This window comes from Rhinatrema bivittatum, chromosome 14 (assembly GCF_901001135.1).
Source record: "Rhinatrema bivittatum chromosome 14, aRhiBiv1.1, whole genome shotgun sequence".
NCBI lineage: Eukaryota > Metazoa > Chordata > Amphibia > Gymnophiona > Rhinatrematidae > Rhinatrema > Rhinatrema bivittatum.
The window spans coordinates 6,248,235-6,370,130 of NC_042628.1; the positions used below are offsets into that span (position 1 = coordinate 6,248,235).

Below are 121,896 nucleotides of genomic sequence, written 5' to 3' on the forward strand. Positions count from 1 at the left end.
AAAAACCCCAACTTTCCCTCATTCTCTACCTTGGAAATAATCATTATCAGCTAAGGTCTTTAATCCAACCTTCTTTGTCCAGAAAGTCATTGATTATTGTTTAACATGGGACCTTGCAATTCAGCGCTGAAAGGGACAGCTTGAGGGAGCACAGAGAAGCGTTCCTGCTCTGATCAGCTTCTTAAACCTCCTCATCATATGGAATATTCCCCATTATTACACTCATCTTTTATCAATCTAAAATTCTCATCCCTTATGTAGACATGAAAAATGTATCTATTTATTGAGGTCTCTTTGCCAAAATGTACAACAAAAATGAGAAAGATCTCAGGAAGCCAAAAGCATGGGAAACAAGCTTCAAATTATTCCCCAAGAGAGAAAAAAAGCAGAGGAATTATAATCACGTTCTTACCCATATTCCCACTGCCACATTCAACACGAAATATGCCACAATGACAATAATATCGGAGATGTTGAACGTCTGCGCGGGGTTGACATAAGCAGTTGTGGAATTGGCCTCCATAGTCCTCACAGCTCATCTCCCATACTAAGGCAGAGATTCCCACAGCAGCTCCTCACTGACTAGAGAAAACCAGTTAGCTGCGGAAATTGATCATTAAACCAGGTGGGCATGGCATTTTACTTCGAGGCATTCAGGTGGAGAGAAGTGCTTCAAAGTACAAAATGCAGCCTGCTAGGAAAGCTCCTATAGATGGCACTGCACATTTTTACTCTACAAACTCTGCTTTCAGGTCAGGCCATTGCTTCTGCAGGCTGCAAGGTGTATGGTTGGGTGAGCAACTAACACCATATTATACAAAGCAGGAATCACCCTCTGTATCGGCTTTCCACAGCCAAGAATTGCGCTTCGACAAACCAGGATCAACTGGTATGTTCATTAGGGTCTGGAGGCTGAGAATGGCCTCTCTCTTCCCAGTCCTGCTACAGATCACATAGGAGAAAGGGCTGCCATTTGCAAAGACACAGTTCCCTTCTATATTATAACTAGATTGATAAAATCTCAGCTAAATAACAAGGAATATTGTTAGCAAACTCCGAACACGGATTTCCTTGTTCTTGACAAGCGACATCCTAGAGGACATGTTGATCTCCAGCTCACTTTTCCATTACCTTTCAGTGCTTCATAAAATAAATTACAGAATGCAATTATTACATAACAGAAGAGCAGCTTTCAGCTACAATATTATCCTGCACCTATTACTGAAATACAAATCCATTACTGGTCACCACAGCCTCCCTTTGATGCAGTGTTTGTTCCCCTAAAAAGATGCAAAAGGCATTCATAGGTTTTGTTTCTCCCCATCATTCTGGAGAGAGTACTGTGAACAGCTGGCTGTGGCTAACATTTTATTTCCTTTTCAGAAAACAACAGAATGAATCTGCTAGTATATGTAAATAGTCTGAATAGCAACCAAATACCATGAAAGGTAAAATACTAAACACATTGTTATTTATTTATTTATTTATTATTTTTATTATACCGAGTTTCATGATAAGAATCACATCAACCCGGTTTACAATTAACATGTGTGTGGAGGCAGGGAGTAACATAGTGATAAACATTTCCCAATTCAACATTAAATATAGTGTGAAACTTAAAAAATATTAAAACAATAATTAGGACGTGAGAAAGTTACAAAAAACAGGGAATAATAACTAGGACCAGAAAGGGGGAGGGAATTAAAAAAGAGAATATTTACATTTCAGCCAACTGTTTCCAAATTAATAAATATGTATAATGTTATAAGCAAAAGATGTGTTGATGGGTTGAAGTGTGGAGAATTTAATCCAGTTCTGGGAAAGCTTTTTTAAAAAGCCAAGTTTTTAGTCTTTTCCTGAAAGTATGAACGCATGGTTCTTGTCTTAAGTCCGGTGGGATAGAGTTCCAAAGGGTTGGACCTGCTGATGAGAGAGCTCTAGAACTGTAGGATTTATGTTGGAAGGTTTTAGCATGTGGAACCTGAAGTGATTCTTTGTAGTGTTCCCTGATGGGTCTGGCGGATGTGTGTTTTTTAAAAGGGATTTATAGGTCGAGTTGAGTGTATTGGTGGATGTTCTTGTAGATCATCATGATGGTTTTATAAATAATTCTGAAGTGGATCGGTAACCAATGAAGGTCTTTGAGGATGGGAGAGATGTGTTCGATTTTCCTGGAGTTTGTAAGGATTCTGGCTGCTGTGTTCTGGACCATCTGCAGAGGCTTGGTGTAGGAAGCTGGGAGGCCTAGTAGTAGAGAATTGCAATAACCTAATTTGGAGAAGATTATTGCTTGCAGGATTGATCTAAAGTCATGTGCGTGGAATAGAGGTTTTATTCTTTTCAGAATATGTAATTTGTGGAAGCAGTCTTTGGTAGTTCGGTTAATGAATGGTTTGAGGTTGAGACGGTTATCTAAGATGGCTCCTAGATCTCTTACATGGGTGGTTTGAAGGAGGGTTGGTGGCTTTGAAAGAGTGTTGTTTTCAGGAGCTATTAGGAGATATTCCGTTTTCGACGCATTAAGGACTAAGTTTAGGCTGTTTAGGAGGTGTTTGATTTCTAATAAGCAGCTGTCCCAATATTCCATTGATTTCGAGATTGATTCTTTTATAGGGATCACAATTTGTACGTCGTCAGCGAAGAGGAAGTGTTTCAGGCTTAATTTTGTGAGTAGTTGACAAAGTGGTAGAAGGTATATATTAAATAGAGTAGGTGAAAGCAATGAACCTTGTGGCACCCCTCTGGTGGAGGGGTGATATTGGGATTCTGAATTGTGAATTTTGACCCTATATCTTCTGTTTTCCAGGAAGGTTTTGAACCATGTTAGTGCGGTACCTGTCACCCCAATATTTGCCAGCTGTTTTAGAAGAAGGTAATGGTTGACGGTGTCGAAGGCCGCCGAGAAGTCTAGGAGGATTAGTAAAAATGCTTTGCCTTTATCGATTCCGGAGAGGAGGAAGTCTGAGAGAGAAAGAAGTAGAGTTTCTGTGCTAGCCGCTTTTCTAAAACCATATTGGTTTGGAGACAGAATGTTGTGGTCTTCCAAGTAGTTGGAAAGTTGAGTGTTCACCAATTTTTCCATTATTTTAGCTATGAATGGAAGGTTAGAAATGGGGCGGAAGTTGTTGGGATCATTTGGATTTAGATTCGGTTTTTTTAGTAGGGGTTTAATTGAAGCTGATTTTAGTTCATCTGGGTAGATACCCTGGGTCAAGGAACAGTTTATAATTTCAGCAAGGGATTTTGATATAGTATCAGGAATGAGAAGTAGCATTTTGGAAGGAATTTGATCAAAAGGGTGTGATGAAGGTTTCATTTTCTTGAGCACTGATTGTAACTCTGAGATCGTGATGTGTTCAAATGCATTGAGTTGGATATTTTTGTTTGGGAGATGGTATGTATTATCTTGTGAACTAGTGGTTAGTGACAACTGATTGAAGAGGTCAGAGATTTTTTTGCTGAAATGAAGAGCCAGTTCGTCTGCTTTGGTCTGAGCGAGTTCGGGAGGTATATCTGGAGTGATAGGTTTAGTGAGATTGGAAACGAAGGCGAATAGAGCTTTAGAGTCAAAGATAAGGTGATGAACCTGACGGGCGTAGTAGTCTCTTTTTGTTTTTTGTGTACTGCTTTTGTATTGGTGGAGCGTGCGTTTGTAGTCTGAGAGTGAGGCCTGTGAAGGGGCTTTGCGCCATTTTCTTTCTTTCTGCCTGAGTAGTTGCTTGAGCTTTCGCAGTTCATCATTAAACCAGGGTTGTCTTTTGGATGCCTTTGAAGAGTGTTTTTTGGAGGTCAGTGGGCAAAGAGTGTTTGCTACTGATTTTGTTATTTTGGACCATGTTTGAAGAGCTGAGTTAGGTGTGGAAACATCGATGGATGGTAGTTCTAGGGCTAGATGTTTGCTGAGGATTTGACAGAAAAACTATCTGATTGCAATCAATAGAAAGAAAACAAAAGAAATTGATAATTAGTAGCTGGCTAGCTTGGGCTAGGTCTTACTAATTAATGGGCTTTGTGCTGCCTTTCCACAGTCGAGACTTCGTTGCTCCATTCACTCTGCACTGGCCTAAGGTGCTCTTTCACTGAATAAAGTGTTTTGTTTATATTCTGCTTCTGGCACTTCAACGTGGGTTACAATCAGGTACTGTGGGTACCGCCTTGTCCCTAGAGGGCTTCACAATCTAAATTTGTATCTGAGGCAATGGAGGGTAAAGTGTCTTGCTCAAGGTCCCAAAACGTGGCAGTGGGACCTGTACCCTGGTTCGAGGCCTGCTATTCTAACCATTAGGCTACTCCTTTTAGAGAATAGTCATGGAACAATTATTATCCTTGTCGGCCATCAAAGCTTGCCATGCTCGGCTTGTAAATCACTGAGAATATCATAAATGTTTTAATCCCAGTTGAGGTTCGTGCATATTCATGGCAGATCTGCCTGCCTATAGTGTGCAATCTGGGCCAGCACTAGTTTTTGCTGCCCTGTGTGAAAAACTGTTCTGCTCTCTCGTTGCTCAGTTTTTTTTTTTAACACTTAATTTTTGTTTTCCCAATAACCAACACACAATAGAAACAGTCACTGTCTGTCTCGTTTGCTTTCCTTCTCAACCACTCTTTTTCGCAGTCAGTCTCATTCTGTCTCAGGCCCCACCTTCGCTGCTGAGAAAAAGCCCAGTTCACTCCAGAAAATGACACTACAAGTAGAATGAGCACTAAGAATGGACAAAGTAAAGTGTAATGCTAGGAAAATTACAATTTGTAAACAATGCTGTATTAACCTAGAAAATGTGTGAATACGTCCTTGATTTCTTTCCTGATGTTATGTTATTCTAATTGGGTCAACAATCATGTTTTAGGTTAAGTATTGTAAACCATTGTGATCTTCTTTTGGAATGACAGTCTATAAAACACCAAAATAATTAAACAAGCCAGACTCTGTATGCAGTGCAACAATGGAAAACAGAAATAGCACCATTTCTCATAAAACAGAAAATAAATATAAAACATCAATCACAATAGTAAAACTGTCCGCATTATTAGCTTTAGCAGAAAAGTTCACTACTGCCTGAAGTAAAGCTTTGGTTTACTGTATTTTTCTCTTTAGAACACAACCGTAAATATTTTACTCCCACTCTGTCCCTGCAGTTATTAGTCCCCATCCTCATCAGACATTTTGAGTTTAACCTATCAGATTATGGCATGAGCTTTAAGTAAAGTGTTAATATATCAGCTCAGAATGTCTAGTAAACTAAAACTGCAATCAACTACTTCTATTAAACACTAACCTGTCACCCAACAGCAACAGTTTCATTCTGAAATTGAAATGGTCTATATTCTGGGACATACAATGTACAATCATCTGCTGTGACTAGACGATGATGCCTTGTTTACATATAAACACTAAGGCATGGTAAGCAAAACTATGGCCAATGCATCATGCATATCTGGGAGGGTTACATTGTACTCTTGGTCTATAAGTAGACTCATAAAATCAACTATTCATCAAGACCCATAAATTACAAATTTAACTGTAATTAAAATATAGAAATTTAACTGTAATCCTTTCTATATTTTCTTGAGAAAATCATTTTTTTTTTATAATTGACAATTTTTATTTGTATAAAAACCAGAATTCCAATAAATGCATTCCATTACATTGTCAACTGATAGGACTAAACATTGAAAATAAGGGTTATCAAAACCCTGAGATCCAATCCTATGTTGATGCCAAGGTATCAAATGGGGCCCTGTGTCCAGAAAAAAGGAAACAATTGCTTCCCAGCCTGTTCAATACCACTATCAAGATTGACTGCTAACAATTCTGACTTCCCACTATTCACACAGAATCCAGAGAGGCGGCCATAAGTGTCCAAATGACTATGATTAGTTTTAACAAGGAGATAGGATCTGTCAAAGAGAAAATATCATCAACATACAGGGAGACTTAGTACTGATGTAAGCCTACCTTGATGTCATGCACCGCCAGATCTTGTCTGATGGTGGCAGCAAAAGGTTCCAGACAAAGGGCAAAAAGTAGTGGAGATAACGGACACCCCTGCCTAGTCCTTCTTTTGATCGAAAAATGCGGGGTATAACTATGATTAATTTTGAGACATGCTAAGGGATCCCTATGAAGTTCCTTGACCCACACCTAAAAGGATCCCCCCAGGCCAACCTTGTCCAAGACTGCAAATAAAAAAGGCCAAAAAACCCTATCAAATGCCTTTTCAGCATCAATAGTTAGAAAAACTGTCAGCGTGCCTGCCCGCTAGGAACTATAAATCAAATCAATTAATTAATTTCCTGAGATTATCCGCTGTCATCCGACCTGGCATGAAACCCACTTCATCCGGGTGAATTATCCCCTCGATCCGCCCACGAAGGGGAAAAGCCAGTATTTTGGCCAATAATTTCAAGTCAATATTTATTAAAGAAATAGGCCTGAACGAAGCGCAGTTGGTGGGATCCTTCCCAGGCTTGGGGATCAGTGTAATGCCTGCAACATTACCATAGGGTAATAGTTTCCTCCCCATCTCGTATATAGTTAAACATTCGTGCCAGCGGGCCCTTTAGGATGTATCTGTATTTTTTTTATAAAATAGTGGGGTGAACCCATCTAAACCCAGGGCCTTTCCTGGTTTAAGATCTTTAATAGCCCAATCCACCTCAGAGATGGGCTTCCCCAGGGTGTGTTTTATTTTATTTATTTATTTAATAGTTTTTATATACCGGCGTTCATCCAAGGATATCGCGTCTGTTTACAGTGAACACAAAACAATACGTCAAGCGTTGTACATAGAACATGGTAGTAAAAATATGAACTAATAAAAATAGCTATGAAAATAGTAACGTAATACATATAACAAGATAATAATGATTATGAACTAGTATATAATATTTAACAGGGAAAGATTAAGAAGATTAAATGGAAGGGTAAAGATTAGATGGAAAGGGGAGGAGAGGGAGGGAAAGGAAGGGGGGGATGAGGAGGGAGAATCGGGCATGGGGAGGGAGTTAGAAGAGTTGCATCATGGGTAATGCAGAGCAGCTTGGATAAAGTTTAAAGTGCTTGTAAGGTAGGTAGAAGGTGTTGCCATGAAACAAGAGGGATCATGTGTAGGCTTTAGTGAATAGCCATGTTTTAAGTTTTTTTTTTTAAGGTCTTCGGGAACTGTTCAAGCCTTAGTTCAGTGGGCATAGAGTTCCATAAGGTAGGGCCAGCTAGGGATAAGGCACGGGCCTTAGAAGATGAATATTTATAGTGTTGGGGTGAAGGGGTTTGTAAGGTAGCCAGGTATGAATTTCTGATCGGTCTATTAGAAGTATGAAATTGCAGAGAATTATTGAACCAATTCATTTCTGGTTTGTGAAGGGATTTGTGTATGAGGGTTAAAACCTTATATTGAATACGATAGTGAATGGGTAGCCAATGTAATTGTTTAAGAATAGGTGTAATATGTTCCTTAGCAGTCGTGTTAGTAAGAATGCGAGCGGCTGTGTTCTGTAGAATTTGTAACGGATTGATGGAGTTTTTGGGAAGTCCTAATAGCAGGGCATTACAGTAGTCAATTTTAGAGAATAACATGGCTTGGAGTACGGTGCAGAAGTCTGCGAAATGTAGTAGGGGTTTTAGCTTTTTTATTGTGTGGATCTTGAAAAAACATTCTTTCAGTATTGTGTTGATATATTTTTTGAATGTCATATGGTCATCTATTATTACTCCCAAATCACGTAATTGGTGGGAAAATTGGGGGTGGGGTAGTGTGGGAGGCATTGTCGGCATAAGTTGAGAGGGAGAGGTTATAATCATGAGTTCAGTTTTTGTGGTATTAAGAGCAAGTTGAATGGAGTTGAGTAGATTGTTGATTGCATTGAGTGTAGTCTGCCAGATATCAAGGGCTTTTGGTATGGAGTCGGTGATTGGAATTAAAATTTGTACATCATCAGCATACAAATAATGTGGCATTTTAAGGTTGGACAGGAGCTGGCAGAGGGGTAACAGGTAGATATTAAATAGTGTGGAAGACAGGGAGGAGCCTTGTGGGACTCCATGTGTAAGGGGAATTTCATTCGAATTATGGTTGCCTAGTTTGACTTTATAATTCCTGTTGCTGAGGTATGAGGAGAACCAGCTGTGTGCTGTGCCAGTAATTCCAATCTCATCAAGGCGTTTGAGGAGCATTTGATGGCTGACTGTATCAAATGCAGCCAAAATGTCTAAGATTATTAGTAGATGGGATAGTCCTTTGTCTAAACATTTGATAAGGTAGTCAGATAGTGAAGTAAGCAGTGTTTCTGTGCTGTGTAGTTTCCTAAAACCATATCGAGATGGGGATAGTATCGAATGTTCATCTAGATATTCACTAAGTTGGCGGTTGATAGTTTTTTCTAGTATTTTTGCAATGAACGGGAGATTGGAGATGGGGCGGTAGTTGCTCAGATCAGTTGGGTCCATTTTAGGTTTCTTGAGGGAGGGTTTAAGAATCGCTTGTTTTAATGGGTTAGGAACCATGCCTGCATCAATGGATGCATTAATAATCATTGAAATTGGACGAGCTATGATGTCTGGTATAGTGAGGAGGAGTTTCGTGGGCATGGTGTCGGAAGGGTGAGACGATGGTCTAGTTTTTTTGAGTATGGATTCAATTTCCATGTCAGTAGTGTGTTCAAATTGGGTAAGGGTTGCTGTTTAACTTTCTCGTGGAAAAACCTTGCCAATTGTTCACATTTCGTTTTGGCTTGTTCTTCCGGAATGGTATTTGGGGAGAGACTGGTCAGGGAATTGACGTATTCGAATAAAGCTTTAGGGTTGAATTGGTATTGATGAATTTTGGTGGCATAGAAATTCTTTTTGGCACACTTTCCTTGCTCTTTCCCACACTTTCCTTGCTCTTGCAAGGAAAGTGTGGGAAGCTCAATTCCCGCCAGATAGGTGGTAATATCTTCCGTTGTAGCCTGACTCTCTGGGGTGTATAGGGCCTCATAGAAGGTTTTTAAACCTGGTCAGTATGGCCTCTGGCTCCATGAGCTTCTCACCCTCACCTGTTTTTATATATCAGTTCTTTAAGACTCCGAGTCTGCAACCGGTGGGCCAGAAGTCTACTATTTTTGTCCCCAAATTCATAATATTTTTGATGGAGCAATCATGCAGGCGCACACCTACCCTGATAAAGTAAAAATTATAAGCGTGACGTGAGTAAAAGGAGAAATACTTTACCAGAATGTTCTTTCAGGACTTCTCGGCCTTAGTGCAGAAGAAGAGGTCCGGATAGGCCGTGATTTAAAAAAAAGCAAAGCAAAGCAAAACAAAAAACCACTGCTGCAGGGAGGTTTTCAACACGCTCTGCTTTACCTGGCTTAGCTCAAAGTCATGATCAAAAGCACAATAAGAATCTTTGAATCTCTGAGGCAGAGAGCTTTTTGGTGCGAGCTGGGAAGGCTTTGCCGAAGCGCAGACACACGGAGTCAGTGAGACCACTGGGGCCTAATCCAGGCCGCCATGAGTGCGCAATGCGGCTGGAGTGGGGAGCAGCAGAACTCTGCAGTGGTGATGTGCGGAATAGCACACAATCCCTCAACACTGACTTTTTCTTTTTTGCATTTTACCTATTGTATTTTCTCTGCTTTACCTTTTTACGGTATTACAATTGCCTTGAGCGCCCGGCTGGACGTCCAAGCCCCGACCTCTGATGTCCGGCTTGGACGTTCAGATGGGCGCTCAAGGCAGTGGGAAGATCCATGAACGGACGCCTCGACCTCGGACTTCCGTTCATGGACACTGAGGTCGCGGCATCCGTTCATGGACCTGCCCGCTGCCTTGAGCACCCGTCTGGACATCCAAGCCGTGACCTTGGATGTCCGGCTTGGACGTCCAGCTGGGCGCTTAAGGCAGCGCGAAGGTCCATGAACATCCAGCCGGACGTCAGAGGTCACGGCTTGGACATCCAGCCGAGCGCTCAAGGCAGTGGGAAGCTGACTGAACACCACACTAACGCCAGGGTCAGGGTAGGCGGTAAATATGCAGGTTAAAGAAACGGCAAATAAGCTGGTTAAAAAGGCGATAATCCGGGCGCACGTTACTGTATCAGAGGGAATAGCTAAATCGATCATTAACATATCATATACATGTGGTGGGCGGAGACAAGATTCACATCCATTTTGGCAAGCGGTAAGGACGCGTAAAACCGGATACTGCATCGCGGGTTCGCCTTATGTGTCCAAAGCGGATTAGAAACAGGGTAACTGCGGCCGCGCTTCACTGTATCGGCCTGAGATTTAGTCCAAGCTTCAAAATGTATTCAGTGACCAGTGGAGGATCACTTCCTCAATGCCTCCCACTCAGGCACGCACCGACTAGGATGTGTGATGAAAGACGTGTCCTCTGCTCTCTTAAAGGGGGCCTTTTCTTGTTCACCTGAAACACCGTGGCACAACCGGCAGAAGGTGTATTTACTGAGCATGCATCAAGAGGGCAGTAACAAAGGCAGCCAGCTGAACTTTGAACATTGTACTTGATATCAGCAAAGCCCAAACAGATTACATTCTAGAACGGCACAGCTAGTTAGCACTAGTGGGGTGGAGGAGCAGCCAGCTAGGAACCAGGGAAATCAGGTTCAAATCGCACTGCTGCTCCTTGTGACCTTGCACAAGTCACTTTTCCCTCTGATGCTTCAGGTACAAAATTTACCGGTAGCGCGGAGATACAATACAAATTAGGGGAAGGGGAGGAGTGTGGGTGGGATTTGGGCAATGTTTTCTACATTATCACCGGCAGCACCACGGGAAATAACTAACTACACCTTTTCCTGTGGCGCTATGGGTGAGAAACTATGCAGCTGGCTGCACCATTTCACCCCTTTTTTTTTTTTATTTTTTGCACAGCTCATCGTTCTGATGAATCTAGGCCTTAGATTGTAAGCCCTCCGGGGAAAGGGAAATATCTACAGTACTTGAATCTAAATAAATACTAGTGCCTGTCATTTACTTACACTACTCCATTCATGATTAGTGGTCTCCAAACGCCCACTCTCAAATCCATGCCACTTACTTTTCAAAAGACTGAGTAGCACTACATAAAACCAAAGCAGAGATCAAAGTCTCCCATATACTAAGCTTTCCCAGACGTAGAATGGGGAAAATAAAGCCTTAATAAATGAGACCCTTTAAGTAACATTTTATATACAAAAAGCACAGTCCCTCTTTGAAATTTATAGCTCAGGACCTTGATTTTGTGAGTGGAGCTTGAGCATCTTTTGCTCCAATATAACCTTGCTCTCTGTCTGCTGACCACAGAGAAAAATCAAGAAAGCGATATTGCCTCTTCTGTTTTTGAAGTCATGATTCATTCCTAATGAAGCATGCCACCATTTATCCAATGCTGATCATTCACACCACTCAGAGAAGCCACTCGGAAGGCGAGTGATGAGCACAACAAATTCATCTAATGAGGCAGAAGTGAAAAACAGGAGCTACAAGTTAGCTGTCAGCAGGGAATCTTTCTCCAATCATGTTGCAAACGGTCTACTCAGCAGGGCCGGTAGAAGAAAATATTTGTAAGATGGCTCAGACAAATGACATTGCAACCTGGGTCACTATCAGTACCAGCAGACAAAGAGGGGACATGGAAAGAACCAGTTTCTACTATTGTGTTATAAGATACAATAAGGAGCACGTTAACCATCCATTTCAATATAGTACTGGGGGAGCATATGAGGAACAAGGTCAAAGATCAGCCAAGTTATACAGAGTGGCTACCACCTTTCTAGCCATACAGGGATTTTTCTTTTTTTAAACCAATTTCAATTTGAACGTCAGATGCCGCATTGGCAGCTTTAGATGACTGCTATAGCACAGCTGTAACCTGGGCAATGTAGCCTCAGCAAAGAGCCACAGGGCAACTGTTATTGAGCAGCCTCCAAGACCCCATTATAGTCAGGGGGCTACAATGAAGGAAGAAAGATTCCAAAAGGCACTGGCATAGAAATAGGGGTGTACAGAGGCCGTATGCACTGGGCATGTGATCAACTAGCAATACTAGATCTAACTGATAAAAAAAACAAAAATGTGTTGCTAAGAAGAGATTAAGAATCTCACAGCCTCCAATATGCAGAGGAAACCCCAGTTAAATATTTCCTTCAACAAAATGTACTATTACACATTCTGAGATGGCTGTTTTTATTAAGAAAATCAACTTCATCCCCCCAAAATGACAGTGTACTAATTTTACCCCACTCTGAAACCCCACGTTCAGTATCAGCTATTAGAAAAAATGCATTTTCAAAATCACAAAGCCAGAAACAAAGAATAAAAAGACCTCACACAAAACAAACTCTTTATTATTCTTTGCAGAAAATAAATACAAGTGTATATTGCATATGCTTTCCTACAAAAAAGCATTTCTACAAAAATTCACAGATTGTATACAACAATACCACCTTTTTTTGGTGATGAAATTGAAAATATTATACAGCAGATTACTTCATTTCATTAATCATTTTAAAGCACTGGCAGCAAGCAGCTTTGGAAGAGGAATGTTTTACTAAGCAGCTCATCCCTTGCTCTCAGTGCTCTAGCTATAGTGCATTTAAGCTAAAAGCAGAACGGGTTGATTTTTCGTGTATGTTTTTTGTTCAAAAAATTGCAAAAATCACCCCATTGCCCCAAAAGCCAATTTCTATTTAGGGTTATCATGATATCTTGCTTATCAGAGAAAATAAATGGTGCCACTGAGATTTGAAATACAGTACTGTACAGGCGATCCGCACACTTCCAGTATGGCCCTTCGTTTAGTTGCTACAAACTAATGATAGCAGCAAATCAATCATCCAGTCCTATATTTCTGAACAGGTAGGACATGGACTCCCCGTTGTGGATTCTGCGGATGGCTTCAGAAAGGATCATACTGATGTCCACGGTTTTGATTTTGGGGCACTGTAGTTTCTGGATCTCGTGTGGGATGGTGTTGGTGACCACCACCTGGTGAGAGTGCATGGACACAGGTATGAGAGCTGACCAGTCATGGATCAGAGTTATAAATCTTTCAAAACATTTTCTTTCCAACACCAAACTGATATAAAACATATATATTCACATTTCTGGGTGTGCACATTTACTAGAACTCTGCAAGGCGTGGACAGCTTGAGGCCAGTACCTGACTCTGGTTCACTTCATCTTTACAATACGAGTTGGAGATGAACCAAATCACCTGCCCTTTCATATCGCTGCTGTTACTGCTTGCAAGGTGTGTGGGGGGAGGGGAGGAACGAGAGAGGTACACACACTGGTCACCCTGACAGGATAGAGCACTGCTCTCTTCCAGCATCTGAGTCAAGCTGCTCCAGGGCACAAGTAATTTGAGAGAAACAAACAAAAAAAAAATTTTGTCTATTTTAAAAATACTCCTATCTCGCCACTCGTGGCAATATCACTGCTGTTTCCAATATAAAATCACATACATAAAATATGAAACAATACACTGTATTTCTGACCTGGAAACGAAGGGTAAAAAGATAGTGAACCTGAGGGAAGGCAAGAAAGTAGGACCTTGTAAGGATGCTGTGATGGGAAAGACAAGGCGATGCCAATATAAGATGGTTGGAGAGTGAGATCAGGACAGTGAAAGTAATCAGGGGATGGACAATGAAGGTGCAGGAGACAGGATAAAAAGGCTTGGAAGAGATGCATGAATACAGAAATCTGAGGTACAGAGGGTGTAGATATAGAAATAAGATGCACAAGGATGGAGAAAAGAGAAAGGTTACAAAAGACTGAGGAGATAAGAAAATGCCTTGAAAAGCAAGTTTTGCTTACTGTAACTGGTGTTTTCTGTAGATAGCAGCATGAATTAGCCATGCTCAATGGATAACGTCAGGCAGCACAACTTGGAACGGTCTCTCAAAGTCTGTTAAAGTTTTTGGATATTGAGGAGGGCACGATGCTTTTGGCCTCTCTGATGGTTCTTGGGGCACCTCTTCTTAGACTGAGTTTTCCCTCAGTGGGTGAAGTATGGGAGGACTTCATTTTTCTCTCCCTCTATACTTCGGCTGCTGCTCTCTTGGAAGCTTGGTCTCCATCCAGAGTCGGGCTATTCTGTCCGCCCTCTTCCGTTGAAACCTTGGGGACACGCGGCCACAGTCCCTACAATTTGTCTGGTCATGTTCTGGGCCTAGGCACAAGCAGCAATAATTGTGGCCATGCGCGATGGCCATATGTCCACACGAGCAGTATTTGAAGCTGGACGGTTGGGAGGCCTTCGTACCACTGAAAAGTGCTTTTGGTTTGTCACCACGTACGATTAAGGATAGAGAGTTGTAACAAATAATGAGAGTGTGAATCTCCTACATCTGTGCGCAGCATGGATGAAAAAAGACTGAGTTCTGAAACCTATGATCATGCGGGAATGCCTGCGCATGCTCAGTGTTCAAACACTTTGACTTTGAGAGACAGCTTTGCGTCGTGCTGCATGATGTAGTCACCCATTGAGCATGGCTAACTTAGCCTGTTTATTGACAGAAAAAATATTTGGAGATGTGAAATATAAGCCTGGATAAATAAAGAGAAACGAAGAGAGCAGAGATATGCAAGAAAGCAAGAAATGAAAGAACAAACAGAAAAAAAAAGGGAAATTTTAATTTTTGATTAGAATTTTATTTCTGTGATAAACTAGTTTAGATCATATTTGATTTGAAAAGTCAAGCCAGAGCCCTCTATCATATTTTCTGGCTTGCCCACTTCTAGTATATATTAATTTTATATATAACTATGACTGCAGGTTTTTCCACAGAGCTTTGCTACCTGCTGTGCATAATAAAAATTCAGTATTCACATTGCTTTTTAAGTTGGGAAAGATTTCTATTTGTTCTATAATCACCATTCATCTCCTTCATCTATTGTCACCAAAGGCCTTCAGACATATTGGAGAGAACATAGCAACAAGCTGGCCATGCCAACAAGAGACAGAAGGGAAGCATCCAGTGTAGCAGAGGTAGGCAACCAAGATTTAAATATGGGGTAGATAACTGATTGAGTGTCACAAGCCGGTCAGCCCCATGATCTGCCACATTCCTTTCACATAAGGATATACAAATCATACAAATCCTCTAAGGGGATATTAATTAGCAAATATTTGTAAAAAATGGTACAACAATGGACTGTATAACTCCTAGGGACCTAGGATTATAAATCTAGGAAATACAACGCACATGTTCACCATCCCTATAAATAAGTGACCAAATTCTGAATATATTTTGATGTGGTTTTTTTTTAAGCATTTACATAGAATTTGAAAAGTAACAATACTCACCATGTACCAATTCTATCTTTTCCTTTAAAATCATGTTTTTATTTTTTGGCATTTCTTTAAGCTGGTGTTATTTGTTATGTTCGACAAGGTACATCACTCAGTGTAAACCTGACTGGCTAAAGCAGTGTTGCGATTTCATTATGAGGAGGACATAATTAGATCCAGTGACACTTGTCAGCATACATGCTAACAAAGATGGAGACAACTTGCAAGGAAGCAACTTAGTACATTAAAAGTGCGGATTCTTTTTTTTGAAATGTACTTAGCTTGATTGGCATTTTTTCCAATATTTCCATTTTTTCAGCCTGGCCCTTTCCTCCTGCTCCTTTCGGCTTCCAGTTCAAATAGGAAGCAGCTTCTGTTGGGCCATGGCACCCTGAACTTTCATCTGCCACTATTCAGGGCCTCTGTTTTATAACCTCCCACTTAGCTCAGCCATTACATTGATGGACCTTCCTTGACCACAAACCAGAGAGACCACAGATACTGTTGGACCTCTGGCCTGGTCAGTAGGTATCTTTATTGAATGACGGCTAAGACTCTCTCCTTCCCAGGGATTGTGAATGCTACCTCCACAGCTGGCCTGAGAACCGAATCCAGGTCTTCTGCAGGGTGGCATATAGCACTGCTATGGAACCACTGGGCTGGTTCATGAATGGCTTCTAATTTATCTGTTTTAAGTTTTAAAAAGGTTGCTCAGAAGCAAGCTCCTCTTTACCTCATCAATCGAAGACTCCTCTATCAGCCGAGGAGCATCTGAAGACAGCAGACCATGTGTGGCCATCATAAAGATCTTGTATGCGCCTCTTTCTCTGAGCGTCTCAGCTGCTGCCAGAAAACTGTCCACATCATCAATGATGTCATCCTAGGAGAACAAGCAAGCACAGGGAGATATGGAGGTGGGCTTAACTACAAACACTGAAAAAGACCGAACGCGAAAGCCATGCAGAGGCAATTTAAACAAAAACAGCTTGCTAAACAGCGAGATAACGTACGATAGGCGCTACATCTCAACACACTGCCACAATATTGTCTCAGTGCTAAATCCCACAAAGGGTTAAACTAAACCCATGGAGGACTGCAGCCTGCTGCTTGCCAGGATGATAGAAATCTTAAAAGGATTAGGCACCAAAGGCCTTTTGCCTCAGGATATCCAAGTTCAAATTTAACCTGGGTCCCAAGTGAAATGACTTAAGCAGGCTCAATCTACTCTTTGGATTCCTGAGTACCAAGTAGATAACCAAGCCTGGAACTGCACCAGGTATGGGCTGCAGACTTGAATAAAGCTGCAAGGACATCAGTGTGAAGCATACACAGCACCTGCCTGATTTATGCTTGTGGGGGAAAAAAAAAAAAAAAAAAAAAAAAGTAAATGGAAACTTCAGAAGAACTTTAAAATAGAAAAATAAAACCCATTTCATTTTTGTAAATCTATTCTACTGGCAGGAAAATGTAAGCATTACTAACCCCGTAGCATTACAGAAGAACTACCATTGATTATTGTGATCACTATGCCACGTGTCCAAACTTTTCTGGTGATATCCAAACCTGCTGGAAGGTGCACAGGAGATAGACTATTTCAATCTTTGAACCCAAGAGGGGAATTCTCCTGTAATGAAAGCCAAGCCTTGCATCCTCTTCTGCCAATATTCTGATGTTTGAGTAAAATTATGGCAAACACCAGTTTTCAAAACCCACATCTGAAGGTAACTCATGTCACCTGCGCCCTAATACTAGAAGGATCTCTTCTACATAGAGAAGAATTTTACAAGACGAATAGGTGGAGGAGATCTTTTCTAGTTTAATTAAAACAATAGAACAAGAACTGGGCTTAAACGCAAGTCTTGATGACTGGGGAAAAATGCGGAGGTTAGTTGATAAGATATCGATCTGTTCTAGAAGCAAAGTGATGATTAAATTACTGTAGAAGTTTTTGGCAAGATTTAAACAATTTAACTTCCGTCCTTTGTTGGCGAAGATGTGAATGTGTTGCCACTCTCACATGTGATAGATCTGTAGGTTTCTCTCTCATTTCTCACGGGTGGAAGAGGAAGAAGTTTCAAGCAAGATTTTGGTTCCTTTCTTAAATTTATTTAATGTTTATTTCAGTTGGGTTCATATACCAAACAGAAACAAACATTTATAAAAATAAAACAGAAAAAATGCAAATAAAAACAAAACAAAACCCAAAAAATGAATCCTAGCCTTGCTGAGGCCTCTGACCCTTCTTCCAGCCCCCACCCCAAAGAAACCTGCAAGGCCTGGGCCTACCTGACTGGGCTGAGCCCATCTGGGGCATCCTTAGGCCCCTCCCCATCTTACTCAAAAGATGCCAGGGCCTCCCTGGCCCACTCGTATCCCCTTCTGTGGAGGGTCCTGGAGAAAGAAAAAGGTAAGGGGGATAAATGCCCACTTGCTCTTGCTCCACTACAATCCTTTTAAAAATGGTGCCGATTGGTGTCAGTTGCAGGCCAACGTTATGTGGTATCCTTTCTAAAGGGATGCTGAGTGACCAGGATCAAGTGGGCAACACTCCTGCCCCTTCCTTGCTCCAAAACCCCCACCAAAGGGGTAAGTGGAAGCGGCAGGAGGGGGGATGGCAGTGGTTTGGTTTTTGTTTTTTTTCACAAGGATTGGTTTCTGACCCCTGCAAATTACCTTCTCCTTCTTACTCTCCTAATTGTATTTATTGCAGACACTTGCTTGTTTTCATACTAACCTGCTGTTCTCTGTTGGAGAAGTTGGAATAGTTTCACAATGCTATATATTTCTGAGGGCAATTTTCGGTGACCGGATGCTGCTTGCAGGCAGAGTACAAGTTGATTTTCAAAAGAGGAACTCCAAGGAGTTTCCATTTCAAAATCCCGTGAGCTGCATGCTGCTGGGTGGTTTTTTTTTTACCTGCATACTGCGCGAGTTAGTGAAAACTGGGACACTGGCTTTTCCAGCCCTGCCTCTTCCCACCCCCCCCAAGAGAAAAACAAGCACTTGGTTGTCAATACACATACTTTTCTCTACAGAGGGTCTTGGGCAATTTTTAAAGGGCTTTGTTTTGGTTTTTTTGGCAGGTAAGCCCCTGTTACCCCATGGAAATCCATTTAAAATTTGTCCTCTGTATTTTTAGATTGTCTGCATTAAAATAAAGTTTATAAAAAAAAAAAGAAATCAGATAATCGTACTGCTTTAAAACAGGTCCATACCTAGCTTGAGTTTCATAGTCAAGAGACCTTTAGTGCTCACATAAAAAGGGGAACAGTCATGGTTGGTGAAACGGGAGTGGATTTTTTTGTTTGTTTGTTTTTTTTAATACAACCACACTGTAGCAGCAGACATATGCAAACTGAAACAGGAATAGGGTCACCTTTCCCAGCTACTTTAGCACTCCAACTGTGAACAAACTGCAATACAATGGGGATTATCAAAAGGTCAAACTTCTTCAGATCTCTCTCTATATACATACATATATATATACACACACACACACACACACACACACACACACACACACACACACACGAAAAAAACCAGCAAAAACCTTAAAATAAGGCAAGACATCATTGAAAAGAAAAAATATTAGGATGCCAATAACTATCTTCTCAAAATGTTCTCTCTCCCTTTTACCAACCCTGGCTGTGTCCTTTTAATGTCAAAGGAAAAATATTATTTTTATTTTAATCAGAAAATGTATTGTGTACATACCACAATGATGGCTATTCTTCCGCCCACATCCCCAACAACTGTAATAGGAGGCTTTTCCTTTGGAATTAGCACTGATTGAAACGATAAAAACAAGAACAAAAACAGTTTTGCTTCCTAGACTGCAAAGCAGATTCACATGTAGGTGCAGGCATGTGTGTGTGCAGGCACACGTGTGTGCGCGCGTGTCTAACACTCGGACCTCCCCAACATCAGCTGAAAGAAGAGAGGGGTTAAAAGGTAGAATAAATTCTTATCACTTCACTGGTAAAATATTTCATGAAACTCTTTGCAACATCAAAGACAAGACATGAAGAGTCATGCAACTATCCAACTAACATCTGAGCCACAGGATTAGGATGCTTAAACTTTTGAATTAGATAAATTTAGGTAAAAAAAAAATAAAAATACGGAACAGAGCAGCCATGTAATTGGATAAAATAAAAGTGTTCTCTTGATTCCATGCCTTCTCCCCATTCTGTCAGTTTGGCAGCTTGCATGTGCTTGCTAACAGCCACCTGGCCTTCTAACCTAGAAGGGGCTTCCAAAGTCCATCTAAAGTACTATGCACATAAACTTATACAAAAGTTATATTTGTAACCAGACATCCTCACATGCTAAAGCAGTGTTACTCAGCACGTGCCACCTTCAGGACTCAGACTACTTTATCTAAAGCAGTCTAAAATGTAGCTGGAATTCAGTTCCAAAGTTAAAGAAAACACAATGTGAATGATTCTTGGTTCACCAAGTGGCAAAGGCTGAGTAACAATGCACTAAAGGCAAAGCAAGTGGTTATCTTCAGTCTCCTGTTTCACAAGAAGCTTCTCTACAATGCAACTTCTATCTTCCATCCATGGCCCCTCACTGTGTAACTCCAGGGCTTTGATGACCTGCTGCTCAAAAATATGAAGCCTCTACCCAGTACAATGGAAAAAGCCACAAAATTTAAATGCAACTCTTCAGCAGTGATCAAAAGCTGGGATTTCCCTGTCACAAACTGGTGCCTTAATATTCAATATGTAACAATTATGTTAGGCAACTGAAATTAATATTTCAAAGACAGACAGTACTCATGCACACTTAGATGTAGTATAATAGTTACAAGACCAGGGGAAATGTATATGCATCATTTCCTTTTTATCCTCTTGTTGCGCAAAGGGGACATCAAATTGTGCTTTGTTTTCAAATTACTTCCCTAATTTCATGTACAGTAAAAATTTAAATAAAACATACCTCCAAGTGCATATTTAGAAGCTTTACAGATCTCAATTATTTGAAGCTTGTTAAAACAGTACAGAAAAGACATCTGAAAAGCGAACATGAAGCTTTTTGCTTGCTATACTGACACCTGCATATATTCAAAACTACATATAAATGGGCAACTGTTTAAAACTCAGATTGGAGACACAGATTGTACAGTTCTCATGTTTGTTGAAGACCAGGTGGCATTTCCTTCACAAATGACACCTGCTGGTGAAAATATAGTATTCCATAGTCTGCATTCCCTGAACTGAAGCAGGAAATCAGCCTATTAATTTGAGCAATAGCTGGTACAAGAGGATCAGAAATCAAGCCGGATCTGTGGCACAATGGTTAGCATTTGTACTGACAACTGGGAATTCACTGCTGTGATTTCTGGCTGAGAAGTACTTGCAGCAGGTAGAAGAAGGGTATGCAATCTCTGCAGTCACAAATTACAAACATCCAAATCTATTTCAGGTCCTGCAGAAACTGTGGCCCAGTTGCTAGTCTCTATTTAGGAAAGAGACTCTGGCTAGGAATCAGAATGGTTACTAGGCCAGGAATAAAGTGCATTGACAGAGCTGTGATGGTAGCAACTAGAAGTGATGATATAGCTCAGGATCAAGTTGCACTTTCAAAAGTTATGTAGGCCTTTGAAACTAGAATAGCAGATTATGTTGAGGACCAAGACTAATATGGAGCTTTATGGGGACTTCTTATGGCTCCTTTAATCCATGTGTCCACATGGGTGCTCATCCTGAGCCCTGGTACTGCACGAGTGGGTCATGGACTTTAACATGAAGGTACAGTTCATAAAAGTCATCCAGATGGCTTACTAGCTAACATGGTAACGTGTTACAGATTGAACACAGCAAGAGCTGGCTCATGGTTTCACATTTATTCAAGATGGAGAAACTAATGGAAGAAATCTTAACTTCCCTAATTCCTTGGAAACAGACTTACTGGGTATCTCCAATGTGGGATGTATGGTTGCAATGTTTCTCACGGAAGGTGGAGAATGGCGACCATCCACCAGGTCAGACTCAGCATCTTGAGCTTCCCCATGGATCACTGCGATACCCAATCTCAACCGCTCAGCAAATGATTGTGCCCTGAAGGGAAGCAATTAAATAAAATGGAAAAACATATTTTAATCAAATTGCCTGCTAAATTTCATTTTCATTCTTATTCTCGACAATAAGAAAAGCATGATGCAATTTATCCAACTTTCCAAGACACTATCTTGCAGGGACACCTCTTTTTATGCATTATATCCCTATTAAAAATGTTTGTCACCTTCCATCACACAACCGTGGGGTTCTGCTCCTGTAAGTTTTCAGATACTGAGAAGGGTCTGCCCTGGTCAATACTTGTCTGGGAGACCCAGAAAAGTGGATGCTGCAGAATGTGGTGTTGGGTCACTCTTCATTCTGGGTCAGCAAAGAACCAATGCTTCAGCTGAAGATGCCATCTTTTGGAAGAGATATTATTAAACCAAGGTCCTGTGTACTCTGAAGACATTAAAAATCTTGGGGACATCCAAGATGGCAAAGAGTCAGTGACCATGTTCTGCTGGACTCTACACTTTGTAGAAATATAGGAAAATTAGTTCTTACCTGTTAATTTTGTTCCTGTAGTACCACGGATCAGTCCAGACTATGGGTTGAGCCTCCTGTCCAGCAGATGGACACAGACCAAAACTGAAAGGGTATCCTATATCAGGACAGAGCCTACCCTGCAGCCCTTCAGTATAACCATTGTCAAAGCAACAAAAAGGTATAAGGTCAAGCAAGTAATAAAATAGCCATTAGAAGTGTAAAACGATCAAATTGAACAATTGAATGAATTGTGTAACTATTGCGAGGCCTAACCAATAAAACCACAATGACCCTGACTAACTATCTATCAGTCCTCAGGCCACTCAGAGGCTGTGACTAGATCTGCACCACCTACTGGAGACAGAGTAAGACTGAGGGGCTGTGACTGGCACAGGGGCATATATGGCTCCGCCCACAAGTTTTGCTCTGTCTCCACCTGCTGGTGCGGAGTCACAACCCAGGTGTCCTGGACTGATCCTGGTACGTACAGGGAACTAAGCGCTCTTGCATGACTACCCCCTGCTCATCTTAAAAGATGCTTCCGGTGCCTTCAATGAGAATCTAAGAGAGCCCATGCAGAGCCACTCCTATAATACAGAGAAAGGAAAGAAATTCGAGCAGACAGATCGAGGAAAACACGGGAGGGCGCCTGGACTGATCCGTGGTACTACAGGAACGAAAATTATCAGATAAGAAACTAATTTTCCTTTAATTTTGAGGCTATCTGGAAAGATTTTGTGACTTTCAGGCCAGATTCGCAGTTTGTCTCAGAAATTTGAATCTTCTTGGAAAAAAATCTAAGACCCATGACACCAGGAGGGCTATTTTCAAAAGCCACATATCTGTGGAAATAGCTATTTATCTGGATAAAAGGCTTTCTGAAAACTACCCAAGCTGTAAATGTGTAAAAGTATGTATTTTATCTGTATTTTCATGGTGACTTCAGGCCAAGAGGCAATCATATAGTTTTTCATTTTCATATGCATTTTGGATGAAAAAAAAAAAGCAGGTGCAAATCTCTGCAGGTCCAAAATCCACAGGTAAAAGTACCATGGGGCCTTGCACTGCTCACACAATTTTGAAAATTGCCCCTAATACAACATATAGGCTGCTTAGAGGATGTGGAAAAATATATCAAGAACCTGAAACATTAAGGATAATCTTTCATTCTAACACACAAAAAAAAAAAAAAGTCCACTGAGAAGACATCTCATCAATTCTCCCAGGGTTTTCTTGGTGTCAGCAGCAGATACAGGTATGTTTAGGAAATATATGCTTGAAAAGTAAAAAAAAAAAAAAAAACCAAAACAAAAAAAACTGAATCTCTTCCTTCTATTTCCTGTAACTGGTTAAAAGCCCTCACACAATCACTGTTCTGTCAAAACAGAATGCAAAGGTCAGGATATGCTTTTTCCTGAGTCAGTGTAATCACATCTTGTATGAAACCGCTATAAAGAGTTATGCAATTGTCCATGCCAGTACTGGTCAGCAAGTGACTGTACCGAATACTAACTACAGAGCACCAAGTTTGAACAGGGAAATCTTTTTTAAAATTCAGCAAATGTAGAACATTGTTAACTTATTATACTTCACTATTTCCTGAATCACTGATAGCCTTCAGTCTTTAAATTTTTATATATTTAAATGGTATTTTGTAAATTTTGTAAAATTTTATTGCTGTATATTTTTAATTATATATTGTACTGAAATGTTGCCAGCAGCTTTGAGCTCCCTAGGGAAAAGGGCAGGGTAGAAACCCAAGAAGAGAATCAACCCATGTCATAAGGACATTGTACTAAGCCCATTCTAATGACTAAATAAGAATAAAAACTCAAGACCTGCTAGCACTGCAGCCACAGGGTTTTCTTTCAGTTCAAGTGCTAGAAATTTCTGTTCATGGATCTGGAAAATATGGACTCCAGTCTCTGCAGGAAAGCAAGTGTTGCTTACCTGTAACAGGTGTTCTCACAGGCCAGCAGGAGGTTATGGATACCACCCATATGTGAGGACTACCATCCTGCCTGTCCTGTGAGAATACCTCTTTTTAAAATCATTTTAATAATGTACTAGCTTAAGGAAGGATGTCATCTGCCTCCCCCAGCCATCATAGTCAAAATAAGCCAAATGAAGAGGACAGGTTACAGCTATCAAGTTATAGGAAAATTTGTTCTTACCTGCTAATTGTCATTCCTGTAGTACCACAGATCAGTCCAGACAAGTGGGTTTATGCATCCCTGCCAGCAGATGGAGGCAGAGAACAAAACTTTGAGGCCCTGCTATATATCTGCGAGTGCCTGCAGTCCCTCAGTATTTGTCTCTCCAGATGGTAGAGGTGCAAACCTGCAATCTGGAGTTTTGATAGATAAAAAAAAAGAAAAAGAAAAAACGTCAGAGAAGGAAGACGGAAGGTTCCTTTGTGGGCCATCCCTTGAGTTGAGCAGGGTGAGAGAGGGAGGTTGGTGATCCCTGAGAAAGCTCTGCCCTCACCCCCGAGTTTGCTCCCTCTGGACATCCAGAAGCAGGGAAGTGGTCCTTTGTGTTTTCCTTGCTTGCTGGTTGTTTTTTTGTTCGGTGCATGTGCCTTTAAAGAAAAAAAAAAAAAAAAATAGATGCTGTGCAGGGAGCTGCTCAGGAGCTGATTGGCTGAGCTGCCGGGAGACAGGGCAAAAACTTCCCAATTGCTGGGTTGGTTGCTTGCTTAGCATCTGGGACTCGCCGCCAGTGGTGTTTGTTCAGCGGCAGGGGCTATTTTTAGGCCTGACCGCAATTCAAGCTGATGCCCGCTCAGCGCAGGAAGAGTTGCCGCAGCTGCGGTTTGAGAGGTGTTTGCCTCAGTACAACTGCGTTTTGTGTGGCTCGAGAGGGGCTGGGAGGACCCTGTGGCCATTTTGAGAGCACATGGCGGGAGCAAGGAGGCTGTTTCAGAGCCTCAGGACTCTCCTTCCCCACTTTTACCCGTCTGTTTAAGACCTGTTGGGGGCAGGGAAGGGACAGGAGACGATGGGTAGGATCCGGTCCTCGTCAGATTCGGAGCAATTTTCAGCAGATTTTTTCCTTCTTCACAAGGCCTAGTTGGCTAAGAAGGAAGCAGGATCCCAGCGGCCACTTCCCAGGAAGCCACTTGTGACTAAGAAGCAATAAATATAGACAAACAAAACTTGATTTGCCTCTTGTTCAGGGCTCCACAGGAAGCCCAGTGCTCCCCTTTTTCGGGGTATGCAAGCCAAGGCAGATGCTACAGGATCATCTCTTCTGGCCAACTCTCTTCTGTCTGTGTAGGCCAGCCCACTCCTTTCTGGCTTCCAGCTGATTCAGACACTATTCCTTCTGGCCTGCGCAAGCCTCCACTGCCACTGTTGCTGCTTCCTGGTCTCTGCACCTAATTCTGTAGGGCACATGCAGAGTTCTGTACACATTTTGCACAACTGTTCAATGCAGAATACCCCAAGTAGTAACTGTATAGTTTTGATGAGATAACAATCAAAGAAATTACATGCACACTTTCCCTTTGAAATCTGGTGTAACTTAAGCATGAATTTGCCAGCTAATTTATGCGAGATGTTATAAAATTATCCTCTTGAAGATTAAGGTTGTTTGGAAAACGATTCCATTTTATATCGCTTAGTTACTGTTGAAGGTTTGTAGGGTTTACCTCTGAAATTGCACACAAGTAATGCTAAAGTATCAAATTACCAACAATCTTAAAGCTGATGATACCAGCTTGTGCAAACCAGTGATCCGATTGGCTGGAGATAAAACCAAACAAACCTGTAAAAGGTATAATTCAGGCACAAGAAGTAAACCTTTTTCAAATGGAAAGGCTGCTCACAGAGGGGCGGATTTTCAGAGCCCTGCTCGCGTAAATCCGCCCAAAACCGGGCGGATTTACGCGAGCAGGGCCCTGCGCGCCGGGAAGCCTATTTTACATAGGCCTCCCGGCGCGCGCAGAGCCCCGGGACTCGCGTAAGTCCCGGGGTTCTCGGAGGGGGGCGTGTCGGGGGGCGGGCCCGGTCGTCGCGGCGTTCCGGGGGCGTGTCGGCAGCGTTTTGGGGGCGGGTACGGGGGCGTGGCTACGGCCCGGGGGCGTGGCCGCGCCCTCCGTACCCGCCCCCAGGTCGCGGCCCGGCGCGCAGCAGGCCCGCTGGCGCGCGGGGATTTACGTCTCCCTCCGGGAGGCGTAAATCCCCCGACAAAGGTAAGGGGGGGGGTGTAGACAGGGCCGGGTGGGTGGGTTAGGTAGGGGAAGGGAGGGTAAGGTGAGGGGAGGGCAAAGGAAAGTTCCCTCCGAGGCCGCTCCGATTTCGGAGCGGCCTTGGAGGGAACGGGGGGAGGCAGCGCGGCTCGGCGCGCGCAGGCTATACAAAATCGATAGCCTTGCGCGCGCCGATCCAGGATTTTAGTGGATACGCGCGGCTCCGCGCGTATCTACTAAAATCCAGCGTACTTTTGCTTGAGTCTGATGCGCAAGCAAAAGTAGGCTGATCGCGCTTCTTTTAAAATCTACCCCAGTATGAAGCTTGAAGGGAGCGGTGGTGCGCAGGAGCAGTATCAGAAAATAAATTCTTCATATGAAGTTTGGTGGATGCACGGATCGACCTTCCAGTGGAGGTAGTGGCGACAAAAACCAGTAACAGAATTCAAGAAAGCCTATGATAAACACGGAGGAGCCTCACTTGCGAAGTGAGGGGAAAGCCAGAGGTCAGTTGGGGTCTACAGCATTTCCCCAGGAATGAAACTGAGCGGAGCAGATAGGCCTAATATTCCTTAACTGCTGTCATTCTCTGTTTCTATGAGGCCGGTTAAGTTGCACTTTTTTGTAAACTGGGTACAAGGGTTTTATTATGATGTTAAAAATTAAAATGGCTTAAATGTACCATGGGAAAGAAAGATTAAATATTTCTGGCTCCTTACATGCTATTTTGAGAATGAACGTGTGATCACTGAAAGAAAACCGATCTGTACTCACCTCTTTGCAGATGAAGGAGATTTGGCTACAATCACTGCATTCCTGTAATCTGGAATCTGTTGGGGGTGAGAGGAAAAAAGGGAGCTGAAACCTAAGAGAGCATTGTAATCACCTTATACCTGAAACAATCCCCAAAACTAGAGATCTGTTTTTATTTTCTTTCCACTTCTTTTATAACTCCAGAATCAGCTTTCTAATTTGCCCTGCAAGTTTCCAGAGAAAGGAATATGTAAAACCAAAACCAATTTGCAATCCGCTCCATCACAGGTCCTAAGGAATTTCAGAAGGCTCTAAAAACCTATTTGTTTTCACAAGATTTCAACCCTTAGAGCCCCCGCCAATTGGCAGTGTAACTTGAAATGGAGTTCAAGCTCCCTCATAGTAACTGTTTTATATTTATTTTAAATTATGTATATTTCTATGTAACCAGCCCCAAACTTTGGAGAACATGGGATATACATTCTTATTAAATAAATATTTTTTAATAAAAATCACAAATAAAAAAAAAAGCACATGTATTCAACCTATATAGAAGAGCTCTGGCCATCAAAACCTGACAGACAGTTTGGGAACAACTTCTGATTCTTCATCATAAAACTGTTTAGCAGTGAAACTCACAACATTGCCTCTGCAACCCTCAGTGACTTGCACATAGCAAGAGGTTACGCCAACCCGTATGTTCTTATGAGAAACGAGATCATGACATCAAGTTGATGATTACTTTTATTTTCTTTTGCTTCTGTGCAACCATTTGAGGTTCTTGAAAAAGATGAACAGTATCCTGTGCGTAACTGTGTTTAGCGTAAAAATACATTCTAAAAGAGACCGGCTTAACGGCCCAGCAGCAGTGCGCTACTGTGCAAGAGACCCAGGTCTGATTCCTGGACTGCTCTGCCTCCTCAGGCCACCACCTACAGGACAAGTATCACAACTGCCTGGAAGGATTCCCAGCCATTTTTCAATTGATATTGGTTGACTCAAGTGTAACACGCTGTTTCTAAGCTCCTTGGTTATCATCCAGTTATCCCCAGGCAGAAGACAAATTTGGCCCTGGCTGAGGAACTGGGTATGCTCCTGCAGAGACCGCGAGTCAGACTGAGAAAGAGCTGGAGAGGAATGAAGTTGCCAGCTGATGTTATCAGTGAAATGGCTGCTGTGTTTACCCACCAGCTCTCGACAAAGCTTCCAACTGCTCTCCGAGAAGATCATGCACAACAATACGTGAACTTGCTGAAGAGAATGTTTATACCGGTAGTAAGAAAAGAGATTGAAAGAGAGTTAAAACTGAACTGACACTTGGAAAGTTTTGATAAATCTGGAATGCTGTGCAGACTGAGTTCATGGCTGGGATACTAAAATCTTATACCATCTGAATCCAATGGTAGATTAACATCTGTTTTAGTGTCAAGGAATTAACATCAATGACTTCTGGCAGCGTAATATTTTGCCAAATAAATTCAGCAAGCTGAAAGCTGGTGTGGACATTGGCTTTTATTAAGAGCTGCACCAACACACTACAGCCCTTTTGAAAAGATATCCTTGTAAACCCAGATAGCTGAAAGAAGTTTTACACTGCTGTGGTAGTACTGAGATGTTACATAAACACAAACCTGTACTGGGTTCCAGGGGATAGGTTTCTCAGTCAGAGGACTGTTTCTGCAATGACTGAGATAGATATGGGGATAGGCAGATCAAAATATGAAAATGGACAAAAATAAAACCCCCCACACTCTGGGCAGCTGTAAATAAAGGCTGATGATACCATAACCCAGTAGAAGCCAGCTTTGGCTGAGCTGAAAGCCAGCTACTGAGCTTGGGATAAAAAAAAAATGTTCTAAAGCTTCACAGTACACTGTGAATGGGAGTCCTACCTTATCGTAAACAAACAGGATCCTCAGCATGAGGTCTGGCTTGTTTCAAGCAATTCAATACATCCCATTAAAACCACTACCTGAAACCGTATCTCAGGTTAACATTCAAAATGCATGACAGTCATGGCCTGTGCTGTAATTAGGATTACGTGCAATGCTGTTATATTCTCAGATATCCAAGTTACCGCATGGGAAAATTAGGTTTCACACATGACAATGTTCTTTCAAAGGGGCATGGGATAAACACTGTGGATCTGTAAAGGCCAGAGGATAGGAATGAAGAAGAGAGGCATGGGGGTAACTTGCTGGAATGGTGGTTACTACCCTTATCCAATAGCCTTCATACAGTTAATGCAACTCCAACATTGCTCTCTGCTTCAGCGGCAAGGGGAAATGTGGAAAAGAGGATTCATATTCAGACAATAACCAACAAGGACACTGAACCGTACAGTCTGGGAAAACAAGCCTGGGGGTAACTTGCTTGATGCGGCGGTTGCTACCAGGCTTATTGGTTAAGAAATGATCACCAACTCTAGAGTTCTCGGGCTTCTGGATTACCAGATATCCTAACACCCCCACTGTCCAGGCATGAGTGTTAAAACAAGGATCACCAACCCCCCTGCTTGCCTGCCTCAACCAGGGGGGGGTGGCCCCACCAGGTACCTAACAACCCCCCCAGGTGGTCTTCCCTTGCTCTTGTTAAATTTTCTTTTTTTTTTTTAAACCAGACTGTAGGTTTTACACCTCTACCATCTGCCGGAGGCAGAGAAATACTGAGGGCCTGCAGGTGGCACACTGGGTTATATGGCAGTGTCAGTGAAGCTTTTCTTCTGTCTCCATCTGCTGACAGGGAGGCAAAACCCATGAGTCTGGACTGATCTGGGGGTATGAACAGGAACAGACTACCAGTTTTACAACCATAACAGATAACAAGCTGCCACCAAAAAAGCCATACCTTCAGCGGAAGTACAAATGAGGTCCTAAAAAGCACCTGCCACACAGGCTACACCAGACTTCAACCTTTCTATTTCTCTCAAAGAAAATCCTTCCAAAGAGCTATTCACAGGCACCTGCTGTGCCCAACGCAAACATGTCCTGGATAGAAAACTGCTGCAAACTGCAGCTTGAAAAAGCAAGCACAGATACCTCAAAAGTACTCCCCACAGAGTTTCCTTTTGAAAATTCCTTCCCAGCAGTGACTGCAGCTACAAAAGCACCCCCTGCTGGGAAGTAGGCATGGGACAAGGGGTTTTTGTTTTTTTTTTAAAGAAACTCTCCAAATGTACTTTTGTCACCTTTTTTTCCCCCATGTATTGGTGGGGAAAATTTTCAATTGGGGCTTCTTCCATGGATAAAGATGAAGCTGAACCTGGGGACAGGAGCTCAGCACCAATAGCTGATTGTCATCACCATGGATCTCCCCTATCAAGCTTTTGAAAACAAAAGTTTAATTGATATGGGGGCAAAAAGATTAGGCATTTTTAAGAGCACCGGAACTACAAAACACCTATGCATGTTGTCGTACATTTTCAATTTGTTTATTATCCCCTATTTCATTTTGTTTTAATAAGATTTTCAGCTCTCCCAACAGTATCTTCAGGTTCCAATCCACTGCCTCACCTCTTCTTGAATGTACTGGAGTAGGAATGGTGATGCTCGAAGATTATCCACTGGAATGTTGAAGAAGCCCTGAATCTCTTTCTGGTGCAAGTCCATAGTGATAAGATGAGTCAGACCTTAAAGGAGCAGACAAGATGGAGGAGAGAATTAGTTTTATTGTGCATCCAGGCTCTCTCAAACTTTGTCTGAAGAAGGAATTTATTTATTTATTTAACAGTTTTATATACCGACCTTCATAGTAAATAACCATATCGGATCGGTTTACAATTAACAAGAATAAAACTGGGGTAACTATTCAAGTAAACGAAAGATAAACAGTAGGTAGGAATGAGTCAAAGTTACAGGTTAAAACGGTTCCAAGTTACGTACCAACAAAAAAATACCAAGTTGTGGTTTGTAGTAAAGCATCAATATGATTAGAAAGAAAGTCCCTGCTATGCTGCTAGAGCAGAGTGAAAAGAGTCTCTCATGCATTCATAGCAATGTTAAAACACAACTTTTGTTTTTACTTTTATCTGGCTGACCCCTCATTAAACAGGTCATCAAAAATGAAAGCCGGTCTTTTGCAAAAAAATTTAAAAAAAAAGATCAGATTGGTATAAATTATTTCTAGTTCATAAGGCCATCAGCTTTCATAGGTCAAGGGCACAGAAGGTCTAGTGGTTCAAATAAAGGATCAGGCTCAAATCCTGCTTCTGTCACAGACACTATAACCTTGGGAAGCCACCATCTCCCAATACTTCAAGGCAGCCACAAATTGTAAGCCCTCTAAGGCAGGACTGGTTTTATTAAAATCCTGCATTAAAGATAGCTTTACATTTATATAAGTCATGTTTTGTTTTTTGGTTTTATGATTGTGTTATGAGCTACATTGATCAATCCTGTATTGGATTTGCAGGGTTTTAAAATTTGTAAACAAGTGCCCTGTTTTATATAAAACACTAGCAAGAAAAAACAAACAAAAAACGAAGAAAGGATCAGAAGAGATCTCTGTGAAGCTTTGCGTGCGGCTCGCAATGTGGAAAAAAAAACAGAGGAAGATGGTGCCGCGCAAGAAAGGTAGAGCAGCCAGGTAGAGCAAAGCTCTGATCTTTGTGAAGCTTCGTTGAGGCCGCCCTCTAGTGGATGTCTCAGATAGCATGGCTAATTCAGCCTGCTTATCGAAGGGAAAAACCTGTGCCATTTTTCAGACAATAACGTCAACAGACGAGACAGATCAAGCAGACTATGTATATTCACCACTCACCCTTGGGCAGGACTCTGGACTGATCTATGGTATTACAGGAATGAAAATTAGCAGGTAAGAACCAAATTTTCCTCTCTGTATGTACCCAGATCAGTCTAGATTCCTGGGATGTACCAAAGCTTCCCTAAACTGAGTAGGACTGTGAGAGTCCCTCTGGAAGGATGCTGCTCCCAAACTAGTAACTTCCGGCACATGAATGTCCAATCTAGTGTGTCTGGCAAAGGTATGCAAAGATTTCCAAGTTGCTGCCCTGCAAATCTCTTGCGGGGACATTAGCTAACATTCTGCCCAGGAGGCTGGAACTGAGTTGAATGAGACCTTAACCCATCCGGGACAAGACGAAGGCGACAAACATAAGTGGAACCAATGGACTCCTTTCACCAAACATGCAATTGTGGCCTTCGAAGCCTTCTGCCTCTTTTTTGCACCACTCCACAGCACAAAAAGGTGATTGACAATCTAAAACTATTAGTAACCTCTCGGTATTGTAACAAGGAGCATCTGACATCCAAACACCATAAGTCTTTGGCATGAGGCGAACCAAGCTCCAGATGTGGAAAAGCCAGACCTAAGTGGAACACCAAAACCACCTTTGGCAGAAAAGATGGAACCATCCTCGACGAGACACCTAAAGCCGAGATCCGTAAGAAGGACTTTATGCATGACAAGGCTTGAAGTTCAGAGACCCTTCTGGCCAAATAAATAGCCACCAAGAATATCTCCTTCAAAGTGAAATCTTTTATGGTAACCCTTTTAAGAGGCTCAAATGGTGCCCCCACACATGCCCTTGAGGACTAAATTAAGGATCCAAGATAGACACACAGAACGCGTAGGAGGACATAAATGCTTCGCCCCTCTGAAGAAATGCACCACATCTGGATGTGCCGTCAGGGGCTTTCCATGAACCTTGCCTCGAAATCAGCCCAGGGCCAAGACCTGCACTCTAAGGGAGTTGAAAGATAAACCTTTTGTCAACACTTTCTGCAGAAAGGCCAGAGTCTGCACCATTGACACTTGCCGCAGATCAATCCTTTGATCAGTGCATCAAGACTCGAAAATCCTCCACACCCTGACATATGCCAAAGAGGTGGAAGTCTTTTGAGCCTGCAACTGAGTAGTAATAACACCCTCAGAATATCCCTTTTTCCTTAATAGCCACCTTTAAAAAGCCAAGCCCCTAGACAAAAGCAATTTGCCTGCTCAAAAAATATGGGTCCCTGACATAGCAGGTTTGGAAAATGTCCCAGCCTCAGTGAGCCGTCCAGCGCTAGATTGACCAGATCCACAAACCAAGGTTTCTGGGGCTACTCAGGAGCCGGACCTCTATTCTCCTCACTACCTTGTCCACCAGAGGCCACGGTGGAAATACGTAAAGCAGGATGTCACTTGGCCAAAGAAGAACCAGGGCATCAACCCCTTCTGCTCCGCATGCCCTCCTGCGACTGAAGAATCGAGGAGCCTTGGCATTTCGCTGAGTTGCCATTAGAGCCATATGAAGAACACCCCCATCTACAGGTAATGAGATGTATTGCTTCTTCAGATAGCTCCCATTCTCTGGGTTCTAACGGCTGAGAAAGTTGGCCTGCGCATTGTCAGACCCCGCAATATGGGAGGCTTCTATCAAAGACAGATGTGCTCTGCCCAAAATCATCTCCACTTCCTGAGCCACTACTAGACTCTTGGTCCCCCCTTGGCGGTTGACGTAGGCTTCCGTTGTCGCACTGTCGGACAGGATCCTGACCGGGTGGTTGCGCAATAGAGGTACACACACCTGGAGGGCTAACCGCACCGCTCTAGTCTTGAGCCGACTGATGGACCACAACGTTTCCTCCGACGACCATTACCCTTGGACTGACTGGGCTGGCACACTGCTCCCCAACCGGAGAGGCTGACATCAGTAGTCACCACCATCCACTGTGGAACCTCCAAGTCCACTCCATGGAACAAATGGTGGCGAGAAAGCCACCATGACAGACTAGACCTTGCCGAGTCGGTAAGTGGTAGGGGAAAGATGAAACTGCTCAGACACTGGATCCCTGCAGGATAGCATCGCCTGCTGAAATGGTCTCATATGAGCAAACGCCCACGGAACGAGTCCCAAGGTAGATGCCATGGAGCAGAGGACCTGCAAGTAATCCCAGACCCTGGGCACATGGGCCTGCAAGAGATTCCATACCTGGGACTGTAATTTGAGCATACGTGAGAAAAACCTTCCCCACTCAGGTATTGAAATGTGCCCCCAGAAAATTCAAGGCTTGCAAGGGGAGAAGCTGGCTCTTGGATAAGTTCACTATCCAACCTAATGATCGCAAGCGGCATATCACTACCTCCACTGCTTGCCTGCATAGGTCTTGCGACTTTGCTCGAAACAGCCAGATGTCCAGATACGGGTGCACCAGCATGCCCTCTTTCCTGAGGATCACCGGCACCAATATTAAGCCCACCCACAAAATGCCCCCATGCCTTTTTTTTATTCTAGCTAATGATTTACCTGGCTAAAAAATCAAGTCAGAAAGGAGGTGGGGGATACATTGAAATCCCAGGTTTGGCAAGCTAAATCCTGAATTTAAATGAACAAATCATTTTAGGGTTGTTTTTTTTAAATAACTGGAAGGGTCTAAACAATTTGTTCCACTCAGCATTACCCACTTGTGTGAATGGTGAACCCATTTATCTTCAGAGAATAACCACCATAACAATGATGCATTCAAGAAATAAATTAAAATTAAATTAAAGATATATATCTATATATATATATATATATATTAAAATTGCCATTTGGTGACATCTGGTCTATTCAAGTAGTATGTAGAAAAGCCCCCTGGGGACAAGGAAATACCTACATTACCTAAATAACTCACTCTGGACTACCAGTAATAAGGTGTGATCTAAATCCAAATAAATAACTTCTAACAAGTGATCTTAATTGCCTTGAGCTACCAATGAAAGGGCATGAGCTAATTCCAAATAGCTGTGTGCCCTTTATGGAAAGAGTAAAAACCTGTACATCTAATGTCTATGCATGTATTGCTCAGTTACATTTTGATGGTATCAATAGACTGTACCACTGCCAAAACCACCTCCATCATTTTCATATGAATCACTGTCTATGGCACTAAGCTTAACTAACTAAGGCCTAGATTCATCAATAGCGCATGCGTAACCAAAAAAGGGGCGTGTTTATGGAAATTGGTAAGTTACCACACTGGGAGGGAGGGGAAGAGAGCGAGAGCCTATCTTCAAGGCCCTCATAGTATTTAACTATTTCTCTCTCTATAGGAGGGCCACCTGATAGGTGAGGTGTTCGTGGTGGTTTAGGGGCCAGTTTGACATGTGGAGTTAAACGTACGAACAGCACAGTACACCTTGGTGAAGATTTGACGTCATTTGGAGTGAGGAAAGTCACAAAGATGAAATGTTGTACTATGTTATAGAATCCATCAAGCGAGGGTGAGTGAACATAGTATAACATTTCATCTTTGTGACTTTCCTCACTCCAAATGACGTCAAATCTTCACCAAGGTGTACTGTGCTGGTCGTACGTTTAACTCCACATGTCAAACTGGCCCCTAAACCTAAACCACCACTAACACCTCACCTATCAGGTGGCCCCTCCTATAGAGAGATAAATAGGTGCACACAGTGAGGTCCTCCCCAGAGGCTCTCTCTCCAAGTCCAGAAATGGCCAAAATGCAATTCAAAAAAATTTATCATGAATTGCGTTATGGCCATTTCAGACATATTGCACAGCTTAACACCAGGGAAAAAGATGTAGTTATTTCCAGTGTTAAAGCCGTGCGATAGCATGCATTATGCTATTGCACGGCGCGATATGGGCCCTAATTTAACTAAATTCCCGCCCAAAACTCCTCCCCAATCCCACCCACCCCAAAATTGTGCATTTGCACCATGCACTACAGCATTTTTCGCATGCGATAACCCCATAATGCCCTTTGATGCATGACCCCATAAATTTGTGATCACGTAGCATGCACAGCACATATCTGTAGCCACACTACAAACAAAAGCAATCAGAAATGTGCCAACGTGACAATTTTCCTCTCTTGGGGTGTTTTCAGTGTCTGTTTAAAATCAGTAAAGGAAGATCTATAATGTATACTGTAAACAGTAAAACTTAACTGCTGCTGGCAAAAGAAGCCACTTTATGCAGGTTTTGACCTTCAGAACGCTCTGTGCTAATGTTTACCTGTTACTGGACTGTGGATAACCTTCAAACTTAGGCGGGTGCAATAAGTGTGGAAAGCATATATCCAAAATTAATGCCATCCACTTCTAAGCTTGTATATCTGTATCCTATATAATAACTTAAATCAGTGCTTCTCAACCCAGTCAGGTTTGCAGGATATCCACAATGAATATGCATGAGACCTGACCTCTGGAATAGAGATTACCAACAGGTAGCCACCATCCGTCATTCATTACAAATAACTGAGTACAAGAGGAATACCTTGGTGAAGAGTCTACTACTATCAGAAATGCAATTCCATTCTGAAAGGCTAAATTACAACGGCATCAAATTCAAGCCCTAACTCTAGCATGGTGCAGCTAAATCAAGACTTTTTTTTTTAAGTCACCAGCACATCCCCTTGACCACATCCCATCATTCTATCTGCCTTACCGGCTTTGCACATCATTGAAGCCAGTAACTTAGAAACAATGGAGCCCCTTTTCCTCATCTTGCACTGCTTGCTGTACGGGAAGTAGGGTATAACGCCGATGATGCTCTTGGCGCAGGAGGTTCTACAAGCGTACACCATGATCAGGAGTTCCATGATCGTAGTATTCACATCCCTGGAAATGGGAGTAATTTTTATTCTGTAGCCATGCATAACAAGTCTTTTTCTTTATGAAAGGTCAAATTCCAAAACACGATACCACAAACTAGGCTCTGTGATATTAGTCACAGATATAGACACAAGCCGCCTTGAGGAGACCACTATATAGTTACTAACAGCTAAAACGTCATTAAATTGTATAGCATGCATTTGTAAACCTGCCCGGTTATATTTGAGGCAATAAGAAAATAGGTGAGTTTTAAAAAGTAGGGGGCCCTTTACATATAAAAAGAATCCGAAGTATCTAAAAGGCAAAAACTGGACTTATATACACAGATAAAACAAATGATTAATGGCACAATACTCCAAAACATTATCCCGTCATCTCCTTCAAAACATTCAGAGGAGTCTCTATACATTTCCAGAGTGTCAAACCCCCTACACATTGAAAATAAAATCAAAAACCAATATCATGTAATTCCCAAAAATAAACTACCTTCCATTACAACAGTGGTTTTTACTTAAGCTATTGTACAGCTTACTAACTTGGAAATAGTCTGAATGATGAAGACATCTTTCCCTCTCACAGACTCTTGAATCTGCACCCTAGTTTCTGTGGAAAAAATGAACATGAATCAATAAGTTAGAAGAGAGACATAAGTTCACGCACACACATATAGTTAAGACTGATCATGTCCAAAAGCAAAACTGAGCCAGTCCTGATTTTACCTCACTGCATGTGTAGAGATGTAATTCTGATTTTCTGATTTATTTTTCTTAATAAAAACAACAAATCACAATTAAATCTGCCTACATGCAGTGGGGTGAAAGCAGGACTAGCCCAGCTATCTGATCACCCTGCACATAATACACATGCTACTTCTTACCACTTTACAGCATGGCAGGATTAGGTGCAAACGTGTAAATATTAATCTGCAATGTTTGATAAACTTCCTTCTTTACACCCCCTCCAAGTTTGCCTTGTTCAATGTAATTTTCCCTTGTTACAAGTTACATGTAAACAGATATGATGTTACGACGAATACCGGTATAAAAAAAACATTAAATAAATAAAATACACAAAAAGTTGAGAGATAGGTTGAAGATTTAAAATTGGCAGGAATTAAAAAAAACAAACAAAAAAAAACAAAACTGTAGCTTTGGCATGTGCCCATAATATCCCCTAGTCAGAATTTAGATCACAACAAAAGTCTCAGACAAAAAAAACAAAACAAAAAAAAACCTCTTTCACAAAAATATATGGCAGTGTGAGATTATTAATAGAGACACAGAAAAGAGGAAAGTACATGAAACAGTTTCATGATTGGTGGGGAAATAAAGTTGGCTAACACACTAATTCCCAATTAAGACATCTTGTAGAGACGTTAAACCAATGCCTACCTCGGTTTGGCTCCTGATAGACTTGAACTTTACCAAGCTCCACCCCCAAGCGCCTGAAGGAGAAGAAAATAAGGAGCACACATTATAGGATGAGTCTGAAAGGCTTAGGACAGTAAGGAAACTCTCAAAGCTATATGGAAAATACATTTTGTTTTGTGACAAGTATTTTTATACAACATATGCTTTACTAATAGGGTTTGATGCCGTGTACAGTAAAATGCAAATTGTAACTTTATAAATAAAATGAATAAAGATGTCAATATGCATGTTATATATTACTTATTGTTATAGGTGTTATAGACTTATAAAATTTTACCAAAATTACTCTCTCCAACCTTGTCCCAAGGTTTACAGACTGAAACAGGATTTCATCTCTTGTTGACTTAAATAAGAGGGGGCAGGGGTTGGGGAGACCAGCAGGATGCCCAATGACTGTGCTCTACTATGGTAAAGGTTCTGCATATTCTTTCCATGGGTTCCTCTTTCTAAACCTTTAAAGATGCGTTATGTACTTCTGCTTCTCCTGCTCACTAGCACAGAAAGCATTTGAAAACAAAATAAAAGCTGAGTAACTTTGAAGGTTTAAACTGGGCATCAGTGACATGATCCAAGTTTAGCAAATCGTGTTCCAAAATTCAACACACATCATCTTTATAAAGATATTTTCTCATTTGCTTACAATTATCTTTATTGTAACTCTTGAGCATAGATGTTATGTTATGCTCCTTTTGCTGGTTGGTTTGACTGGAATTTATTCTTTTTTGAACCTCAAACAGTGATAAGTGTTTAGCAAGTCTCTTATTAGGGGCTCTCTTTACTAAGGTCGTGAGTTGTTTTTTTTTTTAATTTTGTTTTTTGTAAAGTGCAAATGTCAGCACATTTTTTTCATATTAAGTTCTAAATCAGACTTGTTGCATTTATCTGCGGGACTGTCTGGTATTCTCTCAGTACCAGCATGTTGCTTGTTCTCTGAATCAGATGACAAAGAAAGATTCACTGCTTTAGTTTACTCCCTTCCTATTTTAGCTATTTTCCTGCCAGAAAGCTGGCTCTCAGAAAAGGGAAGCACAAACTAAAGAAGAGCTACCAAGGATCAAACATGCATGTGCAAAGGGAAAGAAAAGGAAAACAAAACCAGTTAGCAAAAAGATTTCATATCAGGTTGATACATAAGGTTTCCACATGTCACAGTTCAAATTCCATACAGATGCAACAAAAAGAAATACCAGACAATTTCATTTTGAGCTATGCTCAAAATCCTGTATTAGATAAACATGCGTTTCTTCTGCTCTGCTTCACATTCCCTGAAATTCATTTTTAGCTTTCTATTTGGTAGGGTACAAGAAATGTTGCATTAGTAAATATAACCACTGGCACTCAGTGGCTAAAGAAGCCGTTGCATTCTTCACTGCCCTGTTATTTCTCTCCCCAAAATAGTGTATTCCTACCAAACTGATGATAAATGACAAACAGTGATGAATAATAAACAGAAAGGAGGGAGATATTTTCACAGTGCCAAATCCTTACACAACAGATAAAAGCCAATAAACACTAGGTAGTCAATTTTCAAAAAGTTTAGGTGCCTAACTTTGAAAGTGAGGCTATGAAATTGGCCCTTTTGAAAGTTTACTAGGACCAAATTTCCTGCATTTAGGTTCCTAAAAAGATGGGTAGTTACACACCTTAAAGAGCAGGATAAGAAGTTAGAGGTTGAGCACAGATTTTATTTTTGATAAATTGCCTAAAACAATATATCTAAGCAGTTTATAATAAAAAGTCACAATAAAAACTGACATAATGCTTTTCAACTAAAAGATCTCCTCCCAGACTAAATGTACATGGAAAAATCTGGATAAACAAAAGCTAAAACCTGTAATACATCGCTGATGCAATTAGTTGTTATAAGCCTAAGATAAAAGCTAAGATTTTACATCTTTCTAAATGTGTTCAGCATTAGGGTCCTAACTTACAAGTCTAAACTTAGAAAATGAATAGCAAGCCTAAATACAAGTGAATTTTCAGCTAAAAACTTAAGTCTTAAGTTCAGCTGAAAATAGGCACCTCAGTTAGGCGCCCTGTTTTGTTTTGTTTTTTAATTGGCTTCTAGATTTCTTTCAGTAGTCTGATAAAAGTATGTGATAAAATGGCAGATTACACACCTCGATGGCTTTAGGAGAGGAACAGAATCAGTTTGTGAGCAACCCATAAATCAAAAACTAGCAAATATCAAATCAGTCTACACTTTAATATAGGTTATTTACATGCCTGTGCAATATTTTCTCCAAGGAAAGTCATCTTTTGGATTGAGCTAGTAATCAACAAATCTCATATGTGATGATGCATTTTAGGTATATCCAATATAATCTTAAAAGATTTCAAAGTTCTACACTAATTGAAAGACCCAGAAGAACTATTCTCCTACAATATTTTGACCAGCAATTATTTTATGTCAACTATATTGGAAAAGTGGTATGCCAAGTTCACTCTTCCCCAGATCCTGAATGGTTGAGGGGGTCACCTTACTTGACAATTTCAGATTCTATAATGAAATATAATTATTTTGTGATTGATAATATTCTGTTAATATCTTTGTTGCAAGAGAGCATTACAAAATTTAATTGAACTAGTGTTAGTTAAATATGTCATCAAAACATATATACTTAATCTCAAATTTGTAACTGAAATTGTCAGGTGATTTCCTTTCAGTCAGTCAATCAGCTTAGCCAAGAAAAGATACCATTGTTTATACTAGAAGCCTGAAAGCATTTTTATCTTACCTTATGAAAAATAGCTGATTGCAAACAGTGAAGAATAAATATGAAGCTTATACAGCAAATGTGAAAAGAAAAACCATCAGGTTAGATGCAAAAGTAAAAAAAAATTCAGTAACCTAACAAAAAAAAAATCATAAAACTCAGAAAAGATTTTCATGAATGACTATTACTTACTCAGAAATTCTTTTTGCCAGTTCCACACAAGATGGATTGGAATTAGCAGAGAACAGCACCAGGCCACCTTTGGTAATATTCATGATGCTACTGGAATCCGTTTTTGCAATGTGAACTTCAGGACTTACTGTCCCTCTACTTATAAAATACTAGGGGGAAGAAAAATGGGACAATTGGAATACCGTTTAAGTCTCATTTAGTGAGCATAAGCATTTATAATTGCAGGTCAGTGTTTGAGTACTAATTCCTTCAATATTAAGATTCTCTAAGAAGCATTTTTCATTTTAATGCTTTTTTTGCTACCAGTTTCTTCTGTAAACATTTACCCTATGGAGATACATTTAATCTTTCCTGTAGTCTTTTGCATATCCTTTTCTGTGGTAGAAAATCCATAAGGTTATTGATTTTGTTTGCTTGGTTTTTATCATACTTCAGCAGTTTTTGGGGTTTGTTTTTTTTGTTTTTTTTTTTATTTCTTAGCTTTTCTTCCTCATCCCATCTTCAAGTTGCTTCTCTGCTATGTCACCTATCATTTTTAAATATAATGAATAATCCAGCTGACCTAGGACTTCATGTTGCACACAAGAGCTTATGTCACAGGCCTCTAAATTATTCTGTTAGCTAATTAATAGGTCACAAAATGGGTTTTACCAATATGTGTTTTCATATCACATATCTATTCTAGCAACCAAAATACAAAAAGTAGTCACAAAAATAGTTATTATAAAAGCAAACACTTGGAGCCTGCAAGTTAAGAGGAGGAACTGAAGGAACACAACTGACATTTGTTCTCCCTCCAACATAGCCTTTAATAAACTGCTATATTTTGTTGGTGGGAATCAGGCAAACAGTGATCATGTACCGAATTGGGCAAGAACAGAAATCTAGTTCCAGGAGATGCAAATGGGTAACCTAAAGAGATTACTTTTTGGGACATGTGTGTATGTGTGAATCCAACCCTATCAGAGGCTCACATCCCCTGACTCATCCTGAAAGTTTCCTGTGGACAGGACACCAAACAAGAAAGTTATTAGGGGAAAACACACACATAGCTCATACGCCTTTTTTTCCTTCAGAAAGTAGGCTATAAACTGATAATCATCAGCAGTCACTGGGCAAAAAAACAAAACAAAAAAAAACCAGAAGAAGCAATAGCTGCAGGTTGAGAAAAGCTATTAAAGTTTTCCCAGGTGTAAAAATTACTCTTTTAAAAGAGAAAAAAAAACTCACATAAGTAACAAGTACAGGCCACTAGAGATGCTCCAGACCACTAGAGATGCTCCAGAACTCAGCAGCCAGGATATCAATAAACACTAACCGGAGAACTCCGGTTAGTGTTGTAATCACCCCAATACTTAGAAACCTACACTGGTTACCTATTAAATACAGAATTTTGCACAAAGCAGTCACCATTATCCACAAATCCATACACAACCAACTTCCTTTAGACCTTCAGTTACCACTCAAATTATACACATCTGCAAGACCCATCAGATCGGCACACAAAGGAACCCTTCAAGTTCCCCCAACTAAATCCACTCGACTAACCTCCACGAGAGAATGGGCACTTTCCACAGCTGGCCCCATCATCTGGAACAACCTGCCGACGGATCTAAGACTGGAACCCTGCCTGACTACCTTCCGGAAAAAACTGAAGACTTGGCTTTTTGTCCATTTTTTTTTTTTTTCATTTAAAAAAATTTATTAATCGCTTAACACAAAAGACCTAAGCGATATACAAAATGAACATACATAATAAAACACAAAAAATTTGACAAAAACCAAAACAAACAAACATTATAAATTATATAAAATAATAAAAATACAATGGTATCACATCTAAATATAAAATAACATTTTCACTTCAAAAACAATAATCATGAATACAGAAACAAAATGAGAATCAATTCAATATATTACAACCTGAACGCACGGGCTAGGAGAAATTACCTAGCCTTCCCTCAAGCCTAACATCGCAACAGAGCTTCCATTTAGCTCAATAGACTAAATGTCCAACCCAGTAACTGCATATTCATCCATGCTCATTCTCCAGTTTTTTCTGTCCTTTATTTCCTGGCTACCCTAGCCTCCAAGTTCATTCTCCCTGTTATTTGTATCTGCGCTTCGGCCTTCTTATTATATGGTTTTTTGCTAAGTTAACCCCTAAGTTTGATGTAAACCGGCCTGATATGAAGCTTGTCATGAAGTTCGGTATAGAAAAATGTTAAATAAATAAACAAACAAGTACCCTTGTACAGCACCCTACCATAAATAATGAGCTATCATGGACTAAAACTGATGCCATTTTTTAAGTTCAGTGCTAGACTTGTATGACACCAGTCAAATTAGGTAAATGCCACTGCTGTATGCCAAGCAAGCGTGTTTATAAACATTTTTACCAAGTGCAGTATATATAAACAACAATGTGATCCAAATGAATAAGTGCTGAGTGAGATTACAAACAAAATGACATATTTTAATATATAACAATAATCGCCCATCAATGTGCTCCTTGTAACAGGACTCCCTATTTACTTAGCCAGATTTCAGTTATAGAATATTACTACCTAATCGTAATCATTGTAATTTACTCCCCAGTTCATTGATCCAAGTTATCCTACCTGTTCGATGTAACCGCATTCTTATATGCCTGTTAATTGTTATAATGTAAACCGAAATGATATGTAACTTTGCTACATGAATTTCGGTATATAAAAATGTTAAATAAATAAATAAATTAATGAAAATGTAGGAATTACAGTATGCAACCTTTCCAAGGAGCACAAAGCTCAGCATATATTCACAATAGCCAAAACTATTCTTGTGCTGCTGTGTATGCATTTGATGTGCACCACAAATATTGGTCCTACAATGCTATATGCAACACATTTATACAGCTATACCAAGGCTCATTTCTATATGTATGTCAGGTGCCCATAATAGTGCCACCAAGCTGTAGGTATACAGTAAGTCAGAAATCCCATAAGGATGTTGCTTTACTGTGTCATATGTTCAAAGACCTTCATAGATGCCAACCTAAACATGTTAACCCACTCTGAATATGCAAACTCCATGCAGCTAGGAATATATTGGGTGATTAAGCAAATAATGATTATGTATTTAGCATTGTATATCTTTCTGTTACATTGTTACACTATCATACTGTTATTGTTGCATTGTTGCTATGTTCCATTTGCAATTGTTATGTCTTTACCTCCTGCAGCCTGTTCTGCTTGCCTTTTTCAGTTCCTTTCATCCCATCCCCGTAACCTGTTATTTGTAAACCTCCAACCTATAGTTCTAATGTAAACCGATATGATGTTGCTACTAATATCGGTATTAAAAAAAAAAAAGCTTTAAATAAATAAAATGTATTTACTTTATCATCTTAGTAAAACTAATTTATGGTGCCAATATAGTGCTACAAAAAGTACCATTTATGTCTAAGGTTCTTATATGCAAAGAAAGCCCTACGTCTCTCGCTATGTCTCTCAGTTACCACTCAAAACTGTTTACCCCCAGTTCACTGCAGTAGGCACCCATCTTAAACCATGTTTTGCTCCTATTTTGTTATTGAAAACTTGTGTATTATTTATTTTCTTCAGGTAATCCTGGAAGATATGCTTTAACGTTATATTGTACTTGTAGCATAGAAAAATCTTATCAAAGCCAAGGAATTCATTTTTAAATATCTTGTGACTTGAAAAGGCAAAAATCAATAATTTTAAGTACGGTTTTTGCAAGGCCACATAGTACAAAACAAGTACGAGTGCCAGAAAAGTATCTTGTAGACAATACAGCTTGTGTTCTGAAAATATTCTTCCCACTCAAGTCCAAATAGCAGTAAACAACCAGAAGTGTCTTTTGTAGATACAGCTTGTTTTCAACAAGTATGTGGTAACCATTTCTGTATGTAAATAATGTGAAAAACTACCACAGCATGAGTTTTCCCCTTGAGTTTCTACCATCCTGAAAATCAAGCTCCTCCCACCCTAAAAAAAAAAAAGCCTCAGAGTGAAACCGTAAACACACTGATGGGAAAGGAAATACAGTTATATTCTCACTCAGCAATGTTAAGTGTGGTAGCATTTGGGGTTTTTGTTTTTTTTTTTGGCTACTAGCCAGTTTCCTCCTCATACTTCCAGCTGAACTGGATCTGGCACTATGAGCCTTCATTATCAGCTACCTGGGGACGTTTCCCCCTTATTTTTATATCTCCCTCACTTTAATCTGGTCATTGCAGCTACAGGCCTCTGCTGAGGGCCATGCACTAGGGTACCTTCCACAATCTTGTAATCATAGGTCCTAAATTTGACCACAAGGTTTCACCATTATTTGAGGAGTAGGATTCCCTCACTCCAGTGATGAATTTAGGATTTTGCTACCCCTAAGCACTGATGGTGCTGTTGTGCCCCCCCCCAACCCCAAAAGGTCAGGCAACAGGGAGGTCTAAGACACATCAAGTTAGATTCTCTGGCAAATTTTTTTAAATTATTATGACATACACAAACATTTCCATCTTTTACATTATAAATCTTGCTTGTCTTTGTATAATTTATTTTCCTTTTACTGGGTAAGGAAAAAGAATCTCAAGTATCAGTACAGAGGGGAGATTTCAGGAATGGGAAAAGGAGACAGACTAGGAAAGGGGTGAGGAGAAGATGAGAGGACTGGGGGATGGGGAGAGGAGGAGGGCAGAAGACTGGAGATACACAATGGGGAAGGGGGTGCAGATCAGGAATCTGGGATGGGAGAAGACTAAGATGGAGGACAGTTCTGAGATTGAGGAAGGGTAGGAAGGTATAAGAGGGGTTGGGGTGGCTTTCAGGATTTGGGGAGGAGGGAGAAGTAGGAAGGATCAGAGGTTCCTTCATCTGCAGGACAGAATCCAAGATCAAATGAGATTGGCTGTGAATCGCAGGGGGGGGGAGGGGGGGAAGGAGACAAGTATTCCTACTGTTCTAATCTTGCTGTCCCTTGCATGCCCTCTCTAACCTCTCACTCAATCTGGCATAGACACACCCAAACTCCTCCTCCATTCCCCTCTCTCACACACAGAGACATGCCCTCCAGCTAGCCCATTCTCATCCCTTAGTGATGCCCCACTCAGTCCTCCCTACCATGTTGATCTTGTTGCTGTCCGCTCCAGGCTCACCTCTTCCCCTCCTGTTCTCTGCAGCTATCTGGGAAGGGAGGGGATGGATCAGAAAGTAGAGACCTGTTCTCTGCTGAGTAAAATGCAGCACAGCTGGAAGACGGTAAGTCTTCAGCCAGCTGCCCTCTCCCTCATCACCCTACAATTTCTGCCACTTTAGACACAGGCCTGGGGTGCCTATTGACTAATTCAAACCTGCCCCACTCTAGAAGAGGTTATGAATTCTGCATCCCAACTGATCTGGAGCATGGAAGACCTGAGCTGGAATTCAACCCAAGTCTCTTCACATGGCAGTGCACACAGGCAAATGCTTCAGCCTAGCATTTGACAGCTCTCTTATCTGACAAGCCAGAAGATTATCGCAAAGCTTGGAACAACTCAAACATTACTATAACAACAGCCTGAATGCCTCAATAAAAGTAACTGAAAATGGATGGCTGGAAAATGTCCAGTTGAGAGGAATGATCCAATCTTGGGTCTTTTATAAACTCACAAGAATCAAGATATTCTCCAATAAGAGAACTTGTCTTCCAGACTTTTACTGATCTACCCAAGGGACTCTATAGAAAAATCCACATGGGAAAAAAAGTTTAGTAACAGAGCCCTTTCAGAAAACAAAGCAATGATATTCAACCTTGTAGCCCCTCAGTGCAATTCTTCTACACTACACAATTTTAAAAACATTACAGAAAAAATATAGTAATAACCACAGAAAAAGATCAAATGGTTCATCTAGTCTGCCCAGCAAGTCTCTTAAGGTAGTAACTGCCGCTCCATGCCGGTTACCCTCAAGCCTTATGTTAATGGTAATAATATTTACAATCAAAACTAAGCAACTGCCAAACCCATAACAAAATTACTGCTAGCAACATTTTTATGGGGTGAGCAGCCTTGATAATTCAGACAATGCTGCTTGAATATGCTTGTTTTTGTATTTGGCCAAACGAGCAGTCTTGTGCTTTTTCTCCTTAATGTCTGTGTATTACCCTGGACTGTAAAAGTCAGGGTCCAGTGTTGGCTGTTGTCTGAATTCAATTCCACTTTTGTCCCCCTGCTGAAGCAGAGAGCAATGTTGCAGTTACTTCAAAAGCATCAAGGTTACTTGGTTAAGGGTAATAATGGCATACATGACGTTTAATATGTGGCTCTTTTAAACGTGTTTAGCAAAGTAGCCTGAATACCTAATTTCAGCAGTTTGTCTGTAATATGTGCATTCTTTTGCAGCATTCATTGCTTTGGTGTTGTGGTCTCACCAGAACGCACTGCTCTCTCATGCTAAGCAGCAACTACAAAGGCCAAAGGATAAGACTGAAAGTTGAAAAGAGACATCATTGGATTTCTCCTTCGCTGTCAGTCAGAACAGCTCAAGAAATGGACATCGCCAATAATCATGTAGCGTCAGACCTTGGGCCTGAGGTACCAAACCTCCCCCCAAAGTCCATGGACAGAAAGGCTTAGTGCATCTGGCCTTTAGACAGTTAGGCAGAAAAGTGGCGCTGATGCAAAAACCTGGCATGTTGTACAGCTTTTCTGAGGCAATAGAGCGTGCTCAAACGGACGTGGCACACTCTCAAGGGGATATAACGTGCAGCAAACAAGAACACAACGACCCCATACAGAGAAGGATGGGATCCCCGACCCCACAAAAGATCGGACTGGGCTGCGTTACCCCCCGGAGAAAGGTTTCCACAGCCCTTGGCTCGGTGTTAGTTTTCGGTGCCTGCACAAGCACAGGAGGAGCTGCTGCCGAGGCAACCACGGGTGCCAGCAGGGAGAGGAGAAGCCGGGCCCCAAGACGCGGCTCCGAGCTCCTCCCGCCAACACGCCCCAACCTCGCCCATCACCGCTTCTCCTCTCCACTGCCGAGCCAAAGGGAAGGGAATAAATACCCCGCTCCTGCTCACTCTCCCGAGCCCCGGACGACGACAGCAGCAGCAGCAGGCGGGCGACACCACTAAAGGACTTTCCTTCTCCCTCAGCCAGAAGCAGGGGAGGGGTGGGGGGAAATGGGGTGTAACGGCTGCCACACCTGCGTCTCCCGCCGGACGTGGAGGTCTCTGAAAGGGAGGAGGAAGCGACGCTGGCGGGGTGGCGAGACCAGTTCCGCTGCTTTCCTCCTCCTCAGGGCCGGACTCGCGTGCACCTTCCCCTCTCGCACTGACTGAAATGGCGGCAGCGCGCCGACAGCCCGCGCCCAGAGCCTATCGATGCGGCGCGTGCCCCTCCGCGGCCCGGGCCAATCGAGCGCCGAGCTCCCTCCTGCGCGCCAGGCGGAGGCAGACGAGAAGCCGCGCACATCGCTGACGTCATCGATCGGCGCGGAAGCTCCATTCCTAGAAACTATTGTGACGGGATTTGGCTCTTATTTGATGTGCATAGCTTGCGCGATACTGCTAGAAACAAAGAGGCTGCTTCGCGGCTGGATGACCTCCTCTGACTGGGTCACAGTTTACAAAAAGTCGAGCCGAATTTCTGATGTTCTCCGAAAGTAGAACGAAACTCGTCTATGGGTGTAGCGAGTGGAGAGTTCGTGCCTGAAGCAAGGAATACGGTTTTTGTCTTGGACACTTGAAAAATTTAAAGAGAGGTGATTAGTGCTTGTAATTCACTTTCCATTCGCGCAGCTAGGGCAAAAGCTGTTTAGACTCCAGAGAGGAAGAGAGGCGTTAGGTTTAGCCCCGCGATATCAGGCGGTGGTTCTAGTGGCAACGATAGACTACTATGCGGACAAATGAGACTTTACAGAATTAATCCGAAGTGGAGAGGTACAATAGTTATTCCAGAATCGCGATCTCATCGGAGAAAGTAGGGACTATACTTCGAAAGGATCACCGAAGTTTATATTTTGAGCTTTGCAAAAGTTGCAAGAGCAAAGCGTATTAGGGGCCCAGACCCTTCACTTCTCCCGGTGCTAAAAATAAATAAATAAATAAAATCCCTTTAGAAAATTAAAACAATTCAAGGCCCCCGTTTCTAGGTCTGCTAAGTCCAAGGCGACCAGCATCCTTTCCTTCTATCCCCTATCCAGCATTTCTCTTCTCTTTTTTTGTCTCTAACATCCTCCTCATTCTCCCGTACCTTACTCAGCACACTGGCACCACCCCAATCTCTTTGCCCCCCTTTTGCAGTGCCAGTATTTCTTGTCACCTGCCTAGATCCTCTTTCCACAACTTACCCAGCTTCCTGTCTCCACCCCAATCATGTACCCAGTATCCATTCTCTTATCTGTTGTGGTTAAAAGTAGGTAATTAGTACTGGGGGGTTGGCATCCTAATGGAAGAACCTCCCCCCCCCACTGCAGCCTCCGTTTTTTTTTTTTTGGGGGGGGGGGGGCTGCGCATGCCAGCACCCATAGTCTCCTAAGTCTTCTGGCCTGTGTGGACCAAGATTGACTTTGTGGTTTCCTTTAATGTGGACAGAGGCAAAGTGATTTGCTTAGGGGGTAATTTTCTAAAGGAGTTACCTATGTAAATGTAACTACTATTGTAGCAATTTTCAAAAGCCATTTACTGGAGTAAAGTGCACTTGCATGAGTAAATCCTATGGACAATTCAATGGCGTATATTGTAGCAATTTTCAAAAGCCCACTTACTTAAGTAAATTCTTTTTAAAATCAGGCCCTTTGGGAAGAGAAACCTAAATTATGGCTACATTAGGAGTCACCATTCAGGAAAAAGATCTAGACATCGTCGTTGATAACGTTGAAATCTTCAGCTCAGTGTGCAGCAGCAGCAGCCAAGAAAGCAAAGAGAATGCTAGGGATTATTAGGAAAGAAATGGAGAATAAAACAGAGAATATCATAATGCCGCTGTATCATTCCATGGAACAACCTCATTTTGAGTATTGTGTGCAGTTCTGGCCACCGCATATCAAGAAAGATATAGCAGAATTAGAAAAGGTATAGAGAAGGGCGACCAAGATGATAAAGTGGATGGAACAATTCCCCTAAGAAGAAAGGCTAAAGAGAGCTTAGAGAAGAGACGGCTGAGGGGAGATATGATAGAAGTCTATAAAATGATGAGTGGAATGAAGCGAGTAAAGGTTAACTTCTTTCAGAAGTACAAAGACTAAGGGACACACAATGAAGTTACTAAGTTGTATGTTTAAAACTAATAAAAGAAAATATATAATATATAATTAAGCTCTGAAATTCATTACCAGAGGATGTGGTGAAAGTTGTTAGTGTAGCTGTGTTTAAAAAGTCATGGTCTTCCAGCTGCATGGGCTGATGCCAGTACTTCCTCCTCCTGGCCACACAATCAGACACCAATGTTTCCTTCTTCCAGCCCAACAGTGATATTTCTTCCTTGTGGCTCATGCTGTAAGCTTCTAGTCCCTGTGCAAAATTCTGCACAAAGTCCATACTGTGCAGTTCGGCAGAACCCTCCCAGGAATAAACTTTCGTCTTAGCACGTAGGTTATTAAAGGAGTTTCTTTCATCTTGTGTCTATGGGAAAATACTTAATACATTTTCACTCAAAATTCCTAAAATCCAGGTGGAGCCAGCATCCTGTCTCCAACAGTGGCCAGTCTGGAGTGTTTAGAAGAATCTGGCAAACTATAATATAAAAGTGTTTTTTTTTGTTCTCCCCAAGAATAAGGAGATGGAGAAACCAAAGTCTAACGAGCTAATATTTATTTATGGCCTTGTCCTCTAGAGACATACCTTGCCTTACCCCCCACCCCCGATCCAGTTTGGATGATCGGATTCTTTCTTTTACTTACAATGGGTTCCATCCCCGCCAGTGGCTGCTATTACAGGGCATCACCCTACCCTTGCACTGATCAAACACCAGGATCCGTGCCGGTGCCTGCTTTCCCAGCGTCGGGGGCCCCGTGCTGCGAGAATGGCTGAGCCGGGCGGGATTCGAAGGCGGCGCGCGCCAGGACCATTTGGAGCTCGGCGATTGGCGCGTGCTTTGGGGGGCGGCGCACGCGCAGTAGGTCGCACGTTTTGCTGCTTCTTGCGGGACTTTGTGGTGCTTGCATCGGGTGTTGGGGTAAGTGAAGGCGGGTTAATGCCGAACCCGCCGCTTATAGCGCTTCGTTTCTTCCGTTTCCATTAACCGGGGTATGGGGCTGATCAGGCGCGCGCTGCTGGTAACTCCTTTGCCCTGCACCCTGCTGCACTAAAGGGATTTCGGATGGACAAACGCTTGGTCTGCTTTAGTCCCTGAGAGGCCCCGGCGCGGAGCTGGAAGCACTCGGGGATCTGCATGTGGGGAGTTACCGAGTTCCTGGCTGCTGCTCTTTCCCGAGCAGAAAACATCGGATCAGGCTGAGCCGAACCTTTGATACTTTGGCACCAGCAGTCTCATCTGCCTGCCCTTCCTATCCTTCAGTAGTTAATATTTAAAAACTGCTCTTCTCTTGCTGTCACATTTGAAAGATATTCACCGCAGCTGCAGGTCAGGTCGCACCTTGCTGGGTATGTACCGATATATGGTGGGAACTGCACTGTGTATAACCGGAGCCAGAGGTATAATTGAGAGAGAACCGAATACTTGTGACTTCATATTAAAGATTGTATCCAGATACCAGTGGATTTTTTTTCTTCTTTCCACGTTCCCTGCTTTTATGAATCTTTTATATCTTTCTAAAATCGTTTTCCTTTCCATTTGGCATTTTTAAAGTTCATCGTTAAGAATCTTTTTCATATCGGTATCTCAGTGACATAAAATATGTTCCAACTCATCCCTCCTTTATTATTCCCAGGACCCAATTTCCATCATGGAAAATGTTTCTGTGGTCAATGGAGAGAGTGCGAATGCTGAACTCTGGTTATCCCATCACAACATGGTGCTTGAGCCTCTAGAAACCAACGACACGGAGGTAAGGCCATGGTTGTCTTTTGAAGATATTGCTGAAAGCTCCCCTCCTCCTCCTTCAGGGAGCTCTCACCTTGCTTGAAGGTGACGGCCCTTTCATCTTGATTGCGTTATATTTGAGACTTGAATGTCTGACTTCCCTCTGGGAAAAACAAAACAAAACAGGCCTACAAGTCCTAGAGAGAAACAAAATGAATTATACAAATAAACCAAAGAGAGTAAATCTGCTTGTTTTTGTAATTGTAATGATTTTGTAGATTTTCACTTGATTGCAGGCATGTATTATTCCTGCTTTTTTTTTTTTCTCCATCCCATGCATTTGTCATTTTATAGAGATGTACAGTAGAACATCACAAATCCTTAAAAAATACTAAGCATTGTTAATAATAAAATAGTTACTATAATGTTACTGTAGCAAGTATTCTCTGCCTGCAAGAGTCTTGTGCCTTGCAAGTCAAGTTCAACATCCTTTTTTTCCTTTCTTTCTTTCGAGGTGTATGAAATTATTAAGAAAGAGAAACATCGACAGAAGTTCGGTCTAGAGTTGATCGCCTCAGAAAATTTTGCTAGCCGAGCAGTCTTGGAAGCCCTGGGCTCATGCTTGAACAACAAATATTCAGAAGGATACCCGGGTCAGAGGTGAGGGCACAGTTCATCTCCCCTGCGTGACCTTGCCCTGTTGCCATGTTGTGAGCAGCCCAAGCACGTTTGCTTAGTGACTTATCTATGGTGTTACTATCCTGATGATTTGGGGTAAATATGCAATAGCGAAGCTCTGTGTGTAAATTCATACCTTGCCGCTCTGCCCCACCCAATACTATGCAGCCAAATTCATGCCGTAATTAATTCACACACACACTTTTAAGTACTTGAAATTCCATTTAAATGCATTCAGTCAGTTTATATGCCTAACCCTTATTATCCATTTAAGTCCCAACCGAGGGGCCGATGCAATATCGTGTGCTCAGGCTAGCGCACAAGTTAGCCCGTGATTGGATATGTGTGATTTGGTTGCGCTAGGCTAACACCTGATGCAAAAAAGTTATGTTCAAAACGCGCGTCCAAACACACTCATAGCTAATAGCGCTCATCATATGTAAATACCATGTAGATGAGGCTATTAGCTATTGTCCCCGATGCAAAAAATCACTATGCGCACGTTTTTACATGCAAGAACTGACGCCAGCCCCGGAGCTGGTGTTAAGTCTTGATGCACGTCAAGGGCTCAAAAGCAAAACAGAAATTACTGCTTTTCTGTGGTTCCTCCTCCTTAGTATAGTCCTGATATTAAGTAGGAGGAAACAAAAAAGTCTTGACGGTGGTCAGATTTGGAAAATGGACACAATTTACGAGTGTCCGATTTCCTGACCCACACATCCTGGGCTCCTGATGCCTGGACATGCTAGGGATGCACAATTTATCACTAGCATGTCCTTTTTAGCACGGCTGCTCATCTGCCTATTGCATCGGGCAAACAGGAGAAGGGGGTGTGTGCGCGCGTTGAAAAAACTCGCACCCAGTTTGGAAGTACGCTTTTTCGTCCTTGATACTGCATCTGCCCCTTGAGGTAGCAGAAAAAGGATTGGAATTACACCAGTGAGGGAACTTAGCAAGAAGAGATGGCGTTAGTTTACTGGCTTTATCTGCAGGAATGGCGCATGTAGAATTTTTAGAAACCACAATTCAGAAGCGGGTTTAGTTTTGCATCAGGAATGTGAACGTTTCCTTGCTGACATCAGGTGGTCTTAACAGGAAATATTAAATTCCTCCGTTTTAGGCGTAGTGCTGTAGCATTTGTTCGCCAGCATATGACGACAGCAGTTGAAGTGATGGTTTGTCTTTTCGTAGGTACTACGGCGGCACGGAGTTTGTGGATGAGCTGGAGAGGTTGTGTCAGAAGAGAGCGCTGGAGGTTTACGGTTTGGACCCCCAAAAATGGGGAGTCAATGTTCAGCCTTATTCAGGTGAGCTGTGACCCTGGAATTGTTTTACTCTCATCACTTTTCCTTAGGGGCTTTGTTAGACTCTTAAAAGGATGTTTGGCGGCTTCTGAGTGCTTCAGAAACCTTGATCTCGTAATTATTCAGCTGATAGTGTTTCATGCTGGTGGTGATATTTGTTTCCCTGAGATTTATGGAGTCTGGCTAGAAATCCAGTAACAAGACTGCCACAAATTATTTGGCTTAACAGGTACCCTCTGCTCATGAGGGGCTTAGCTTTGAGTTGCTGTGGGGACTGAACTCCTGCCTGAAGAAAGTGATTCAGGTGGGACTGAATTGCAGCCAATGCTAGACGGTGATGATTTGTGCCCGGCTTGCTTGGGCGGGGAGACCCTGGGCTCCTTTTAGCCCCCATTTCCGCTACTACTGGTCAAAAATGTTATGAGCTTGCAAAAGTAAAACTATATGGAACAAGCAGTGGAAGCCCCCGCTGTGCAGCTTCTGTGGTGGCTGAAGGCACTCACAGATCCTTTCTGTTTTCAGGCTCCCCTGCTAATTTTGCTGTGTACACTGCACTAGTGGAGCCCCATGGCAGAATCATGGGCCTGGACTTACCTGATGGTGGCCACCTGACACACGGTTTCATGACTGAGAAGAAAAAAATCTCAGCCACTTCCATATTCTTTGAGTCTATGCCGTACAAGGTAAAAGGGATCTGAATGCTGGATGTGTGCTCGCTGTCTGTCTCACTGCAAGGGAAGGCCGTGGCTCCTGTGCAGCAGGTGCCAGCTGCCTCCTTGCCACTGTGTCTAAAGTTCCTAAAACTTCTGCTTGCTTTTCTGCGTTGGGGGGAGGGGGTATGCAGGACCTGTGGTGCTCTCGGAAGGCCTCAGTTCCTTTGTCCATGGTTCATATTAACTCGGGGGGGGGAATGAGGCTGAGAGAAGCGATGGCTCCAGAAGAAAAGAATGATTATGTAAAAATGTTAATACTAGAAAATAACACATAAATGCCAAGCTGCAGAATGGCTGCTGTGTAGCTTGGTGTTGCTGGATGCATTTCCCAAATAATTTAACCAATTATAGTAAATGATGGCAGAAAAAGACCCAAGTCCATCCATTCTGCCCAGCAAGCTGCAAAGGATTGCAATTGCCTCTCCGTACAAGTTACCCGTCTCGCCTACTGTTACGGGTAGTGACTGCCGCTCCATGTAGGTTACCCCCTCGCCTGCTATTACGAGTAGTAACTGCCGCTCCGTGCAGGTTACCCCTTCACAATGTGGTTGTAATCCTCTGAACCAGCACCAGAAGGGAATTATGAATTGATCTTGTACACAGCGCATTGTGACATTTCTTTAACCGGGTTTTTAAATCCTCATTCCCTGTACGTACCCGGATCAGTCCAGACAGCTGAGATTTGCCTCCCTTCCAGCAGATGGAGACAGAGAAAAACTTGAAGAGCACCCCCAGCAATCCCGAGTGAGCGGTGCAGTGCTGCCCTGCCCTATGAAGAAGCTTTCTGCTCCCAAGCTGTCTCCCCACTCAGGGCCGCTCACACAAATTCCATCCTGGTGCATATGAAGCTGATATTAAAAAAATAAAGCCGAGGTCCTCAATTTAGGAACTTTATTTTCAGCCAAACTTAGGTGCCTACGTTTTCAACTGAACATTTACCTAAATGTAAGAGCCTGAATTTTCAGGCCTGGTACTTGTTTGCCTAATTAGGCTCCTAGTGCTGAAAATCAAGGCACCCAATATTTTTTTCCTTACTGTAGCCACCCATTTATTAGGCTCCTAAATTTAGAATCTGTGCCCTAGTATATTATTTATCATCTCCTTGTTCCTGTTCGTTCCCCGGATCAGTCCAGTCAAGTGGGTTTATGCATCCCTACCAGCAGATGGAGGCAAAATTAGCAGGTTAGAACCACTTTTCCTTTATGTGCCGCCTATATACTGCGTCCCTAGGCAGCATACAAATCAGCATACATAAAATTTGGACAAACCAGACGCATACATAAACCCAAAGCATTTTTGGGTCAGAACAATTACTGTAAGCTGCTGGTGGTAGGGAAAACTAACAGCCAGTTCGATAAAGAAAGTCTTGGCCATTTTCTTAAAAGTTCAACAGCAGGTCCATCAGCCGGACTGGTGACCGAGAAGACCCTCTCCCCCATATCTACTAATCTGGCCTGTCGCACTGACTGGACGTCCAGCAGGTCTCATTGCGAAGAACGCAGTACTCTGCCGGGGTTGTAAATTTGGAGCAGAGCATTAGTCCATTTTCAAATGGGCCAATTTAGGAGCCTAACTCGCAGGGTCAGGAGCCTAAACCCTTAGAGAATTAGCCTTCCTGGTCTTCTGGCTAAGATTAAAGCACAGGGTCTGAGCTCTGAGCTGGTGAGGGATATGGAAGAGAGGAGGTGCAGGGGAGATACGATACTGACCTTCCGATACCTGTCGGGTATTAATGATGCGCAAACCTCAAACTGCTTTCCTCGGAAAGGAAACAGTAGAACTAGGGGGCATGAAATAAAATTCCAGGGTGGGGGACAACGACTCAGAAGCAACGTCAGGAAGTATTTCTTCATGGAGAGGGTGGTGGAGGCCTGGAATGCCCTTCCGGAGGAGGTGGTGAAGAAGAAAAGTCAAAGAATTGAAAGGGGCGTGGGATAAATATTTTCATGATGAAAGTGTAAAATATATTGTGTAGATAAGTGAAACAAACTCCTACGTTAATGTATTTTGATTCTTTTTTTAGATAGGATTTTTGCAAGGCACTGTACATAGCGATTGTGCTGGTATGTTATCTTTGCTGGGCCACATTGGATGTCCTGGGTGGAGAGGATGGAGAGACTGATGCTAGTTTATAGGTGATCTTTGTGTAGCCGTGGTTCGTGCCAGACTCTCTGCTCTAGAAGCAAATCCAGTGCGACTTCTGCTCCATCGTGCAGCCCCAGCTTGGGACTTCCAGTTCCAGTTCAGTCCAATCCTGAATCCATGCTGCCGTAATGCTCCCTCTTACATTGTTATATTGGAAGGCCAGTCTGTGGAGTCGGGCCATGCCGCTGAGTTTATGCCAGTTCTGGGACCTGTCAGCTTAAATCCAATTTTGCACTTACTTGGTGAGTTTCCTCATGCTGAAGATGCTGACAAATGCACCTAAAGATCTTCCTCCCCATGGCATCTCACACATCTGCCATGCTCACCTTCCTTCTGCAGGCATAATACTCGGCAACAACTTTTTAAGCTCACTATACAAAAGGACAAGGCACTAAGACCTAAGATTCTCACTAACCGAAGCAAATTATGCGAGGCCTAGAATCTTGGTGTCTCTGCAACAACTCATTACTCCTGATGGAAAAAGCATCAGCCTAGCTAGGGTGGTCTCTCGTTGAATTATTTTCCCTCTGCTGTGGAAAGCTACATCAGCGCTCCAGTCTGAGCATCCAGAATGCTCTCACAAGCTGGATCCATCCAGGCAGCTTGTCAGAGGACTCTGGTGTTGCAGAGGAAACTTCTCTGCTTCGCATGCACCAATAGATCAGGATAGGCTGGTGCGTGGCGCATGACCTCCACCAACTGAAAAACTTAAAAAATAAAAAAAAACCCCAACAGGTCTCGACTCTCCTAACAAGGTTATTTTCCTCAAAAGCACAAAGCTGTGTAGAAAATGAACAAGAAATTGGGAGTAAAAAGCCGTTCCAGTCTCGGAGTATGGACTGGAAGAGCACTGGTTAAGCAGTTGCACATTGCTTCTGGTTCATACTCTGGAACTGGCTGTTTTGTTCGAGTTCCCACGGTGGTGCTCATTGTACCCTGCAGTGCTCTAATTGCAAGCTCTAGTGTGGGCCGTGAAACCGAGCTTTTATACGTCTTCAGAATTCTGGCCGGGAATGGCTTAGAAGAAGTTTGTGGCTTGAATGCATCACCTGAACAAATCCCTGAAACCTGGTTAGAAAAGAGACTGATTCTTGTGATGTGGGGAAGTGCGGGGGAGCACAGCAGTTGCACATCTTATCCAACTGATCCCTGCTCTTCTCTCTGTTTTGTTTTTGTTTAGGTAAATCCCAGCACTGGTTACATTGATTATGACAGACTGGAAGAAAATGCACGTTTATTCCATCCAAAGCTGATCATCGCAGGTATATGGGAAGGAAACCTTCAGGATGTAAAAATGAATGATGATAAAGAGCTTGCTGTAGGGTGGGGAGGATTCTTGTGGATCAGTTTAATCAACTCCACTGTCCCGTCTGGAGTGGAGACTGCTGGTTTATTCCACCGAATTGATCCTGTGGGTGCTGGATTTTCAGCTTTCCAGTATTCCCGCTTGGGTTTCCTAGTTAAGGCTCTGGGCCCTGAACGTTTGCAATCTTTCACAGTCTGAGTAAAAGCAGTTATTTTGGCCCGGCTTTCTTGCACTTACAGCACCGTTACCTGGGCTGAGGTCTGGAGGGTGCGTAGTTTTTTCTAAAGCAGCTCTCCGAGACCAGGAAAGAATAGTTCAGAGTCCAGGATATGTTTGCACACAGCTCTCTGGGACTCTGCTCCCAGGGTTTGCTGTCACCTTCCAAAAACCTGCCTGCCTCTCATCACCCCAGGTGTTAGCTGCTACTCTCGCAACCTGGACTATGGCAGGATGAGGAAGATCGCGGATGAGAACGGAGCCTTCCTCATGGCGGACATGGCCCACATCAGTGGGCTGGTGGCGGCTGGCGCCGTCCCATCTCCATTTGAACACTGCGACGTTGTCTCCACCACCACCCATAAAACCCTGCGAGGCTGCAGAGCTGGCATCATCTTCTACAGAAAAGGTTGGTGTCTGCACGGCTTTGCTGCCTGCTTAAACATCATTTTGGGCTGCCCTCTGACTGGCAGCCATCTCCTGAACTGATACTCGCTCCAGATTTGGGTAGCACAAACTTCACTACTGCCCCCTCGTTCCTTGCTAAGATGCTCAGCCCTGGACTTTGTCCCTTGGTCCATTTCAGAGATGGGCAAATGCACTGCGATTGAGGCTGGCAGCTTAAAGCTTCTTCCTTAGGTGGGATATGAAGTTGGTCAGACCAAAGGTTCATCGAGCCCAGCGTCCGGTCTCTGTGGCCAATCTGTGTCACAGGGGCGTACCTGCCAGATCAAGGGAACATGTTCATTCCTTGTTGCTCACTCCCAGCGATAAGCAATGGCTTTCCCAAGACTTCCTGGCTAATTGTTTCTGGACATTGCCTCTAGGAACACGTCTTAAATCTTAAGCTAGATGTCATGACTGCATCCTCTGGCCATAAATTCCACAGCCTGATTGGGCACCAAGTGAAAGTATGTTTTCTCCAGTTTGTTTTGAACCTGCGGGTTAAGTTTCATGCAGTGTCCCCTAGTCCTAGTTCTATTTGAAAGCATAAATAACCATTCCCTATTTACCTGTTCCACCCTACTTACAGGTTTTTAAACTTTTATCATGTCCCCTCTGTCGTCTCCTCTCCAGGCTGAAGAGCCCTAACCTGTTGAGCCTTCCTTCATAAGGGAGCTCTTCCAGGCCCTGTGTTTGTGTCCCGTCCCCCCCCCCTTCTCTGTACCTTTTCTAGTTTTGCTATATTTGTTGGGGGTGACCAGAACTGCACCCGATACTCAATGCCCATGGTTTGCTAAGGGGTGCTGTGATTTTCTCCATTTCTTTCTGAATAATCCCTAACCTTCTATTTGCTTTTTTGATTTGCTGCCACACACAGCTGAGGATTTCAACGTATTCCCAGTGACTCCAAGGTCCTTTATACGGAGCCCAGCATTGTGTATCTGTTGGTAGGAATTTTTTTCCCCTATGCACTTGACCACATTAAATATCATCTACCACTTAGCTACTCAGTTCTCTAAGCTCCTTTTTCATTTCCTCATGCTCTACTCATGTAACAATTTTGAATAACTTTGTCACCTACAGCTTTGACCACCTCACTCATAGCTCCATTTTCCAGATCATTTATGTAAAGGTTAAACAGCGTCAGACCTTGGGGCACTCCACTATTCACCTCTCTCCATTGGGAAAGCTGACCATTTAGTCTTACTGTTTCCTACATGCCTTAATAATGTTGTATGCCTAACTTGCCAGTGCTTAGGTTCTTCCTTATTCCTCTCTTTCTTTTGGATCTGCCTTCCATTTTTTAAAAGATGCATTTTTTTCTTTAATAGCTTCTTTCATCTCACCTTGCTGGCAATTGTTTGGTCTTTCTTTGACATTTTAATGCATGGAATATATTTTGTCTGGGCTTCCAAGATGGTAGTATTTTTTTTTTTAACCAATTTCCACACCTTCTGCAAACTTTTAACCCTTGCAACCACTCTTTGAAAATTTTTTTTAACTAATTTCCTCATTTTATCATCATCTCTCTTTTTTTTTTTTTAAAGTTAATTGCTACTGCAGTAGTTTTACTTAATAACCTCCTTCCAGTGATTATGTCAAATTTGATTGCATTATGATTGCTGTTGCCAAGCAGCTCCATCATCTTTGCACCTGGTCCTGCGTTTTACTGAGAACTAGATCTAAAGTAGCTTTACCGTCTCATTGGTTTCAAGATAAGGAGCCCCATGAAGAAGTCATTAATAGCATCCAGGAATTTTACCTCATGAAATGTTTACCCAATCGATACTGGAGTAATTGAAGTTTTCCATTATTATTGTGTTGCCAGTTTTATTAATCTGTGTAATCTCAGGCTGTCTCTTTATCCTGACCAGGCAGGCGGTAGTATAACCCCATTGCCATATACATACGGAATTTCTATATATAAGAGAGAGAGAGAGTGTGGCAAATTTATCCGGCTGAAGTTATGCATGTAGCATTTTACAGATATTCAGTGGAACTTAACCAGGTAAATCTGCCCCTGAATATATGCAGATAAAATTGAGGGCATAACTATATCTGGAAAAAGTTAGGACAGTTATTTTTCCAACTAGACTTGTGCACGTAACTTTAGCTGAAAATGCTTGCATTCCCTGTACGTACCCGGATCAGTCCAGACCGCTGGGTTATGCCTCCCTTTACAATATATCAGCTCACTGGCAAAGTTTAGCTCCGCCTCCATTGACACCCAGTTTTGTCTGAATACATTCTCTGCGTACAGTTTATGCACGTTTTCAGACATCAGGTTCTGTTATCTGAGCAAAGCCTTTCGATGAGACCTCAGATTCCAGAGTCCAGTCTGCTTCCTGCAGAGCTTTTATCCTGGCTGACTGTCCTTGATGCAGTGTCGCCACGCCAGCAGTCTGTCCCTCCCTGTCACTTTGATTCAGTTGGCACCTTACAATTAGTGTCCCATTGGTTATCCTCATTCCACTGGTTTCTGATTTGCCTTGTAGGTCTGTATTTTCTAACCCCCCAGTCTTATTTTTTTAGATTACTGGCATTTGCATACAGACAGCTAAAAATGTTTTTCTTTCTGTTCACAATCTGCTTATTAGCAGTCGATACAGGCAAATTGAAACCATCTGAGCCATAACCACAACCGCTCTTATCAGGATACTTTAGGAGATACCTTGCTCTGAATTGTGTGCTCCTAAGCGACTTTGCCTCATGATCAAGTTTAAAAGCCGCTCTTTATCCAGTGGAGTTTATAATCCTAGCAGCTTGATGGAGTCAAAAGGTTTTATTGTATCTCACTGTTCAATATAGTCCAGTTCAACTTATAAAGTTCCTCTCTTATTCTTGCTCTAAACACTATTTTTAGATTTTAATAAGAATAAGAGCGAAGTAATGGTTGTTGCGCTAGATAAAATATGAGGAAAATACTGAAGTTTAAGCAATCCTTCGATATGCCAAAGTGGAAGAATTAATTATGTTTGGTAGACAATGGATATAATGCTGAATCATCCTTGCTTGTGGTAACCAAGCATGCTGCACTCGTATGTAATTGCGATTAGAACCTGGGTCATGCTGACCTGTTAGTCACAATCTCTGAGACATCTAAAGATGTAATGATGAAACAAAATGCAAGAAGTGAAATTGTGATTGAATCTGAAATCCTTTTCTAAACCATGATTTTGTAAGGCAATAAAGAGTACATGAGCATGATTTGTATGTATTGGATTTTATTATTTATTTAGATATTTTACAAACCGTCATTCCATGTATAGATCGCAACAGTTTACAAGGTGACATTCCTGTTCATACCCCAGATCAGTCCAGACAAGTGGGTTTATGCATCCCTACCAGCAGATGGTGGCAGGGACACTGCTACATATCTGAGCGCACCACCTGCAGTCCCTCAGTATTTCTCTGTCTCCAGCAGACGGTAGATGTGCAAAATCTTCAGGCCTGACTGCAAGTTTGGACGTTAAAAGTTGGAGCAGCTCCTCGAGGTGTTGGGTTCCTTTGTGGGCCATCCCTTGAGTGGAGCCGGGCGAACGGGGGGTTGGACACCCCTGGCTGTGCTAGCCTGTGGTACCGGAGACTGGTGCTCTCCTCCTGTTAGCCGCTGCCTCGATAAAGTGAAGTACCCTTTTTTTTTTTGTTCCTCTGTTTAGCTTTAGGTTTCAGTGTTATGGATGGTTCCCTCCTTTTTGCCGAAAGTGGTGTCTTCCTTTCGTGTAAATCAGATGGTGGAGCTGCCAGCCTTTCCGGATTGGTCGTGTGGGTCTCCTCGGGATAGGGATCTACATCTCTCAGATGTGCGTCGCACGCTATTGCATTGTTTGAAAGTCACTAATAGCTTTTGGAGGTCAGATCGCCTGTTTTGGTGTTCGGTGGAACAAGAAGAGGAACGAGAGTGTCTCTGAGGCTATGATTTCCAGATGTTGAAGGAGACTATTTGTGTCTGTAAGGATCGTGAAATTCCCACGGGTCTCGAGGTGCGTTCAACTCGGGCACGAGCGACCTCCTGGGTGGAGCGTCAGTCGGTGTCTCCTCAGGAGATATGTAGGGCTGCAGTGTGGTCCCTAAGCATTACCCCGTTTGGATTTTCGAGCGCAGGAGGATGCGTCTTTTGGTGTGAGTGTGTTAGGAGCGGGTCTTTCGGGTGCCCGCCCTGTATAGGGGGGCTGTTGTGCATCCCACTTGTCTGGACTGATCTGGACATGTTCAGGAAAGGAAAATTCCCTGAACGTATCCAGCTCAGTCCAGACGCCTGGGCTCATGCATCCCTGCCAGCAGGTGGAGACAGATGTTCAGGAAAGGAAAATTGGTTCTTACCTGCTAATTTTCGTTCCTATAATACCATAGATTAGGCCAGAGACCCACCCGTTCTTGCGGCCGAAGGTGTCTTTTTTTTTTTTTTTTTCAGAGTAAGCGATTAGCAGGCCCCCTTGCCTGGTATTGTTTGGTTTGCCAGTTCAGGGGTTTCCAACCCTAGGTTCGCCCTGAGAACAGGGGAATGGGGTCTACCGTTTGGCTTAGGTACTGGTCAGTACTGAGGGCACTGCAGGTCGCACTCTCGATTTATATAGCAGTGCCTCAAAGGTTTGTTCTCTGCTGGTAGGGGTGCATCAACCCACTTGTCTGGACTGATCTGTGGGATTCCAGGAACGAAAATTAGCAGGTAAGAACCAATTTTCCTTTCATAGTTATAAATTCAGCAAACAAACAAAAAGCAGAAAAGATTTCAGAAGTACATTGAATAAAAGTAGATGCTTATGCTGTTTTAATGACTTGTCTGTTCCTATTGTGGAGCAGGATAGAGGGAAAACTTTTTTAAATTCCACAACCTTCTGTGAAAATCACTGGAAATGAAACCAGGGTCTAGATCCAGCCTGGTTTCTGTGATTTTTTTCCTCATCATCAGAAATCTTCATTTTCAGTTTTTATTTAATTTTTCTTGGGAATTCATCATTGTTCATTACAACAACAAAAATGGAAGAAAATCAGCGGGCAAAATATAACTTGACGTTTTTTATTTTACCACTGAATTTCTCCCATAATAAACAATGATGTACTCCTAGGAAAAGTAAAATTAAAAACTGAAAATGAAGGTCCCTACTCATTATTTAATGTTTTTTTCCGTAATATTGTTACCCATCCCATCGGTTTGATAAAGGGGGCCTCGGGTAATAAAAAGAGCCAGAGCAGATGCCCCTTTGCTCGGCAGGCCTGCAGCTCGAGATTTTATTACCGGGAGGAGACGTGGGTGTGACTCGCTGCTTGGAGAATCTTTGCAGTCAAGGGTGCAGGGTGCAGAACCGGGGGGGGAGACACGAGGACTGTAAAAGGTGAACATGTTTTCCCTTTCCTCTCCACCAGGCGTTCGCAGCGTGGATCCGAAGACAGGGAAAGAGATTCTGTACAACATTGAGGGTCTCATTAACCAGGCTGTGTTCCCAGGACTGCAGGGAGGACCTCACAATCATGCCATTGCAGGTCAGCGTCTGGGGAACTAAGCGGGGCCTTATTAGAAAGTTTAGAGAGGTAGTCGGAAGCAAGTACTGCGACGGCTCGTTAAAGAAGCTGCTTAGCATTTGGACCTTCCTGTCCTGTGTTTTTTGCTGACTCCTTTTGCAGGCTTGTTCTCTTGCTAAGTAGAATCCTTTCTGCCAGCACACATTAATGGCATTTGTTCGCTCTTCTGAAACTTGTAGGAATCGCTGTAGCTTTAAAGCAAGCCATGACGCCAGAGTTCAAGCTCTATCAGATGCAAGTTATAGCCAATTGCAAGGCCCTGGCTGCCGCCTTGATGGAGCTGGGCTACCACATTGTCACAGGTAAGGTGGAAGAGCCAGTGTGTGAATTCCAGGGGTTTTATGCTGTGACCCTGGACTCCCAGGTGGTGTCCAACTAAACTCATTGTGGACCTAATACCTGGACCCAGTGATATCACAGTTCTGCGTTGTTTGCCTGCCATCTACTACATTTCAGAAAACTACCAAAAATGTGGCTCTTTCAGGTGGCTTTTGGGTCACAAAAATAAGTTGGCCTGTGTCTCAAGCTGAGCTCACTGATCCATTGAAATATTGCAGGCAATTGTTTATGGGTGTCCAGCAGATTCTTATACAATTTTCCAAGCTCACACAAGCTGTAGCCATATGCTTTCTCTATTGCTCCTCCTCCCAGGGCACACCGGTATTGTATTTTCTCTGACTTGTTTCTCTTGGCTTCCTTATGATGACCTCTGTGATGAATACTGTGCCTTTATTTACTTGCAGTACTAAGAATGTGACCTTCAGTATCCTGCTTTCAGCACTGTAATTGGCAAAGCAAGAAGTAAACAATGGTGGAGAGAGAGCGCGGGTTAATTAGTTATTTGGACTATTGCAACTCAATATATATATAGGGTTTACTGAAATATTTGTTTAAAGTTTTACAGTTGGTACAAAATGCAGCTGAAGGGCTAATAGTTAGCTTACCTTGGGGGGCAGTTTGAAAGTATATTTTGAGAAATTACACTGGTTGTCAATTATCCAGAGGACACAATTTAAGTTGGCTTCAATCATGCATAAAATGCTTTATCTGGACTCGCGTTGTTTAGCTGACAAGGTAGGTTGGTATACACACGTATTCAGATCATTTTGTTTGGAGGAGTGGTATAGAAATACTTATAAATAAAATAAACCTTTCCTGTTCTTACCCCGGGTCAGTCCAGATGAGTGGGTTTTATGCACCCCTACCAGCAGATGGAGGCAGAGAACATGTTGAAGTCTCAGCTTTGGCCCTTCGAGCACCGGTGTGCAGAAGTCTGATGCAGAGATCCTGTTTGTCCTGGGTGCAGAACGGCATCGGAGGTGGCGCAGGACGGCCCGTTTAGAGGCGGGAGTGGCCTGTGTGGCTGATGCTCTGTACGACATGGTCCGGACCTCTGCCAGGAGTGCAGTCTCAGCAGTGTCAGCACGCAGGCTCTTGTGGCTGAGAGATTGGTCGGCGGATGGGTGGTCTACGTCCCAGCTGTCGAACCTCCCTTTCAGGGGGAAGCTCCTCTTCGGGGGAGGATTTGGAGAAGCAGTTGGGAGAGTTGAAAGGCAATAAGGTGCCTGAAGACAGGAAGGGTGCTAAGAAGTCCTTTCCGCTGCAAGCCTGTTTTCGAGAGGCTAGGAGATTTCGAGTGGGCAGAAGTCCTGAAGGTGGTAAGAAACTGTTGCGCCTTAGAATTTTCTCGGCCGCTCAGGGACGCCTTTGTAATCTCCCGCTGCGTCTCCCGGAGCAAGCGGGAGGCAGTGCAGGACAAGCTTCAGCGCTTACAGCTTCTTCACGCCATTGTTCCGGTGCCTTCTCAGGAGAAGGGGGGAAGGGCAGCTATTCGGTGTACTTCGTGGTGCCAGAGAAGGAAGGGACCTTTCGACCCATTCTCGATCTGCAGAAGGTGAATGCTGCCCTCCGTGTGCCACGGTCCTTGGATAGAGACGCTGTGCACAGTGATTGTGGCGCTGCGCAAAGGGGAGTTTGTAGCGTCCCTAGAGCTGTCAGAGGCCTGTCATATCCCTCTTCGAGCTGAGCATCAACGGTTTCTGAGCTTCATGGTTCTGGGAGAACATTTCCAGTTTCGAGCTCTTTCCTTTCCTTTGGGTTAGCGATGGCGCTGCACATGTTCACAAAGGTGATGGTGGTAGTGGCGGCAGCTGTCAGGCAGTTTACAAGCATTACAGACACAAAATACATTTATTTTATTTATTTATTTATCGAGTTTTATATACCGTCATTTGGATTCGTTATCATAAATCCATCATAACGGTTTACAAAAATATGAAGTTACAAGGTTAGGGGGGGATAAACAGGGTTTCAACAAGATTCAACTGTTGTTAATCATAGGGGTATCATATGTTAGATACTGTTCTGTTTTACGTTTCACTTCTTATAGTACATAGTTGTGATGAGTTTCATTTATTTATTTTATTCTTCAGGTTGGAGTGGAGGGTGATGTTGTGTTGATCATTGGATGAGTTGGTGTGCTTTGTTGAACAACCATGTTTTTAGATCTTTTTTGAAGGATTTTAGGTTTTCTTGAGTCCTGAGTTTAGTTGGTAGGGAGTTCCAGAGTTTTGGGCTACCTAGGCAGATTGCTCTCTTTTGAGTTGAGTTGATTGGAACGCATAAGAGGTGTTTTTAGAAATCACTTATTTGCTGATCTGAGGTTTCTGTTTGGGGTATGTAGTTTTATAGATGAGCTTAGCCAATTTTCTTGTTTTTCATATATAATTTTATGTAGGATGGATAGTACTTTGTATTCAATCCTGAATCTTATTGGTAGCCAGTGTAGTGAAATAAGTGTTGGCGTGATGTGGTCGTGCTTTTTGGATCCAGTGAGGATTCTTGCAGCTGCGTTCTGTAGGATCTGGAGTGGGCGAATAGTGTTTAGAGGTAGATTGAAAAGGATTGAGTTACAGTAATCTATGTTGGAGAAAATTAGTAATTGAAGGACTGATCTGAAATCATTCTTGGAAAGAAAAGGTTTTAAATAACGGAGTGTAAGAGGTTTATGATATCCGTCTTTGATTTTTGTTGTGATATGGTTTTTGAAAGAAAGTTCCTTGTCAATTATTACTCCGAGGTTGCGAGCCTGATTGATTGGAGATATAACCGTATTTTGATTCATTAGGTTGAGTGGTGGTATTTGAGGAGAGTTGTTCCTTCTGTCTAATAAGATCATTTCAGTCTTGTCGAAGTTGAGGATGAGTTTGAAGTTGGTTAGTATTTCCTTTATGTTGTTTAGGTAAGTTGCTGTTAATTTGTAAGTTTCTTCTAGTGATTTTTTTTATTGGGATTAATATTTGAATATCATCAGCATAGATGAAGTGGGTCAGATTGAGGTTTGATAGGAAGTGGCATAATGGAAGCAGATAGATGTTTAAAGAGCGTCGCTGACAGAGCGGATCCTTGGGAACTCCAGTGTTTAGATTGATTTTCTTTGAGAGGGAATCATTGAGTAGCACTTGGTAGGATCTTTGTGATAGGTACGAGGAGAACCATTGTAGGGTTGTTTCCTTAGCTCCAATTTCGGATAGACGGTTAATCATGATGTAGTGGTTTACTGTATCAAAGGCTGCAGATAGGTCGAGTAGGAATAGAAGGTAGCTGTGGCCTTTTTCAAAACCTTTGAGTATGAAGTTGTTCATTGCTAGTAGTAGCGTCTCAGTGTTTAGTTGCTTTTTGAAGCCAAATTGAGCGGGTAACAGGATGTTGTTGTTTTTTCTAGGTGGTCAGTGAGCCATGTGTGGACAACGTTTTCAATGATTTTGGCAATGAAAGGGAGGTTTGATTATGGGTCGGTAGTTCAGTGGGTTTTCTGGATCAAGATTATTCTTTTTCAGAATAGGTTTGATGATTGCCGATTTTAGGCATTCTGGGTAGTTTCCTTCCGTGAGGGAGAGGTTTACGATTTCCGTTATCGTCTTAGTTATTGGTGGTTCCAGATTTTTTATCGTTGTAATGGGTATGACGTCAATAGGGTGTTTGGCTGGGTTCATTTTTTTAATGATCATTTGGACTTCCAAAGAAGGTGCTGTCTCAAAGTTGGGCCAGCTTTTTGTTTGTATGTTCGGTATTTTCTGGTCTTGTGAGTTATTTTTTAGGTTGTTCTTTATGAGGATTTTGATTTTTTCATTAAAGAAGTCTGCAAATTTGTTACTAGTGATCTTTGGTGTTGATTGTGGCTGATCATCATAAGATTTATATAACAATAAAAAAAAAAGGGGGGTTTAATAATAAAAATACAGAATGTGGAGAAAAGAACAGATCACAAAAAGTTAACTAATCGGGGGCAAAGCAATCCCTGCATAAAAAGATAAATTTTAAGGCCTTTTTTGAAAGACTTGATTTAAAATAAAACATGGCAAAGAGATTTGAGAGAAAAAGGTGGACACGAGCCCGTGCCCCGTGTGCCAGAACCACATCTCAAATGAAAACCTTTGAAAATCTGATTGGAAAGGAAATCCTCCGCTTTACATCCTCGCCTTTGACATAACTTGAAAGGAAAGGTGTTCCATAAACCAGTCCCGTGTACGGGGAAGACCCACAACACGCCCCCGATTAAAGGAAACCCTTTCCTGCCTGTGAGCTGCTTGTGCATGCAGCTGTGCTGGGATGTTCTCAGCCTTTGGAAAAGCAGCACATCCAGCTCGGTGAATGAAATAATTTAGGAGCCTTCTACTTGGAGGAAACTCCTTGGTACCTATGAAAGTGTGCCTTTGGTTGGAAATTTAAAAATAAATTTTGTCATTTTCTTGTGTTTTACGGGCTGTGTTCTGTTGTTTCTAGGGGGCTCTGACAATCATTTGATCTTGGTTGATCTTCGCAACAAAGGCACCGATGGCGGGAGAGCTGAGAAAGTACTTGAGGCCTGTTCTGTGGCCTGCAACAAGAACACCTGCCCAGGTAAGTCTCTGTCTGAAAAGTGTGCTTGTGCTGTATAAAAGCCACTGCGTTTCTTCTGGCTGAAGATGTGACTTGTAAATGTCGTGCCAGCCCATAGGCGTGCCACAGCTGGGTGTTAATGATTCTGATCTTTCTGCATGCTTAGGATCCCACGGGTCACAGGCTAATTCTTCCCTTTTAACGTTTTATAGCTTTACAAGGGAGAATTACCTGTAACCTTGCATTCCTTCTAATCACAGATACTTGCCAGGCACTTGTAGCCTGGATTGGCCACTGTTGGAAGCAGGATGCTGGGCTTTGATGGAGCCTTGCTCTGACCCAGAATGGCAAGTCTTGTGTTCTTATGATGTTGTTATGTATAAGGTGCAGCTTCAGTATTGCCAGAGACCGAGATCACGTCTCTCGCCCTGACCTTTCACTCTGATCTTGTAAGCGACGACCTCGTAACCTTGCATTCACAGATAAAGGTGCAGCTTCGGTATTGCCAGAGAAAGAGATCTCGCCCTGACGTTTCACGCTGATCTTTGACTCTGTTCTCCAGTCTCTCTGGGTGCCATAAACATAGTGCAAAGTAGACAATGACCATTCAGGGTATTTTTTTTCCATTTGAAAAAGGGGGAAGGGAACCCACAGTCTCACCCCTTCAGAGTTTCCTGCATTGTGCATTTGTGGCCAGACCTGAGCTCTGGAGACCACGAGCTGCATGAAGACGTTAGTGTGGGTTGGGTTCACGTGTTCCCTGGATTTAATACCACACCCTGCAGGTCTCGAGTCGCTCAAATTTTGCGATTAAGAAAAATTTCTGGCAGAAAGATAAATGGAATGAAAGCTCCAAATATAAATCGCATGTTAAAAAGAGACCCCACAGCTAAGAGGCCCTGTGTATCTCGGGGGGGGGGGGGGGAGGAAACCACGTAAATCCCTGACATTGGCGTCTTCAGGCCAGCTCCAAGGTGTCCCCTTCGCCTGGAATGGAGCGGAGAAACGGCACTGAGCAGGCTGCCGCCACGATGAAGGGCAAAAAGCCGAACCCGCTTGCTCACGCTTAATCATGACGGTGCCTCAAATAAAAGTCAGCATTGCCTGTGCGGCCTCACTCCTTAAGGCTGGGTGAGAAAAGAGAGCAGACGTAAAGATGCTTGTGCCTGAAGGCGGCAGGAGGTGCTTATATTTAGGTGAATGCTTGTGGGAGGGGTGGAATGCGAACATAATTGGTGTCATCCCCCCCCCTCCCCCCCAAATATCTTTTCTCCTTTTTCTTGTTCCCCTTTGATAAATGTCTGCTTTTGTGACTGCTACTGTTTGGCAAAACGCAACTCTTTTCCCAGATGGCAGAATGAATTTGGTGACTCATCGTTTGGCCTTTATGCTGAATTCTAATTTTAGAAAGGCAGGAAGGAAAATATAAGTTAATGGGGAGAAGATCTTGTGATTAAACATAAGCTGCGAGGTTTCTGGTGGCAAGCTAGCTGACTTAAGGATGGGAGGGCGAGAGAGAGGAAGGCCATCTGGGACCATGACACGAAAACACGGACGAGGTGAAGAGGAAGGGCCGAGCAGCGAGAGAGTGCGGACACACTGCCCTGTGTATTGAAGATGGTGCGGCCCTTGCTCTATGCATAACTAGACAGCTGAAATTTAATAAAGTTTTGGCGTTAAATGTGATTAACAGGGTTTTGTTTCATTTTTAACATATTGCAATATCCTGCAGTATAGCACTGCATTCATGCCAAGCAGCAAGGCCGGTGTGAGATTTAAAAAAAAAAAAGTGTTTTGAACTTCAGTGCATGTGTTCTTTACTCACCTGCTAAAAAAGGATTTGATTCCCGATACAGAAAGCTAATGGTGTGCTAGCGCAGCAGGAGTTTAAAAAAACCCCAAAAATCCAAGGCACTAACCTTGCGTGAAGGCTGAGTGTGCATAAACCAAGATTGATGCACAGAAAACGTGATTTGTGCAGAATTCTGGAGTACAGGCCCTCGGCACCAGGAACTCCAGGGTCAGCCCCCTAGACTAGCAGTGGCCACCTCTGATCAGGCGTTCGGTTTTGAGCAGTGAGAACCGGGATTAAGCCTATGCACCTCTCTGCATGGCGGCCATTAAGATGGGATTGGCGGAAGCCCTAACTTATGCACACGAGCTGGATGTTTTTTTTGGGAATAAAGTTGTGCGCACGTTGTTACATGAGGTCGATAGGCAGAAAGAAGTGCCAGTGACATTTCACGTAGCACGAGAGTCACTTTAAAGCAATTATTTTTTTCCTGGTATGTTTAGTATAAAGAATCTTGAAGATGATATGGAACCAGTTCCAGTCCTTTGTCCCTGAAAATTCGGGGTTTTGCTATTTATTTCTTTAACTGGAGAAGCATTTTACTGCCTCCCAGGGTAGAAAATGTCTAAAACGGTTGGTGTCACCCCTCCCATCCCTGCACAGGTGACAAGAGCGCCCTGCGTCCCAGCGGCCTGAGACTCGGGACCCCAGCGCTGACGTCCAGGGGCCTCATGGAGGAGGATTTCAGAAAAGTAGCAAACTTTATTCACAGAGGTGAGAGCCAGCTCGTGCTGTTTAGTGCCTGCTCTTCCACTTCTCGGCTTTCTTTGTATTTTCTTTTTAAGAGTTTAGTCAGGATTTTATTCTTGTTTTACAAACATGCAAATAGCAACATTAAACCAGTAACATGGCAGAAAACCCCAGAGCAGGGAATGCAGGCCATGTTTTATGTTTGATACTGGGTGTAGAGAAATTCCTAGGAATGAGTTCCTTCTGTCTGCTGATGAGGGGCTACGCACAGGTAACGGTGACTTGGAAGAAGTAATCAAGGTGTGGCAAGGAATCTTCAGAATGAAATCAAATATCTAAAAAAAACAAAAAAAAAAGAGATGCCCGTCTGCCCCGCCTCGATGCAGTCGCCGAGGAGAGGTTTTTAACATGCACACTGTCTCCAGATTTTCAGGGGGAAAGCAGGGGGGTAGTTTCTCTTTTGAAAAATCTGCAACTGCCTGCATACTCTGCCCTGCTCTTTTGAGGGTGGGGTGGAAGAATAAAACTGCCCGCATAGCCCGTCCGTCCCCCCTGCTCTGTTGTGTGGGCATTTAGTCTAGTAATACCCCCTTTCCTGTGCAGAGATGATAAACTAATTATTGACCCTTAGGTGCTGTGAGCAGTGGAAGGAGGCAACAACTCGCTCATGATCAGGGAGTAAATGAGATTGCAGGAGCGTTGCTCGGGCAGTGCTGGTGTTCTTCTTCTTGCCTTGTTTTCTCCCAGCTTTGCCGTCTCTTTATCTCTGGCCATAGTTTCCCGATATCTTAGATTCAGTACACATGACGAGGATTCCATCATCCGATCCTTCTGTAATCTAGGACGCTGGTTCTAATTCAGGTCGCATTGTACCCCATGGGACTGAATACTGGCCCCGAGGCTGTCTATCGTGATAGCCAAGTGTCACTGCTTCTTAGCGTTAAGGTTGTACATTGTTGTGTGTTAGCAGGGGAAGTCTGTCTTAAAGGCCTCTTCTGGAAGCTGATGGAGCAGTGGGTGAGGCATAAATCTGGAAATGAACGGCTTTAATCTCTGCTTATCTTATATATCCAGGCATAGAACTGACACTGGAGATTCAGAATGACATGAACCCCAAAGCCACCCTGAAGGAATTCAAAGAAAAATTGGCCTGGGATGAGAAATATCAGAGCAAAATCAAATGTATAAAGGAAGAAGTGGAGACTTTTGCGGGTGCCTTCCCCATACCGGGCATGCCAGTCCTCTAAAGCCAAGGCTTGCATTCAACCAAATATCATCTGCCAGGGTAGTGAGCCAGCTCCAGCCTGCATCTGTTTACAACTGCCGCCGCCATGGTCCCAGCTCAGCAAAAGACACCACAGCTAATCAGCACCTCACTTGTACTATCCAGCTGTTGTGACAGCACAAAATAAAGTTTGTTTTAAAACCTAGCAAGAGTTAGCTTCTAAATGTGTCTGCAGGTTTCTCATTACACTGCCTCTAATTGCTGTATTGTGTTCTGAAAAAACAAATCCTGAACATGTGTCAGTCATCTACCTATGTTCCCATGACTTAGCTCGCTGCCTTAATTTCCCATCAGTTTTAAGCATCTGTGTGCAAGTGAGGGGAAAGGTTTTAAGACTCCCATTGTATAGCAGTTTCTACCATTCCTGGTTTTACTGCACGTCTGAACAGGGAAGGCAACTCAGAAGTAAGCCACATGCAAGCTGAATTAAGATAAGACTGCTGCGCCATGCCAGTCTATTCTCTAACATACTTGGGCAATGGCAGGATCCATACTGAGTGTGTGCATGAAAAACATTTTATACAAGAACGTGGATTGGCTTTCAGCCTCTTGCCAATCACCTGAAATGAGTCCTCAGCTTTGCTACTATGCTTTGGAGCTTCTTTGCAGCTGCAGGGGACCCCGTGGGATTCCTAGAACTAGGGGTCATAATATGAAACGAGGGTGTGACTCGGGAACTATTTCTTCACAGAAAGGGTGGTAGATGCATAGAATGTCTTCCTTGAAGAGGTAGCGAAGACAAAAACTGCTAATGGGATAAACACAGGAGGATAGAAATGGGCTGAGCTGCACAGAGCAGCAATGCCAACCCTAGAAACCTTGGCTACCTGCTGTCACTTACTCTGTTAATCGCACGTAAGGGCAGGCCCTGTGCATAGTACCTGAGGCTCTGAAGCTGCACTGCATCCTAACTCCAGCTCTCTCACCACCGTTCGGTGCTACTGGGAGCTGACTCTGAACTGGGGGGAGCAGTGGCATCTTTTTTTTTTTTGTTAAACTTTATTTCCATGGACATGAGAGAGAGCAAAGAAGAGCTAAAACTGAGAGCAGTGCTGGACCAGAGGAACTTTTTAGTCAGTTGAAAAACGTTAGGGTAATGAGCTACATTTCCACTTCAAGAAAACTGACTGCGTTCTCCCAGAACAACTTTACCAACAAATACATTTTGTTTGTTTTACCAAGTTAGGTCAGCTGTTTTAAAAGGGACCCTAGCTGGAGAAAGCTGCTCCTGGCTTGTTGTTTAAAAGAAAAACATTTCCTTGGATGAAAGATCAAGAAACCAATGTCAAATAAAATCTTTTAATTTTTTTCCCAAACAGTTTGGAGTGCAAAATTAAAGCTGTTTTTCAACTACAGTAAAATTAAGATGTTAACCACAGCACAAAGTGTGACAAAATAATTTCTGGAAGAATACAAGCAACTTTTGTATTTAAAAAATGTCAGAACACAATTTAGATGACAAAGTGTCTTCTCTAAGTTGATAAGAGTTTATTAGGTCTTGTGTACCAACACCTAGACAACTTTTACAATACGCATACCCATTGTACTGCTGTGCCTTACACAACTACTGTCTGCACATATCGAGAAGCTATTGCCATGCAATACTTACATCTTTCAAAATATGAGAATTCATCACAGCCTGCTGCAGCCACCTTTGCTCTGCAGTTTTTGGGTTTTTTTTACTTTAATACTGGATGTAAAATAACCTTATTTACCTCACAGGATTGTGGCGGTAGGATACAGCAAGGAGATACTGACTTGGCCTACTTGCTTTTGCTTTTTAAGCTGATTAGCATTTCATAGCAGCAGCAGATAGAAGAGGTATTGTCTGGACTCCGGTACAAGGGGGCATCACGGCAGGAAAAGCTTGGAATCTTGGGTTTGAAGACAGATTTTAGCTGTAAACCGTGTTATCCAGCGGTCTCACTTGCACATCACAGGGATACTTCTGTTTCAAAGGCAGCCCACAGCATCATGCCTGAGCATCCACTATAGTCGGGGGGGGGGAACCTAAAGCAAGAAACATTTCCTTCTGTGCACCAGAAAGAGCTAGGAGGCAGTATGTACTGTTCTGTACATAGCTATTTTCAACCAGAAAGTCACAAGCTGTGTGGTTGTTAATCAGAATTTGTGATGCTGAATTTTGAAGAAAAGTTGCATAGAAAGATTGTAATTAATTCTGATGTGGGGAAAGGGTGATGGGTGCTTGAATGCACTTTGTAATGGAGTAAAAGTGTTACCTGAATTTAAGAAACCAGGGCAGGTAGGATCAAAGAGGATAACTCTAGAGGTCAAGCAGAGTTTGGTGTTTCTACAGTAGGAAGGCAAAAGAGGGGATGAGATACATTCACGATACTTTAAGAGTAACAGGCAAGACAACAAGTCGGGCGATACCCGAGGTAGCTTATCCTATAGTCTCGCAAAAATAAAAAGTCTCTACTAAAAATATAAGCTCTGATGAATTCTCTAACTCAGCTCAGAACGTACGCCTCCAGTTTGTAGCTCAAACAGACAACACAAACTAAAGCACGGTGGAGCTGTAATCATGCAACAATTATTTGTGTGCACGCATGCGGGTAGCACTTACATCTGACAGGCAACCACCATGCAGAGCACATCAATCCAAAAAAATCCAGGCCACCAAGTATTAAGGATGAGCAGGGGACCCACCACTCTGTGCTCGTTAAGCAATGCATTTTAAACCATGTGAACTATGACACTCTTCAGTCCTTAAAACCAGCGCTTCACCTCCCTCCAGCCCTAAACACTTCAGATGACAAACCAAACTAATACCGCCCTCTAAATTATTGAAAGTTTGTAGATCAGGGGACCGCTGTGCCGATTGTCAGAGCCGCCCTGATACCTTCCTAATGACAACAATCAGGAGAAAGAGGCCTTGCAGAAGGAAACTCGTCTGTGCTGGTAAAGGTTGGGACCACAACTGGCAACAAGCAGACTGCATTAAAAAAGACGGAAGGGACAGTTCATATCTTATTCTTCACATCATATAAATAAGGGAGCATGAAAAAGCAAGCCATCACGCTTAAAATCTCAATCTATTTATGCACATTTTTACTTTGCTGAGTTTCTATTTCAAATAAAAATAAGTCTGTATATTCCTAACTGGAGTGGACTGAAAAGTTTGAATCCTAGCACTAATTTATCTATCACACTGTACAGAAAGGCTGGGAGGAAGGGTTCAGGTCCCGAGGTGGTTTGCTCCAATTCTGTGGCCATGGGACAAAAATTACTCCTTATTGAGCAGCCCACACCCAGCACCCACTTGGCACAACCATGAACTCTGGGCAACAGTGGCTTTTTCCATCTGAACCTAACAGCGCCTCAAGACCCCTGATTTAAGAACATTTTGTTCTCCCCTCCCCCAAGTGGTGAAGATTTCAGCCTGGGGCACCCATAACCCGCTCTTTATACTTATTTTGGGGGTTTTCATTATAAAACGAGAGCTGTAGACTCCAGCGAGTTTGTATTTATGTTACACCCAATGCTACCGCTAATCACACACAATGTTAACCCCTTCCCCCCCACTCCTGCGGTTATGATGGACAAGCACATTCTTAATATTTTGAGGAAGGCCTTTACTTTCAAGTAAAAATGAATTCATTTTCATCACAAACATGCATTTTCCATACTGAATACATAGACGAGGTAAGAAAACCCCCCACCAATATCAGTACTTTGGGCTGTTGGATGCGCAGTCAGTAAAATCCAGTTGTAATGAGAAGTAAACTTTAAATAAACAGCACTTTTAAAAAATGTGTATGGGAACTTTTCTGTTTGCGAATGTGTTCAGCACAGGATTTTCCTAGGTTAAACAGGCAATAAAGAAGGGGCAGTATCTTGTTCCTTCAGCAGTAACCCTGCTACCGTACTTCCCAGTTAAATACCATATTATACCCAGTGATATAAAAAATGGCTCTACTTTAAAGATTAAGGTTAATTTGCAGATTTTAGTTATGTTCATAAGCAGATCCATTTCCGGTGCTCATTGATCAATAGGAGCCATCCCTGCCCTATGTGAATTAGGACTACTTTAGGGGAAACCAAATACTGAGCAAGGCACTATATTTCACAATTAAACCATGACAGTAAATAAATTGCCCTAGGGTCAGGCCCATTCTTACATTTCCTCCCAAGTAACGTTTGGATCTTATTTTGTGACAGACGTCCATGCAAGCACAACCTCCCATTCTCTAAAGCAAAAGGGTCAACAGTGGGATCAAGCAAGCAGACTACAGCTGTTCAAGCCACATTAAAAAAAGACATTATGGGATATGTTAAAAAAAAGAAAACAGCCATGAACTGTTCTGATCTGCACAGATTCTGGGTCTTGATTTGTCTTCGGTAAGCCAGAAAACCTTACAGCCAGCCAGAATGACTTTACTGTAACAACGCATGTCTGGAAGGGCAATGCCCCTGGAGGAGGTAGTTAGGAAACTTGCAAAGGCTTGGCTTCCAAGCAGAAAACTTAACTGCAAGTCAACATTGGTTCCTAGTGAGGGAAATGGAAAGCAGGGCCTATGATTTCTTGTACTGTGGATTGCACGTTAATCAGAAATGAGATGATCCTGTAATAAAACAATAAGGTGCTTAGGCCAGTTACTTCTGTGAGAGATAGCACTGTGCTCTGTTATCTGTGTAAGATAGGGTGGAGCACTGCTGCCCTAAGGTAACACTCCAGCATGTTTGAACATTTTTTTTAGTAAGTTTTAGAATACAGATCTGCTTCCTTGAAGCAGCAATCTGGCCAGCAGTAGAGTAAAACCACAGGCACGAGAGCGCTGTGCATTCCTACCTAGGATGGAAGCCTCCAGGTTTATCAGACACTCCTCCCAAGGGTCTGGCATCCTGCAAGCTTGCAAGGAATTGGCCACAGGATTGGGGCTTCATTAGCAGGGGCCAACATGAAGCAGGAGGCAAGATTTCCAAGAAGATAACCAGAGAAAAATGGACAGTGTTAAGGGCACCCAAAGGCCAAGCTTCATTTCCTCCCTCCTATTTAGACATGCAAGACCTTGCACTAGAAAACAAGCTCCACCTAGCAGACAATACTGTTAGCAAATTGATTTTTCTTCCCTTTCAATGTCTATGCTGCATGGGAACAGTGCACAGACCCCTGGCATGGCAGGCCAGACAAAGTTAAATTTTGTATAAAAGGCTAGGAACATAGTCAAATCTGAGCACCGGATGAATCCCTCTGCCAGACTCCTGCAGATAATGCATTTTCAGCAGCTCTGCCAAGTACTGGACTACCTTGATGTCCTCACTGGCAAGCCCCAGATGCAGCCTCAGAAAATTCATCCTCCGGAGTGCAATGGTCTCTTCGGTCTCCTTCTCACTGATGGGCAGGTGTAGGTGATGGCAGAAGGTGTAGAGGAAAGCCATGGAACACAGCTGAGTCAGGACGCTTTGAACATGCAGGTAGTAGGTGCTCCCGCGTTTGATCTGAGTGCGGTGGTCTGCAAGCCTCGGCAGCAGGGTGCCCTTGTAGAGGGGACAGCGCAGGGTCTTGCTGTCAATGTCCAGGACACTGACATACCGGCTATAGCGATTCAGGGAGTACAACACGTTGCAGCCACTGGGGGAAACCACTCTACAACAGAAACAAGATAAGAGTCACCAGAACAGCAAGATGACGGGAGGGTGCAACCTTAGAATAATGTAAGACAATAACTCAGACTAAGTGACTTCTGGTCGATTGCTATTAGTCCGTAGTGGAACTTCTCCTGTAAGAGACTGTGCAGAGCTGTGGTAATGTTACACTGAGACGTGCATATAGTTTGCAGAACTGCCCAAAAGATACAACTTCCTCTGTACAAAATATATGGCTAGAGATTGAGACCACGGCCTTGACATCACGTCTCCATGTTCTCCTAAACCAATGCAAAACAGGCATAGATTACAAAAACACTTCATAAAATCAAAGCAGCAGGATCAAATGTGCCATCAGGAAGAAGTAAATGGGAAAAAGTTGAAATGATTATTGACAAACCTCAAAACTGAGGCAGACTAGTAAACTTTTACATTCACAAAATTGCTCTGAACTTCCAAGTCTAAACTCTTCAAAATCACAATTACGGTAAGTTTAACAAAAAAAAAATTCTACGTATTTCGACTCTGCGAGACAGAGGCGTTATGCACAATATGGTCCAGATGTCGGGGCTTGTGAACGAGGCCTAAGTGCTTCCCCTGAGACACAACAAAAAAGGCATATGAAGGGTGTACTACTGGTCTACACTATTAAGGCATTAACAGTGCCTCCCAATTTTAAGTAGTAGGAATAAGAAAACCTGGGTGCTGGCAGCAGATTTGGCATTGCTTACTCCTAACATCTGCCTCCTGCTTATGCAGTGGAGTATAACTGCATTGTCCCCACAGAGGAAATGGGAGAGTCATCGCTAGCAACCTCACATGCTCCTCACTGAAGAGTATTTGCAGAGAGAGCTCGCCAGGAGTGACTTGGAAGAAAACAAGTCCTTTGATCAAATCTGGTGAATGGAGTTTGGATTGAGGAGAGCTCTGCCCCTAATGACGACAGCTCTTCTATTTTAAGAAAAACCAGTCGGGATGAAAACTGTGTCAGGATGCTGGATTTTGCTTTCTTCCGTTAGCTAAGGAAAAAGAAATGCTTTTGAAGCATTTCGGTTCATTTGTTTGAATATTTTAGTGGCTCTATCATCCTAGTTGATCGTTCCAAGCAGCGTGGTACGCTTGAGAATGCAGTTTTACGTTTGCTTGTAGTATAATACCCAAGACATTTATTCACTTTCAAATAAAGTAACGAAAGCAAAGACTTTCCAAAGTGTTACTGGGCAAACATCCCTTAGTTTTGAAAACACACGTCGCCTGCATCTACACCCAGATGTAACCGACCAACGATGGAGGGGGAGCTGGGGAACACTGTGCGTACGCAGGCACTCCCATTAGCTTTGCACTGTTTAGTTCCAAAGATTTGTCCTGTCTTTTTCAGGAAGTGGCTGAGAGCAGAGCATTCCTCAGCCTAAGAATTCAGTCACTAAAGCCATTTTGGCTTGGACTACCTAATTTTTCTGGTCCTGTAAGTCATTATGCAGTGGCAGAAAATTTTTACCGTTACAAAACAAATAGAATCCCAAAAACCAATCAGCAGGTAAAGACAGCCTGCCCGGTGGCACGTTGCCACGTGGAAGGTTCCCAGTTTGATCTCGGACTTGGGTCTTCTACTCCCTGGGGCTGGGGATGCTGCAGAAGTAGCACGCATAGCTCCCTTGGGAGGGTGTTGAAAGACAGGGAGTTATAGTCAATGCTAAGTGTGACCAGATTTAGGGCCCATGACTGCAGGATTCTAAACCGATCCTGGTGCATGGCTTCTAGCCCAGGACCAAGTATGCTGGGGGCAGGGAAAATATCAAATAGGGTAGGTCACAAGTACCTGGCAAGAGTCCAAAAGGCTGGTAGATTGATTTCAAGCTGCTTATCCTTGGGATAAGCAGCTTCCCTCAAGTCCATCTTAATGGTTTATGAACTTTTCTCACAGGATCTTGTCCAAACCTTTTTTTTTTTTTTTTTTTTAAATGCAGCTACACTAACAGCTTCTACCATAACCTCTGGCAATGATTATTCCAGAGTTTAAATATGCATTGACTAAAATATTTTCTCCTATTTGTAACTTCTTGGTGTGTCCCCTGGTCTTCGTACTTTTTGAAAAAGTAAAACAACAGATTTGTGTTCTTCTCATTCCACTCAACTCATTTTATAGACCTCTATCATATCTCCCCCTCAGCCGTCTCTTCTCCATGCGGAAGAGTCCTAACCTCTTTAGCCTTCTTCATAGGGGAGCTGTTCCATCCCCTTTATCATCTTGGTCGTCCTTCTCTGTACCTTTTCTAATTCTGTTATATCTTTCTTGAGCTGTGGTGACCAGAACTGCACACAATACTCAAGATGAGGTCGCACCATGGAGTGATACAGAGGCATTATGATATTCTCCGTTTTATTCTCTGCTCCTTTCCTAATAATCCCCAGCTTTCTATTTCCTTTCTTGGCTGCTGCTGCACACTGAGCAGAAGATTTCAACGTCTTATCAACGATGACACCTGGATCCTTTTCCTGAGTGGTGACTCCCAATGTGGGACCTTGCATTGTGCAGCTATAATTTGGGTTGCTCTTTCCTACATTAATCACTTTGCCATATTAAATGTCATCTGCCATTTGGATGCCCAGTTGCCCAGTCTCACCAGGTCCTCTTGCAATTTCTCACAATCCTCTTGTGATTTAACAAATTTGAATAATTTTGTATCAGCAGCAAATCTGATCACCTCACTCACTGTTCCCATCTCAAAGTCATTTATAAATGTTAAAAAGCAGTGGTCCCAGTATAGATCCCTGGGACACTCCAATATTCACCTTTCTCCATTGAGAAAATGTACCATTTAGCTCTACTCTCGGTTTTCTATCTTTTAATCAATTCCCAATCCACAATAGGACACTGCCCCATTCCATGACACAGGGAGACTGATATCAGGGGTGCAATGTGAGCACCACCCCTCCTCCACTTCTTCAAAGGCTCTAGTGCCATTGTATTGAAGCTGACTAAATGGGAAAAAAAAAAAAGCCACAAAAGGTAAGCCGCTGGAATGGGGCTTGGCCCTATATGAGAAATATATCCATTTGGTGCAAATATGCAGTAACTGGAATATTATCCACTCTTCAATCCAGCAATAGCCCTTCCAAGGCTTTGGAAATTCAGTGAACCATAAAAATATGGCATTTTATGCTCACTGTAGCTTATTTAAATTTTATCTTTTTTGAGGCGAGTGCCAGGCCTGGGTTTGTGAGGGGGGGGGGGGGGGGGAGAAGAGGCAAGGGGGCTGGCTTTGCCTATTTTGCACCTTTTTTCTTGCTTTGGACTCTTTCTATAAAGTAATGGCTTACCAGATTATATACAATTTCAATTAGAATTTACCTTTGCAGTCCAATAAGTTTCCACTTCTGAAAATCCATTATGTGCAAAGGGGAAGTTACCCAATGTCTCACAGGTTTGGCAGTTTTACCATAACTAGGAACAAAGATAGACAAAGCAGTCACAAGTTTCTTTACTATTGCTTCCTTTTCCCCTAATACTAAGAGTGTTCTCCCACTAAGCAGGGAAAATATTGCTGGATGAGCAAATGGATACTGTCTAATGAATCTCAGTGCATTCTGACCAGCCCTTTTCTTCTGCCTTTCAGTCAAGTGGCTACCAGGATGAGCAGGTGAAGGAGTCCTGTCAGAGCTGGTGGATGCACTACTCCTGTAACTTGTGGAGTCCGAATGCTCATCTAGGCTGACCCTGCTGGCTTCTTCACCACTGGTTAAATAATTTACATCTTGTTCATTTAAAGCAACACTTCCTGAGGCACCATTTGAAGAATATGCAACGTCTTCGACTGAAAAATTCACATGAAACCCCTGATCCAGCTGTTTGTATGGCTGTGGTGGACTACTGACCACATCACCATCATCATAATCACCAAATGTAGGCGCATGGTCAACCGGAGGCTCTAAAAAGTGCGAGCTCTCCTTCCCAATACAGCAAGACGCATCTACTGGTAATACAGTCTCATTTTCAAAGTAGGCCTCTGTCTGAATCAAATTATGCAGATTGAAGTTTGTAAGGAGATTCTGAAGACCGCCTTCCTCCTCATTTTCTGCACAAGGTTCTTCTTCATTAATGGCACTTGGATAGCTAGCCTTAAAATCTTCAGGAATCAAAGATTCTGAGGTGCATGTGCTGAGAATTTCAATGCTGTCTCCACTAATTGTCCTCCTGCTTACTGCCTTGCTCCTGACCACCTGTGGACTTGGAAGGTTCTGTAAGCAAGGCTGGCTTTCAGAGTGATTCAGAACTGAAGCAGACTTCTCAGTTCGTAAAACTTCAATGCTTTCTCCACTGCTTATACTTCCTTTAATGTCTGTATCAAGACATTCTGACTGCTCTTGGTTGTCACAAATATTAGATGCAGTTAACTTGGTTTCTTCAGAATCTTCCTCTACAACTTCTTGCTCCAGCTTGATTGGTACAGATTCTACACTAGATTTGTAGGAGTCCAAACTTGCTGATGCGTTTAGACTCTGAGGCTCTTCCAAAGACTTTGGGGTAAAAGTACCTAAGCTAGTCCCCAAGTTCTCATCATACTGTTTTTCATTTAGCTTTTCTTCCCAGGCTGATGCATCTTCAAAGAGGAAGTTTGTTAGAGTTTGCTGCTTTAATAGTGCTTTGTCAGTCTGACTTGTCAAGAGATAACAAACATCACCTCTGTATGTTTTCTCTATTTGAGTTAACTGGTCTAGGGTTTGATTAAAAAAATAAATATCACAAAGTTCCTCTAGTGTTTTCAGCTTCTTGTCAAAACATTTAGCTGATTTTGCCTTAATGAGTTTAGGTGTGTAAGAAGGTCTCCTTGTATAGCAGTTGGTTTCCAAGTGATCTTCAGGCAGCTCTTTTGGAGGAGAGGAAACAGATGTCTGATCCAGGCTAACATTAGATTGATCCAGTACATACTCTGGATCGTACAACTGAAAATCTGTATCTTTAAGTTTTCTATAAGGATAGGATCTGATCTGTTTTAAAAGATCTTGATGCTCAATTATTGATTTTTCAACATTGGCTAGTTCATTGGCTTTCTCAATTGCTTGAGTTGTATAAAACCCTTTGTCGCTGGTTTTCTTCTGTAGTTCCAATTCATTATGAAGCACAGTCCTGGTATAATTCAAGTCTTTCAGTTTCTTTTCCAGTTCATTGGCAAAAGCCTTCCTGTTTCCCGTTTTTAAGCACTCTGATGCTTTAGAGAATTCCAACGAAAGCTCCTGAAACTGCAACATGATCTTATGCTCATCTGTAGAGATGTATGCCATGCAAAAGGGCCTCACAAAACCACGAGCCTCTAGATCATAAAGTGTTAAATGGTGCACATAAGCGAAAGCCCCTTCTTTGGAATCCCCCAGCACTACCTTTGAATCTTCCACAAAATTTAGCTTCGGATAGGCACTGCCAGGAGGATGACCCACAAAGGAGGCTTGATAATCCACCGACATGATCCGCAGAGAGAAATAATTGAGATCAAAGGTGCCATAAACTTTGTGGTCATCAGGGATGGTAAGTAAGGGCTGCGGACCTACTTGTTCAGAAAATTCTGAGATAAGGATAAAATCTCTGGTGAACTTGGCAGCTGACAGCTTGGACCATGGATTGACATTGTTGGCAAACGGGAAAAGTGGCACCGAGTACTCCTCGGGAAGAGCAGGGAATTCGCTGTACGGTTCCTCAAACTCTTCCTCTTTCGTAAAGGCCACCACATCAGGGGCACTAATCATATTTCCAGCGGGTATAGAAAGACCATCGAGGAAAAAAAAAACCATATAACAAAGTTAGAAACAAGAGATGCCCCCAGCAGACTCCAACAGCTCTAAAGTTGTTTCGATATAAAAGTGGGTACTATTTCGCTGCAGCAAGAATGGAGTTATACAAGAATCTTCATTCTGAGGACCCGAGTTCAGCTCCATCCGGCCATCACCGATACTCTATAACCAGAGCCCTTTGGGCAGGGAGAACAATCGTCTCCGCTTAGCGCCGGGCACCACTCTCGCCCGCAGGCCGACATCTAGAACGCGCTTTCCGCCGCCCGCGGAATCCCAGGATTCGCAGTGAGTGGGCAATGTCGCCGCCTCAATAGCGCCCTCATCTATCCCACCGTGCGGCAGCCATCTTGAGTACACGTGACCTCTTCAGAGCGACCCCGTGACCACGGCCGCCACCGCGTTTATTTCAATTGAAACAGAATGAAAAGTATGTCAACAACAACCCTGCTGAAACCGCGAGATTACAGCGAATTTGTATGACTAAAGCGCGAAACCGTGCTTCGGTGTATTTATGAAAGTGTAAAGAGAAAAAAAAAAACACACTCCGAAAACAAATAAGCAGGGCGCTAGGGCATGACGGGAGTTGTAGTTTATACGGCGCGGATCACGTGACCGTTGGGAGGAGGAAACTTGCTCCGGAAAGAAGGCCTACATTTGGTGGCGATAACCAGTCCAGCGGGAAATCAGCGAAGGAGATTTTTCTGCATCGGAGCCTGCTGCACCAGTGACGACACGCCAACGGGTCCTGTGACGTCCGAGTGACGTGATCGGGGGGGGGGGGTCGGTGAACGCTTCCGGGTTATTTGGACTTAATCTGTGGCGGGAGATATAGGGAAGTGCCGAGGAGCTGGGGGATAGTTTTAGGGATTATGTATATTTAAATATAAATATTAAGTCATGTGCATGTAACCTAATTATGTTACATGATTCATTGTTAGGCAAACTCCACAATTACCTATTTTAAGGTAATTATTTTATTATAATAATATTAATACCTATACTGCCAAGTTGGATTTATTAAGAACCTTAATATTTAATGTGTAGCAGGTCAAACGTTTGTAACAAATGAAGAAAAGCGTTGGAAGTATTGCTTTCTGTGGAACCTGAAGGACGTCCAGCATGTGCCCAGAGAGCTGACTGACACGGGAATTATCTGTGTAGTTCGCAGACTCCTGCCATCAGCAGGATGTCTCCGAGCTGCCCCCAGATCCTGGGATGATCTTTCAGACCGGACTTCTCGGCATCAGACTCTTGTCTCGGTCCCGGAGCCGCTTCTCTTCCATGATGATAAACCGAAGAAATCACGTACAGAAGGTCCTTTGTGTAGCAGAGAAAAATGATGCTGCGAAAGGAATTGCAGATATCATGTCCCACAGTAGGATGAGACGGGTAAGATGGCATAACTTTTCAATAATACATTCCCTAAACCTCCATTTAGACCTTTTTTTTCCCCAGTCTTCATCCAGTATGTAGTGCGGTTCTGTTCTTTGGGTCAGATATACTAAGCATTGGCCTAATTCAAGACACCAATGAAAGGTTAGATGTACAAAATGGTTTTTCCCATTTTGAATCTACGGGCAATTTTTTCTCCCAAGAAATGTAACCACTTGTGGCTTATTCTGTGTCCCATGGGTAAATCTGAAGAGCGTTGATTTTTAACCTGAGATACAAGAATCTGAACTCTTGTTGTTTAATTCCCTTTTCAGAGAGAAGGGTTTTCCAAATTCAACAAGATCTATGAATTTGAATATCATATGTTCGGACAGGTAAGCAGCATCTTCTATGAACCTCTGTAGTTTTCTTTCAGGACTGGAGGATCTTGCTCATTTGACTTTTAAAGGATATTGCAAAGTGATTTGCATCAGTACAAAGCATTTTACCTCCATTAATTGGCTGGCTGAAAATTACCCTCACTGTGGCTAAAAATCGCACAGACTTTTAGCTGAATTTTCTAGTAAAATTCTATCTGAATAAAAAGTATGTGCACAATAAATCAGATGACAGTGTGCTTGGGACTTGCAGTGCTAGGTGTTCTGCGTAATTTGAGTAACCCCTGTAGCTGCTGCGTTTTCAGTTTTTATTTTATTTTTCCTGGGAATTTCCATATTATAACAAAAATAATCAGTAGAAAAATGACATTTCTATTGATAGTGGAAAAATGACTATAATATGGAAATTCCCAGGAAAAATTAAAATAAAAACTGAAAATGAAGATCTTTATCCACAGTGCAGAGTCTGTGTTGCTTATCTTTAGAAAGGAGACACAGAAAGGGATGAGATGGTGCTATAAGCTTATCCATACCCTGGATTCTGACTTTTTGCCATTGTATTCTCTCTGATTGTTTACCACCGAGCATAAAATTGATGTCCTTGTCTTTCCTGCAGAATGTGAGCGTGACAATGACTTCTGTTTCTGGACATTTGCTGGCCTTGGAATTTAAAACCCCCTTTCAGAAGTGGTTAGTATTGTGCTTCTGGCAGAATTGGGAGCAGGGTCAGTCTGTATGTGACAGGCATGAGGAATTGAATGGAACCAAGTGTGAACTGAAAGTGATTTACTGGTCAATGTAGAAAACACAAGATGATTTGAAGTGCCAAAAAGCGGAATATAAATCAAATAGTTAGCTAGTTTCTTATCTAAAGCATCGTGCATGTCAATAAGAAGAATGTCATGGGTACTCTGATTACTGAAATGTTGTAGGAATGCCCACAGTTATGTGAAAAGGTGATTTGAGACTATAAGAACAGCCATATTGGGTCCAGCATTCTGTCTCAAACAATGGCCAATCCAGGTTGCTTAGAAGAAGTTCCCATAACATTGTAATGGGGGGATCCCTTTCTTGTTGCTCACTGCCAGAAGTAGGAAGTAGTGATCCCTATGTCTGTCGGGCTAACAGTTGCTAATGGACCTGTCCTCCAAAACTTGTCTAAACTCAGAAGTAATCTAAAGAAATATTTCTCTAAAGTGAGAGTGGTGGATGCATGCCCAGCCTCCCAGTGGAGGTGATAGACAATGTCTGAATTTGGGAGTGGTAGGGACTGTAGTACTAAGTCGCCTCCCCATCCAAGATGGTCTTTTTTTCTGTGATCACGTTTCTATGTTGCCTCTTGCTTGGATTTTACATAGTCTTGTATTCTCTCCAGGCACAGCTGTAACCCGTTATCTCTCTTTGATGCTGAGGTTGAGAAGTATTGTCCTGACAGCTACGTGGACATCAAGGTATAAAGTTACACTGCTGCTAGATTTCCTGCCTCTCAAACAGCGGGAAAGGATCGGAAGGCTGGCCGTGTTAGTTTGTAGTAGCAAAAATGACACTGGGGCTGGTTACACAGATTTATTGAGGCATAAGCTTTGTCACATTTCTGTTATGCCTCAATAAATCTGTTAGTCTGTAAGGTGCCACCAGCCTCCGTGACATTTCAGGAAGGGACCAGCATATAGAGACCACGTGCCATAATTCATATTTACAGATTTTGTTTTTTCTTGCAGTACAGATATGCCCTAGCAAATGATGTGTTTTTATATACCAGGGCATGTGAGAGCGGAAATGGATGTAAAAGTATTTAGAAAACACGTAAAGTCGGTTTTATTTATGGAAGCATTTGGAGACTGAAATTAGCCATGTGAACTATGTATAAAGAGTATTTTTAATGTATGTTAGTTTACTCAAAACAAATGTCTTGTAAATTATGGACTAACCGTTTAAACACTATAGTAAAGTCTATGAATAAACATGTACAGTTAATGGACCATCATAATAAGCACTACCAGTGAATCACCTTCTTTGCTTGTTATCTAATCACAGGCCCTTAACTTACATCATTCTTTAGGTATTTTTTGTTTTTGCAAATAAAAATATTGTTAGAACTACTTGACAATTACTTATCTTAGCAAGAGTTCATGTTTCTCTTAATCCTCAAAATAAGAAGGCCCGATGCGTATTTCGAACCACCGAATTTGCATCTGGGGTATCATTTGCTTATTTCTTCAAATTTGTGGGCTATGAAAGAGAAATAATATATAAATGTACTATGAAATAAGCACTGGGCTCAACACATAAGAACATAAGAAAATGCCATACTGGGTCAGACCAAGGGTCCATCAAGCCCAGCATCCTGTTTCCAACAGTGGCCAATCCAGGCCATAAGAACCTGGCAAGTACCCAAAAACACATACACATACCGCTTCAGAGTAGCGAAACAGAGTTGTGGCGCCGAGATCAAATCTTGCTGCTGGAAGTGCATTTGAAAAAAATTGATTGACTACAGAAGTCGTCATCAGTTGCAAAATATGTGACACAATGACATCAGAAATAACCATGGAAGATATATTAATTCTTTTCAAATTAACAAATACCACTCCAATTCAGCATTTAGTCTGTTTGGTGAAACAGTGTTTGATTTATGTATCCATTATCGTTCTTGGGATGGAACCGCGCGTCCACTTAAAAGCTAGGGTTTATTTTTGGAGAAACACGGTAGTGTGGAGATAGAGGTTTTCAATGCTGATCGCTTATGTTAAATTTGTAAAACTAGTTTTCCATTGTCTTTTTGGGCAGCTTCACCTTCTTCCGGCTCGTTGGAGGGGAGGGAGTTTGCTTAGAAGATTATGGCTGTTGCTCTCACCTTGGTTTGGGTACAGGTCAATACTGCAGGACTGCAGGGGGCACACTGGGTTATGTACAGTGTCAGTGAGAATCTCTCTGTCTCCATCTGCTGGCAGGGAGGCAAAACCCAGGAGTCTAGACTGAACCTGGGCTACTACAGAAATGAAAATTAGCAGGCAAAAAACTTTCCTTTACATGAACAACAATGGATATAAATTAAACACCGTTTCTCCAAACGGATTAAATGCTTACTTGGCGTGGTATTTGTTAATTTGAAAGTCGTAATATATGTTACATGGTTATTTCTGATGTCCTTTTGTTAGACATTTTGCAATTGGTGACAATGACCTCTGTAGGTGACGTGAAACTATTTTAAAAAATATTTCAAATGCGCTTCCGGCAGCAGGATTTGATCTTGGCGCCATAACTCTGTTTCGCTACTCTGAAGCGGTATGTGTAGCTGTTTACATTTATATATTATTTCTCTCTTATAGCCCACAGGTTTGAAGAATTAAGCAAATTTTACACCTGACGCAGATTCGATGGTTCGAAACTCGCGTGTTGGGTCTTTTTATTTTGAGGATTAAGAGAAATGCCAAGAACACAATGGCTGCTGAAACATGAACTCGTCAAGGAGTTCTAGCAATATTTTTATTTGCAAAACAAAAAATACATAAAGAATGATATAAGATCAGGACCTGTGATTAGATTCACCGTTAGCACTTACTGTGATGGTCCATTACCTGTATCTGTGTATTCAGAAGTTAGTTTACTGACGTGTGCAACATGTGCTCTGCACTGGACAATACACAGGTACTGGAAGTTGAAGGGTATAAGTATTTGTAAATAAAATACTAGTCATGTTGGTATTTCTAACACACCTTGCATTTATTTAATAATCTGCTTTTTCAAGCACTGAGCAGGTGCGTGCTTTTGATTCCATTGTAATTTGCATGGAATTATACGCTCTATATCCTTGTCATAGGGATATTTAATTACTATAATCAAAATGTACTGTGACTTATCCTGTGGTGGAGCCTCACTTTAGTGCTGGGCTGTGAGTTAGTCTGTGGCAGAGCCTCAGTTTACCGCTGGGCTGTTAATTATTATGCGTTCTCTTCCTGTTTCAGAGAACTTTAGAACGAGAGGCCCGTCAGTGTCAGGCTCTGGTTATTTGGACTGATTGTGATCGAGAAGGGGAGAACATTGGCTCTGAGATAATTCAGGTTTGCAGAGCAGGTGTGTAGTGGCCTTGCGCAGAGGTTTGTAGCGCTGCGTCTGTACAATGGCTGCCCTGAAGGACAGCTTGGCAGATCGAGTCAAGGTTTGTAAGAGGAGGAGGATTGTTTCTGAATGATTGTAAGCTGTTCGTCTCTAGACCAGGGAGGTGCTGCATCAGCTTCATCCCACTCAATGTCATTTTCGTTTCCAGTGATAGTGTTTTTCATTGGGATTGCTTTCTAATTCCTGACTCACTATAAATTTAAACCACCTCCATGCACACATTCATTCTTTTCCCATTTTTATGCTTTCCCAAAAATGGAATGTCCAAAAGAATTATTTTAAAGGGATCGATGTCCATCTATTTTTCTGCCTGTCCCAAAGAAAAAAAAAAGGGATGGAAGTTTACCAAATTTGGCATGCAAAAAGAAAATATTATCTCGGACAAGCTTGAAGACCAAAAACATCAGATCATTATTTTCAGGGAACTAAGCCTCTCAAAAAATCCCCATTGCTTTCAATAGGAAACTTATAGAAAGTATTTGACTTGTTAGAATGATGACCAGCGCTCCATTCCAAAGTCAGACACAGACCTTCCAGCAACACAGGCAGAAAGAGCCAGGGGAAAGTAACTGACGTGGCAATGGATAGCGCAAAAAAGGCACGTCCACTGTATATCCCCACGCGCATTCTAACCTCTGACACTTGCCCCATCCACATGCTCACCTATGCACACACCCTTGCCTATATATACCCACACCTTCAATTAACCCCATAATTCCCCTTAAACTCACAAGCCTGCCACACGTTACCTCCACCCAAGCACGCACATCTATCTCCAACACCTATACACATCAGTTTGCACATAACCCCGCCAAACACATGCCCTCACAGCCATTTCCTGTTCGTACCCCAGATCAGTCCAGACGAGTGGGCTTTGCACGCCTACCAGCAGATGGAGACAGAGAACTAAAACCTTTGAGGCACTGCTACCTAACCGAGAGCGCCACCTGCAGTCCCTCGGTATTTCTCTGTCTCCAGCAGCAAACCTGCAGTTAAGAAAAAAGAAAGAAAGATGGGACAGAAGAAGAAAAGTTAGAAGAGGCTCCCTGAGGTGTTAGGTTCCTTCGTGGGCCATCCCTCAGGCTGTGCCGGATGAGCGGGGGCTTGGTAATCCCTGATCAGCTTTGGCCCGCAGCAGATCCAGGGGTCCTGGTTCCCTCTTATCCCCCAAAGGCTCCTTTTTTTTGCTTGAATTTCTTCCTTTGCTGTGGCTGCTGTTTCTTTAAAAAAAAATAAATAAAAGTGTTACATTTGCTTGAATTTCTTCCTTAAATAAATGTTACATTTTTTTTCAGCAGCAACCGCTTGGGCTGTTTCAGGTTTGATCATCCGAGCAGGCCTGGGCAGGGGAAGGCTTTGGGCTGCTTGAGAAGCCAGAGGCTGCACTGGGCAGTGTTCCCCCTCGTCTCCCGCGTACCGCGATCACGCGGCTTCTGTTCCTCTGCAGCAGGCCTAGCCGGGTGGAGATAAGATGGCGCCGACAGAGGTTTCCCAGCGCGGGAAAGCTTGTCGGGCCAGCGGCCTGGCTCGGGGACAGCTGAATGCAGCGGCACTATGCTGCGATTCGTTTCTGGAGGGGAGGGGGGGGGGAACGAGGCTGATAGGAGAGCCACAGGTTCCCCAAGGCCCTGTCAGGATCAATACTGGGAGCCTAAACAGCCTGTCGCACAGGAGAAGGGTTACAACTCTGAAGGTGACAGATTCCCTGCCCCTGTTGTCTCCTGCGATCCCGTCAGGGATCGGGAGGAGATGCGAGCTCTGGGCCAGACAGGGGAGAGGATGACATGGAGTTTTCCTCAGAATTTGTCTTTTTTATGCATAAGGTCTTTTTAACCAGGACATGGTCTGTCATCTGTCTCGTCCTGCTGCAAAGATGCTGAGGGGCTCCTTGTCCAGGGGGTCAGGGGACCTCCTTTACTGGCTGGACCTGGACCATCTTGAGGGGCCTGGTGGCTCAGATGATTTGGACCTGCATGACCCAGAAAACGGTCTTGGGGTTGATCTGGGGGTGGATCAGAATGACCCAGCAGATCTCACGGTGGATTTTGATAAGGACATGGCTGAAGAGGTCCCGACAATGGAAGGAGATGACACGCGGGTGATTCATCTGTTCCGTAAGGAGGCATTTAGGCCCCTTATTTCCCATGTTTGGTAGGAACTAGGTATTAAGGTGTGCAGGAGGAGTTGGACACTGAAGAGGTGGATCTGGTATTGGTTGGACTCCAGGCCCCACCGAAAACCTTTCCTGTCCCTAAAAGGAAGAGGTCTATCACAGTTTTATGAAAAGTGGACCAGGATTACCTCGGACCAATGAGTCTTAGAGGTAATAAAGGATGGCTCTGCTTTAGAATTTTTTCACCCCATCCTGGAAGCTTTTATGGTGTCTCATTGCAGTGTCCAAGGCAAGCAAGCAGCGATTTGGGACATGTTGTATCGCCTTCAGCTGCTGGCATGATAGTATTTATTTATTTATTTAAATTTATTTATATACCGCACATAAGGGCACTTACGTGTCCGTCTAGGCTGTTTACAGGCTTACATACATAATAAAACAAAAGAGATTTACATACATAATAAAACAAAATAATACTTAAGAATGGCAGTGTCAAAGAAGTGTTAGGTTAGGTTCCAACAGTGTTAAGTTAGGTTCAGATACTGTAGTATCTGACACCCAAGGTGGCAGCCTTGGGTGTCTCAGAGGTATACTCCCGGGAAAAAGTCGTTGACTTCACGTCTGGATGTTGTGAGGTTTTTGAAGGGGGTCGAGCATGTGCGGCCGCCAGTGCATAGATTGAGTCTGGTGTGGAGTTTAAACTTGGTCTTGCAGATGCTTTGTGGGCCTCCGTTTTGAGCTGTTGAGGAAGGCATCGTTCAAGGACCTCACGCCGAAGGTGGTATTTTTGGTGGCAATTTGTTCGTTCAGAAGGATCTCGGAGCTGCAGGCTTTGTTCTGTAGGGAACCGTTTCTGAAGATTTTGGACGAGGGGGTATCTATCTTCGTTTCACTTGAATCAGATTCTGGAGCTCCTGCCTTCCCGATTTGGTCTGCTGCGTCGCTGGAGGCAAAGGTCACAAACAGTTTTCCGCGGTCAGATCATTTGTTTGTATTGTTTGGAGGGGCCAGAAATGGATGCAAGGCCTCCTCGGGCATGATAGTGCGTTGGCTGAAGGAAGCTATTGTTTCAGCTTTACCTTTGTAAGGGGAGAAGACTTCCAGAGAGGTTGCGTGCGCACTCTACTAGAGCACAGGCAGCGTCGTGGGCCAAGTGTTAGTGTCGCTGCAGGAGACTTGTAGAGCGGTGACGTGGGCTTCTCTTCATACTTTATCTTGCCCTTACCGTTTAGATGTTCAGGCTCCAGGAGAGTCGACCTTTGAAAGTGTATTGAGAGGGGGGTCTTTCACGGGCCTGCCCAGTGTAGGGGTGCTTTGCTATATCCCACTTGTCTGGACTGATCTGGGGTATGAACAGGAAAGGAAAATTGGTTCTTCCCTGCTAATTTTTGTTCCTGAAGTACCACAGATCAGTCCAGAGACCCAGCCCCTTAATGTCCTCAAGACCGTTATGGCAAGTCCGTGTTCGGGCCTGCTTACTGGGAAGAACCGTCAGGACGTATATAGACAGAACCTAAAGAAGTTTGCCAGGTTGTGGTTAGCCCCTTGGGTTGACTTGTGGTTTTTCTGTTTGGGGGGGCTCCAACCTTTGGGTTTGGTGTTTTGCTCTCATTTAAGGGGTTGGTGAGGAGTTTTTATTCTATATAGTTGGCTTGGGTGCAGGTCAGTACTGAGGGACTGCAGGTGGCACTCGGATATGTAGCAGTGCCTGAAATGTTTTTATTCTCTGCCTCCTCCTGCTGGTAGGGATGCATAAACCCACTGGTCTGGACTGATCTGGGGTACTTCAGGAATGAAAATTAGCAGGTGGAAACCAATTTTCCTCTCTGCTATCTACAAACGCACAGCCATATCCCAACAAAAACTCACCCCACAACCCCCATACATGCAATTCTTCCACAAACCGTTCCCACTCCCACAACCCCTTACCTTCACCAGAACTCACATTGCGCATAGACATTCACCCCTCGCACACAGCCCGCCCACTCCATCCCCTTCTACAAATGTGTGTTGGAAAGCGCGCCTGCAGCCATGCTCTGTATGCTTTCCCTAAGCTCTCTGAGACTGGGAACTCCCTCTTACTTAGCAGTCATTCGAGACAGGGAACATTAACTCATTAAATTATCTTTTGATCTCTATTTATTAAGCATGTTGGGTCCAAATCAGTATGATTTATGGCCTGCCCGTCCCTCCCCCCCAGTGCATCTCTCTAGACAGTTTTGTTCATGTCTACTTGGACTTAAGTTCACCCCTGCACTGCTGGTCCAGTCATCTTGTGTTCTGTGGTGATGATGATGATGATGTATTCTTTTATGTCTGCTCTATAGTGAAACAGAATCTACAGGTGTTCCGAGCCCGTTTCTCGGAGATCACCCCTAATGCCATCAGGATGGCTTGTGAGAACTTGAGTGTACTGGACCAGAACATTAGTGATGCCGTGGATGTTCGGCAGGAGCTGGACCTCCGCATTGGTATGAAGATTATGGTGATACATTTAATCTTAAACTTCACTGATTAACGCTTTGCTTGGGCTGACAAACGGGGGAGTCTCTGTGGCATCTTTCTGATGGGAGAGTGCAGAGAGAAAAAAGTCTTCTTGTGAGGCTGACTCTGTGGCTTGGTGGGCGTGCTGAGCTGTAGAGCAGGAGACCTGAGCAGTAGAGTCTGGCTATAGTAGAGTCTGCACAGTTCGCAGACTGTGCAGGCCACAGCAGACTCAGGTTTTTTTGTTTTCTATTTATTTATTTATTTATTTATTTGTTTGTTTTTCTATACCGATGTTCATCAGAAAAAGAATATCTCAGCAGGACCAGAAACCAATCATGGATGAGAGTGCTTTTTGTGTCTTTCCCAGGTGCTTCCTTTACCAGATTCCAGACCATGAGGCTCCAGAAAATCTTCCCTGATGTTTTGGCCCAGCAGCTGATTAGCTATGGCAGCTGTCAGTTCCCTACGCTTGGGTTTGTAGTGGAAAGATTTAAAGCAATTCAGGCCTTTGTGCCTGAGGCCTTCTACAAGATTAAAGGTATCCAGATTTTGCTGTTTATCATCTCCTCCATAGTTCCTTTCTTTTTCCCTTCCCATCAGGCTCTTGATAGCTTTAATGCAAGCCTGCAGTATTTTTCTCTGCTTTCTGCCACATGTATTCCCTGGACTGTAGTGTCCCACGTATACATTTCTAATCTTTCCCTTTGGTTGAGTAAATAGGATGTTGATCTCCTCCCATACGCCCACTGCTGTTTGTTGGCTGGCTGTATGTGTGTCCCGCACAGTAGGCTGTCCCAGTCATCTTAACCAACCACTGCTCCGTGAAGCTGCAGAAAGCTTTCTTGAAATGAGGCTGTCAATGGATGGATTTCTAGCTACATCTTTGGAGTTTCCTCTGGAGCGTGAGCTGCACCTGTGGTAAAGAGAGGGTGCAGCCTCCGTACTCGTTCAGAAGCTGCTACATTTGAAGCTGTGTCCTGTTCTCTTTCCTGTCCTGAATGTACTTTCCTGATTTATTTATTTGATTTAGGTTCCTTCCCAGAGTTCCTTTGGATCCTGGCAGGTATCATGCTTGTAATTTCTTAGCGTGTAGCCAGATGGACTCGGGACCAATGGGTTATGCTCCCCTGCCAGCAATTGGAGACTGAGTTGGATTTCAAAGCTGACGTCGCCCTAGATACCCCCCTGCAGTGACCTCAGCCCTTCAGTATTTCTCCATCTCCAGCAGGTGGTGGATGTACCTCTCCCTATGGGGGTTGCTGTACTTTTTGGAAGCAGAAATTCTACATTTAAATTGGAGAAAAAACTGAACCCCGCCCTTCTGCAGTGATACCTAAAGGTCCCTTCCCCCAATTGAGAATTCCTGAGGTGATTTCCGAGATCCCTCAGAGGTGGCCCTTGATCCGGTAGCCGGTTCCCGGCGTGGACTTTGCTGCTTAAGCAGCTGAAAGGCAGCGGGTGCAGGAAGCTGAGCCTGGCGGTGATGGCCAAAGCACTCTAGGGCCTGATTTAGGGACATCCAGTCCCTAGATCAGGGCATCTATATTCTTACTGTGGTTCAGTGTTTTTCAATAGTAGGTCCCCAGTGGCTTTTGAAGAGAATACTGAATGGCTGAGGTCACTGCAGGGGTGAATCTAGGGTGACGGCAGCTTTGCAACCTGACTCTGTCTCCATCTGCTGGCAGGGGAGCGTAACCCATTGATCCTGAGTCCATCTGTCTAAACTAAGGAAAACGAAATTATCAGGCAAGTAATTTTGTTGTTCTATGTCTCCATAAGAACAAAATGAATGAACAAAAAAAACCCTCTTAAAAAAAAAAAAAAAGTGCTGATGATCAGTAGCGGAGAGCCAAACTCCAGAAAGACCCTAGCAGGTACGGAAACAGGCAAACAGGCTGAAAAAAGTGAAATTTTTGTTCAGAAAAAACAAACCTTCAACAAATGGATTTTGGAGTTGGAATGTTAGTGTTTTTCACTAAGACGTGGTCATTAATGTTTTGTTTTGCCCGATTCTTTCTCTATCGGACTCTCGCAGTCTGCATTCATGATGGCAGTGGTCTGGCTTAGCTCGCAGTTGGGGCCTGGGGAGTGTGGCTTGCACCTGGTCAGGCTGATTTGCTTTTGCTTGCATCGTTTCCAACGTGGGCGCTCAGCCGTGATCTCTCTCTCTCTGTGCAGTGACACACGAAAACGAAGACGGGGTGGTAGAGTTTAGCTGGAAGAGGTATCGTCTGTTTCACCACACAGCATGTCTTGTCCTGTACCAGATCTGTATGGAGGTAGGATGCAATCAATATTAGGACTAGGAGCAGAGTTGCCTCCCTTCTCAATGAATGCTTTTTAAATCTTGTTGGAATAGCAAGAGAGAAAACCTTATCCTTTTGATGACCGCATGCATCTTCCTGCTAAACTATGGGATTAAATGCTCTCGCTAACAACATACACAAACCAAATGCTTATGAAATAACTCAGTCACTTGAACTTCTCCCTGAAGTAAAAGCACATTCTCCAGAAAGTGAAATTGAGCAGAGGAATGTGCTGGAAAAGTCTTAGTTTCCTTAAGTCGGTCAATCATTTCTGTAGCATATGGTATTGTGACTGTCTGTGCAAAGTGGTCCTAATGCAAACATGCAATCCTCCTGTTTTCCTCTGTGGGGGCAGGAGCCGAGCCAGCACAGGCCCTGTATCCTTCTCTCTTTGGACGCCTGTACCCCCATGGCAGTAAAAGGGGCGATGAGGACGTGCTGCCTGTCTTTGAACCGTTTCTAGTTAGATTGTTTGCAGATCTCTCTGCACTCAGCATTGGGACCTTGCTGCAAAACGTTGTCTCGTATATACTTTTTTTTTTTCTAAAATGGATATGCGCCAAGGCCCTGATGAAAGATCTCGCCTCTCATCACGTGAGGGCAGTGCCTCTGCTTTGTTCATACCCCTTAGAGGAGCAAGCAGAAGTGCTGAACTGTTTCCTCTGCTTAGAAAGCTTTTAACGGTTTGTTAAAGTTGGGAACTTCTCTTGTTTCAGGATCCGATTGCAACAGTCGTCGAGGTGGAGACCAAACCAAAGAGTAAATGGAGGCCGGTGGCCCTTGACACTGTGGTATGTCCCGGGGCGTGAACAAAAGGCGGGCGGCGACCTCTGCTGATGGTGGCATCACCGTGTTTCATTCTCTTCTTTCCCATCCATGGTCAGGAACTTGAAAAATTGGTTTCCCGCAAGCTGAAAATCAATGCCAAGGAAACGATGAAGATTGCTGAAAAACTCTACACTCAGGGGTAAGGTTTCAGAATCCTCCTCGCTGGTCATAAAATTTAAATAAAAAATTGTAATTCAGATGCCAGAGGTCAGAGAGTTCGGAGTACCCGCAGTGACTGCCGCTCAGCATCCGTCGTCGTACCCACTTTGACCGTTGCTCACTCAGGGTGATACATTCCAAAGGAAATGGTGCTTGCATGACACCTTTGATGGATTAAGATCGTTCCCTGTACGTACCTGGATCAGTCCAGATAGTGGGTTATGTCCCCAATCCAGCAGATGGAGTCAGCACAAGCTTTGAGGGGGCGTATCCATATATACTACTACCCCCTCTGCAGGAGTTCAGTATCTTCTGACTCCAGCAGATGCGAGTAGGGGAATCAGGCTTCCCCTCCTTTTCCTTTTTCTTCACTTTCTTGCTTGATTATGGCTGCTTGTTGTCTTTTTCTGTGGATCAAGTTTGTATCAAGTTTGTATTAAGTTAAAAAAAAAAAAAAAAAAGTAAGGCAGAGTTATTTCAACTTCTGGGGAGTAGCTTCTCTTCCTTGTCTCTTCTCTGCGGCCTTGCTGTTTATTTCTCGTTGCAGCTTTTATTTACTGTGTATTGGCAGGGTCGGATATTGGCGTGTGTGCTCTCGCCTCGCCTCTCTCTGCCTGTGTGCGGGGGAAGGAATGGGGTGTGGCACTTTAGCAGCTGTTCCCTGCACGCTCTGCTCCTTCTCCCCAATTCTGCAATCGCTCTGTGCAGAGCAGAATCAGGCTCCAGAGACCACTGCATACCGATCGCCCCCATGAACTGTGACCATACCATAAAGTGCAGGGTAAATCCAGTGCTTTCTGTACTCTCTTTGCTTTTGGTTTTAAGGTACATCAGCTATCCTCGAACAGAGACCAACATCTTCCCTAAAGATCTGAACCTCGGCTCTCTGGTAGAGCAGCAAACCCAGGACCCACAGTGGGGAGCCTTTGCTCAGGGGATTCTAGACAGGGGAGGGCCGACCCCTCGAAACGGGAGCAAATCTGACCAGGCCCACCCTCCCATCCACCCAACAAAATACGCTAGCAGCCTGCAGGTGGGTTATTTCAGTGCATTTGCTCACAGTCCAGGGACTGATGCATTTTGGTTTAGTTTGAGCTGTGCAGTGAGCTCTTGTGTGCTCCATGGATGCTAAAACTCTTGGGGTACTTTTTACAAGACTAAGGCCGTGACCTGCCGTGCATGCTGTGCTCTCAAGAGCTTCTGTAGGTAAATTCTGGATTTCTTGCATGGCGACACTGAGCCATCAGGCTGGTCCCTGCTTTTGCTGTGTAAAAAGACAATCGGGCCGCTACAGTAAGTAAACCGCGTGGGAGAGCCGGCGCGCGCCCAGGCCTCTCTCCTGGGCGCGCGATTCACTAAGGAAAGGTATGCAAATTAGGGCCCACGGTAATAAGGAACGGCGGCTGTCAGCAGGTTTGACAGGCGACGTTTAATTTTACCAGCGTCGGTTGTCGAACCCGCTGACAGCCAAGGGCTCGGAAAACGGTCGCCAGCAAAATTGAGCGTCCGTCTTGCAGACCGCGGGCATATTTTATTTATTTTTTTAGATTTTTTTATTTTATTTTTATTTTTGGGGCTTCCGACTTAATATCGCCATGATATTAAGTTGGAGGGTGTACAGAAAAGCAGTTTTTACTGCTTTTCTGTGCACTTTCCCTGTGCCGGCTGAAATTAGCGCCAGCCTTTGGCAGGAGTTAATTTCTGAGAGTAAAATGTGCGGCTTGGCTGCACATTTTACTTTCTGGATCGCGCGGGAATAACTAATAGGGCTGTAAGTATGCATTTGCATGTTGCGGGCACTATTAGTTTCGGGGGGGGGGTTGGACGCGCGTTTTCCACGCGATATTTCCCCTTACTGTAGAAGGGGTAAAATTAGCGCGTCAAACACACAGCCAAACGGGTGCTAACGGTGCGCTCGATCGAGCATCGGCCCGAATGTGACTGCCAGTGCTTTGATTTGAGCAGTTTGTTTGGATTTTACTGGGTTTGGATTTATTTAGCCCGAGACTGACATTCTTCATTATTCCTCTGCCGCTGGTTCTAGGGAAACGAGCAGCGAATCTACGAGTTCATCGTTCGCCATTTTCTGGCCTGCTGCTCGCAAGACGCTCAGGGGCAGGAAACCGTGGTGGAGATCGACATCGCTTCTGAGCGGTTTGTGGCTCACGGCCTCATGATCCTCGCCAGGAACTACCTGGATGTGTATCCCTATGACAAGTGGAACGCTAAGGTTACTGTCACGGTCAGAATGGGGGGGCGGGGGGAGCACAGAGGGGATTCCTTGGGGAGCTGCTAACAGGGCGTGAGCTGATTCTGCATTCTGGCTCGTGGAAGCCAGGGCGCCGCCCGCAGTGATCCATCAGCCCAGTGCCGCGCACAGGAACGCCAGCTGCATCGTTCTGTTTGTGCTAATGGCGAATCCCGCCGCGTGTTGGGCTGCTTTCTGTTTATCCTCCTGCGCCACTATGCTGATACAGGCTGCACTATTCATCATGGTGGCCCATCAAGTTTTTGTGTGTCCGTCTTTCCTTGTGTCTCGCACGATGCCTGCCGCAGCCAGTTGCCACATTTCTTGCGGTTTCTCCTCCCAGGTTATTCCGGTGTACGAGAGGGGCTTCCGGTTTCAGCCCACCACGATTGAGATGACGGATGGGGAGACCAGCCCCCCCCAGCTCCTGACTGAAGCAGATCTCATTGCGCTCATGGAAAAGCATGGCATTGGTCAGTCAGCATCTTGCAAAGTGTGGCAGGCATGCATGGGCCTTTTACAAACATGTTTGTTTGCTTTTCTGTTATCTGCTGCTGTTTTAATAAGTTTGCAGAAGAACCATATTTGGATACAGGGAATTTATTAAGGCAACACCACCCAGACAGGATACAAATATTGATTTATTTATTTATTTATTTATTTTTAGATTTTTATATACCGGTGTTCCTATATGAAATAAAGATCACATCGGTTTACATTGAAACAGAACATGAAAATTGCCAAAAGGCATTACATAGAACAAGGTTATGAAACTTGGAACAGTGTACATAAGTTCAAAATTTAACAATAACGTTGTAACATTGATGACCAAAAGATAAAGGAGGAAAAAAAAAAAAAAAAAGACATAAACAATTAAGTTTAAATTAAATTGTGTTCATATCCCTCACCCTAAGTTACTTCGCGATGCCCTCAGATCTTCTGCCAGCTATTTTCTGGCATCATGAAAGACCTCACTATTTAAATGTTGTTTTGATACCTATTCCATTGCTCCAAGTTATTTATTCCTTGTTAAATGTAAAAGCACTCGTATATGCTAGTTATTGTTATATTGTAAACCGAAGTGATATGTAATTTCTTACATGAATATCGGTATATAAAAGTGTTAAATAAATAAATAAATAAGTTGACAGGTCTTATTGAGCATAAAAATTATAACGTATAAGTGAGAAAGTCTCAAGTGTCCTGCAGCAAGAGATTAGATACCGAAGTAGGTAGTGGTATGGAAAATGGGGGTTTGTGAAGAAGATATGTTCTTGCTGGTTGGAGGGGAAAAAATATGCTTAGCAATGTAATTCTTGAGTGTGCACTTAGCCACTGTGGGCTGGATAGTCTTGTAGCACGCATCTGGGGAGAAGAACATAGGAATACCGGTGTTATTGTATTATCCAATTGTAGTTAAGATACTCAGAGGCACAAGGAGGTAGAGTGACTTGTCCCGAGTTGCAGAGAAAGTGGAAGAAGCATTCCCTGTACGCACCCAGATCAGTCCAGACTCCTGGGCTTTGCCTCCCTTCCAGCAGATGGAGACAGAGAACATTTTGCTGACACTGCCACATAACCTGGTGTGCCACCTGCAGTCCCCCAGTTTTTTGTCTCCAGCGGATGTTAGAGGTACAAACCTGCAGTCTAGAGTTTCAAAATATATATATATATATATATATATATATATATATATATTTTAGAGAGAAAAAGGTTTGGCTCCTGAGGCGATAGATTCCCTCGTGCAGAGCAGGGGGGAGCTGGTGATCCTTGGGATAGCTCTGCCCTTATCTTCATGGGGAGGGGTGATAGCCGGTGGTTCCTGTTCCCTCATCCTTTCTGGGTCTCTGTCGCCGGCCTGGGCTCAGCCTTCTTCGCAGAAGTAGGGAAGTTTTTCAGTTTTCTTCCCTTCTGTGTGTGTGGCAGAGCAGTTTTAGCCAGTGCTCCAGCGGCTGAGTTCAGTTTTTGCTGCCGGGAGACAGCTTGAGGTGAGTGGGACAGAATTGCTGTGTGTGTTGGGGCCGGGAGAGCTTATTCAGCACCTGGACAGCGCCGCCGGCAGTGCTGGCAAGCAAGCTTTATTTTTAGGCCCGTTTTGCTTTCGCCGGCGTGGCACCTCCCGCGCTGCGCGGGAAAGTTTGCTGCGGCTCAAGGTGCTCTTGCCTCGATTCAGCTGCGCTTTGCGGGGAATGCGTCTCTGCTAGTGGCAGGGGAAGGGAACAGGTGCAGGGGGACGCGGATCCGGACCCCTTCTTCTGATCTGGAATTTGTTTTCTCCGGATTTTGTACTTTTTTTGATGCATAAGGCCTATTTGGCCAGGAAGGGATCTTGGATAAAGCGGCTTTTGCTTAGGAAATACCAGGCAGCGAAGAAGCCTAAGCAGGCGGAATCAGGAGGTTTCCGGAGGCTTCTAAGTCTCAAGAGGTCCGCGGTGGAGGAGGACGCATCTGATGAGATGGATGATCCGGACCAGGTACAGGGGGTCTGGTGGATCCGGGCAGGGACCGTTCTGGTGAGTTGCTGGATCCATTACAGGATCCTATTAGTGCTGGAGAGGGGATTCTGTACAGGACCCGGACGGGGACAATCCTCGGGTGGTTTGCTTGTTCCGCAGGGAGGAGTTGGGGCCCGCTGATCCCCCAAGTTCTGGAGGAGCTGGGGATTAAGGTCGCTCAGGAAGAGTCAGAAAAAGATGGAGTGAACCCTGTCCTGGAGGGATTGCTGGGTCCCCCTAAGGCTTTCTTATTACCGAAGATGGTGAAGAAGTTGGTGGAGTGGGAGTCTCCTGAGGTGCACTTGAAGGTAGCCAGAGCTCCGGCCAAATTGTATCCCTTGCCGAGCAGAGCATGGAATCGTGGAAGATCCCCAAGATGGATGCGGCGGTATCCGCGGTTATCAAGAAGACTGGTGGCAGGTGCAGTGGCCTTGAAGTATATTCAGAATCAGAAACTGGAAATCTTAAGAGGCTGTTTGAAGTTTCGGCTCTGAGCCTGCGTGCATGGTCTGTGGGAGTCTGATGCAGAGAGCCTGTTTGTGCGGGGTTCAGAAGTCAGGAATGACCATGGAGGCGGCTCGCTTGGAAGTGGGAGCAGCCTATGTGGCGGATACCCTGAACAACTCGATTCGGACTTCCACCAGGAGTTATGGTATTGGTGGTGGCTGCGAGGAGTCTTCTGTGGTTGCAAAATTGGTCAGCGGATGTGTTGTCTACGGCCCAGCTGCTAATCTGCCCTTTAAGGGGAAGCTGCTGCTTGGAGAGGATCTGGAGCAGCTCATGAAGCAATTGGAGGAGTCGAAGGGTAACAAGTTGCCTGAGGACAAGAAGAATCCCAAGGAGTTTTTCCCTCCACGTTCTCGATTTTGGGAGGCGAGGAGGTTTCTCACTGGCAGGAGTTGGGCGCCGGTGGCCTCAAAGCAGTGTTCTGGATGACCGCAGTCCTTTCGGGCCCAGCGTAGGCCCCTGAGGGACAGTGGGTCCCAAGGTGAAAGATCTCACCTTAAAGGTTGTTTTTTTTTGGTGGCAGTTTGTTCTGCTAGAGGGAGGGATTTTGGGACTTCAGGCTCTGTCATTTAGGGATCCTTTTTTGAGGATTACGAATTCTGGTGTCTTTGCGTACGGTTCCTTCCTTTCTTCTGAAGGTGGTATCCTCGTTTCATTTGAATCAATCGGTAGAGCTTCTGGTCTCCCCAAACCTGGATGCGGCTGCGCCTCATGTGAGAGAGTTATGACTCTTGGATGTAAAGCAAGCCTTGTTGCAGTATCTCAAAGTCATTCATGGCTTTTGGCTATCAGGTCCATCTTTTTGTGCTATGGAGTGGCGCGAAAAAGGGACATAAAGCTTCAAAGTCCACCATAGCGCAGAGGGAGAAAGCAGCAATAGGTTCGGTGAACGTCTGCCAGGGCCATCCTATCTCTGAGGGTTTAAAGGCTCACGCTAATCAATCTCAGGTGGCATCTTGGGCCGAATATCAGCAGGTATCACCACAAGAGATTTGTAGGGCAGCTCCTTGGAAGTCGTTGCACACTTTCACCAGACATTGTCGTTTGGATGTCCAGGCCCCAGAGGCCATTGGTTTGGTGAGAGTGGGCTTTGAGCGGGATTCTCGCCATCCCACCCTGTTTAGGGAAGCTTGGGTACATCCCAGGAGTCTGGACTGATCCTGCTACGTACAGGGAAAGGAAAATTGGTTCTTACCTGCTTATTTTCGTTCCTGTAGTACCAAGGATCAGCCCAGAGTCCCGCCCAGTCGATGTGGGGAGAATTGGAGAGTCAGCTTGATCTATTATGGTAATTGGTCTGAAGAAAGGCACAGGTTTTATAAGTTTCTCACTTTTTGTTAAGGTTGGAAAAGTTCGTTCCCATTATAAGGTTCCACTTCCTGCTGCTCATTTAGGGGGACGTGATTATGTTTCCTTGTAATTATATTCGTTAATATCTTGGCTTGCGTATAGGTCAATTCTGAGGGGATTGCAGGTGGCACACCAGGTTATGTGGCAGTGTCAGCAAAACTTTCTCTGTCACTATCTGCTGGCGGGGAGGCAAAACCCAGGAGTCTGGACTGATCTGTGGTACTACAGGAATGAAAATTAGTAGGTAAGAACCAATTTTCCTACCTTAGCTCCAAGTATTAGATTCCTATAGTCCAGAAAATGTTGTCTGCTGCCTCCCTCATTCCTTTTCCAGTCTGATGTGCTTGACTTTCAATTCCCTGCCTCATGTTTCTGCCCCTCCCTTGCCAGCCTGGACAATGAGCCCTGAAATGATTGTGAATTTGTTTTCAGGAACTGATGCCACGCATGCTGAGCACATTGAAACCATCAAATCCCGAATGTATGTAGGACTGACTGCAGAACAGAGGTTCCTTCCAGGGGAGCTGGGCATGGGACTGGTGGAAGGTAAGGACAGAACCAGAGCTCCAACCGTTCTTGAGTCCTAATGCTTCACTGGCTGCACATTTTTAGGAACTGTGGGGTTTTCTGTATATGTAGAGATTAATGATGCTGAGTAGCTAAGGGTCAGCATTCAGGAGGATTGCAATCCAAGCAAGCAGATCCATTTTTGGGATGAGCTATTTTTGGATCTTGATCAGGGTTTGCATGTTCCCACCTCAATAAAATCAAAGTTAAAAATCACCATTTGCACCTTCATAGTCCCTTGTCTGGAAGATAATCCACTATATCAGACTTTATCCCTGCATCCGCTGTGTTTGAAAGGTGATGCTGCATATCACTGGATGTAAGGGAAAATCTGTCCGACACTTTCCTAGACATAATAATGGTATTCCCCCAGGATACGACTCCATGGGGTATGAGATGTCTAAACCTGACCTCCGAGCCGAGCTGGAAGTCAACCTCAAGTTGATCAGTGAAGGCAAAAAGGACAAATTCGTTGTCCTGCGGGAGCAGATCCAGAAGTATAGGCAGGTCTTCCTGGAAGCAGTGGCCAAAGCTAACAAGTGAGTACTTAACTTTTTTTCTTTTCTTTTAACTCCTTAGGAAATCCATTTACTAATTATAGAAAAACATATCCTTAAGTATTTTCAGAGTTCATTTATTTACAAACAGCAAAAAGGAATTAATTTGAAGATCATAGGGGAGAACAGAGGTGGATCTTTTAATTACAGTACATTAGAACAGTGGAGGTAAAGGTCTTTGTCATTTGACGGGATGGGAATTTTCATCTTAATGGCATGACATGAGCCTATAATGTACCATAAGTATCAGCTTTCTAAAGCTTTCAAACTTATTTCCTTATCATTCATGCCAGACCAGTCCAGACAAGTAAGATAATGGCAGGGCTCAGCCTTTGTCTCCTCTGTATCCCTGCTGTAAGGACCTCTATGTTGGTGATGTAGGCCACGTCCTGGTAGCAGGCCCACACTGAGGTCCTTAGACCAGGGAAGCAGAGGAGACCAGGGTGCTGCTCTACCATTTTCAGACTGGTCTGATAGGATTAAAGGAAAGGAAATTTAACAGGTAAGTTTAAATTTCACCTTTTCTTTCTTGTTTTGTTGACCAATAAGCATATTCTACACTTCCAATAAGCCAACATAGGGATCTTTCTCTCTCTATAGATTAGATGAGGCTTTGTCTCATTACTTTGGGGAGGCAGCACAGATGGTGGAGCAAGAGGAGATCTTCCCAGAAGTTCAGCTTCCTGTCCGGAAATGTCCACAGTGCAGCAGGGACATGGTGTTGAAGACCAAGAAAGATGGCGGGTGAGCAGACACGTGTGTGTGTGTGTGCGCGTGCGTGTGTGTGTGAAGGATGGTGGGTCAGCAGACTTGTGTGCGTGCTCGAGCAAAGGATAGTAGGTTAGCAGACGAGCGTGTATGTATGAAGGCAGTGGGTCAGCAGATGTCTATATTTGTGTGTGGGTATGTGTGTGTGTAAAGGGATAGCATTTCAGCAGGTGTATGTGTGTAAAAGGTGGACTAAGTGGTAGGTTGTATGTCTCAGAATACACAACTCACAAGTATAGAAGTTTGATTTATAATTCTGAGAATAAGTAATGAAAGCATACAAGATTAGATTTTGCATTAAGAATATATACAAAAATACTTCCTGTCACAGTTTCCAGTGTGAGTTTTATATATCCTGGAAAACCGGAACTACAATGCTGGAGTTCAGTCACTTCATTAACCACTGTAATGTCCAACAAGCTTTTCCTCTGATCTGTTCTTTCTCTGATCTAACCAGGCTATCTTGACTTTGGTCTTTTATGCTAATTTTCTTGACCCAGTTTCTTCTCTGGGCTACTCCCATATGTTGTTATCATTTGTTGAGGCCTCAACTGTCTGACTAATCATATCAGCAACAGTTAGGTGTGGTTCATTTACTGATGTCTTGTTTTCCCTAATATCTGCACTGTTAGCCTCATGAGTAACTGCTCATTAATATATTTGATGTCATGAGTTGTTTCTTGTTACAAGCAAGCTAAGAAAAATGGCATATGTATTCTCAGAACTTATAAACCTTATGTCAAGCAATTACACTAGCTATATTACTGATTATCTTTGTTCCACTAATTTCTATCACGTTAAAGTTCTTCACATAAACTAAATAACTCCTTAAATAATTTCCACAGTGTATGTGTGTGTGTGTGCATGCGAATCAAGTCAGCAGACGTGTGTGTGTGTAAAGGACAGCGGGTCAGCAGATGTCTATTTCTGTGTGTGTGTAAAGGACAGCGGGTCAGCAGATGTATGTCTATATCTATGAGAGAATGGACTGGGTGAGGTCAAAAAAATAGATGTAATATATAAATAATTTGGTTTATCTTGGTATGGATGAACTTAAGAAACATAAGAATTGCCGTGCTGGATGCGGCCAATCCAGGTAGCAAGTACCTGGCAGATCCCATAAAGCAGATCTTATTCCTGTTACTCACTCCCAGGGTTAGCAATAGCTTTCCTCAGTCTAGCTGACTAATAATGTTTTATGGACCAGGAACTTGTCCAAATCTCTCTTAACCCCATTATGCTAGGGCAACAGATTCCATAGCTTGATAGCAGGGCCGGATATATGATTTTAGTGCCCATAGGCAGAGTGCCATGGTAGTGCCCCTTTGAAACTGTGCCAGCACACTGCTCTAAAGCACTGTCAACCACCAAATACTCCTATCCCGGCTATCAGAAATCGGCATCTCTGGCACTGTACTATCATGGTTTACCTCATATCTCACCCATAGAGAATACCTGGTCAACATTGACAACTCTGAGTCCCCACGCATACCCCTCCTCCAGGGTGTCCCCCAAGGATCCTCCTTATCCTCCACCCTCTTTAACATATATCTTCTTCCCCTCTGCTATCTACTTTCTAACCTCGGTCTCAATTTCTTCATGTATGCGGATGATGTACAGATCCTCATCCCCATGCAAAAAACCCTACAAGAAACTCTAAACTTCTGGGAATCCTGTCTTGCCTCCATTAACTCTCTCTTAGACAGCCTCCAACTCGCTCTTAACACAGCAAAAACTGAAATCATCCTCATTTCCAACAAACTCGAGGTTACCTCACAGGCCTCTACTAAAACTACCCCCCACAACCCTCCCCATCCTGCCATCTATAAGAGACCTAGGTGTTGTATTAGACAAACACCTTAATTTTCATCCACACATCAAATCCCTTCTAAAAACCGGCTTCTATAAACTCCACATCCTCAAAAAGCTCAAACCCCTCCTCCACCTTCAAGACTTTCGCCTTGTATTGCAGTCCACAATCCTATCAAAATTAGACTACTGCAATTCACTTCTCCTAGGCCTGCCCTACGCCACAATTAAACCACTACAAATCTTGCAGAACTCCATGGCACGAATCATCACAGACACTCGTAAGAGAGAACACATCACACCCATTTTAAAAGAACTGCATTGGCTCCCCATCCCTTTCCGTATAAAATACAAAACCCTTACAATACTCCATAACATGCTTCACAAAAATGACCACGAATGGCTCAAGGAAACACCACGTTTCCGTACATCCAATCGTCCATCCAGAGCCTCCACGGCGGGCACTGTACACATCCCACCCCTCAAAATAGCACACCACTCAACTACCAGAGAGAGAGCCTTTACCATAGCCGGCCCCTCCCTCTGGAACTCTCTTCCCACGTAACCTTCCTTACCCAACTTCAAAAAAGGCATCAAAACCTGGCTTTTCTTACAAGCATACCCTGACTCCAATCAGACCTAAACCCCCTCCACTGCCACATCCATTTCCCTTACCCCTTCTAATCCGTTGATGCATCCTAGGGAATTCCTGATTTTGTAAATTTGTTAATTTTTATTCTCAGTTTTTTAACACAGTTCCTATCAATTTCTCTCTCCCCTAGCACTTCACTACCTTTCTCCTTCCCGCAACTTCTGCGCTTACTGTCACTTGACCCCCATCCTCTCCTTTTTCCTTCACTGCTCCACCTCCCCCCTCCCTGTTATTTGTAATTTCCTCTTCCTCCTTTACAATGTTGATTGTGAACCGGCATGATATGTCCTATGAATGTCGGTATATTTTAAAAGCATTTAAATAAATAAATAAATAAATAAATAAATAAATAAAGCAAGTGGACGTAGTCTTTTCTTTGGTGTCTTCAAAGTTTGGCACCCTAGGCAGTTGCATGTGTTGCCTATGGCTAAATCTGGGCCTGAATATTCCCAGAACCTTCCCTGCACCCGGCTGCACCATGACTTCCTGAGCTGGTGCATCATGCTCCCTCATCTTCTTTTAATCCTTTCTAAAAACCCACCTGTTTGAGGCTGCTTTTACTTCTTAAGCCGAATTGTCCACCTTGAGCCTCATTAACTCATTTTAACCATTGTCTTACTATATGAAACTCCCCAAGTCTCTTGACCTGTATGTTTGTCTTGATTAGGTTGTAAGCTCTATTGAGCAGGGACTGTGTCTTATGCAGCGTTTGTTCAGCGCTCGTATGTCGAGTAGCGTTATAGAAACGTTAAGTAGTAATAGCTAAATGCTTCCCTAAATAAAATAGTTTTAAGTTTCTTCCTGAATGTCAGCAGATCATCCATTAAATAAAGTTCTGTCGGAAGAGCATTCCACAACTGTGAAACTACACCTCTAAAAATAAAATCTGCTGTCTGTTCCCCGTACGTACCCAGATCAGTTCAGACTTCTGGGGTTTTGCTTCTCTTCCAGCAGATGGAGTCAGAGTTTCGTAGGCACCGCCTCTTAACCCGGTGTGCCACATGCATCTCCTCAGTATTTCTCTGACTCCTGCAGATGGAGGAGGTGCAAAGCCTGCGTTAAAAAAAAAAAAAAAAGGACTAGGGACTTAGGTATTCTTGGACGTTGTTAAGACTTTCCTCTCAGGAGGTTGGCAGGTCCTGGTGGGACCATCCCTCCTGGTAGTAGGTTGAGGATAAGCAGGGGTTGGGGGACCCCAAATTTACTCTTTTGGAAATGCCAGGGGTGACAGTCGGTGGTGCGGCTCCCTCCCTTTCAGCGAGCATCATGGGAAGCTTCTGTCCCCCTTCTTCAGGGAAGTAAACTTTTTTTTTTCTTTCTGATCAGTAAAGTTTATACAGAAAAAAAAAAAAGTAAAAGAGAGGAAAAGCGGTGGTTCTTTTGTTCCGGCACTCATCCCATTATGGGGGCAGGAGGAGGCAGGGCGCTCAGGTAGCGTTCGTTGCGCGGCTCCTGATCCCATTCTCTGTTTTTGGTGTCTGCCACACAGTCAGGTGCGCTGGGCCATGCCATGTGTGAGCTGCTGCTCTGTGTGCGGGGAGCACTGCTCGCGGCTCTCCACGGGCGGCCAATGCTATCGCTGCCTCTCCGGTGGGGAGGGCTGCTCGCCAGGGATCTGTAGCAGCATCATCTAAGCAGCGCAGCCCTGGCAGGTCGCCAGTTGCTATAAAGTAAGTGGCCGACCCGTTTCTGATAAGCGCAGGAACGGCGGCCATCTTGAAAACGTTTGCGGCTGCAGAGTAGAGAGTGGCAGAGGGAGGGGATATCCCGCCAGCGCTGTCACCAGCCGATTCTAGCCCCGAGGAGGCCCTAGGAGGGCGGTGGGGGGGGGGATCCTGATTCCCTGGAGGGGGATTTGTGTGGTTCTTCTCAATTTTCTCCATATTTTATCCTTTTATTGCACAAAGCATATCTGGCCAATCAGGCCACGCCGAGTTGCTCTCCAGGCACAAGCCCCCTGAGGGACCACCCAGAAAGGTGCCCAGGTTGTCAGTGAAGCTGGGGGCCACAAGAATCCAGAAGGTTAGAGGTCCGGCGATGCAAGGAACTGCAGATGATTTTTCCCCCGGGAGTGGTCCCCTTGGTGTCTCTCTTCCCAACAGTGATCTGGATCAGGAGGAAGAGTCTGGGAAGATTCCGTCCATGGAAAGGGGATGATCCTAAGGTCGTTTCCCTATTTCAGAGGAAAGAGCTAGGTCCTATGATTCTGCATGTCCTGGCAGAGTTGGGAATAGTGGTTCTGCAGGAGGAGCCAGATCAGGACACAGTGGATCCGATCGTGGTTGCTTTGAGGGGCCCGGCCAGAACTTTTCCTTTCCATAGGATGGTCAAGCAATTGATGGTCAGGGAGTGGAAAACCTTTACAAAGCTTTATAAATTTACTAGTGACTTTCCTTGTCCTCTGCTCATTCCCGGGGATACAGTAGAGTCATTTGGTTAAATAATGTGTGTTAAAGTTTTCTATGCTTGGGTACTGATTAATACTGAGGAGATGCAGGTGGCACACGTGGTTAAGAGATGGTATCTGCAAAACATTCTCTGTCTCCATCTACTGGAAGGGAGGCAAAACCCCAGGAGTCTGGACTGATCTGGGGTACTGCAGGAATGAAAATTAGCAGGTAAGAACCAATTTTCCTATCTTCCTATGAGGCTGTACCACTAAGAAAGATCCTTTATGAAGAGCTCAAAATCCTTCCAGGCTGATGCTCTTTCTAACCATCATCCTGTATGACAGGGAGGGAAGTTGTCATTCTGTAAGCAAGATTGTAGGAGTTGTGGGAGCAGTGGTGTCTTGGGTGCTGCTGTGTGGATGGTGAATCCCTCCATGACAGGATGTTGATGTTTCTTATCCTCTCTAACCTTCAGGTACTTTCTGTCCTGCCTGGGGTATCCGAGCTGTAAGACAGCTGTGTGGTTCCCCAGCTCTGTGCTAGAGGTCGCTCGGGATGAGAGTGTGTGCTCTGATTGCCAGCCGCATCCAGTGCACAGGTAAGCAGAAGCCAAATTTCAGTGGGACATTGCTGTGCCCTATTTATATTATATTATATTATATTGATATGTATGTATGTGTATATAAATATATATATACTGTTTCGTACTGCGCAATTTGTGCTGGATGGGCTATTAATGAGTGGACTTTATAGCACAGGGATATGTATCGCTGGCCTTTCATTGCTATCTGCCAGTACTATTTTTGCATAGCCATATGAATATGCATGAGGTGAGTCTGCATACAGCAGGTATGAATGGAGTGAGTTTGTGAATGCCAGCCCTGTCGGGATTTCAGGTTAACCAGTGGTTTGAGGCTTTGGGCTGCTGTCGCTTGGTGCGACCCTTTTAAACATTGCAGGAAATAGTTCAGGATCAGCCCCTGCAGAAATCCACGTGCGCCATCTGTATTCCTCTAGGGGAAGGGCCTTGTTAATTAATAAGAAAAGATTAGACCGGAACGTGATTAAAATGCACCCTCCATATCAAAGACAGTGAGGACCCCAGGCCGGGTTTCCCGAATAGGAAGGTAGCCCCCATGTACGTGATGAGCATTGCCAGTTCAAGTCTCTCTGTCGGGTAAGGGCAGCCCAGTGTTATTGGCTATTGAGAATATCACCAATATTTTGTCAAACCTTTTGTTCTTCCTAAGGTAAAATTTATTTTTTTCTGCAAATATGAACTAAAAACCTTTAGGAAGATGGAGACCACGCGTGCTTTTTACTCATGACCTTTTTGGCAATTTTCAAAGCAAAAGTATGGGCAGAGTTTCACTTTCAAACTTGAGGGGGGGGGGGGGGGGGCAGCGTCCACACAGGCACCAGCACCTGCTTTTCCTCTGGGTACAATTTTTGCTGGAGAGGTGCACGTGAAGATTGGAAATGTGAGCTACATGCGCACTTTACCGTGCCCTCGGGAACACCTCCTCTCACGCCTTGTGGACTTTTAGTCATGTTGAGGGAGGGTTATTTTCAGCAGATTAATGCAGGTAAATTGCTTTGAAAATTGTCCTCTGGACTGCAGGTGATTTGGTTGCAGTGTTTTGTGTTAAAGGGGTTCTCGCCTGCTTGCTCCCAGTCTGAGAGATGAAGTGGTACTTCTGGGGATGGAAGTCCTGTGGTGGTCTTTTCATTCTGGGTTTTGTGTTTTGTTTTTTTTTCTCTTGCTGATCCACTACAGGCTGAAGCTGAAGTTTAAACAAGGAAGCCTCCCTCCCACCATGCCTCTGGAGTTCGTTGGCTGCATTGGAGGATGCGATGAGATGCTGAGAGAAATCCTGGACCTGAAATACTTGCATGGACCTAGCAGGGGGCAGCAGCCCAGGGGCCACCTGCAGGTCAACCAGTCCAGCAACCGGATGGCCAGTAACGAAAGCCACCAGAGCAGACAACTGGCAGGGAGGCAGGACAGAGCTAGCAGGCCCCCGGCTATTGTTCAGGCTCCTAAACCTGTGTGTCCAGTTCCCGCAAATGAGAACAACGCGGTCATGTGCAACTGTGGGCGAGACGCGGTGCTGCTCACTGTCCGCAAGGAAGGACCCAACCAGGGCCGGCAGTTTTACAAGTGTGACGGGGGCTGCTGCAGCTTCTTCCTGTGGGCAGATCAGCAGGCAGGAGGCAGGCAGGGTGCAGTGGGGTCTCCTTTACCAACCAGCAGGCCCTCTGCAGGGTTCAGAGGTGGTGGCCCCAGCGGCGGCAAGGACCTCGGGCGCGCAGGAAGTGATGGCGATTGCGTGGGAAGCGGTGCCGTCTGCATGTGCGGTCAGCCCGCCGTCACCCGGACGGTTCAGAAGGATGGTGCCAACCAGGGCCGGCGGTTCCACACGTGCTCCAAGCCCAGGGACCAACAGTGCGGCTTCTTCCAGTGGGCGGACGAGAATGTGCCACCAGGTAGGGCAGCGCTCGTGCTCTGAGGAGCTTGCACAGGGATCTCCAGAAGGTCTTTCACTCTGCACCAAGGCTTCCTTGGGAATTTTTATAAAGCCCTGAACCCGTGGCCCCCGTCTGAAAATCTCTTACTCAAATTATAAGGAGATGATCTTAAAGTGTCTGGTTATTATTCATTTTTTAAATTATAGGGACTTATCATTTATATCAGATATTACGAAAGAAAGGCGAGAGAGCAAAACCAAAGAGAGAATGAGTTTGGAGCTCTTCTCTGCGTGTTTCATGTTGTATGAAGCAAATCACAAATTTACATGTTGTCTGCTCGTTATTTTAAGCTTCCATACGGGGTGACAGCTACTCCTGTATTCTGTAATATCACGACAGTGATGTAATATTGATGGATAATTGCCATAATCATTTCACTGTTTCTTGGTCAATGATGCTATCTATCAGATGCGAGGTTGCAGAGCAGATAGGTTAAATAAACTATAGGCCCTGAAGCAGTTAATTACACTGGTGTGTGTAGCATAACAGAACTCTTAGGACTGGGGAATGTCCACACACTATCATATTCCCCAGCTCCTTCACAGCTCTAAGCAGAAGTGTCCGTATTCACAACTCATTGTCTGTATCTGGTGCTGGCAAATACTTTACTTTTCTGTGTACTGCTAGTTCCCTGTACGTACCCGGATCAGTCCAGACTCCTGGGTTTTGCCTCCCCACCAGCGGATGGAGACAGAGCAAGTTTCGACAGACTCTGCCTTACATACCCAGGTGCCACCCACAGTCTGCCAGTATTACTCTGTCTCCAGCAGATGGTGGGGGTGCAACACTCACAGTCTGTACTAGTTCCTTAAAAAAAAAAAAAAATAGATAGCATTTATAATTGTGAGGAGTTAGGGCTAGGGGTTAAAGTTGTTTTTGAAAAAAATAAAAACGAGGTCAGTCAAGATCAGCGCGAGGACGTCAGTCAGGCTCCCGGGAGCTGGCCAGGTTCTGAGGGGACCATCCCTTCCGGTGTGCACGTTGGCATTGGCTTAGGGTCGAGGGCCCTTTTTTCTTGCCACCAGTGCACTAGAGCTTGGGGAGAATCCAGGGAGCCTGGATCACTCACCCCAACGGGACTGCCGCAGCGCCAGGACCGGCAGACACCGAGACAGATTTGAAAAAAAATAAAATAAAATAGAGGCGATCGGGCCGGCGCAGGAACGGGTTCTAGATGTAGCCAATATTTCTTTATCTTATTCAAATGTACCATCTACTGGCAGGAAGCCTGTAATCTGCTCCTGTCAGCAGACAGCAACTTGCACAGTAAGTGTTGCTATGCTAACCCAATATTGCATCACAGAACACAAACTTTACCTCACTTTTTGTATTGCAATACTGGGAAATTTGCAGCCTGGTCATTGCTAGGCAACAGAATGTGTCACAGAAACTTGCAGTCACTTTCAGGGGCTCACCGAATAAATTGAAGAAAATTATTTTTCATTCAGTGCATGGAATTCATTGCCAGAGGATGTGGTTATAGCAGTTAGTGTAACTGGGTTTAAAAAAGGTTTGGATAAATTCCTAGAGGAAAAATCCATAAACTGCTATTAATTAATAAGCAAGAGTAGCTTGAGATTTATTTAATGCTTGAGTACTTGCTGGGTGCTTGTAGCTTGGTTTGGCCACTGTTGGAAACAGGATACTGGGCTTAATGGACTCTTGGTCTGACCCAGTATGGCAATTCTTAGGTTCTTATGAAAACATGTCAGGAAGGAGAAGGGAGAAATGAAACAAAAGAAGAATAGTTTAATGGGATAAAGGAATGAATGAAAAGACAAAAAAAAGAACACAGACACAGAAGTGGAGGAAAAAGCCATACACGGAGAGGGCAGAAAACCTTTATTTCTGCTTTTTCTGGTATTTTATATTTGCCATAGAATTTTGATTCGCCCCAACGTAAAATATTTTCTGATCGGAGCTGATTCATCTCTTCCCTGGGTTCAGCTAGCCCATGACATTCTCTGGCAACTTATCTTCCACTTATAGGGATGAATTTTCAAAGGGGTCCCAACCTATAAAAATAGCAATTCTCAGAAGCCCATTTCCCTCCATATTTTGGATTTCGTTTAGGCTTTTTCAGGGAGAGGGTGAGTAGCTGGAAACGGGTTCAGCAGCCACTCAGATTTTAGGGTCTGAAAACTCAGTATCTTTAAAAACCAGAAACCCCCGAGCAAACAAAACCAAAAGCCCTAAGCTGGACCTTTTATTCTGTGCGATGTGAAGCGGTGCAGGGTGGGACGAGAAGCTGCAGTTACTCCTGGGCGGGGGGGTAGGACCTGCCTTTCCGCTGCGGCGCAGCACTAACCCGGTTCCTGCTCTTCTTCCCACAGGGCTGCCTGGCACATTCTCCTCCCCATTTGGTCAGCAACATGGATTGGGAACAAAAACCAAAAGATCAAGCTCCAGCTCATCTGACAAAGGTCCCACTGCCAAGAGGCAGCGGACGTGTGGGATCTGTCACCAGCCGGGTCACACCAGGGTGACGTGTCCCCGGAAAACGTGAGCGAAGGAGGGAAGCTTTTAACAGCCCACACGCGTGTGCGCTGCATCGGCCAAGGATCTTCCCAGCCTTTGTTGGCTGTGGGAGGGATCGGACACTGGGGCCTGGAGTGGATGCATCTTTCACCGCTTGCATTCCCTTTCCCCATTGCCTGTTTGTGGACTGGGGAACTCTGGAGGATGCATCTGTACATTTGTGATTTTTTTTGTAATTTATATTTTTATTGGAAACAATTCTTATTAAGTTGCCTTTTCATAATTCTGAATTGAATTATTTCCTGCCCGTGTAATGCAGCTCGTGAGACGCGAAAGCAAATGATGGGGCTTCGCCCGTGATTTTAGCTGCTCTTCCGTTTTATTCGATTGCGGCAGTGAGTTCATAGAATAAGAATATTGTTTTTTAATTAAATTGTTCAAGAATCGGTTTTTCTATTTCATGTTTCTGCATGAAATTTGATTGGCGTTAGTTAGCCAAAGTGAGGCTGTTAACAAAAACCTGGTGTGTGTTCTCCTTGCTGGATAGGTCCAGGCGTAGGCCGTGGAAAACGAGCTACGGTGCCCATCCTCTGATTTTAACTCTGGGTATCCAACTCTCTAGGGCACTGCTCAGGAGCTGGAATGCAGGTGGCCTTATGGCTGTAAGCATTCAGCAGTGTTTCCTGGAGGGAAAAAGGACCCACAGCATTCAGAATCCTTCTGAGTCCAAAACCAGAAGGGGCAGAGAGAGCTGGGAGTGTAACTGTAGGCTGATGTGAGGCAGATACAGGGTGCACTGCTGAATATCCCTTTTGCCTGATAAAGGGCAGAGATTCCTAATAGCCTCTCCCCGCTGCAGGTGCCTAGTGGCAGGATTCAGAGTGCAGGGCCCCCAGCCAAGGACCATTGCTGCACAGGAAGCCTGTTGGGAGGTGACGTGTAAGAAGAAACGAGCTCCAGATCGCTGCAAATGAAGGCTGAGGGTGCCAGATTTCACTCCAGGTTCTGATTGTGCTGGAAATATAAAGGAGCAGGAGGAAACTGCCAAATAAAACAAACATTCCTCCAATAATGAATGTATAGACATGAAATAGAACATTTTAGAATGCCAAAAACTGCACTCTTGTCGTGTACATAGTGATACACCCAAATAAAACAAACCAAGCTCTGCAGTGTAAGAGCTTTTATTTTGTTAGCAGAATATGTATTGCCCTGGGCAGCAGCGTTGTGGGAGGGCTAGGAACCTGCTACCACCCCTATACAGCATATTGTAAATTCCTGGCTCCACCGAGGAAAGAGTAAGGTCCAAGGCACTGAATGTGTCCTTAAGTGGCTGTTCCTATAATTTCATGCCATCCTCTAAGAACAAGCCTGGCTTGGTCTGGTCAGTCTTCTATTGCAGCTCACAAAATGTTCTCTTCCATAGAAGACACAGTAGCCAGATAATATTTCTGACATTTGTTTACCCCAAATTACAGGAACAAAAACTTTTTTTTAAGTTTTCTGCAACCCATATGTGATTGCTCTTTGTGCCCATAGGAGCAGCAGTTCAGCTGATCTGAAATGCTGCTTCATGTATTTTGTTTATATTGTAAGGATCTGAAGTTACATCGAGATGTTGTGCTCTGTCTGTTTCCATCTCTTTGGTTTAGGTCATGGCTCCCAGCCTATGTGAGAATGGGAAGGTCCCTGTACATACCCAGATCAGTCCAGACGCCTGCGCTTTGCCTCCCTGCCAGCAGATGGAGACAGAGAAAGTTTCACGGACACTGTACATAACCCAGTGTGCCCACTCTGCAGTGCCTCAGTATTTCTCTGGCTCCAGTAGATGGTGTTACAACCTGCAGTCTGGAGTATATTAAAATAAGTAAATAAAAAGAAGATGGGCATTATCGCTTGGATGCTGGGCCTCCGGCTTCTATGTGCTTTGGTGAGAGTGTTCTACGAGTGGCTCTCTCTACATCCCACCCGAGTTAAGGGAAGCTTAGGTACATCCCAGGAGTCTGCACTGATCTGGGTATGTAGAGGGAAAGGAAAATTGGTTCTTACCTGCTCATTTTTGTTCCTGTAGTACCACCGATCAGGCCCGAGACCCGCCATTTACTCTGGGAGGGGGGGGGGGGGTGAGGGCAGAGTCCGATGCTCATACTGTTGCTTTGTATATAATACGAGTTATTGCAGGTTTTCAAAGCTGATTGCTTATGTTAAATTTGGGAAACTAGTTTTCCATCGTTATTGGGCAACTTCACTTACTTCCAGCTTGTTGGAGGGAAGGGATTTGCTTAGAATTTATGTTTGTTGCTGTCATCTTGGCTTGGGTACAGGGTAGTAGTGAGGGACGGCAGTTGGTACACTGGGCTATGAACATTATCAGTGAAACTCTGTCTCCATCTGCTGGCAGGGAGGCAAAACACAGGAGTCTGGACTGATCTGTGGTACTACAGGAAAGAAAATTAGCAGATAACCAGTTTTCTTTAGGGGAGGGTGGGACAAATATTTGTCCCATTTAAGCTGACACGTGGTTTGGTTATTCAGGATTTTATTAAAAAGGAACATCCTGATTGTCTCTGTATAACCGAGACTTGACTGAAGCCTCCAGCCGGGGTCATTACCAGTCCGTTATGCCCTGGTGAGCACGCCTCATGGGACTGGCATTGTAAGAGCAGCCTGGTGTTTTCGTGTATTGGTTATTGTGCTCCTGGTCAGGTGGCTTTCCTAATTTTTTACTAAGCATCTAGAAACTCTTTGTTTCTCCATTTCCTTGCAAGTCCCCCTCCTCTAATTGTTTTTGGGGATGTTAATGTTCACATGGACACTGCACTGGCCTCAGCGGCGAGACTTGATGTGGGATTTCGGCCTTACTTGAATGGTGGTGGGACTTGCATGTTGTAGAATGTACTTTGGACATCATTCTTGGTTCAGATGTGGAAGTAGGGCTCTTCCTGTTTTTGTGATATTTATGTTGAAACCTTCTGCAACAACGATCAAGGATTGGTGGGCAGGGTGGATGGAGAGCATTTCTTCTCATTGTTAGGGGAACATGTTATGCATAATCCCAAATTGCCCCTTGATGAAGCTGGGAATTGTTGGTAGAAGGACGTCATTCAGATTCTGACAAAATTGTTTCAATGAAGGAACTGTGATGTTGTCCTTGGTTTTCTAAGGAGATGGGAACTTTGAAAAGATCAGTAAGCAGCCTTTCAGATCCTCCCCTCACTACCTTCTTTTACCAGCAATTTGAAAATGTTAGAGAATTATACTAGACCATTTGACTGAGAATAATCTTTACTAGTATGGAAACTCCCATATAATTAGGAAAACAAATACTTACAGAAGTGTGCTTGGCCTCTGGAATTTATCATATGACAGAATTAACTGTAGCATCACATTGCCTCTAGGGCAGACTTGCACATAGGAGTGCTAAGGAGCCTAACTGATTAACCCACCGACCACAGCCTGGAACAGAGTCCTAGTTTCTCACCAATGCGAAGGACTGCCAGTGACGTCTGCGCTCTGGGAAGTTGTCCCCAGGTCCTTGCTCTGGTGGTATTCGCTTTCCACCGCTCCTGCGGTACGGAGCTGAAGAGGGCTGCAGTAGTCTCTGAATGGCAACAAAGTGAGTTCAGCTCTTCTTTTGTGCATCTGTCTCTTTCAGCCCAGGTACAGGGAGGGGCTGGCAGCAGATGGATGGGTCATTTCTGCTTGATAGACAGCGACTGACGATACTTGTCTCCTTGCTGTTTTTAAGGGCTTCCCAATCCATAATTCAGTGCCTTCCTGCATAGTAAATTGTACACATCAAGGTGGGTGAGGCTCTCTGTACTCCATTTTGGTTCTTTGTCTCTTTCTGCCAGTTCAGCCTGAGATTTCCTGGCTGTTTGCAGCTGACAGCTAACTGATAATTCTCCTTGCACTTATTGGTCCAAAAGTCATAAAATGAGGCCCAGGCTGTTCTCTCTCACATTCACACAGCACTAATTGTCCTTATGTTTTTCCCTGGCACAGCTCAATAAATCTGTCAAGCTGGTCATGCAGCTGGACTGGAAAAGCTTTCATTTCTGCATTTGGCTGCAAGAGCAATGCAGGCCAATGTCCATTGTTACAGACATCAGAGAGTTAATCTTAGCTGCATGTCCTGCTAGCAAGAAGCGATGTCTCTCTTACCCAACTAGAGAAGTGCTGTTAAAGAACCCTTCCCATGCAAACTGGGCTGAATGGCGATAGCTGGCTAATTCATTCTACGCTGTAGTTTTGATGGCCAAGAGAAAGTATTTTATAATTAGAGTCCAAGCCTGCTAATGGAGGGCATTAGAACTCTTCCAGGTAGTATCTAAACAGGTAAGCTCTGAAAAGTAGAGCCTACAGTTGTTGTGGATGGGAATGCTTTTTGACATGAAATTAAGAGCTTTAAGACAATATTTGAAGTCCAGATGTTCCTGTCCAAATGGTAACAAGGTGCTTGTTCCACAGGGAGAGGACGGTTTGGGGAATTTTGCTAGTTGCACAGTCTACCACCTTTTTTTGCAAATACATTATGAAAAATAAGGGCCATAGTTACCGCTTGGATCCTTGTGTACCTACATTTAAGCACAGATTTGATCATTCAGTTGGTGGAGGAGGGTTCATTTCTGATTAACTGGAAGCATTCCATCTTGACCCTCGTTTTAAGGAAACCTAGTATCCATCCCTTGTCGTGCCAGTTATTGCCCCAGTGTTACTCTTCCTTTTATAGTGAACCATGTGGAAATGTGAGTGAGAGACCCAGTGGCTGCATTGTTGGAGGAAGCAAATAGTTTGGATTCATGTCAGAGGTTTCCGGGATCGGTCATAACACTGAAACCCTTATGCTTTCAGTGCAAGATCAGATAGTACAGTTAGTGGATGGCAGTTGCCTTTGACGTGCTGGGTCATGAGAATCTACATCAATGGTGCTAGAGGAAGTTGTTCTAAAGTGGCTTATTTGAGGCTGTGTTAATGGGGGTCCAATCAAAGCTTTGTATGGTAGATTGTGGGGTACGTTAAGGGTTGTCACTCACCTTTTGTTTAACAGCTTCATGCAACCATTTGGGTAAGTGAGTTGGACCTCATTTAGGCAGATGCTGTTCAGCTAATCACTTGGATTCTTTGTCATCTAAAAGCTGTGGAGCAGGTTATAATGGATTAAATAAACAATGCACTTGTTATTTTTTTGAGGGATATAATACTATTATCACTACGACATGATATCTATCACCTCTGCTATTGAAATATGAAATCATTTAGAATCAGTAAATGGTTATATGACAAACATGTCTGTCCAATTTTTTTATTGATTTTGTCTGAGTTAAGCAAGAAGAAATTGCTACAAAAAAAATTTTTAAGGAGAGAAGAGGAAGGTTTCCTATCAATTCATCCTATCCCTGCACCCAGCAGTGTATTGTAATTTTAATCACTAACAAACCTCCTCCCACCCGTTGTGGGTATTTCTGTAATTGCTGCGTGTGCACAAATGTATATTTAAATAGTGAAACAATATGAAATTGAAAATATTTTATAAATTTGTGACACTAGGCACTGATTATTTTAGCAAAAAATATTTGAAGAAATTCTTGAAACACCGAACTTTTCCCAAAAACGCCAACACTTTTTTGGAGTAAGTCAAGAATCTAAAACAGGAATCAATTGCCCTAGAACTTATCTGCTTATATAT

General features: G+C 43.5%; 5 protein-coding genes across 14 annotated transcripts in view; 2 read left to right on the top strand and 3 right to left on the bottom strand.

Annotated features, from left to right (window-relative positions):
• SLC5A10 (solute carrier family 5 member 10) overlaps positions 1-576 on the bottom strand; it is a 118,171-nt gene extending 117,595 nt beyond the window's left edge. For 3 of the 4 annotated variants that reach the window (XM_029576068.1, XM_029576067.1, XM_029576066.1), the window contains exon 1: positions 413-576. In XM_029576068.1, coding sequence (XP_029431928.1) covers positions 413-523 — 111 coding nt within the window. In that variant the 5' untranslated portion in view covers positions 524-576. The remainder of the gene's footprint in view (positions 1-412) is intronic. The other variant, XM_029576065.1, reaches the window with a different exon arrangement.
• An 11,729-nt stretch (positions 577-12,305) lies between these two features.
• On the bottom strand, positions 12,306-50,687 carry PRPSAP2 (phosphoribosyl pyrophosphate synthetase associated protein 2). 4 transcript variants are annotated; one of them, XM_029576072.1, is made up of 11 exons: positions 50,558-50,687; positions 40,677-40,825; positions 37,729-37,781; positions 36,874-36,940; positions 36,171-36,343; positions 30,286-30,401; positions 26,795-26,850; positions 21,194-21,342; positions 18,992-19,062; positions 16,011-16,157; positions 12,306-12,966 (listed from the first exon to the last, which is right to left on the bottom strand). In XM_029576072.1, the coding sequence occupies exons 1-11, from the start codon at positions 50,567-50,569 to the stop codon at positions 12,808-12,810; spliced, it is 1,152 nt and encodes a 383-aa protein (XP_029431932.1). In that variant the 5' UTR covers positions 50,570-50,687; the 3' UTR covers positions 12,306-12,807. The 4 variants fall into 4 exon arrangements, with proteins under 4 accessions (XP_029431932.1, XP_029431934.1, XP_029431936.1 ...); XM_029576074.1 differs by lacking the exon at positions 50,558-50,687 and adding an exon at positions 49,991-50,455; XM_029576076.1 differs by lacking the exon at positions 50,558-50,687 and adding an exon at positions 47,861-48,085.
• Positions 48,172-72,821, top strand: SHMT1 (serine hydroxymethyltransferase 1). Of its 3 annotated transcripts, none has more exons than XM_029576071.1 (12): positions 48,172-48,418; positions 51,548-51,664; positions 52,154-52,299; positions 53,509-53,624; positions 54,144-54,304; positions 57,660-57,741; positions 58,198-58,410; positions 63,813-63,929; positions 64,148-64,270; positions 68,754-68,870; positions 71,305-71,415; positions 72,466-72,821. In XM_029576071.1, exons 2-12 carry the CDS (start codon positions 51,563-51,565, stop codon positions 72,636-72,638), a joined length of 1,461 nt encoding a protein of 486 aa, XP_029431931.1. In that variant the 5' UTR covers positions 48,172-48,418; positions 51,548-51,562; the 3' UTR covers positions 72,639-72,821. The 3 variants fall into 3 exon arrangements, with proteins under 3 accessions (XP_029431931.1, XP_029431929.1, XP_029431930.1); XM_029576069.1 differs by lacking the exon at positions 48,172-48,418 and adding an exon at positions 50,665-50,832; XM_029576070.1 differs by lacking the exon at positions 48,172-48,418 and adding an exon at positions 51,119-51,260.
• Positions 72,822-73,961: 1,140 nt separating this feature from the next.
• On the bottom strand, positions 73,962-84,610 carry SMCR8 (SMCR8-C9orf72 complex subunit). The gene is made up of 2 exons (XM_029576174.1): positions 81,639-84,610; positions 73,962-78,287 (listed from the first exon to the last, which is right to left on the bottom strand). The coding sequence occupies exons 1-2, from the start codon at positions 84,071-84,073 to the stop codon at positions 77,834-77,836; spliced, it is 2,889 nt and encodes a 962-aa protein (XP_029432034.1). The 5' UTR covers positions 84,074-84,610; the 3' UTR covers positions 73,962-77,833.
• A 69-nt stretch (positions 84,611-84,679) lies between these two features.
• TOP3A (DNA topoisomerase III alpha) lies at positions 84,680-117,062 on the top strand. Of its 2 annotated transcripts, XM_029576172.1 has the most exons (20): positions 84,680-85,038; positions 85,118-85,462; positions 85,780-85,839; positions 86,459-86,532; positions 87,218-87,293; positions 89,811-89,919; positions 94,405-94,548; positions 94,932-95,102; positions 96,743-96,843; positions 97,587-97,661; positions 97,755-97,837; positions 98,683-98,890; positions 99,902-100,087; positions 100,449-100,578; positions 104,890-105,003; positions 105,398-105,563; positions 106,182-106,325; positions 111,676-111,798; positions 112,978-113,687; positions 116,063-117,062. In XM_029576172.1, exons 2-20 carry the CDS (start codon positions 85,289-85,291, stop codon positions 116,233-116,235), a joined length of 3,021 nt encoding a protein of 1,006 aa, XP_029432032.1. In that variant the 5' UTR covers positions 84,680-85,038; positions 85,118-85,288; the 3' UTR covers positions 116,236-117,062. The 2 variants fall into 2 exon arrangements, with proteins under 2 accessions (XP_029432032.1, XP_029432031.1); XM_029576171.1 differs by having other exon boundaries at positions 84,680-85,462.
• Positions 117,063-121,896: the final 4,834 nt, after the last annotated feature.

Excerpts from the sequence above, each read along its gene's own strand:
- SMCR8 (XM_029576174.1), bottom strand. The coding sequence starts at position 84,073 with ATGGTTTTTTTTTTCCTCGATGGTCTTTCTATACCCGCTGGAAATATG. Across the intron at positions 78,288-81,638 it reads AAACTTATTGGACTGCAAAG|AGTGGTTTCCCCCAGTGGCT; the intron begins GTAAATTCTAAT and ends TTTCTGTTGTAG.
- TOP3A (XM_029576171.1), top strand. The coding sequence starts at position 85,289 with ATGATCTTTCAGACCGGACTTCTCGGCATCAGACTCTTGTCTCGGTCC. Across the intron at positions 98,891-99,901 it reads AATACGCTAGCAGCCTGCAG|GGAAACGAGCAGCGAATCTA; the intron begins GTGGGTTATTTC and ends CGCTGGTTCTAG. Across the intron at positions 105,004-105,397 it reads GGGCATGGGACTGGTGGAAG|GATACGACTCCATGGGGTAT; the intron begins GTAAGGACAGAA and ends GTATTCCCCCAG.
- SHMT1 (XM_029576069.1), top strand. The coding sequence starts at position 50,680 with ATGGCTGAGCCGGGCGGGATTCGAAGGCGGCGCGCGCCAGGACCATTT. Across the intron at positions 50,833-51,547 it reads TGCTTGCATCGGGTGTTGGG|GACCCAATTTCCATCATGGA; the intron begins GTAAGTGAAGGC and ends TATTATTCCCAG. Across the intron at positions 58,411-63,812 it reads CATCATCTTCTACAGAAAAG|GCGTTCGCAGCGTGGATCCG; the intron begins GTTGGTGTCTGC and ends CCTCTCCACCAG.
- PRPSAP2 (XM_029576072.1), bottom strand. Across the intron at positions 21,343-26,794 it reads TCTCCTTCATCTGCAAAGAG|GGCACAATCATTTGCTGAGC; the intron begins GTGAGTACAGAT and ends GCTTCCCTTCAG. Across the intron at positions 19,063-21,193 it reads TCCCACATTGGAGATACCCA|TGCTAATTCCAAAGGAAAAG; the intron begins GTAAGTCTGTTT and ends CGTTTCAATCAG.